Source organism: Anarhichas minor, unplaced genomic scaffold (assembly GCF_050575085.1).
Source record: "Anarhichas minor isolate MPS153535 unplaced genomic scaffold, ASM5057508v1 ptg000087l, whole genome shotgun sequence".
NCBI lineage: Eukaryota > Metazoa > Chordata > Actinopteri > Perciformes > Anarhichadidae > Anarhichas > Anarhichas minor.
This window is the reverse complement of record NW_027466533.1, coordinates 1,089,196-1,233,374: the sequence shown is the minus strand read 5'-3', so window position 1 is coordinate 1,233,374 and position 144,179 is coordinate 1,089,196. Positions and strand designations below refer to the sequence as shown.

Below are 144,179 nucleotides of genomic sequence, written 5' to 3'. Positions count from 1 at the left end.
AATGACACACACACACACACCGACTGGTGGTAGTGATGGTCTGGTCTCCACCTGTCCCCCCTGTCATTACCCAGGAGGTGATGGAGGGGAACAGAGAGAGAGAGACGAGGGAGGATGAAGAGGACGGGTGGGGAGAAAAGCAGAGAAAGCAGGAGAGATAAACAAAAAAAAGAAAAGAGACAGAAAGAGCAGAGACCTCGGTGTGACATAGTCACAGGTGAAGAAACCGGAAAGAGACATTGAGAAACTGCAGGAAAGACCTGAAATGACAGAGACAGAGAGACAGGATGAGAACGGACGGACTGAGATGAGGATGGTGAGGGAGTGGACAGGATCAAAGAGGAGTGATGAGGGACAGTGGAAGTAGAGAGGAGGAAAGAACTGTGAGCGGCCGTAAAATAGACGGAGAGGCCGTTGAAGTGTAAATCAAAATAAGCAGAGGAACGGAGTACGTCCGGTGCTCAGACAGAAAGCTGTGAAATGTGACAAAAGTTACGCTGAAAGTGAATGTAATACAAAGAATATACAAATAAAAAAACTGCAACCTGTTATTTTAAAGTAAGCCTATAAACTGTAGATATATGCCAAAGAAAATAGCAATAGTCAATAATAAGACCAGACCACAAAAAGCTTGCTTGCTGCTGCTTAAAATATCCTACCAAGGACAGTAGCTAGCAGCACTTGCTCCAAAAGCCATTTCAGGCCTCTCTCCAAAGCCACTTCCCAAAAAATGACCATGATGTACATAAACAACGAACCTGGTTAGTACTGTTAAACTGTATATAATAAGTGGACCGTGACGTCACCCATTGGTTTGTGGAATGCCGTTTTGAACAGGGGGGCAACCTCCGGTTCTGATAAGTGAAGCCACTACGGAAGTGTCTTAAAGCTCTCTACTGGCCAGCAGGGGGAACTCCTCTGGTTGCAAAAAAGTCAAATTGTATGGAAGTCTATGAGAAAATGACCCTACTTTTCTCTTAATTTATTACCTCACTAAACATTGTAAACAGAGTTTATGGCCTCAATTGCTAGTTTCAAGTCTTATTCAATACAGCATGATGTTCAATTATGATCCATTTAAATAGACCATAAACCAGGGTATGCTTTAGAGCGTGGCTACCTTATGATTGACAGGTCGCTACCAGAGCCGTCACTCCTCTAAACATGGTCACTTCCGTTCACTGGTTGCAAAAAGTCAAGATGGCGTTAAAACGGCAACCAGAAGTGACACACGATGTTTGGCTCTAAGTACAACTGAACGCTGAATGAATTTATAGATGAACAAAATGTGACCGTTAACTTTCATGAACTGAAAGAATACAAGTTTAAGGCACTTCAGCATTGGCTTCAATTTTCAGACCTGAAGGTTATCCCCGGTTAGTACTCCCAGCTGTTCTTTTTTTAAAAGTATTTATCAGCAATTTCCCTGGGTACTAGTCTAAATTCATCATTGAAATATTGAAACTATCCCTATTACACAGCATTCTATCTTTAATTGTCCTTTACAATTAATCTAAGGTAATACTCCTCAGTGGCCTTATACAACTTCACCATATGTCAATTACGAACAATATCTGTTTGGAAATGTTTAGCACAACAGGTCACTAATCAAGGAAGGTTTGTAAAGAACCCGATAACACAGCAAAGGCCAACAACATCTCATTTCCTCTCAACCATTCACTTTACAGAGCTTTTGCACATTCTGCCATTTTCAGAATCTGAGTTTATGTAAAAATACGAACAGGCTGTATGCATATTAGTTTCCCTTAATGCCTGCTCAACTGACTGGTAGGATTAAAAAGATACACCGAGATGATAATAATAATGCTATTGATAGCGTATTTGTGGAGGGCACCATCGCAGTAGTCTGTGAATATGCTTGTTACATATTGGTGTGGTGAAGCAGTTCATTGTCCATCTGTTTTGTGTTTAACTCCCTCCATCTGGTGCAGCGATGCACTCACAGAGCAACTAATTCATTGTTTCCTCTTATTCCATTCACTCCTACATCTATTTTACAGTGATACACCAAAAATGTTGATCGATTTTGATCGCATTTTTGTTGGCCAACTCCAGAAGTTAGCATCGCACTGGTTCCCTCGACAAAAGCTAATGGAATGCTGCAGTTGGATTTTGGATTATTGCAGAAACTGAGCTTAAACATTTCTGGAACTTGTTTTGTTCAGCAAGATAATCTTCACAAATGAAAACCACTTTTATGATTTTTGAATTGGAATGCCATCGTCAGAAGTAAGAAGCTAACGTCAGGCCACGGTTGCATGAACACGAGTATACACAACGAGGCTGTAAAGGTGGACTAGTCGGCGTGATGACGTCTGTCGTGTCATTTAGCCACTTGTTAGCATCCGCATATTTAAAGACAAGTAAAATCTTAAAAATTCTCGAGAGGGTATTTACTGATGTGTTTTATACCGTATGTGACAAAGTGGGGGCGAACACACCATTTGTCCCCATATTACATTCATCTATAAATCTGATCATGCTTGTCAATTGTTTGTTTACCATACCCACCATGTGTTCCAGAGGCTAAAGGGGGAGGCACCCAACCATTTCCTCAATTTATACACTGGATGATGTCATCCGTGATGTCATTGGGTCAGACTAAGTATGGGGGGGAGTAGAGTATGTACAGGTAGATTTGTAGGTTAGTTGTGATCTGTTTTACATTGTTGTGAGTGTATAGCAAATTGTAAACCATATAAAATCATTGGCTACCTAAAGGGGTGCTGTAAGGTATAGGTTTTGTCTGTTAACTAGTGGAGTCAGTAATTGGTGTCACCTGCACTCATGGTAGGAACTGAATCCTGCTGATAGGAGGCTCTATATAAAGGAGATGACCCTGACTGAACAGGGGGAAAGGAAGAGCAGTGTGCAGCTGTGTGCATGTGATTATGTTACTTTATGATGAGTTGAGTTGTATTCAGTTAAGCTAAGTTAAACGTTTGTATATATGTTTGGTTACACGTGTAGCAGGGCACTTTTATAAATGAAACACCTTTGATATCGGAACAAAGTCTCTCGTGTCTGCCTCCTACTACTTCAGAAGCCACTCCGGTCGGGCTTCTCCACACCGTAGAACAAAACATTTAAATCTCTTAAGCTTGTGTTAACCACCGACCTTATTTCAAGCATCTAATCAAAATCTCATTGAAAAAACAAATGTCTTCAAGACGAGTGAACCAGAAGTGCAAAACTGCAACTAATTTCCTGGTTTTAGGATTCATTCCCACATTACCCTATTTATCACAGGAGAACAAGGCTTTTGAAAAATAAATGGTTGCCATGGCTAGAGTTTTTTTTTGCAATAATTACAATCAAACATTAAGGGCATCAAAGGGTACATTTGAGCCACATTCAATGTTTGCACACAAATGAGTTTTCCTTTCCTCTTCTGTTTTGCTGAACTTTTAGGTCTACATAACAACTTGAGCTCATGTGCACTCCAGTTCTGTGTTTTACAGCTCGAGAGTTAACACAGGGTTAAATCACGTTTTCAAAGCTGCGGCAAGCTTGGGAACGCACACAGACACACACACACACATTCACACACACGCGCACACACACACTTTTATACATTTCCAGGAACCCTCCCATCCCTCAAGCTCACCCCAATTCAGATGTCATAATGTGTATTCTCCCCGGATCAAAGGGAGGTCACGTTAATTAGCCAATTTCACACTCGTCTGCCAGTATACACACACATACACACACACACACATGCTCCACTGTCACACAGACATGTTAATTAAAAGACCACAGGCTCGTCGTCGACGGATACAGGCCTGTTTTTATGATGAACCATTGAAGTCTGACTTTTTGACTTTCACAGTAAACACGACTCCATTAAAAAGGTGTTGACGTTTCATGTCACATGTGCAGCATTCTGAGGTATACATGCACATATGTTAGCTATAATGTTTGACAGGGTGCCACTAACAGAGAAGACAACAACAGACGGGTGATTTTTTTGTCTACACTGTACGGTGGCCGACAAGGGCCATTTCAGAAACACATACAGAAATCCCAAACTAATACAACAACTTAAACATGCTGAAAGTAAAAAAAAAACTCCTGTTGACACCGAAAAACAAATACATGAACAGCTAATACAGAAACGATGCAAAGTCAGAAACACACAGCAACACAGAAAAACGCTGCATATCCAGTGAACACAACTGAAGTCATTCAGGCCTCTAGGAGAAGCAATAAGTGGGACAGCTTGATTTTCGACCCCAGCAGAGAGAGAAACCAGATGAAAGGGTGCGTTTGAAGAAACTGATAGCGTAAATCTGTTGCTCTGAAATAATGTTGGAAAAAACTAATGCCATATGTAAAAAGTAATATGTAGCTTTTCATTTCGTCTCTTCAGTCCACTTTACTTCCCACCTCAAAGATAACTTGACTGGATATGCTGTGTTTTTCTTGCATTTCATTTTAAGGTTTGTGTATTCTTGATTGTGCATCGTTTCTGTATTTGCAGTGTGTTTGCTGTTAATGTATTAGCTTTCTGCAGGACTTTTTCTTCTTCTTCTCGCAGCACATTTCTGTTGTTATAGATTTGTTTTGGATTTTTGTATGCGTTGTTGAATTGGCATCGTTTCTGAAACTGCATCATGTTTTTGTTAGTGGAAATATTTTGGGCCATTGTAACACGTTTGCTCTTGTCGGACACCGTAACACTGTGTTAATCTTAAGACAATGTTTTAATTGAAGAATGCATTATCCTAAAACCATCCGCCATACAATTGTTGTATCCTGTTCAGGGTTGCTATCAGTTCTTGAGTTATGGCCAAAAACCTGTTTTGTGGGGTCACAGTGACCTTTGAACTTTGACCACCACATTCTAATCAGCTCATCCTTGTGAACATTTGTGCCAAATTTGAAGACATCAGCTCAAGGCGTTCCTGAGATATCTCGTCCACGGGTATGGGTCAGATGTGAGGTCACAGTGACCTATGACCTCAAAAAATCGAATCTGTTCGTCCTTGAGTCCCGGTGGACGTTTGTGCCAAATTTGAATACATGGCCTTCCTGAGATATCGCATTCACAAGAATGGACCGGACGCACAGACGTACGACCTGAAAACATAATGCCTCCGGCCACAGCTGACCATGGCAATTAGGATTTCTATCATTTCTATTATTAATTATTTTCATATTGCACTAAGTCCATTATTTTCTATATCAGAACCCCTCAGAGTGCTTTGTCATTATTCTACCGTGGCTAATCACCATGATCAGTTCAAACCTATTTTTAAAGTTGACCTGCGGCCTCTTTGACCCGTGTTTAGGTTAGGTTCAATACCAAGAGTTAACTGGTTAACATCAAGCATCCTTATTGTTGCTACGGTATAGAAGAAAATCATTTTCCATGCTTCTGTGTCATTGCTCTAAATGCACTTTCTTCTCTGGCTTCCACTTGCTGCAGTAATAATTATTCCAAAATCTCTAAACAATACATAAATATTGATCGCTGGCAAGTGGCCGTAGGTTGAGCAGGATAAACAACCTCCTTCTGCTTTGCATTATTACGTTGTGATTTACTTCTGCACTGCTCATCATGGATTGTCTGTTTGTATATATTTAAACCGTAGGAGTCAAGAAAGGTTCATACTCTAGTCCCTCAACAAAACACGGAACCAACAACAACCCCCCCAAATGTACTAGCTTTTTCAGCTTATGACAAAGTATTCCGTATTATTCCAATATTTTTCAGACAGTAGGATTTCCTGCTGCATGGTGTCTGTTTACACATGTGCATATGAAAGACTGGAGATTTTGGCCATCTGCACGTGTTTGTGCATTTCTGTGTGATCCACACCTGGTAACCACCCACCCACTCACACCTACACACACACCCACACCCTCAGCGTATATGAGCGTATATACACACACAGAAATACAGAGGAGACAAAAACTGTTGTTGTTTTTCGAATATTTTAGATTCTTATTCTAATACTCTCAGATTTTAGCAAATATTTTCTGCCTGTGCTCAAAGTCGTTCACCCCTTTCATGGCCCAAAATGACAAGTAGTGTTAAAAAAAGATCCAATTATCCTGTGGTGTGAGTAAGATCAAGTGCACATGCAAAAGGTCAAATTGCTTTTGGACTACATCAATAAACCTTATATTTCTAAAGGAATCTGCAGCAGATCTTTCTGACACACACACACACACACACACACACACACACACCTCTCCTTCCATTTCAGCACTTTGCAGGGAAATACCAAAAACCAATGCAGGCTTGACAAAAAACGCAGCATTAAGCCTGACCTCGTTTCTACATTGAATTTGGCAGATATGATATTTATCTCACCAGGTTTGTCAAAAAGCTTAAGAGGTCCTTGGTTCTCCTTTGAATAAATTTCTGCCTTAACATTGACATCTCAAGGCGATGCAGAGAGATTCATTTTTGAAATGAATCAATATATGATGGCAGTTTGGGCCCTGATAAGGTGTGTGATGCAGCCAAATATAAACCACAGCCCGAGGCATATATACTAAGGGCAGTAGGTCTCATCGGGGGGTCAGGACCCCCTGAGGGCCTGTGAGATAAGTCTGACAGGCCGTGAGAAGATTAAGAAGACAGGGAAATATTTAAACAAAAATATATCTGTTTTTCTTTCTCAAATCTGTTTGTTAAATATCTGCGTTTTACCTCTTTAGGACTCGAAAAACGAATAAGATGAGTGTGTCTTAGAAGGTAACAATCATCTTTGATTGACAGAAAGATACAACTTATGATGGTGTTACTCGACTATAAAGGGTTGCAAGCCAAACAGACTGGAAATCAATGTCTAAAGGCCTTTAGAGGAGTGTCAAAAAATAAAACAATGACATTGCTTTTTTGCCACGTAATATTCATGTTCTGTATGAAATATATTGACTGTGTGAATTAATTGCACAACCCCCCAGTGTGTAAAGGCCTTCAGGGTTACGACAGGGTTAGGGTTGGACGGATACCCACACACACCTGATATTGGACCACGATATTGGGGGTGGGAATTGGGACTGTGTCATCCACTTTCATATGATAAAACATTTTATATTGATTCTACTGGGGCTGCAACTTACAATTTTTTGCCACGATGGGCTCTAGGGATGGTCAGCTGGTTCGTCCATCACTTTGGTCCTGACTAAAATGTCACAACAACAACGGATTGCCACCTTTTGATCCTTTCTGACTTTGGTGATTTTGGAAGATTTCAGTCACCCAATGACCTATCTCAACATCTACAAAATGAACTGGCACAACCTTGAGGTTAGCACTTGTGGTTTTGCGTAAATTCCTTCAAGAATTATTGGATGGTTTGCCATGAAGTTTTGTACAGACATTCATGGTTACCTCAGGACGATCCCTTTAACTTCTCATTTAGCACCATCATCTGGTCAAAGTTTGACCAAACACCTGCAGAACTATTGGCATTCCCATCAGTCTCGGCTGTACTTTGGGTTTAGTTTTAATCGGCAAAACCTGATGGTGAACATTACACCTGGTCGAACATCAGCATGCTAGCGTTTTCATTGTGAGCGTGTTAGCATGCTAACTTTTGAGCACGTAGCTCGAAGCATCACCGTGCCCAAGTACAGCCAGACAGAGCTGCTAGCATGCCGTTGACTATTGTTCTTGTTTTCATTATCATTTAATCTTTTATTGTATGAAATGTCAGAAAACAGGGAAAAAAATGACACCTTCAAATTATGTTATTGTGTCCGACCAACAGTCCCAAACCCAAAGATATTGAATTCACAATTATACAAAACAGAGAAAAACTGCAAATCAAAAAATGTGAGCAGCTCGGTGAATTACAAATAATGAATAAATTATCAATAAAGACACTGAATAAAACATTGGATAATATCTGTTGATATTGAGCGCCTCCATCCCCAAACATGAAATTGTTATGGGACTATAGAAACGCTCCCATCAACCTGACCCCCTCTTCTTCATACAAAGATGAAGCCCAGCTGCTGAATTCCAGGCGTGCTCCCTCATTGATCCTGCCTGCTCTGCTCCGTCTTCACTCATATTGCTGTGTTAAATTGAGCGTAAACGGATGGCACGGCGCCGTAGCGTAAAAAGGTCACGGGTCAAACCCCTCAGGATCCTAAACAGCCTCACAGCAGCTGCTGCTCCCTTTGACCTGAGGACCTTGATGAAAGAGGCTCAGGAGGACGCAGAGCAGAAGGAGGAGGACAAAGGAGGGAAAGGGAGGAGAGAAGACACTGGTGGACAATAGATCGGTAATGTACCTTCAAACGGACAAAAATACAGTACACCTCTCTCACCCCCGTGCGCACACTATGGCCATGTACATAACAATGCAGGTGCATTTTCGAATGATTACTTATCCTCTTAAGAGTTGGCCTTCAATCGTCACTCAGCCTGCAGACTCCATCCCAAAGCTTTTTAAAAAAGTGCTGTTCTCGATGGCCTTGCTTTTCATTGTGCAGAAAACACAGTTTTTACACCGTTAAAAGGCTGCACACCTTCAGATAACCGTGACACCACTTACACTGAATGTTGTGAGGCGCTAATGCAGAATCGTCCAATATAAAACATACGGAGAATTGATTTAGGGGGTTCCATTATCATTTTTGTAAAAATGATGATTATTATTATTATTAACAGTTGATCACTTCACTACTTGCGTTTGCAAGGGGCTACAAACCTTTGGAGAATTATCAGAGTTCCCCTCAGTTATACTGAGTTGTTTTGGTTGTCTGGCCTGTAACTTTTACTGCTCTGTTTCACTATCACCTTTCGCCTCTCATAGTGTCATTCAGCTCTAAATTCCGCCCCTGCACTACCTGTTTGGCACCACATGGCAAAAAGACAAAGTTAGTGATTGGCTGGTAAAGATAGTGGAGCATTAAGCTGTTATAGAGCCAGATATTTCCCTCAGGGGTGAAAAACAAAGCTACAGTAAAAAGGAAAGTGAAAGTTGGACTCCAAATGAATACTAATGTTGTTCCATATGTGCTTAGTGACTAATAAAAAGCAACTGTTTGCCATATCAATTTAAAAGGACATAGTGGCAAAAAAACAAACAAACAGCTATTGCACATTTAAAGGGATTTAACAAGAGACACACAGGAGCGACTGTAAAGCTGTTACAACAAAGCAACAGAAACAACCTAGCAATAGAGGCAAAAGAGCAGGTATTTGCAGGAGTTAATGAGGTAACGAGGAGCAGGTGGGCGTGGAGAGGAGGTCACTGGGAGAGGCAGGGAACACACTGAGGGCATCTGGAGGACAGTGAGGGGGAATGAGAATGTGTGGAAAGATGCTGCTGAGAGAACATTGCAGCGTCTGACCCATGCAGACCGAGGAACGTCTGGCTCCGCTGAACCGACCGAGTGTCCCCTAGAAATCACATTTACTCATTATGTTGATGAAATAGCACAATTCATGTGTCACATTTCTTCCCGTTTCTTATAATATATAAATATAATTTCAAGTTAGAGCCAGGAATGCAAAGTCTAGTACAGACAATGCTCCTATGCTGAAGTCCTAATATACAAGATTTTGTGGACTCAAGCCAAGGCAACTAGGCCGTGCACACTTTGCACACACATTACTTTGGCTTACATCGTTAACAACAAGGCCACTCACACAACTACACAACTCCGCTCTGCATCAGAGCACAGTCGCCTCTCTCTCTCTCTCTCGCTAACCAGACACACATGCTCGAACCCGACACACAGTCCTCAGCTCGGCTTCTTTTAGTTGCTGCCCTGGTATCCAAGAAGAAGAGAGAGACAATGTCCTTTAATCCAGGTTCTCACGAAAGGCACTGGATGAAATTTGTCCAAAGTGGGTCCAACTAGGTCCAACAAACAGACGTGAAGAGAGGCTCGCTTCGAGCAACCTGTTGCAGCTCTGGCCGGCTGTGTCATTTAGGGTGGAAAATTGCCTCTCGCACTTACTGTAAGCTTTTAAAAGACATTTTAGTGACAATTGTAATTGACAAATAGCTGTCTTATGATTTTAGGAGACCCCCAGAAATTCTGCTTTTGAGGCTTTCAGGGGGTTTTAAGTGTCAATCAAGAGACCGGAGACATCTCGCACACTGGTTTCTATGTAAAAACCTGTGGAGCTAACATTAGCAGAGTACGTTAGCACATCATTAACTAGCATTAGCCATGCATGGCCTTTATATGATAAGATAAGATAGAACTGTATTAAGCCAAAAGGAAATTCTTGTGCCAGAGTTTTATTAAAGATTACAACAGAAGAATAACAAAAAATAACCCAATAGAATAAAATGATAAATATATATGACCAATAGAATAACAATTATTAAGTGTAAAAGAAACAATACTGACACACGTGCAAAAAAGAATACAATAGCAATAACAACAAGGTAAATAAATAATAGAAATAATAAAAGAAATCAACTACAATAGATAAAGTAAAATACAACGACACAGATTAATACAAGAGTAAAAACAAAAAGTGTATGAGAAGTGATACTAACACCAGTGCCTAATTGAAACTAAAATAAAAAAGTAATGTAAAGTTATGTAATGCTTTTTTTTGCCCATTGCATAGTCCATATATCTTGTTCACGTGACTTGGATTTACCAGAAGGACAGATCATCGAGGTTGTGTATATTTCATTTACAGGTGAGCTGAAACCGAAATGCACAGATAATGTAACCACATTAGTGTTGGCATGCTATGACTGCAGCATAAATTCATCCACGACTTCAGTGCGGCTGATTAAAAGCTAAATAACTTGTTCACAGCTCTTATGTACCCTTTAAAGAGCGGTGCTCGTGTGAGGCATGAGTATCAGACTGGTAATTACTGAGGCAGTGACACACACACACACACACACACACACGACATCTGTAGGCAACTGGTGCCAGAGCAGCTAACAGCTAATTGGCTCATTGTCTGGAAAGGAGAGAGGAGGAGCGAGGGATGGGAGAGGAAAAAAAAGAAAGCAGGCAGGGGAGAGAAAACAAGAGATTAATGAGAGTAACAGCTCTCAGAAGACCGCTGGGCAAGGTGAAACTCACCAGGGATGAGTGCTGTAGATTCATCTGTTTTCTAGCAGTTATGCAAAAAACAACTCATATATTATAACTGTTCGCAGCGCCTGTTCCTTTTTAGAATGATGTCCTACTAAATATACTTTTTGACATATTATGAAATAACAAGATACGCTGAGCATTATGGGTAATATTCAAATTTTGTAAGGAAATATGCAAATGCTTGTTACTTGAAAGCTCCACTAATCCATATCTTTCATTGGATACATGAAATCACAGTGGTTTTCGCCCTCTTTTGGGTCGTAGCTTTGGTTTTTGCCATACGTTTACTTTTTTGTTTCATCAACCTCGTATCCAGCGTAAAGCCACCGTACGTACACATATGCTCAGCACCAAACAGCACGCAGACAAAATGAGCGGCTTTATTAGTGAACAACTGGAGCATTTAGCAGCTAAAGAGCCAAGCTGTTCTCAGGAGTCGGCTGAGACCAAAACCGGAGCTAAAAAGAGGGAGAATATTGGACTTTCATTTGCCAGGTGGTTAGCAACACATCAAAAATGAGTGTTAATGTTGCTCCACATCTGCTGGAATATGTTGGTTTGCCGTGTCAATTTAAGAGGTAATGATATGGGCGGCAGGCTATAGTAGCTTTAATCTGCATTGAGTAGATTGCAAATGGAGTTTTCTACCAGAACATTGTAGACTTCCTCTTCTCTCAAACTGGGAGTCAGTTATTCTATAAAGGGACTGAAAAAGGAACACTTTTCCTGAAAGTCGCATAACCTTTTTTTGCAGGCCACATGTGTTGATCTTTATTGTTGCTGAATAAAGTGTGTGCGTGTGTGTGTGTGTGTGCATTTTTACTGGAAGCCATAGTCAGGGGAAGAATGACTCATATGGATAGTCTAGTGAGACAATGAGGGCCGCTGGAGGATATCACTCTGCATGTGTGTGTGTTACAGTGCTGATTGAGGGAATGTCACAGAGCAATGAGAAGGAACCAGGCCAACTGCCACCAGAGCGCTGGCGGTCAATTTGGACGGACTGTCACAGCGGCTCGCCTTCACGTCCACATCGCTCCCCCCCTCGGGTCGCTCTGTGTGGACGATCGGCGTGCGAGCGCCTGTGAGTGTGTGTTCGCTGGCCTATATTTGACATCAGTATAGCCTTATAGCCAGATGGTAATGATGCCCCACTGGCCCCCCGTGTGGAACAGGAACACTGACACGTTGTGAGCGCTGCGGATGTGAAGCGGCGATGAGCAGTGACAGGACCAAAGCTTCTGCTGTCACCGCTGGACACAGCGAGGACAGGCTGACAGCACACACACACACACACACGCACACACTCATGCTAACTTAAGAGTTTTTTTTATTCTGAAAGCTGAAGCTCCGTTAAGGGATTTTCTTGGACACTCTCACTGAATCATGTTGTACTTTTTACTCCACTCAAGCTCAGGTTTGTTGTATGCAAAAGCCCACCGAGAGACAAAACCAGACTCAGTGGTTGTGAGCACTTTCAACCACTTTCTGTCATTGGAGTGTTTTTGCGGTGTTTTTACGGATTGTTGCTTGCTGTCTTCAAAATATTTTGGACCACTTTTGGACAGATGCTGCCTCATGCGGCTTTAAATTGACCCAAAGTCCTCCTGAGTTCAACAATACAGCATTTGGGTTGGTTGCTGGAAGTGATGAAACCAAACTTATTGGAATTAACTAATCATGTAACCTATCAAAGGGAATATTCTTCACAATGACTGTTTTTATTTGTAATATTTGAGTAAATTCCGCAGCTGATACATCTTCACACACGGACATGAAGCATATTCCTCTCTTCATGACATATACGGTGCATACAGTCATCACACACACTGTGTTGAATGAGCCACTGTGAGTCGGTGTTGTTGTGCTCTTTGTTCCAGTTCTATCAGAGCAGATCCTCGAACGACGACCTGAGACCTTGACTCAGAGGAAACTGATTGTGTTCGAGCGGGAATAGGCTGTGTGTGTGTGTGTTAGTTCAGGCTTCCTCTTCCTTTTCCTCTCCCACGACAGCCTGCTGCAGGACACACCAGGTGCAGAAAACACACAAATGGACTCTGAGAACTAAAGGATGCACACGAGAGAATGGACAAATTACCAGTCCGACTGTTTCCCATGCTTCTCTACATCTCTGTTGCTCTTCTCCGTGTTTGTTTTTCAGTTATCATTTAAAACGCACTGCTGCATATTGACTGCGTTTCCCCTCGTGTTTCCGCATTTGCAAGAAGTGTGACGATATATCACAGCACACAGTACGACATCAAATATGAAAAGATCTGCATCATTAATCGTTGAGTTGAAAAAATTACTCATATTATTAACTAAATCGTATAAATCATGCCTCCCCAAAAGGACACCCGCTGTCTACACTGAATGTTAAATGCCTCAGGATGCAATTAAATGACATGTTACTGATACTGCGAACTGACGCAGCTCTCAATGAGGCTGTAAAAAAATGTTTTTAAAACTACTTTTCAGAATCGTGACTCTAGAGCGGCTCGGCGAGGACAGGGTCTTATTGTTCTCGCCGTGTCCAACCAGCCCTTCAGCAGCCCCGTGGTTCTCGCTCTTTTTATACTGTTTCATGTTGGATGATTACAGACTGACTGAGAGGACACAAAGAGCTGGAGGCTTTTAGCTCCGTGGACCGGAGGAGTCCACGACACTCCCTCTCAGGTCTCCTCTCAAAGGCAGGAGCACCATCACAAACTTACATCTGAGGAGAGTCGATGGCTTTCTGATTAAAGGAAAATTGATGTTTTTCTTTACAGCCCATGTTTGGTTTTGTTGTTTTGACCATTATTTCTGTGGGTTATTATGAAAACATAAAGACTAGACTAGACCGAGACCCGACACTGAGACACTGACCTCAGGCCTGCCTTCAGGCATCGGTGAAGTTGATTGTTATGGCTTCAGAGCTCCACCAGCTGGAAGTCAGATTTAATTAATTTACTCGATGTCTCTCTACTTCTCTTAAAGTACAGAAAAAATACATTTACATTTTTTTTTCATTCCATCAAACTACACCCGGCAACTGTGACACCACGCAGAAGGAAGGCGCGCATCTATACTTCAACACTGCTAGCTCACCTAGCTCCACCGAGGGGGCTGCCAGTTCAGCTCAACCGAGGAGGACGCCGTTAATATTTGGATCTCGCGCCATCACGAGCCTCGCGCATGTTTCCTTCTACGCGGCGATGCGGTTGGCGGGAGTAGTTTCATAGATAGAAAATAGTTCCTGTGTGAAAAATGCTTACAACAAGGTCTGTGGATCACCTTGAGTAACCGGTAGCATGATTTCTGGAAAGAGATATCGCTGTTGAGTTTCTCAAATATATTTTTGTGGCACTTTAAGCGCCATATAATCCTATTATATTGGAGAGAAGGCAGACATCTCTATGGTCGATATCTTCAACACCAAGCAACTCACTCCAAAAGTTGCTCTATATAAGACACACTGGGACAATGCAGAAAATACTGCATGATATTACATAATTTTACAGCTACATTCAGCAACACTTAATTGTCTCCTGATAATTTCCGAGAAAGTTTCCTGGATAGAATTTGGTACCGAGGAAAATAGGAACTTCCTTGTTAAAAAAAAAAAAAAAAAAGCTCAGATTAAATCTCCATTCATTATGCTTGCCTGAAGACAAATTTCACATTTTTGCTTGTTCAAACTGACTTGCTGTGCATTCGACTAAAACTCTCTCTAGGTTACAGTAACCGTTAATTTGAAATAATTAACTGGAAGTGTGCCGATTTGTCTCTATTTCCCCAAAAGAATAAGTACCAAATGATGGACCCATAAAGTACATAAAGTAAAACACAAGAGAAAACATAATTAAAAAACGGTGTCGAAAATACTATATGACACGAGAATAAGACACTATAGGACACCATGGAAATCATTATGGGACAATATACATACAACACCTGAAATCTCGAAATAATTTGTTGAATCAGATGTTGGAAAAAGATAAGCACTCTGCAATATACTGTACTTTAGTTGTGTAAGGGTGTACAGTGGCAGTCAGTGGGACTCTTTGCTTGCATCAGAGCATCAACATTATGCTCTGGAACGTTCCACTACAGCATGTGTGAATCAGAATAACTGTGCAGGAGTTGATCATCGACAGCTGTTGCTGTAAAACTCAACACTTCTATCCAGCAGTGGCGGGCCGTGCACTTTATACCTGGGCCTGCACTCGTAAAAATGAAGCTCAACACCTACAAATACACTATGAGTGCAGATACATGAATACCCGCATGACGGGCGGCATTAACAAACAATGCATATAGTCAAAATCAATTCAGCTAAAACATGCATTCCGCTACACACTCAAGAGCACGGGCCATTCAAATATTATTCATATCAGAGGGAACAATATTACCCATATCATGAAAACGACACGATAGACAAATTAACAGAGTGGTAACTCCTCCTATCCCTCCCTCCAGGAAATACACGACTCCATATTTCTTGTTACTGACGGATTTATTCGTCTGTTAACACCGAGAGGGAAAATGAGTCCACTTGAAAACACATGAATCTTCAAAGTAGATCACTTAAAAACTTAACTTTAACACTTTAACTTTAACACTTTGCGCAGAGTATATAGACCGCTGCCGCTTCGCGCGTCTTCTTGTTGCTGTGCACCGGCTATATGTGTCCCCAGCGCAAAATATTACGTAACAATAGTTCTTATCACATATAAAACCAATCGAAAATCCATATTCATAAAAACAAGTTGTACAAATAATAATATATAATATAAACAAGCATATTAAATAATGACAAATAATATTTATGGCAGTTCCTTCTGGGCCCTAGCCCTATTTTTAGGCCTCTGCTCGAAAATTGCATACTAAAAAGACTAAATCTGTAACTACAAGGTCTGTTTTAATAATTGTGATGCTATAATAAAGGTAACACTTGTGAGATTTGTTCAGATGTGTAAATATTGTGTATATGTTACTGGTTAATAGTAAATGAAGATGGCACACAGCTCAAATTGAAAAGTTTCAGGTTCGCCTGAATTGAAATTATGTCTTTGAAATAATGCAGCTGAAAGCCTAAAAACACTCCCAAATCATAGCACATGTCAGGAGTCCCTAAAAAATTTGGCTTTGATAAAGTGAAGCAAAAAATAGTTAGAGAGGTTTTAGTACAGAGAGGTCACGGGAGGTCGAGCAGATTTGTAATTTTAGAACCAGCTGTTCCATTGTACTTTTATATACTATAGAACTATATATTTCACTTGTCTTATTACTAATAGTATTCAATCTATCCAAATACAGCAGTTTGGCATCATTTTGACAGCCTGAGCCCTCTCTAAGGCCTCTGTGTCTGTGAACTAGGGCTGCACAATTATGGCCAAAATCATAATCGCGATTATTTTGATCAATATTGCGATCACGATTATTTATCACGATTATTCATTAATTTTAGGGACATCTTTTTATTGCACTTTCACGTTTAAATGAACAAGAACACTGCTTCCACTTCCATTGTTGTGCTACATTCTGGCTATTGTACAAATCTTTGCATCAGACTGGTCCTTATCACAGTGCATCTTGTAGAAGGAAAATATAAATAAAATAGTATCAACACTTTTTACCCAAAATTAAATCAACAGAGCACTGCTTTCACTTCCATGTTGTGCTACATTCCAGCTAATGTACACGTCTTTACATCAAAATAAAATTCTTATTCACCTGAAGCAAAATATAAATAACATTTTTACCCAAAATAAAGGGCTAACTAAAAATAAGTATGTGTGTTGCTCACAGTATTTATTGGACACGTCTTTGGCCAAATGAAATGCGATTGCATCCGTTATTCCAGCGTGTCTTTGGGAGGTGGATGGATACGCTGTCGCGCTATGCAGGGTCGCTGTTATGGTTTTCTGGGTTGACGTTGGACATGGACGGAGATTCAGTGAGGTAACGTTAGCTTTGGCCTTAATGCATTCGTCGTACTGTTTGTGGTGATTTTTCAGGTGGCTGAACAAGTTAGTTGTATTGCTATGCGGCGCAGACACAACTCTAACGCACTCTGTGCATATGATTTGTTCTTGGTTAACATCACTTGGCCTAAATCCAAAAAACCTCCAGACAACGGATGATGATCCTTTTCGAGGGGCTAGCTCCTCGCCTTCTGCTCCTGACATTTGATTTAGCTTTCACACGACACCCGTGACCGTCTGCTCTCCGTTCTGTTGTCTGTCTCTACTCTTCTACTAATAGCGGAGTCTGCAGGGTGCGCGCATGACACCTCCCATCTCGTTCGCCCCCTGGTGGTCGGCTGACTGTTAGTTGAGGAAGCGCTTGCTTTGATATGTAGCAGAGCACGCATTTTAAACGTCAATATCGCTGACGATCATGCTCATTTAATCGTGGCAGCCAAAATCGTGATCGCGATTAAAATTCGATTAATTGTGCAGCCCTACTGTGAACCATGCATCCATTCTCGTCTGCCTGTGTGTATGTGGAGGCTATCTCAGCCTATGATTGGCCAATTCCAGACTATGACCACTCGTTTGACGCGTCAGAGTTTCAGGAATGCAGGGGTGGTATCGTGGGTTTGATTGACGGAATCGTTAGCCGGAAAAAAACAGAAACGCGCCGTGCGTCACCCTGTGTAAAAACTGATTTGCCGAAAGTGAATTCCCTTCCCCCAGCCTTGTCTGACCCCCCTTTCTTCAGGAAACAGTTGAAAAAACACAGGAAATACATAGCAAAAATATTAAATTATAAAGCAGCTGTAGCTTTGAGATTCTGTTTAGGCAGAGAAGGCCTTGCAGGCCCTGACGGCCCACCACTGCTGTCCAGTAATAACAAGTGAATGAGAGAGAGTGTCCACAGGAAGAAGCAAAAGAGCAGGAAGGAGGACAGGGTTTTATTCCGGTAAACACTGTCTCAACTGATGCACAGTGAGACGTAAGAGGAGAAAAATAGAGGCTGCTGTCAAAGATAATGCCCCCCCCCCCCCCCCCCCCCACACACACACACACTCTTTTCCCCACTCTTTCTCTCGATCTGTGCAGGCACTAAATAATTTAAAGCTTTACAGTACAGCCGGCGATAAAGTCAACCAAAGCGGCAGAAGCTCTGACTGAGACGGAGAGGAGGACGAAGGTGGAAAACATCACTGCTCGATATTCGACTCTCTGTGATAAGCAGGGACATGCGGCGCTCACTGTCTGCACAATGAGGACGATTTACCAGATTACCGCTGCAGATAAAGATGTAATGTTACCTGATTACATCTCAATAACACGTCCTCGTTTGCGGAGGCTGGCGCTTTAGTTTTACTCGAGTCTGCATGTGTGTGTGTGTATGTTCCTGCTGTGAAACTTGGCAGTGCTACTTCCTTATGAGAGCAGTATGATAATGCTAAACACCTTTCAATGCCCGTTGTGGCAAATAATGAGTATGATTTGTGGGAAAGATTTGAAAATATTCAAAAATAAAAGGCACAATGTCACCTTGCCGTTGCATCCATTCATTTTGCAATTATTTTAATGGCCTAATTGTGGCGATGTGACCTTTCCAATTTTTTTTTATGATTTGTTGAGATTTAAATATCAGAAAAATCTATGAAGGCAAAACAAGGGCTCAATGTAGTTTAATGACTCAGGCCGCAGGAGGATGTAAAAAGGTTATACAATTTACAAACTGTATATCAAAATCATCAAAAACGTCATACGTTTCAAAGGGTTATGGCTTGCTCTCCTTGAGTCAGCGTTTGCTTGGAAAGATGAACGTTGATTTGCGTTTTTTAAACTCAAGACAATGTGCAGTCTCAGAAGGGAGATAATGCAGGGAGGGCCTTGACAAAAAGCCTTGAGTTTGGCAATTTGGCCGACGCCATCTTGGCTACTACATTTTGGATGCGGAGGAGTGACGTATGCTGTATACGGCTCTGGTAGCGGCACCCTAAAGCATATGCTGCTTTATGGTCTATTTGACTCTAAATGGACCATAATTTACTCAATGAACATCATGCTGTATTGAAGAAGACTTGAAACTAGAGATTGAGACCATAAATTCAAGTTTACAACGTTTACTGAGGTAATAAATCAAGTGAGAAATAGGGTCATTTTCCCATAGACTTCTATACAATCAGACCTTTTTTTGCCCCCTGATGGACATTAGAGAGAATGCAGGTTTAAGACCCTTATGCATTGGCTTCACTCGGCAGAACCGTTCTCACTCCCAGCTTGTCAAACTCGACAGCTTGGTCAGTGGCCTTACTTCTCTAACTTCACTTTTGATGGGCTGCCTCTAGTGGCCCTAGCAATTATGACGGGAGTAAAGGAGGATATCAGGAGATGTAGTGTAAAGAACGACAAAGTCCACAATAATGGACGTCGGGGTGGAGTGATGTGTCAAACAAACAGGATTGTCACCAAGGAGACCGCTTTTCATGTGAAACCAAACTTCAACGTCAACTTTTTAGAATTTCCATCCGTAAGCTAACGTATGTAATGTACTTAGCTCACGTACGTAACCTAAGTTATGTAACAAACATACACTTGAACCCAAACCACAACCTTTTCCTAAACCTAACCAATTAGTAATGTAACATACCTTCGTCACACATTTATGTTATGAACACAAGGTTGAAGTCTATAGGACTACCATGTATGTTGACAAATGGCATTAAAGAGGCACCCAGTGACACAACGGGTCCTGACCAATCTGCCGTATTTGACGGGTTGCATGGAGTGAGAACGAATCGACACACACTAGTGTATGTGTGTGAGAGAGAGTTACTGGAGCGGACTGAGGAGGAAGCAGAGACTGACAGGGAGACAGAGATTAGCGGCGATAGCGGGCTAATGTGTGTTTGACCTCCTGAGTGGCTGTAAGCAGCAGATAAGCTAAAGACTCGATTGTCTGTGGACCTCCACGGACACTCGCTGTAATTAGTTCATCTATCTGAACATGTAAAGACGGACGTTACACGGGCCGCTTCTCTCTGCTCCGGTGACCCCGGGAGTCCAGACTCTTGAGCTTTGACCTCTGCAGACTAAGCTGCTGGACTCTCAGAGAAGATCTTGTGCCTTTTTTTTGCCCTCAATTAACATTACAATACATGCAAGCTGCAATAGATGTGAACAGTAGAAGAAAAAAAATCTAAAGAGCGAGTTTTTGGTTAAAAACTGCAACTTTTTTATTTTTTTGTTGCAAGACTGAAACAAAACTTAGCTCAGGAGACAAGCAAGCCAACGCTATCAACACTGAGTCTAGTGTTCAGAACCCAGGAAGACAGAGTCAAAACTAATCAGGGTTCCCACCTCCAGAAGCTGACAGGAGCTGTATTGAGTTTGGCAGCCTGAAACGACCCAGAACACCGGGAGACCAGCGGCAGAGAAACACACCTGTCCGAGGCGAGCACGGCGGGAGCTCCGGGTTCCTTTGTATTCATCGCAAACACATCTCGAGTGCGCCGAAACAAACGCCTCTGACGGCGGCTGCTTTACAAGACTGAATATTTATGAAGAATTAATACTCTCCGGGCTGCAGAGCATCGAAGATATTTATTCATGTTCGATGTTATGAAGTCATTTCTATAGCTATCTAACTTTCTTTACTGCAGATGGACAATATTTTTGCATCTATGTGGGCCCACAACCCAGAAGTTGTCAAATGTATTTATTCTGTCTGGTTTCTTAAGAGTTCATAAATTATCTATTACTTCTGATTGTTTTTTGTGGAAAGTTTGAGCACACAGAAAGTAAAATATTATCCAAATGTTGAACCATTTCTGGCAAATAAAAAATACTTTGTTGTGTGTAAATAATGATTTAGTCCAGATGGTCGACTCTTTCCTAAATGATCTGTTGTTGAGGGATCAATATTTAACATCCACGTGTGCGTGCTTCCTGCATTTGGTTTCCAATCTAAATTCACCTAAACTGACAACAATATTTAGGGTATAAGCAACTACAACTCTGCCAAAAGTTCTACTGACCGTGATCACCAGTCTCAGTCACAGACCTTATTTCAGGCCCACTCATGCCTGGAGGCAATCCCTATGCTCTATGAAAAATGTAATCATGGACACATTGGTAGTGTTTGTAGATACCTCCGAAAAATAATTCGCTGTAATTTGTATGTATCGCACAAAATCATTTTGTATATTATTAATACGTGTATGAAGAAGTATAAAGACCGCAAAAGCCCACACAGGGCAGGCAGGAGGGGAGGTGGATAGGACCAACGACAAGCGGTCTTTCAGTTGGGTACAAAATGTTTTAATAAGATTGGATGAAGGTCCAACATGCAGACACAATGGGCTTAAACCAATGTTCTACGACCGTAATACCTTGGTTAGACGTTACAACTTTATTACCATAACACTTGAAAGTGGATGGACAAAAAGTCCCCCCTTATTCCGCCGCCTATGACAATACGTTTTAACTCACTATAAATCTGATTGAGAGCACAACATTTAGGATACCCTAGAGCAGTGATTCTTAACCATGGGGCCGCGGCCCACGATTGGGCCATGAGCGCCACCTAGAGGGCCGCAAACTTTCAGTTTTGCACCTGTGGGCCGCGGGACCGCATAGGTTATCAATTGAAGACACCAGAGATATTACTGTTATCCATGAGACGCTCAGTTACAATATAGCTTCCCACCACCTGGTGGCGGTAATGCGTCAGTCAGTTGTTTAACAAGCTCCAATAAGCAGAAGACGACACTCAGCTAGCCGCTAGCCTGTAGCGAAAGTTATGGATAAGTTTTAAAAAAGAAAAAATGAAGACGACAGTGGTGCCATACCCCCCCAAAAGTCTAAATGTGTGCGCAAGTACAATCCTGACTTTCTTAAGTACGGCTTTGTGAACGGAGGCAACAAGGCAGAGCCGAGGGCTCAGTGTGTGGAATGTGGGCTAATGCTATCAAACGAAGCACTGAAGCCTTCAAAAATAAAGCGACACCTAGCAACGAAACATCCAACGCTCGTGGGAAAGCCTGTTGGGCTTCTTGTTGTGTATGCAGGTTTACATACACTTGATAAATATATGTCTTTGTGATCATCACATTGTATCATCTCATTTATTTGACAAGGGTTTTGCTTGTTAAACTGCAAGTGGATTTAATATAGTTATTGAATACAAATCAAACCAAGAGTGAGATCAATTAGTTAAACTAATACAGTGTTAATATTTGAATGGGCCCCGGGACACTTTGTACTTGAAAAGTTGGGCCCCGAGGTCAAAAAGGTTAAGAACCCCTGCCCTAGAGCAGTGGTCCCCAACCTTTTTTGTACCACGGACCGGTTTCATGTAAGACAATATTTTCACGGACCGGCCTTCAAGGTGTGGCGGAAAAACACGACAAAATAAAATGATACGACCGGCATGAAAACAAATATAAAATGCATAAATAAATACAACTCACAATAACGCTGAATCAGTGGGAGCACTGAGCTTGTTTCTCTGCAACAAGACGGTCCCATCTGGGGGTAATGGGAGACAATGACACCCAAAGTGTGTTCCTTATGTCCAGTCTACTCCGTAATTTTGTTTTGATTGCCGTCACTGCAGAACATCCCGCTTCACAAAGAGGATGTTGGAAATGGAAGCAGGGTTTTCAGTACTTTAGTGGCGATCTCAGGATATTCAGCCTTGATTTTAATCAAAAACACCAGCAGAGTTGTTGTCTCAAACATACTTTTAAGGCCACCGTCATTTACAATCTCCAGCAGCTGATCTTCCTCTGTCGCCACGTATTATGCAGAGCGGGCTTGGCGCGTCAGAATTACTTCTGATGTTTAATTAGACTCCTGATATTGTCTGTGAAATTAAGTTTTCATTTTCTTGGAAGTTGTAGCTCTTCTTCTGTCTCCTTAGTGGGCCTTTTCCCCTTTGCAAAGAAGCTCTCCAAAAGTTATTTACTCATTTTCGCTAGTTTGCGAGCTTAATTTTTGAGGTAACGTATCACGTGACCGAGACGAGCGTCTTGACATGTGTCAAGAGCCACAGGCGGATGAAATTGGGAGACAATCCGGTCATTTTTCAAAATAAAACTTCTTTCAGACTCTGATAATCAATAAAACGGAAATAATATAATATTTATTCTTTCTGTGCAGCCCGGTACCAAATGATCCACGGACCGGTACTGGTCCGCGGCCCGGTGGTTGGGGACCACTGCCCTAGAGGGTTCAAGGTCCACCCACCACAGACTCACAAAATCCTGTGGAAGACACTGTATTACGTCGTCCAAATCCCTTCCCCCAAATTAAAACTCAGTGTGTACCTATCAGGCCCCGCCTATTTGGGTTCACGCTAGCTGCTCCCATAATGTTGTTTTTGGCCGCAGCAGGCCGCTACTTATGACATTAAGACACTAAAAACACAGTGTCAGTGACCAACTGGTTAACAATGCGGATTATTTTCTGCAGCAGTTCAACAGCCAGATAGCTGGAGAGTCATCAGGAGTAATTTCAGAACTGCTTTTTTGTTCTGTGCACAACCTCCGTGATGTGCCTCCTCTTTGAGTACAAAGCAGCATCATGTGGGTAGGTGGGGGTGAACAGCGCGGTCAAGCCTCTCAAATTATGAGCTGACATGGTCCTTCTGGGAGATAAGTATAGAATATGCCAAGGAGCGACTCACCACATTTCTGTTTATTCTTGCTGTTGAGGAAAGCTGACGGTGTGTCGTTTCTGTAAACACTACCGACGCTACACGGACTAATGCTGCTGAATACGATCACACACGGCTCACTCGCCTTCCTTCTCTTTCCTCTGACAAGAACTGAATACGCTTGCGGAACTTCAAAATGCCCACACTAGTCATTATTGTGAATTCCCATTTTCCAGCCAACTGCTAAGAAATGATAATAATCCTCCATGTTGGCTTTGCAGAAATGTCTTCATCGAGTATCTTAAGCACGCCGTAAGCAAAGAATAGAGGAGCATGTAAAGTGTGTATTTACAGAAGAGCCGAGTGAGCAGTTAAAATGATTTAAATCACAGGACTGAATATCAACCATGTCCTTCCAGAGGAACACAATCACAATTTGATCCCCTTTAATAATTTAATTAGCAATTTCTATGTAAGAGGACAAACTGGCAGAGCTGATACGTTGTACATGAGCTCCCTTACGTCTGCTTAATTGATCCCCAATTAGCCATTCATTATTTGATTACCTCATTTAGTCTGCGTGTCATTGGTCTGTATGTCAGCTCAGTCGGTAACAAGTTCGCTCTAATTAAAGACCAGGACACTATGAGCAGCCTTGGAGAAGCCATTTACAGGCAGGGGGAGAGCTATAGATATTCATGAGATTGTTTTAATTTGTAATAAAGAGCGAAATTACCAGCAGTGTTGAGAATATGAGCCTTGCTGTTGCAAGTAATGTGACGCTGCTTCTCCGTACGTCCGCGCTCTTGCCAGCGGCTGGACAGGATGTGTCCATCTGCCTCAAATGGCCATTACGACGGAATAATGTGCTGCCACGGTACTCATGATTAAAGTCGTCTGGGTGACCATACAGGGGGTGATTTCAGTCGTTCTCCAGAAGGTTATGTACTGCCCGCCTTGTTCAAAGTGAAGGCGTGAGATGGAAATAAAAGGGAAAAGATACATGTTGATCAGGTGGAATTTTCTTTTAAGCAGCACAGTTTATCGCACAGGTGTACTTAGAATAAATTATCCTGACAGTTCCGAAATTGAACTCCTCTGGTTGCATCCTATTTCAGAGGAAAATCTTGCAATTTTAACACAGTTAGTTTAGCACAGTTAGTTTAGCACACAGTTTAGTTTAGCACACAAATAGATGACAAAACACAGTAAATGCAGTGTCTACCTGGCATCCTTTCCACTCCGGTTGAGCTCAATAGTTCAGTTCAAGTGCATCATCTCCAGAGCTGCAAACATTAGTTAATCGACGTTTTAACAATATTTTAAGCAGAAATGTAAAACACCTTCTAGTTCAAGGTTCTCTATCGTGAGGATTACCTGTTTCTCTTCGTCTTAGGCGTTCATAAATTTAGTAAATAAAATCGATTTTAGGTCCTGGGTCCGGATCCGGATCCAGACGCCGTTGTATCCGGACCCAGGACCTAAAATCGATTTTATTTTCTTCTTCTTCTTCTTTAAATTTGATTGGCGGGTCGCAACCAACTTGCATAGGTGCATACCGCCACCTACTGTACCGGAGTGTGCAGTTTCATGGTAACCTTTTCTTCACTATTCTGATGATACCAAAAAATAAAATAAAATAATAATAATAAATATATATATATATATATATATAACTAGATAAATAAACCTAAACAACACCTACTACCAACTAAATCCTACGGTCTAATCCCGTTTCTTTAAGAAATCGCAACAGTGCCCTGCAGCACTCTCGCCATTCTCCGTCCACTGCCAGAACTCCCTCCAAACTCCACTTCCGTCCCAACTGACATATTTTTTGCTTCAAGATGTACCTGTCTGAGTTGTATCTTTGACATTTCAGGATAACATGCTCCACGTCTTCAGTAACATTACAAATAGTGCACTTATCTGAGTCCATTTTTGCCATTAAATACAGAGTTGCGTTAAGTCCCGTATGTCCGAATCTTAACCTTGATATTATGACCTCCTCTCTTCTATACTTCCCTTTGTATGTCTTCACATTTATGGATTTCTGAATGTTATAATAATGTCTTCCTTTGTTGTCGTCGTCCCACTTCTTCTGCCATAACTCCCGTCCTGCCTCTCTTATTAATGCTTTAGCTTCCCCCTTTCCAAAAGGAATATTCAATATCTCCTCTTCTTTTAGTTTTAGTGCTCTCTTTGCAATCATATCTGCTCTCTCATTGCCCTCCACACCTACATGAGCAGGAACCCAGCAAAATTGAACATTTATTCCCAGTCTTTGAAGTCTTAACATTATCAGAGATATTTCCATCACTAAATCCTCTCTAATTGTTTGTTTTGTCTTCAGGCTGTTTAAAGCTGCAGCAGAATCAGAACAGATGACCACTCTCTCAGGCCTGACCTCTTCTACCCATTGCAGTCCCAAGATTATTGCAATAATTTCAGCAGTAAAGACAGACAATCTGTCATTAATTCGTTTGCATATTGTCACACTAAATTCTGGTATGAATACCCCTGATCCTACGTGTCCATTCCCGTTCTCTTTAGATCCATCTGTATAAATCTGCAGATAGTTATAATAATTATTATTGATGTATACTTGAGTCTGATGTCCAATGTCATACAATTTTCTTTCCATCCATTTTTTCCTCTCTTCTATGAGTGTTAAATCCACATTGTGCACTGGGAGTATCCAAGGAGGAATATTTCCCCATACTACATTGGGCCCATACTCTAACCCAGATAAACCGTATTCTTTGGCTATTGCACTGATTGTCCAACCAAACCCTTTGCCTTTACTTTGGGTGTATTCCCAGCATTCATACAGCACATTTGTTACGGGAAGTTCCTCTGCAGATCCCTTTAACTTCACCCAATATGACAAAGTTTTGATCGTCTTGGCTTAATGGCAGTTCGTCAGCTTCTACCAGAAGTGCGTTGTTTGGGGTAGATTTAATTGCACCCAAACTAAGTCTTAGAGCTCTGAACTGAATTCTATCTAATGCTTGTAATGTACTCTTGGCAGCTGTTCCATAAACCATACATCCATAATCTATACATGCTCGTATAATAGCCCTATAGATATCCATTAGTGACCGTTTATCTGCTCCCCATTGATGTCCAGAAACCGCTCTCATAACATTGAGCACCTTTTTACATTTAGTTTCAATATGCTTAATATGAGTTCTCCACAAACATTTTTCATCAAACCATAAGCCTAAATATTTAAACTCTGTCACCCTCTCCATACTTTGTCCATATAATTTAAGATGAGTATTGCTTATATTTCTCTTTCTGGTAAATAGCATGTAGCAAGACTTATCAACAGACATCTTAAACCCCCAGTCATACGACCACTTTTCAACATTGATTATAGCCTTTTGAATTTTACTGATCACATGTCTAATATTTCTTCCCCTTTTCCATATTGCTCCATCATCAGCATAGAGCAAGGAGCCAATATCTCTGTCAATGTCCATAAAGACGTCATTTATCATAATATTAAATAATATAGGGCTAATAGCACTACCTTGAGGGATCCCATTTACTATAGTGAATTCTTCTGACACGGCATCTCCAACTTTTACCTTGAATGATCGTCCAGACAAAAAATCCAACATCCACTTATACATCCTTCCACTAATACCTATTTTATACATTTTAATCAATAGGCCCTCTCTCCACATGGAGTCATATGCTTTCTCTATATCAAAATAGACTATAGCCATAATCTCCTTCATACTTATTGCTTTCTCTGCCTCGTTGCTAACTTTTATCAATGCGTCAAGTGTCGATCTACCTTTACGAAAGCCATTCTGAGATTTATTTAGCAAGCCCCTTTGTTCTATAAAATAAGTTAATCTGCTCGTGATGATCTTTTCCATCCACTTGCACAAATGAGATGTCAGTGCTATTGGTCTATAATTGCCAGCATCTTTACCAGGTTTACCAAAAGGTAGAATCAAAGCACTCTTCCAGCTGCTTGGCATTACACCTTCCCTCCAAATCATATTAAACAATTTACGAATAATTTCCAAGGCTTCTTCTGGTAACTGTCTAAACATAGCGTAGCATAGTTGGTCTTGACCTGGAGCAGTATACCCACTTCCCTCCAACGCTGTTTTCAGCTCCTGTATTGAAAACTCCATATCAAGAGGTGTTCCTTCATTGACCTTTTTCTTTTTAACTTCTGTATGTGCTGCTAAAATTTCTTCTTTTCTCTGTCTGTGCCTCTCATGTAAATGACTTCCGCTATGAACATTTGCAAACTTCTTCCCCAATAACGCAGCTTTCTCCTCATTTGTAATTGCCCGATATTCTCCGTCTATCAAAACTGGGATTTTAATTGATTTTCTTTTCCCACTCATCTTTTTGATCATCGCCCAAACATCACGTAACTCTATTTCTCTTCCAATAGCTGAACAGAATTGCCTCCATGCATTCCTCTTTGATGACTTAATAACTTTCCGTACTACCGCTCTCTTTCTTTGATAATCGATCAGATTATCTTGAGTCAAAAGACTTCTTAACTTTCTGAAGGCAAGATTTCTTTCTTTAATGGCATTTTTACATTCATCATTCCACCATGGAACCATTTCCTTTTTCCCCATTCACCTTACTCTTAGGAATGCATATTGATGCAGCACCAATAATCATAGAAGTCACTACTCTCGAACAGCTGTCCACATTACTCTCAATAGATATTTCTTCACATGACTTCCTACAACATTCTTTAAATTTTCCCCAGTTAGCTTTAGGAAAACACCATCTTTCTATTATATTGCCCTTCTGAGTAAAGATACTACAATTTACTGAGCACCATATAGGATAGTGATCACTCCCTATATTAGATTCATTCATTGTATTCCATTCACACAAATTACTCATATTTCCTGAGACTAATGTAAGATCTAAGCAGGATACTGAATTTCGAGTAGCATCTACCCTGGTACCGCTTCCATCATTAAGACAAATTAATGATCTTTCCTCTATAAATTCTTCAACTACCCCTCCGTTGGCATCAGTGACCTCACTTCCCCATAATGTATTGTGAGCATTAAAATCTCCACACCAAATTTCTCTTTTTCCAATATTTCCTGATATCTCGTGAAACATTTCCATAGATAGCTTTTTACAAGGATTATAGAAGTTCACTAACTTAATATCTCCTCTTCGACTACATACTTCTATCATAATACAATCATACTGTTCTGGAACATTAATCTTTCTATATGCTAAGGTATCCTTAATAAATGTTACACACCCTCCACCTTGTTTTCCAATTCTATCACATCTGACAGAGCTGTATCCTGAAATGACGAAGTCCAATTGAGGTTTTAACCAAGTTTCTTGAATGCAAATAGCATCTGGTGTAACTGTCAGATCAGCTACAACCTTCTTGAATTCTTGCCCATTTGCAATTAGACTTCTGGCATTCCATTGTAGGATATGCAACACCATTATGAGGTTAATCACCCTGAACCTGTCCATCATAGTTGGGAGGGTTCAACATCTTGTGAATCAGATCAGCCTTAACTTCTTTAATCCCCAGTATCTCTATGGCTGCCTCTACGATTGTCTTTATTCTGTCACTTTTTCTCTTTTGTTGAATTGCCAAATTCATAGTTTTGCAGATGAAGGCCACGAAACAGATTTTATCTACAATTAGCGTGTCCTCATTTATCTCTTTTATGCATGGCTTTAACTCTGTTTGACTCTGATCTAGGGCAGGGGGAAGGTCCACAGGAGATTGTCTAATCCCAGATTCTCTTATATCATTCCTGTGGCTTTCCCTGGGTGTAACTTTATCCTTTTCCTTCACTTTTTTAGCTGCTTCCGCATAAGACACTTGATTAAGTATTTTATATTTCTGCACTTCCTTTGCTTGTATTTGAACTGGGCATCCTCCAAAAGCATCGCTGTGTTCACCGCCGCAATTACAGCATTTCATTTTTACATCTTGATCACATTTTCCGTATTGATGCTCGCCTCCACATCTTGCACATCTCTGCTTCCCCTTACATTGCGTGTGTCCCATTCTTTGACACTTGAAGCATCTTAAAGGAGCTGGAATAAACTCTTTTACATCATAACTCATATATCCTATTCTTATTTTCTTAGACAAGATATTTTCAAACTCAAGCAGCACTGATAGGCTATCAGTTTTCATTCCATTTCGACTTATTTGCAGTCTGGAAGCTTTCACTACCTTTCCTACTTTCACTTCCTTAATTATCTCATCTATGGACACTGACACTGGCACATCCTGTATAACACCTCTCAGCTTTGAAACGCTCCCAGGAATATGACAGCTGATCCCTTCTCCATTCAAAGTTTCTGCTCTGAGGATCTTCTCTCGTTGCCTTTGATCTGTAGCAAAGATCAAAAGACGCCTGTTGCTTAAAAACTTGGCAAACTTAATCTTTCCTATTTCCTTCTCTATTGCCTTTGTCAGTTTTAACGGGTGATAATGGGCCCCTTCATTCTTAAACGCAATCACAACTTTCCATTCAGTTCTATCATCCTCCTTCCCCACACTTGATCTAGTAGCCTTCACTTTTTACTCTCCTCGCCAAAATCACTTCCGGAGCGGCCTGGACTGCCACTCCCCTTTCTCCTCTTTCTGTTAGCTTCTTGCCATGGCATATTATCACTCTCACCATCTGAACTATCACCCATGATATCTGCATTCACGGTACAGTTGTTGTTCAACCACACAATTCTGTTCTCTTCTCGTACTCCACCTCTTTTCCAACAAACTTTCTTTCTCTGGTCTCGTCGCACACTGATGACGTCCTTCGAGGTCCAAAAACCCTGTCTTGATTTTATTTTGACGGAGCGCATCTATTTTAACCGGCGCAGCTTTTTCAGCCTTTACGGCACTTGTTCAGCGGTGCAGGAAACACACCGACCAATGGGGTACTTCTCAAGTCTCTTAATTATCGTTTCCTCGCTCCTCGATCCTCGCTTGAACCGGAAGTTGTTTCTGCTCCGCCATATTGACGGCCGTCCCAAAGCTCTAATGTAGCTCAGAGGAGCGAGGATCGAGGAGGGAGGAGAGACCTCGGAGGAGCCATGAGCGAGGAACCACGAGAACAGACTTCCAGGAAGTCTTTTAACGGCCGACACGCCCCCTCATTGTTCATCAGTTATGTGATTGGACGCTGCAGCCGATCAGACTGATTGACTGGAGTTTCATACCAGTCAAGACAGATCACAGAATAAACTCAAGCTTTATATTTTATTAGGTTTCTGATTCAACATCTGGTTTAAATAAATGTTCATTGTAGACTGAGCAACAAAAGGACCACAAACAACTTTCTTCATTTATTAGAAAGATTTGTCTTTTCGTAATCTGATATTTCCCTCAATAACTTTTATTATGGAAACAATTAAAGTCAGAGAGAGCTGGAGAGACGAAACACTTTTTACATCATTCCTGAGTGTTTGATGAGTTTTATCATTTAAGAGAAACAATCATATTCTGGGTTATTTAAATGACGCCACAGTCACAATTTCAAAACGTACAGATGCAAATAATTCATAAATAAGACGATCGCATTCCGCTGGTAGAAATCGAACCTGCGCTTATAAACAGAACACAGAACACAGTTTGTTAACAGACTACAGAGAGAAACACCTCTACAGTGATGATAACTGTGTGTCTTTATTAGTTATTAGTATTATTAGTTACTATTATTAAGTACAGTGATCATGTGAACAGACACACACTTATCAAAAGTCTCTCCAGCTGTTAAAGCCGACTAACAGCTGATCCAGCTGTGATCATCAGCCACCGTCATCAGAAACAGACGTCGCTTCACGTGACGCAACTGAGGAAAGGACGTCTCATGTCTCTCAAAACATATTTCCTCGTTCCTCTCTCCTTGCATGGTTTCCTCCATGCATCCCTGGTGGGAGGGACTAAGACGCAAGGAAAGGACGCAAGTGAGGGAAACGGGGATGCAATTAAGAGACTTGAGAAGTACCCCAATGCGTCGTAAATCACATCACGTGATGCAGCTCAGCCAATCAAATATTGGTATTCTGACAAGTTTCCTGACTCGAGTGACACACACCGGGGGAGAGACGAGGAAAGAGAAGGAAGAGCAGGAGAATAATACGTTAGTCAGAGAAGTTTTTTCACATGACGTTCTCCAAAAAGAGAAAAGTGGTCAAAGAGACCAGAGTCTTTAACCAAGAATGAACAGACTCTTATAGGTTAATTCTTCACACGGACAGTTTAAAACCAGCATGTCTCATGTGTTTAGAGACCGTAACTAATGATAAAAGCGGTAAATGAAGTGCCATTACGAGCCAAAGCACAACTCTTTTGAACGAACGTACCCTCACATCTAAATGAAGACACAGAAAATAAACCTAAGAGTCCAATATGATCAGAATCCTAACGCATGAATTTTCTGACCAACAATGATGTTAACAGAGAGAATAGAGCTAAACAAGTATTAATAACCACAGATAAAGTCCCTGCTCACACATTTCTCTTTTTAGATGACAAAAATATAATATTGTGGCTTTTTGATTGACATCACTTCACACCTGAATTAAGTGAATTTAAAGCTGCAGGACAATTCAGTGAAATTGATTTTTCTAAAATGAATTACTTTATTTTAAGATGCACATTTTTCAAAAGCTTTCTGTTATGTAATTTATTTTTTAATTCAGCCATTATTTTACTTGAAATGAGAAGAACATTTATTTATGTATTTCTATGTATTATTTATAATCCATCCAGTTAAATTTGAAAACTGTGAATAATAATTTGTTAAAATATAATTGATGTGTACTTTCTTTATTTGATTTGACAGTTGTTGACTACACAGCGACGTTACTACTAGGCTTCTTGAATATATATATATATATATATATATATATATATATATATATATATATATATATATATATATATATATATATATATATATGGCACTAAATAGCACAAGTTAGATATTATTGTAATGTTCCGGACCTTTGCCCGAGGAGATTTTCTCAATCTGGACCTTTTGGAATTTTAATTGAATACCCCTGATCTATAGGTTTCAGACTGTTAGCAAAATGTTAAAGACGCCAACTTGGAATTTCTTTAAAATATTACTGCATTTATGCATTCTATTTTCTCACAATTTATGGGCCACATGATAAATTGATTAGTCAAGATGTAATAATTTGTTGCAGTCTGAGCTATTTCTTTTGTTCTTTGGCATTTCCCAGAGATGCCTACAATGGTGAATTAGGGCCATATTAGGGGGGAAAAGGGAAAATAAATGAGAAAAACACATTAGAAAAAAAAACTAATTTACAAGAAAGAACTCAAAAGAAACTTGAATATTCTCTGAGATTAAAAAGTCATACTAGATAACCTTTAAAAAACAACACAGGAGAGCCATGAGCAGATTCTACCATTTATTACACATATTACATTCTTAAATAAAAATGCTCCACTTAACAGTTCTTGCATAGATATCTTACAATACCAATTTAGAAAAAGAATTATGAAACAGACCAGTAACAAAAATAAATTTTCTTCTTCCTTAATAAAGAACATTACCATACTAACATCATATAATACAAATAATATTTTAAACACTTTGTACAGCAAAAAATTGTAAGTAAAACAAGAGAACTTAAGATAAAAAAAAGTCAACAGAGGTGACGGTACCAGAGGAGAGGAAGGCGAGTGTGGAGTGAAGGTTTATGGAGCAAAGGTTGATATGAAAGGTATCAGAGTAACAGAGCCACTGCAGGACGGGCGAGTCGTGACGTCGTGATGATAAAAAGAGTCTTCTCTTATCCCAGGAAACATATCGTTGTGAACCCTTCGCAGTTACGGTTTGACATCACTGTGATGATAGAATAAGGTGCCAAAACAAAGTTTTCCTGAAACGATGACACTGGATTGGTCACTCCCCCCCACCCCCCCGAATATGTGGCCTGAGGATTGGCATAAAACAAATTTGTCTCCGCCGAGTATTTGTAGTTAGTGTGGGTATTCTCTTTAATGTGAGCCTGACTCATTCCTTTTGATTACAACAGTATGTTACACACCAGATGCATTGCAGAGATTTTGAAGGTTGCATTTAATACGTCTTTACAATAACGTCGATTTGGGCAAGCAAGAGGACCATCTTGCGCATTTATGAAACCTCAAGTTTAACCAAAAGTAGCTGAAAACGTTTGTTTGCCACTTAAACCTGAGGACATATGAAGGTGTCAGGTGTCTTCTCCATCGTGTCCTAGATCTCTGAAAAGCAGCTGGTGAGCAGCAACATTGGTTGTCAGAAGCAACAGGAAGGACATTTAGGAAGGAACTAAGGAATCGTGTTGTCGTTTGATCACGTTGATCGGCGACATGAAGGGTTCTTTGGTTTCTACCCAGTCATAAACAAGACTTAATGGTACCCAAGAACTTTGTTTTAACTGTTTCCTGTTGGGAAGTTATTGTTTATCCCATAAGGGAGTCTCAATAAAATAAAAATTAATCTTTCTAACTCTGTATAAAAGATCCAGGTGCGTAGGTGGACATGCCTCGAAGCTTTCAATAAATGGACTGAAGGAGATCTTTCTTGTTTCACCCCTGAACATTTTTTATCTTGAAAGACGGGCAGATAATTAGTCAGCAACACATCGCAATATTTTCCAGACTTGTTGAGGATTGTCAAATTTTAAAAATATATATATTTGTGAGAGAAATAACACATTTCCCAAGGTGGACGATCTTTGATGCTGTTCTAGTTGAAGCATGTCTTGTTCTGTTTGCACAGGAATTAAAACAAGTTGATCGGCAAAATAAGTAATGCCAAATTCCCTTACTAAGTTTATCTCAAATGCGATACTGTACTGTGCTGTTTGACGGACAGACAAACGGAACATGTTTGATACCAATCCTTTTTTGCACATACTTAGAGGGGTCAAACAACTGGAAAACTCCAAAAAGTAGTTCCCAGGTATTAATAAAACTAGGTGGTCTAACTGAGCAGATGAATTGACAGAGATGGAAAAGCACCTACAAGGAGGGGTCGACTGAACTTAAAACTGGACCCACCGACCGGATATTTAGCTGGAAAGGTGGAAAAGATATTGCAGTCTCGACAAAGAACTGCTAAGAGCTCCCAAGCAGCATATAGCTCTTGAGAAAACTCCCTAGTACAGCCGGATATCTGAAGACTTTTAGGCCCCAGAGGGCTCTGACTGCTCGTGGTTTTGGCGGAGAGGGTTTTGAGTGGGTGGAGGTGAAACATACAGACACAAGGACAGGGGTAAAGATCTGTGAATCTCTTATATACTGACACATCAAGCATGGACAAACACAGTAGTTACAGACAGACAGAGTCAGGGATGCGACTGATACCAAGAAAGTTCCAACCAAGTCACAGCATGACTGAATGTTTGCAAAGTACGACATACTCCTCCCAAACGACGGAGATGAAAAAGGCATTTCACTGGAAGCCGATGCATCACACTGGTCTATCGCACGTGGACCTGTAGTAAATGGTTCTTGGTGGCGAAGAGCATCCTGGACATGTAACGAAATGTTAAGTGGATATTTGACAGAGTGCTCCAATAGACTAAGCTAGCAGTGCATGCTCATGGAAGTAGTGCGATAGCTAAGTATGATCATGTAGTGCAATGTTTTGCGTGAACTAAAGCAAGTCTATAGAAGCGCTGAAAAGTCTGAGACGGTGCCGTCGCCCCGGTTTTGTTTCACACAGAGAGATCTGTGCGTAAGATCTCCCGCTATTTACAAAAGCTTCCTTCTTCAGGGTGATATGGTAGAAAACTGTGGAGACTGAAGCGTGGTCCCTTTAAAGGACTGTGTCCAAACAACTGGCTGTGGTCAAAGATGATGTCTGAAGGCTGTTTTCTCACTGGGTTTGTTGGTTTGGGGTTCCGAATTCTGCGAGGATGCCAGTAATGACTTTGTCATGACATGCGGACAAGTTTTTCCTCGTGGAGTACGAACTGCTTTCTGACCGCAGACGAACTGCGCTAAAGTTTGTCAACAGTTCACCTTTCGGACGACCTCATTCAGGTGGTTTGGGCGCAGTTTTTTTTGCACTTGAGAAAACTTTGTATTTTTGGGCAAACCATTTCCGCATTCAGACTAACCTGCCAGTGTGTAAGCGTCCTCAATAAATCCCAAAGGATAGAACTTCTCCTCTGGATTTATTAACCATTTGATGTTTAGGAATGGTCTCCAGCCCGCCTGTGACTTTGAAATATGACATCAACTATTCGCAGTGTGCTCAGAAGCTAACTTAAAGTAAAGCCTCTTCACTCCTGCCTAGAAGACCATGAGAACATTATTTTACATTTGTGAACAATGAGTTCAGCTCCAGCTGACAGTAGACAAGAGACTGAGAACGTTATGAAGCGCGAAGAGTCGGAGTGTACCGGTAATTAAGATTTAATGGGACGATCATAAGAAAAACAATCCCTCTCCTTCCACCTTGCATCCAACGCTCCTCTTCTGCGTCTCTGCCCTCTCGGCTCTTTCCTCTACATCTACTACATTCACAGCAGTTAACTTGCAAATATGCATATCTTTGGGGCAAAACGTGTAAAGTGTGCATTCAGCATTCCTGTGGCTGATAGTGCATGGACAACTGCTGTGGACAGAGAGGGAGAGATGGGGTGAGGATGGAGGAAGACAAGCATGGCCCTTTAACTGTGAAGGAAGAGGGAGGGTTTGGAGACACAGAGTGGATTTTATATCTGTAGGGCCTTTGCAGATAAATGGTAATTTATTTTATCCCTAATCCATGAGATAAAACGCACAGGCTGATTTAATGATTTGAATATTCATGCAGGGAACTTCTTTGTTCACATCGTAGTTTAGTCTATGTAACAAACATCTCGCTGTCTCCTGGCATTTCTCGATGCTAACGGGATCTTCTATTTGTTCCACATCAGATCTGTCCACTGGGTACATGGCGCTGGAATCGGTCCGGGCTCAAGGTCCCTGTTGTTTTTTTTTCTCCAGACCACTGAGTTTCCCTGTGACCCAGAGCTATCTCATTAGCTGAACTGCGACTAGAGAAGAGGACCCGGGAGTGCTAATGCTAATCAGAGCTGTGGGACAGCTGCTAGTTGGCCTGGAGGACCCTGAGGGACGATGGAAGACCCGTAGCAACACTGTGACAGAAAACCTGCTTCAACACGAAGGAAGCTAAAGTATTTTTGAAGGGACTTTGAGATCTGTCCGATGTCAAGATGGATTTTACTGAAAGAGAAGAACTGTGAGTTGTATTTGCTGCACACTCGTCTTTGTTGTTCTGGACACAATTGATCAATGTGTCATTCCTAAAAAGATTACAGAAATGTCCTGAAAGTGACGCCTTCCTTCGAGTGTACTTTAAGTAACAGTGTGTAGCATTTAAAGGGCTCCATTGGCAGAAATGGAATGTAAGTGTTTTTTCAATGCCTTCAAATGAGCCGTTTATTTCTAAATGTGGAGCGGTTCCTCTTTACGGAAATGGACGCTATTTTTTTCGACAGGAGCCCAGAACGGACAAACCAAACACTGGCTCTAGATAGGGCAATTCACTTTTTTGCATACCATTGGCAGTTGCCATTGGCCTGTTATTTACTTTAGTATGATTGATTTTATCTCCCATTGGCATTCCACGAAGGCCCGTCCTACTCTGCCTCCGATTGGCTAGCACTCTTTGCCATCTTCTCAGAATTTCTTAAGTTTATTGCTGATGAACAAGATTGGTGGGAGGTTGGTAGGGTTTATCATTTTAATTCAGATGTGGATGTTTTCATGAGGATGGCAGCCTTCTTGTATAGTGCTTGTATATGCACTTTGCCTATATGGATGGAATACAATTAAAAAGTCAATTGGAGAATTCAATTTTGATTTGGTGTCATAATTCAAATAAATGTTACATTTAATGTTGATATGGCACATTGATTAACAAGAACATTTAAAAATGGCATGTCATATCAAAAAGGTTGCTAACCCTTGTCCTACACGCTTGGCACACGGGAAGTTTCAGTTGGTGGCAATCTGCAAACTCACCGCTAGATGCCGCCACATCCTACACACTGCACCTTTAAGGCTCATCACTTTCGTTGTTTATTGATTTTTAACCGAGACATATCGTAATCTTTTACAAAAAACATCAATTTAAATTGTTATTCAATTTCAGTTTTGAGTCACTATGCATGAAAACGTTTGCCACTGCAAGAAGACACTGACTGATCCGATTTTTTTGTAAAGTAGTTATTCTTGTGCCCTTACCAGCTCAGAAAATACTGTTACTAAACATTTTAGTTTTTATGATGTAAGTGGCATCTTTAAGATCTGATTTACATCCAGATATTTGTATTATTCTTTTTTTCCCATCTTTCAATAATCTAGTAAATGTCCCTCAGAAAACAACCACTTAAACTAGTCTGGCAGAGAGGAGTCTGATTTTAGCGTCTTTTAATACAAAGTGCAAGTTTTCATCTCTTTTGACTCAAGTCATCAAGCTCCATGACTTGAAATAATGAATGAATATGAGTATGAACGAATGAGGGGTCTGAACAAAAACCTAATAAACACATTGTTAGCCATTGCTTAGATTAACAGCATTTTCAAACAGGAAATGCATCAACCAACATTTCTCCCACACATGTTCAGCAGTAAAAAAAAATCTGTTATCAACCACTTTGCTGAATCACTGCCTCCCTTACAGTATGCCTAATGGGGACACATACATACGTACACATTCATGCCATCAAAAGCCTCACAAAAGTGCTACGATCCCCATCCCTCTATGATTGTACATCCTGTATAGGAGGGGTCCTTATACATCCGGTCGCATGTCTCAACATTTTAGCGTGACTTTGCATCATCCAAGCTGAAGAAAAACAACCATCAATAGAGCTTCAGTAACAGAAACCGAACAATGAATTGAAATCAAAAGTGAGACGGTGGATTCATCTCAGATGTGGGTTGCTTTACGTCGTATTTAGCAGAAACAGAGAGTTAGTAGAGAAAAAGCTGCCGCTGGATACAGAGGCCTCATATGGAGGCGGTCTCCCGCTGATCTCCCCTGACCGGGGAGACTCTGCCCGTGGCTAAAGGGCAGTTCCACGCTGGAGGTTTTTTGGTATCGATTGTTCGAAGCTGCACCATAAACCCCCTCGAAGGGGAATGTTCTCACTATTTCACCTAATGAAGGCTGGCAAGGTCGACTGGCGCGATGACTGGGCACGCTGGGATGTGAAATCCCCCCGCCAGCTTCAGGGAACCCTACGCCCTCACCCAGCTACACCAGTCAACAGCAGCGAGTGTTAAAACTGTTTGCATGCGCTACGGGGCATATAGGTGGTGGTGGGCGGATGGAGCAGTGGTGTCGGTGTTGGCGGTATCAGCAATGCCCTGATTGCAAGGAGAGATTCTTTTTTTGTCCTGCAACCATTAGGCGAAGGAAGCAGGCGTTGTGGATATGTGCTCGCCACAGTTTTATATAATTTATCATTTTATACATTGGACATTTTAGCATTAAGGGTTTACATTCAGTTCACAGATAAAAGTCTATTGAGAAAACCCCCCAGCAGGCCATGTGTGTTTTTTGAAGACATGCTCATAAACACTCGGTCACAACAAGAAGTTGGAAAACGACAGTCCTACATCCCTTGTTGCAGTTGTACCACAGATGTATAATAAGACCGGTATCCAGATCTTATAATACATCCATGTCTTGCACGCATTGCCCCAAGCTAGCTAGTTGGCTTCGTGTTACTAGCTAGCAAGCTAGCAAACGGCTGTTAGCAAACCATCCCACAGGCCTTTGGCATCAACAAGTATTTTATTCACTTCCTTGATGTGCTAATTAGAATGCCAAAATTAAATTCGGCACAGAGATTTAATTTGCTACCTTGAGGTGTTCAAATTAATTTCATTGATATATCACCAACATGAATGCAGGGGGTTACCACAAGACTCAATCCTCAACAACAATATATATGTTATGGGAAAGAAGTTTGAGGAGCTTGTGATCCCAATGACAGTTTGTCTATATGAAAATCTATTTTTTTTTAAATAACTGTTTTCCACAAATGTTTCTGTCGATTTCGTCACTTTTTTCACCGGACTTTCAATTATTGGAAAACTGATTTCCCAGATTTCCAGGTCAAGACATTCAAATTCACTGTACACGAGAGGCAGGGTAGAAAAGTCTATGAAGATTATTGGCATGTTTTCAACATGCTTTGCAAAAAAAGACCTGCTGCAATTGTTTTACTTATATTTATTATTCGACGAAAGCAGTGGTTTATACCCTCAATCATAACCAACGACGTTACCGGAATCTCTGAAGCGAAAGCGCTGCTTAAATGAGAGGCACAAACTGTAGCGAGGGATATGTGGGTGATTGCTGGACCCGAGAACAAGGTGATTTGTCACTTCAAAGGATTTGGAATCGTTTGTTACCTCCAGCCGAGAGCTAAGATACTCTTCTACTAAACAACAGTTGCTAAATTCCTACTGTGAAAAAAGATCTGGGAGCAGAACATATAATTCCAGGAAGAGTGTGTGTGTGTGTGTGTCTGTGTGTGTACATGAGCTCGTGTGTGTGTGTTCGCAATAAAGCCTGCCATGCAGTGTTTTGTTTTCCAACTCTGTTCATTCGTTTAATAATTATTTTCCGAAATCTTATTAGTCTTATCTCAAGATGAGCCGTGAGCAAAGAAACCGCAGTGTAAGTCTGTGTGTTGACGGAGTATGTGTTCTTGTTCTCTATACAATGTGTTAGCGCGAGACAGAAGTGTTTTTTGTGTCATTTTTTTTTCCAAGTCTTTTTATGAGTTTTTTTTTTTCTTTGAATTCATTTTTTTTCAGCTGTAGAAAAGAAAAGAAAAAAAGCACAGATAACATTGAAAAAAAAAGTCAGTGCAGTCAATGTTTACGAAAACAGGCAAATTCGACCGGGCCGACGTGACCGCGTCTGTTCGGCACCGCCACACAAAGGTTTCGGCTGGTGCCTTGAGTCCCACGCAAGTGAGCAAAAAGCTGCTCCTCAGCCTCCGCTCGTGCCCCGCAGTGCTGCCCGGCGAGATGAGATCTCGGGAGTCTGTGAAAGGGCTCCATGACGACTCTCAGAATCAACAAAAAAAGCATAAAAAGAAGAAGAGAAAACAGGTTTTCCATTTTTCCAGCGAGTCCTCCGCCTGACTCCGGTAAGAGTGCGAGACCACAAAGGGTCATGCAAAGGGTTTCGCTTTTCAGCTGGAGTGAATCGCGGGGCAGAAAGAGCAGCGCTGAAAAAAACAAAGAAACCTGAAGACCTCTCCGCTTTTATTTTAGTCCAAAAAAGTACAAATCCCTTTTCTGAGTGTTGGTATGATTCTTTTTTTGTTGTTGTTCATCCACTGGTTGCTTACAGACTGCAGAAACAGAGCCGGTGCACATGGGGATTAAAAGACCAACAACGCTCTCCTTCTCATCCCACACATTCGGTTGAAGTCATTTTAAAGATTTTTTTTTTCTTTTCTTTTTCCTCAAACACAATTCAGTGAGTTTTAAGACGTTTTCTCCAAGAGACAAAAAAAGAACAAAGTGTCATTCTTTGCAATAACCACAATAAGAATAATTATCGTCCTCTAAGTAGAAAAAAAGGGAAGAAAGTGTCGCTGCGCATTTCTGTCAGATGTCCTGCGGAGGCGGCAGGCGTCTCTGCGTAGGTGAGAGATGCAAACACCCACCGGAGGAGAGCCTGAGAGCTGACCAACCAGGCCCCATGGGTGCGCCGAAAAACACCCAGCGTCCGAGCCCTGATTGTCAGCTATGCTGGAAGTCAATCTTGACAGTCTCTCTCCTGCAGATTGGTTGTTGTTTTCTTCACATAGATTACTGAAGCTGACTGCGGCAGATGATGGTTTCTGATGTTCCGTGTATGAGAAATATTGAAAAAACAATGAAAAAAGTTGAGTATTTGATTTCAAAAGCCGGTAAAGCACTAACAACGGACTATATGGATATTTAAAGTATCTCTTTACCTAAAGTGTTCTTTATAGTTGAAACACACTGACTACAGAGAAAGAAAAAAAGCGGCGTAATGTTTTGATCAAGTAAGATAAGTATATGTTGGTTTGGCAGTGTCCAAGCCCCCAGAGCCACACGAGAGAGCCGGGGTTTACCGGGATGATGCATTCAAAGACGGGTTTGTTGGTCGTTCACTATTGCAAGTGTGTAGTTTTAAAGAAAAAAACAACAATCTAGCTACTCCTCGTTTCCCTCCAGCCGCCGCCTCCATGGAGAGGGCCGTCGTTGCATTTGATCTTCGCAGCCCTCTCAGGTGGATGCGCCGCCCCGCAGGCGTTATGGCCGCCGGCTGGTTTATGGACGGGGTGAACGAGGCGGGCAGTTGGTAGCTTGAGTGCCCATCCTTCTCTCCTCCTATTTCCTCCTCCTCCTCCTCCTCCTCCTCCTCCTCCTATTTCTCCTCTTGCTTCTTCCACCTTCTCCCTGTCCTTTTCTTTTTGCCCTCAGATGTGCCTCTTCATGTGCAGGGCCAGGTGGTCCGACCGAGAGAAACACCTGCAGAGAGAAATGGAGAACGCACGTCAATCCAACACCCTGAATATGCATGAAACATGCACGGAAAATACAGGAAAAGGAGACATTTTAAGACATTTTAAGCTGAACATGTATTAATGCTTGGAAAGTGAAAAAGAAAACAGAACACAGCAGACTTATTTAAAAAAAAATTAAATAACAATAAACAGTAAAGAAATCAGCCTTTATACATCTAAAAGCCTGCTGCCAATTTAAAGAGGTGCAAAAGCACAATTTGAAAAGATAACCAGAATACATCAGGCAAGTGTTACTGGTCAATGCCCCCCCTGATCTACCCACTGGCTCTGTATATATCTTGGTAGCTCTCCATTATCCCAGGCCCCTTGAACCCCACACCGGCTACGCGTATTAGCTGGAAATGTTCCACACTCCCAGCCTCCCTACTTTACACGTTGGCCCTGTGTTTACTGGGAACTGCTCGGCTCACTCCATGGCTCTGTGTATACTTGTCAGTCCCACGCCCCCTGAACCCTCCACCGTGCACTCTGGTTTAAACACAAGTGAACATTTACGCAGTATTTTCAAGGTGGTGGAAACATACATATACAGTTGTGTGAAAAAGTGTTTGCCCCGTTCCTGATTTCTTATTTTTTTTCATGTTTGTCACACTTAAATGTTTCAGATCATCAAACAAATTTAAATATTAGACAAAGATAACACAAGTAAACACAAAATGCAGTTTTTAAATGAAGGTTTTTATTATTAAGTGGGAAAAAAAATCCAAACCTACATGGCCCTGTGTGAAAAAGTGATTGCCCCCTAAACCTAATAACTGGTTGGGCCACCCTTAGCAGCAACAACTGCAATCAAGCGTTTGCGATAACTGGCAATGAGTCTTTTACAGCGCTGTAGAGGAATTTTGGCCCACTCATCTTTGCAGAATTGTTGTAATTCAGCCACATTGGAGGGTTTTCGAGCATGAACCGCCTTTTTAAGGTCATGCCACAGCATCTCAATCGGATTCAGGTCGGGACTTTGACTAGGCCACTCCAAAGTCTTCATTTTGTTTTTCTTAAGCCATTCAGAGGTGGACTTGCTGGTGTGTTTTGGATCATTGTCCTGCTACAGAACCCAAGTGCGCTTCAGCTTGAGGTCACGAACAGATGGCCGGACATTCTCCTTCAGGATTTTTTGGTAGACAGCAGAATTCATGGTTCCATTTACCACAGCAAGTCTTCCAGGTCCTGAAGCAGCAAAACAGCCCCAGACCATCACACTACCACCACCATATTTTACTGTTGGTATGATGTTCCTTTTCTGAAATGCCGTGTTACTTTTACGCCAGATGTAATGGGACATACACCTTCCAAAAAGTTCAACTTTTGTCTCGTCAGTCCACAGAGTATTTTCCCAAAAGTCTTGGGGATCATCAAGATGTTTTCTGGCAAAACTGAGACGAGCCTTTATGTTATTTTTGCTCAGCAGTGGTTTTCGTCTTGGAACTCTGCCATGCAGGCCATTTTTGCCCAGTCTCTTTCTTATGGTGGAGTCATGAACACTGACCTTAATTGAGGCAAGTGAGGCCTGCAGTTCTTTGGATGTTGTTCTGGGGTCTTTTGTGACCTCTTGGATGAGTCGTCGCTGCGCTCTTGGGGTAATTTTGGTCGGCCGGCCACTCCTGGGAAGGTTCACCACTGTTCCATGTTTTCGCCATTTGTGGATAATGGCTCTCACTGTGGTTCGCTGGAGTCCCGAAGCTTTAGAAATGGCTTTGTAACCTTTTCCAGACTGATAGATCTCAATTACTTTGATAAACCACAGTTAATTTATGTTTTAACAGGGGGGGCAATCACTTTTTCACACAGGGCCATGTAGGTTTGGATTTTTTTTCCCCCTTAATAATAAAAACCTTCATTTAAAAACTGCATTTTGTGTTTACTTGTGTTATCTTTGTCTAATATTTAAATTTGTTTGATGATCTGAAACATTTAAGTGTGACAAACATACAAAAAAATAAGAAATCAGGAAGGGGGCAAACACTTTTTCACACAACTGTATATGCAGAGTTGGCATTCTGTTAGTTGAGAATCTAAGGCCCTGTCCACACTACTCCGTTTTTACTCCGTATTTGCTACGTTTACACTGAGCGGCCACACTACGCCGGAGTTTTGGAGCACCCTAAACGGAGGAGTCTGAAAACTCCGCCGAGGTTGGAGGTATTTGAGAACTCCGGGGTTGCGTTTGCGTGTGGACGGTCGGATACGGATGTGCTTAGAAAAAATTACGCCCACACCCGTGTTCGCTACTGGATTGGTTCTTGGCAACCATGACGTCTCCGTCCCTGATTCGTCACACTCACTATCACGTGACCCGTACCCGGAAGAAAACAAACTGGGCTACCAGCGATTCATTTCAACATGGATAACTAATTGCAAGCGTTGCTGCTAGCACAACAGCTACATGATGTTGCTGCTAACACAACAGCTAGCAGCTGTTGTGCAGTAAAAGTCTGCATTTCTGTGGAGGAAGCAGCTGTTATTGGAGTGATTAGCGAGCAGCTCGTTGTTTTTAGATTCTAATGAGAAGACATGCTGCACTAACGTTTTACTTCTTCCGTTTGGTAGCCTTGAGAGACCTTAGTCTGTAAATATGTATTTATGAAGAATGAAAAGATGTACGTAGATATATTCTATTCGCGTGTTTAGTATAACATTTGTGTTGTATTAAATGCTAATCGCGGTTAGCATTTCTCTATTGGCGGTAATGTTAAAATTAGCTTAGAAGCTAGCTAGGCGGACATGATGTTCAGAGCTACTAGTGAGAACAGACATCAACAACACGGAGGAAACGAGTGAGAGACCACATTGATGGACCCATAATCTAGTAAACGTTTATGTGTAAGTGTTGATGTTAAAGTAAATTTGGAGAGAGACAGAGAGAGCGAGAGACCCGCAGCGCTGTAACTACGTCTGAAAAATAAAACTTTCCACGAACTGTCTGTTTGAGTTTATAGAGGGAGATTTCAGAGGAAGATCTTAAGTATCAAATACAACCTTTCATTATTAAAGACTACTTTATTACTCTGTCGTATTTTGTTTTGTTTAACTAAGCAAGCAATCCACTTCCTGTTTACACCGTCACGCGCATGCCCAGTGTACGTTAATAGTCGTGCTGTCCGCCTTCGAAGGCTGCTGTGTGGAAGCAGATCAACTCGAGAATGATGCTGAAACTCCCGTGTGGACGGAGATCGTTTCTATTTGACAAATCTGCATCCAAGGAGAAACGGAGTAGTGTGGACAGGGCATAAGTGACCTGTGATTAGGGCTGGGTATTAAAAAGGATTAAAAATGACAATGCCAGTGCCATTACCAGTACCTTTAAAGTAATACCGATACCAAAAAAATACTTAATTTGATGCCCAGCTGTGTGTATATCACTGGCTAACTAATTTCCACCTCGCTTCACAACGTTCATACAGTCGTTACCCACGGTGTCAGGACTGCGTTGTTGTCACCCTATGGTTCCCCCTTAGGTTAAAACGGTTAGCTCTGTCAGCACTCTTGCCATCGCTGGTACAGTTAGCACTGTTAGCTGCTAGCCATTGGCTCAGACATCACCGTGTGCAGAGCCATGAAAATGGTCATATATTTCCCAGATCTGGGCACAGAAAGTTACAATTGAAGGTATCAGTAGACTGGAGAAGTTTCGATACTACTTGGCACTGGGTTGTTTCGGTCGATACCTTAAAAGGTATCGAGTGCCGATACCCAGCCCTACCAGTGATGCACGCACTAGCTACACAAGCTAACTAGCTAATGTGTAACATTAAGACAATGATTAGCTAGTCTCTCAGTCCAGGTTTAGTTAGAACTCTGGACTAATGCAAGATGGAAAGCAATGGATCGACACTGACAACAAAATACCCATTAGCTTGGCATACTGCATACTCAGTCAAGCCATAATTAAAATAATCATTTATTATTGAAAATGTATGAAAGAAAATATGGGGGATTCAGTTTGAACGGGCTTGAATGCAGCGGAAATAAATATAATAATGGTATTAATTTATAATTGTATTGCAGCAGTATAATACACTGGGGTGTCAGGTGTGACCCTGTGGCAGGAGGGCCCCTTATGCAGAATTTTGCAAAGCTGAAAGGTAAGAGAATTATCTCAACATGTATAGGAGAGCTGACGGCTTAAAACACAAATGTATGAATGCAGAGAACTGCAGAGATTTTCAACCTCTTCGTTATAAACGACAGTGAACTTCAATAGTCTTACTTCATTATGTCACACCAGTGAAACCCAAACGTAGAGATGAATACGGGCCAATTCAGGCTCAGTGACTTCCTAAATACGACTCAAACACGACCATAAATCACAGCCAGACCTCCACAGCTCTGCAGTCAGTCCTCGAGCTCCGAGTACAATACTATTGTAGAAACTAATTAGATATGCATCGTGAACAGGGACACTAATGCAGACAGGCTGGCAGTACTCTCTGATGCCGGACAATTTAACTCAGCAGTGACTGCACCGGGTGCGAGAGAGAGACATAAAACCAGGTGCTGGTTGATGAGTAATATAAGAATCGCAATGTCACGAGCGTTTTAATTTAATTACACTATTAAAGCTGAACATTCCCAATAAAAATGAATCGCAAATGATATGACTAAAGGAGAGGCAAAACAAAATGTGGGCGAGGATAAAATGAGAAATTAAAAATTCAATTTGCCAGAGGCTTTATTCATTATTAATTAGTCAGGGCTATTCTATGTGTGTGTGTGTGTGTGTGTTTAGGCAGGCTATCCAGATGCAAGTAGACAGAGCTCAACACTCAAAAGTACAATAGAAAGTTTTGCACACTGCAGCAAACTCTTCGGTCTCTCAGATGGTTCCTTCTCCTTATATCAGTCTTCAGATCCTGCAGGAAACTTCATTGAGCGTTCAGTAATTAGGGTGCAACGTCACATTGAGTTGGAAAATTTAAGAAACCGGTTAAAAATGTTTAACTCGAGCAAGAAGTTGTCCTCACAAATTCATTTGAAAGGAGATCTTTGACCAGCCTAAAGTCCTGTGCATAAACCTGTGAGTGCTATATTCAGATATATTCTGTACATGTCCAGTCGAACAAATCTCAGCTGTTTAAGCCTATGACATCATCAGCCTAATTGATGCTGCTGAGCAATGACCAAAAAAAGAGAGCTTAAAACAGTAAAATAGGTCTCTGTTTTCAGTCTTAAAATATTGCCCACTAGCTGTAATAATAGGTTTCACAACATTACCCACGTGTTACAATGTTTACCGCAACCTTTGTATGACCAAGTGTTACAGCATTTATCGCAACGATTTCCCACCATTCACTACGTTAATCATATGTTGCAACGTTATCCGTGACCATTTCACATGTTAACCACTTGTTATTACGCTAACCGCAACCGCTTCACAACATTAATCACGTGTTACAACTTTAACCGCGACTGTTACGCAACGTTACCCATGTGTTACAACGGGAATCGTGTGTTACAACGTTAGCCGTGACCGTTTCACCCAGTAAACCACTTGTTACAACATTTACCGCGACAGTTTCACAACATTAATTACGTGTTACAACGTTAACCGACTTGTTTCACTTTGTTAAGCACGCGGAAAGTTCTGCGGTATGATACCAGAGGCTTCTGCCCAAGCTGCAAAATATGATGTGTAGGGGTGTCGTACACAGTTTACACAAGTAAAACAAAAGTTACAGACGTCTAAAACATACATTTTTTGAATAACCGGAAAAGCTTTTGTGTTTCAGTATTGACAGCTTCTAGGATATTAGTTAAAAACACAAAGTGTGGGCAGAACCCCCTTTGACATTTGAAATTTCACAAGTTTTCAGATTTCAACGTACATGATGTAAGTGTACAGTTGAACTTTGCTCTCATCCCTGTTGTCTGTGATCTAGCGTGGCCATGTGGTACCTACTGTACACCTTCACCAATCTGTGTGTGTGTGGCTGGACAGATGGCCATGCCAGTTACTGTGTCACTGCTGGGGCGCGGAGCAGCCAGACCAGCTGGTACCCCCCATACACACACACTCCTCCTTCCCATTCGCCACTTCCCCTCCTCTAAACTCTCCCTTCTCCTCCTCACTTCTTTTTGTCCTCCTCCTCATCACTCCTCCTCCTTCCAGAAACATTGGGGGGTCCCCGCTTGATTAGGCAGGATTAATGACAGACTGCAGAGTGTGTGTGTGTGTGTGTGTGTGTGTGTGTGTGCGGGTGTGTTTCCCCAGGAGAAATTGTGTCAGATTGAACAGCCTATCTAATGTTAACCTCTCCATGGCTGCCACTTTTTGCCATTCTAATGGTAATATTTTAGTGGGCTCCACCCACCACAGATGTGTGCGTGTGTGTGCGTGCATGTGTGTGTACTACTGTAAAGATACATCCTGGTTATGTTAAGCATGTTTCCATTCACTTTGTAATTTGAGCATCAAAAAGCCTCTAGGGCTACCCGAAAGGGATACTGGAAATATGTAAACAAGACTATAGATGCTTTCAGACAATGAGTATTTTGAATAACGGCAGCACAAGGCTGCAGCTATTCACCTTTAATCTCATTACGCAGCTAAATAGAGCCAATTGTAGTAATAAAGGAAATGTTTAGAAATATGACACGATTATACGTCTATACTTATTTTATTTTATATAAATAGATACATATTTGACACGTGCACATTCATCTGCATGTACTGCCCGCGCTGCTGTGACACAGAGCTGGTTGAAAATCGGCCAAGTTTCCCTTGATCGAGTTTGACCTCAGCCACATTGTTTGGGAAATGAAAACAAAGCTTTTGGCCCACTTATATCCAAACACACATCTCTTCCTGCTCTCTGCTCCGTTAGTTCCAGTTGCCCCAAAGTCTTGCTTGATTGGAATCATTTTTTGTAAACGCCCCTGAGTGCAGGATGAGTCATCAAATGTTTGAAATCATTCAACCCTAAGTAGTTCTGTTGCCTAAACGTAACTTCCTGTGGAGACGGAAGTTTATTTTGAAAAGACCCTATGCACGCAACGAACGTAAATTGACACGCCGTCCCTTGCCACGTCCAAAATTGTCACTAGAGGGGTTCGTAGAGCGGCATAGTTTGAAGCTTCAGAGCAGTGAGAATGCGTTGGCTGTGATTGGATGTTCCTCACTGAAATGCCCCTCGGAAGTTGTAGTTTACTTCTCGCTGCACATTTTTGTGTACACCGACGTGTACCTCTGACTTTCAATCGGAAGAAGCTGATAGAAGCTGGTATAACACGGATGTTCATGCTTTGCAGTGATGATTCTATCTAGGAGAGTTTCACGAGAACTCCAACTGCAAGTCAGCAACACTGTCAATGCAGAAAATGAACATTTATGCTCAGAAATACCTTCAGTACTTTGATGTACGCAGTTACAATGCATGTTACGCCTGTGTCATTGTTACATCTGGACCTTTAAATGTTGACGTTTGACTTTGCGTCTAAGCGTCTTTGCGTTCTGCACGCGCGCGTGTGTGTGTGTATGTCGAGTCTCCGCACACTGCGTTTGTGTGTGAGCCAAGAAGGAGCTAATACAGTCCCAGCTCTCAGCCAGGATTAGAAGCTTCCAGCAGGTTTCTGGAGGGGTTTATGTCTAAAACCCAAACTAGAGGGAACCCGCTACAGCCAATTACACTGTCTCTAGGGCAAACGCGCGTGTGTGTGTGTGATGTTCACCAGAAAAGGTAGTGCGGGCACACACATATACAGAGAGTGTGTATGTTAAAGTGGAGCTGGCATCTGGTGCCAGTCAATTAGCTGTGACCAGTCTGCCAAGAGCCAGAATCCATTTAACTGCCAGCACAGGGGCATGAGTAAGCACACGCACACACACACTCTACCTCCAGGACCAAACAGAGACGCTGTGACGTCCCTGGCTTTTGTCCACAGGGAGATTTAGTTAGCTTTCATTTTGAAACACACACCGCATCATCTTTTTTTCTTTTTCTGCCTTTGTTTTCCACCGAGGTCAAACTGCGGCAGACATGACTGGGTGAAGAAAAACGCAGTGATGCAGGATCAAGAAGTAAAATCTTCCACCACTGGTTGTACAGCATGAATCGAAAGCCAATAAGAAGCCAATAATAAAATATTTTTTAAATACATTCCTATGGCTGGCAAAAAACAAAACGTGAATCCATTTTGTATTTAAATTCAACTAAACATTCCTAATCGTTAAATTGACTACACCGCAAGCTACATGCTTGAACCTTTATGGTCCAGATAAGAATTCCCCTGAGCTCCTCCTTTCCTCAACTGTCATTAAGAAATAGATCAAGTCTCTTCTAAACTTCAAACTAACTAATTTCCAGTGTTTTGTCTCTAAAAGTGAAGGACTTTTATTCCCTGTGAGTAAAACAAGAGACTTGAACTGAACCGAAGTGCTACATGAGATGCGTGTAGCGCGAATCCTGAATGAAAACAAACGTTGTTTGATTCATCATTCGTTGGATCCTTTGTGCCAACTGCCTTTTGCCTCAGATGCATTATCAAGAAATGCACAACAAAAGAAAAACTGTTGCCCATGCGATGATGCAGCCCCCCCCCCCCCCCCCCACCCCACTATTGATTTAAAGGAGAAGCATGAAAGAGCTGCGCAAATGTAAATACGCCTATTTGCCGTCTTACCAGATGTCAGTTTGATCGTCTTTCATGTTCCGGGGTGTTCAATGGAGAGACAGGCTAGGTGATGTATTTATCCTAGCTCAGCACAGTCATCTGATTTGTGTATCTTACACACACATTCACTGTGGATTAATGAGATGTTAGCTAACTGTTGGAGCTACAAGAGCCTGTGGCAGTTTTCAGCTTTGTACACATATATATATATATATATATAAATACAAGATTGTTCACTGAGTATTTCTGTTTTGAACAATTGGAAACCCAAAAACAGGAAATTTGAAGACCTGGAAATTGTGATGGGCTCATTTTCTGCAATATTCTTTAAAGATTTTAAAGATGATAAATTGAAATGGCTCTTTTTTTTATTGCAGACATTTTGACTTGCGATACAAGGACCTAGCCATCCTTAATTTGAATATTTACACCTCATCTTTTTCTGCTGTCATGGCTCAAAATATTTCCTGTGAAAGGAGTATTGCCAATTAAAATCGGTAGTTGCAGCCCGATATGTTGACAAAAACTGCCCAAAAATGTGATGCGCTGGCTGACCCGAATCCGATTCTAATGTCCCTGTTTTAGAGACTTGACAAGGAGATCACCTTTTTTTTGGTTTTCGGACTTCTACTCGTGGGGACAAAACGAAGGTTAAACAGAGGTCCTCGACAGGTAAAACGGGCAACGACGTGCTGCGAATGTTAAGGTCACCGTGTGTACGTTGAAGCGTTTGTGTCCAGCGGATGCTGCCGTGTAAGTGTTTGTACCTGTCGCAGTGGTTGCACTTGAATGGCTTGGCTCCGGTGTGTTTGCGGAAGTGTCGCGTCAACTCGTCGCTGCGGGCGAAACGCCAGTCGCAGCCCTCCCATGAGCACTTATAGGGCTTCTCACCTGTGATAGAGAGAGAGAGAGAGATAGAGAGAGAGTCACATTTTATTAAAATTTCTACATCTAATTTCACACATTTAATCTACAGCTGTTCACTAATATATAGGTAACCACCCTTTGCTTTTTCCAGACCCAAACACACACGCCTACACACACACACACACACACAGCCCATGGGCCCGGCAGGCAGGCCAGTTTAAACACAACAGCCATTTCAATGAGCCAATACACTCAATTAGCTGTAAATGAAGTCTTTCAGCACTGCGGCGTGTTAATTCATAATCCTAAATTCACCCTGAAATGAATCTCGCTCCCCCCTACACCCACACACACACCCTGAGGTGGTGGGATCTGAAAATGTAAATGAAGTTTCATCCCCCACTTCACCAGATGGGAGGAGAGATGCTCTATTGTTCTCAGCCTGTAGTTATCTCTCCACGATAGAAAGCCTTCCAGCTGTGTGTGTGCGTGTGTGTAGCGTGTAGTGTGAGCAGACTGTCTTCAGATGGGACGTGATGATCTCGGACTGCCTGTATGAGAGTGGGTTTCTCTCTGTGAGCAGATAATTCAGAAAATCAAATAGCAACCCAAAACGTAAAAGTACAACTAAAATTACTAACAAATTGTGAGCAAAAATAAATGTCATTTTATTCAATGAACGCTTGAGATAAGATTAATTAAAGCTGCTGCAATGGGTTGTTAAACAGTCTCAATTTAATACTGATGCCTCTATACAACCTACATAAGCAGAAGATTGTAATAAGAAGAGAAGAAGATTGTCTATTTCTATATAGTTGTTCTTAATGTCACAGGCTCCGATTCCACGTAAAGTCAGACGAAACAATTTCTGGCAGTAAGACCAGAAGAGCATGTGTTAATATTTACAAAAGCAAAGATTGGCAGGGAGCTGTACTTTAAAATCTTTTATATTTTGTGGTGATGGCTGATACTGGGGCAGGATCTCAGCAAAGAGAAAAAGGAAGGAACTGACAAAAAAAAGCTTGAAAAGGGACAGTGATAGAGCACGGGCGAAAACAAGAGTCGACCTTGGTCGTCCACTCAACAGATGGAGAGAATTTGCGGGATTTAAAAAGGATTCAAAATGGACTCTTGCAAAATGACAGGAGGCCAGGGACAAGTAAAAAAATGAACATTAATAATACTTATCAGATAAAATGAATATATATTTAAGGCCCACGACTCATCGCCGCAGTGGGCTCATTGAAATTAATATACATGGATAGATTATAACCAAGCTATTAAAATCAATACATGAAAATTAAATAAATGTCAAATTTTAGGAATACTGCTGAAGACGAAACACATTTCTCCACTGCACACTCTCAAACTGGCCAAACCTAAATGCAGACCCCCGGTGTCAGTCACGGTGTGTGTGTGAGAGAACTGGGGGGTGCTAACTATAATTGGGGTCTTAATGACTCTTGATGGGGAGTAACACAGCAGTTTACAGTCAGTTAGCCAGATGTCCTGCCAGTCCCTCCACCCTCATCACAGCACACACCAGTCTCCCAAAAAAGGAGACAAACACGCAACAGGCCAAAAACAAAGTGGAACAACTGTGAAAACTGAAGTATTTCACAATACGGTGGAAACGAGGATTGGATACTAAAGGCTGTTTTCACAGGTATGTTAGTTTTTAATCAGGATTTTGGAATTAAAACAGTTAACCTGGTTCCAGATGTCTGCATTGCCACCCACATCTTGATTTTTAATAGATTCAAATCGGTCTGGTGTCGAGCTCACTGATATGCAAAAAAACAACCAGGAATAACAATTCATCATCTTCCTGTCTCTGAACAAGGGAAAAAGGTTTTGCGTGCGATTGATTCGCACCTCAACATATTTGTTCGAACTGTTGCTTTTTGTCATGAATACTTTCACATAGATATTATATATATATATATTTATGTGGTGAAAAAACGTAATATTTTTAATGTAAATTTGTAATGTTATGCGTTTGGAGCTTTCGCACTGCGAATAAAAGCCTCATCCAATCACGCAGTGTGGAACTGACATTTTCAAAACATACACTACAGTGTCCAACAAAAGCAGACCAGATCCACACCTCCCGTTCTTACATTTCACAATAAAAGCCCTGTACAGTCATATACACTGGGTAATTCATTGCACTTCACTAAAAGGACACTCAATAAAATAGCTGACAGTAGCTAATTCTGTACAACAGTTTACCTCAGACAGACCAGCTGCTCTGGGTCAATAGGATCTGGGTAGTTGGTCGTCTACCTGCGCAAATCTATTCAAACCTTTAATTGAAAAACTGTCGCAGATTCCACTGCCGGTATGAATAGTTTTGATGCGAAATATTCGCAGGCAAAGTATTTCTCATTTTACATGTAGTTTCGTATATATTTGTCACGGCCCAGATGTGTGAAGGCCTTAAAAGAGAGCAGTTACTGCTGCTTTTTCAAATGATCTTATTACACCTTCTTGAAAATGTTCTAGTGCTAGTCGAAGGAAACACTTATTTTATTTTTTTAAATTAGAGTTTGTTTTTCTGAACTGTAATTGCCTTAATTCCCCGTCTTGAATCGTGGTGTCAGAATGACGGAAGCTGTAGAAAATACACCTTCACATGGACCGATATCTGAGGCGCAGAGCAGCTCTGCGAGGTGATGCAACGGCAAGTAAAAAGATGATGTGCTACAGGAACATTCGGCTCCTTTATTCCCCCCCCAGTTCCTGTGTAACTTTGATCAGTGTCGTCTTTCTTCCACAGACACAACGTGACGAGGTGACTCAGTTGTTCTCGGACTAAATGAATCCCAGATCGTGAGAGGTGCCCTCCTGGATTTGCATATTCAAATGCTCTAGTCAAATCTCGTGCCGTCGGTTGCTGATTTCCTCAAAAGGGATCTGGGTTTTGTTTCAGTCTCAACAATGTGCATTTTGGGAGATAGGCCTCCCTCTGTCATCTAGTCTATACTTAATACCAAGATAGCAAATATCAAGTATCCTATCAAGTATCCTCCCTCTCCACGCTAGCTTCTGTTGCACTTGCTTTTGTAATTAATTGGGTTTTGTCATTAAGGGTTACTTTCATGCTGACATATGCTCTTTAAGGTGTTCTATCCATATTCTAGCTAAATTAGCATTAGTATAGCCATAACGTCGGTTGGGGCTGAAGACTACAAGTCAGAAAATAAAATAAATCTGGGATAGTGGAGCAATGAATTGAAATGATGAAATTGAGTAACAGAAGAGTTCCTGGTGCTTTTTTAAAATTTCATGAAAACTTGCACTAGTGAACTCACCTGACCTCTGCAGTACACTCCTCAACTCTGCTGGAGGCTACATTAGCCTCTACTAGCATATCACACCTGAAACTCATGCTTTGTCTCAATTCGAATACTTCCGTTACACTTAAGTACACTGTGTACATGATGTACTTAATTGCGTAGTGCGTGAATCTCCACAGGGTAGTGTTGTGCACTTTCCATCAATAAAGACTGCAACATTTGACCTTTTCTTCTTCGTCTTTGTAACGGCATATTGTAACCGGAGAGAGCATTATCGCGAAACATTTGACCACGATTGTCGGCCGCCACAATATCTGCTGGCCTGTTTGCTCACTTGATAAATGTATAAACTGTATTCTGGCGTTCACTGGAGCTGCAGCTTCCTCGGCTGCCTTTTTCACAAGTTTGGTGGTCCCTCCCTTTCCGCTGTATGTAGCCAAGATGGTGGCCATTTAGGGTAAGAAGTTATGACCGTTATTAGAACACTATCCGGGTACACTGCACTGAACACAATAGCAAGTGCAAGTACGGAAGAACACAAATTGTGACAAAGCGTCAGACAAAACTGTTGGAAGTCGAGTTGCATTGTGGGTAATGTAGATGCCAGGTTTTGGATTAGAAGATGAATTCGTGTTCTATTCATATCTATTTTTTAAACTATCCATCATGAGTCTGACAGTGTTTCAAAAGTGCATGGCTAAATAGGTGGAGTACTCTTTTGGACATTGGCGCGCTGTATGAAAGCCTCATCGTAGACTATGAAAGCCTTAATGGGTTGTTACAAAGGGTTCTGAGCTTGACTGCCAATTAGGTACATCAGCTGCAGTATTGAAGGCTTTGTATCAGCCCACGCCAATAGGAAAGAAGAAATCCAATGACCGATATGGCCACAAGGTGTTTGTGATGACCGCAAAGTATGAGAAAAAACAGATATAAGTGAGTCAGAGGTGGTCGGCATGTGTCGGGCCCCCCAGAAGGAGCTGGAGGAAGTGTTTGGGCAGCTCAACAGTACACACCATATAGTCACTATGACTATAGTCATCCAACTATAGTCCAATGGACACTGGATTTCCAATATCAATACTTACAAAGTATACAATAAAAGCCTATTTTCTTCTCTCTTTTACTTAGATATGTCTGAGCAAGGATATTCTACAGTTTACAAAATAAAGTCTACTGAACTTGATTTGAGAAATATTAAAGCCAAATATACATACATTTCTGGAACTAAAACATGTATTGCTGCAGATATCGATGTTACCCACTGGCTCAGGCTCTAATGGCAAAAGATGTAGCCATTTCTCGACTCTCCTTACTTCTAATTCACATCAACCAAGGTTGTTCAAAAAGATGAATCAAGACGGGAGTGAATAGGAACTCCTGCAATCAGTGCAGGAGTTCCAGTAACGTTTCATTTTACAACAGATTTACTTTTAGTTCTGTTAAGAAGCAAAAACCCCCCATGTTGCATCCTCAGCAGCAGTATCAGAATGTGTGAATCCTCCTACTCACTCCACAGAGTCCTCCTCGCTCAGACAGAATACAGGACCGATACTTTCAATATGCATTAGCAAACCACTTGGCAGCTTATCCTGTTGGAGAAATGTTACACTCTCAACCTGCACGTGTGTGTGTGTGTGTGTGACATGGAGTATGAGTCGGGGCCGCAGGTGCCAGACAGGCGGCCATTTCACACCCGTCTTCTGTAATTGGCCAGAGCGCCCCATCTTCCTTCAATAGGAACCCCCCCCCTAAAACACACACACACACACACACACACACACACACATACATGATATAACACACACACACACACACACACACACAGTTGGAGGAATGAAGGAAGGCCAGCTCGGGCCCGACGCCACAGCAACCATGACGCCAGCCAATTATAGCACGGCAAGGCAAGGATGCGTGGTAAAGTCACCTAGCAACTGAGAGAAAGAGAGAAGGTGGGGGAGGGGGGTTAGAGAGAGAGCGAGAGAGTGAGTGAGACAGATTAACAGGCATGGACAATCAACCAGCCACCATCCAATTATGGAGGAGGGTGATGCAGTTGCTTGGCAACCCAAACTGAATGAGCAAATGGAGAGAGAGAGAGAGCGAGAGAGAGAGAGCTCAGGTTGGAGGATGGACCCAGTGGGTGAAGAGGAGTACAGAGGTGTGTGTGTGTGTGTGTGTGTGTGTGTGTGTGTGTGTGTGTGTGTGTGTGTGTGTGTGTGTGTGTGTGTGTTTGTGTGGAGGTCTGGGGTTACAGCAGGGGCTTTCCTGAATCCACATGAGGCTGGGGGAGGGGGGGAGGGCGGGTGAGGTCTTGGAAAGTCAGACTCAAGTGGATTGTTTTTTTTTCACGTTTTAACCTGTGAACTACACATCACACGATTGTACTTTACATCACAGTGAGCCATTTTGCAAACCGTGTGTGAAATGTGAATGTTTTTTTTCCTACTAGCCTGTTGTTAAAACTCGCTTCAATTACACAAACCTGTCGAAGTGAACGCAAAGCGACATTATCTTTGTGAGGTTATGCAGTGCAGACTTTTCATTTGTATGTGCAGCTAATCTTCATGATTATAAGTAACAGTCACAAAAAAAAAAAAATCATTGCAGACTTGTTCGCTAATGAGTGATTATGCAACTCGACACAAGTTCCAGCAGTGTGCTAATTGATTTTAATACCACATAGAAAATAATGGAAACAAGTGGCTGCTTGGAAAAATAGAAAACTATATATGTGAAACAATCTAACTGGATAAAAAACGGCGATATTTGTTGGTAGAATGAAATGAAACGGATTGCTATACAAATCAATCACGCCTTTCAAACATTAAATGTCAGAGAAGGCTTTTAAATGTCCTCCAATACTGTGAACTGTCAGAGGTTTCAACCGCTGCTCGAAAATGTCAACCTTATGGTGTTAAAAAATGTCCCAGTACAAAAATCTGTTCATATGAAGATGCTTTGATTTTCGGATGTGTAGCCAACTGAGGGGTTTGGAGAATATTACTCAGATAAATTTCAGTTTGCTCATTTTATTTACATGGACATTCATTTCTAGCCATGGTTTAACTGTTGGATTAAGTTTTATGTAGATAAAGATCTGTTTGTAACAAGCTGCTTTATAGTTTCCATTATCCGTCAGGAGCTAAATTCGAAATGCAGCATGAATATTGCAGTAAACAACTATTATTAAAGATATAGTGGAGTTTTGTCTCCCTGAGCAGTGAATGAAGTCACTGTCCCTCTGTGTGTGTTGTACCCCCAGCTTCTTTCCGGCCGTGCGTGCATGTTAGTATAATGTGAGTGCCAGTCATATATTGTATATAAGACACCTCGAGTTCGGGCATTTTGGCCATCGCCATGTTGTTTTTTTCCAACCAGTGAACGGAAATGACCATATTTGGACTGTGGAGGAGTGACGCCATGGTAGAGAAGCCATACATGTCTCTGGTAGCGACCTATTCATCACAAGTTAGCCACGCTCTTAAGCATACTCTGCTTTATGGTCTATTTGACACTAAATGGACCATAATTTATTAAATGAACATCATGCTGTATTGAAGAAGTCTTGAAACTAGAGATTGAGACCATAAACTCATGTTTACAATGTTTACTGAGGTAATAAATCAAGTCAGAAGTAGAGTCATTTTCTCATAGACTTCTATACAATCAGACTTTTTTTTTGGAACCAGAGGAGTCGCCCCCTGATGGCTATTAGAAAGAATGAAAGTTGAAGGCACTTCCACATTGGCTTGGAGGTTGCCGCCTGGCCCCAGTGTGCGTGCCCCACTGGCTAGCTAATGGCCGCCTCTATGCACTGCGCTGATACAGCAATTACCGTTAAAAACGTGTTCTGACCCAAAGTGTCATCACTGTTGCTGATGTTTGCACCGTTTGTGTCGCCGGCTATTGAGAACCATGTTGAGGCAACCCCCTTAATCATAGATATGCTCTAAATTGGAAATTTTGTATTTTTAAACCTACTCGAAATTGGCTTTCACAAAAGAAGGATAAACATAGCTTTTACACGTTTACACATAATGAGGACTCAATGTAGTGATTGCATTGAACCATTAACCCTGTATTGTGTATTGTACCACAATACTATCACACACTTGCTGATAGGTGAATGTCTTGTGTTTTCTTCAGTGTTGTGTGGGTATGTTAGAACTGCCATTCATCTTTTACACAAGCAGACAGCTTGTTGTTGGAGTTGGTGGAAGGTGTATTTCTTCACTGATGGAGCCGTAGGCTAGCAGTTTCCACCCTGTCTCTCTTGGTGCTTCACTATTCTAAACATGTCTCTGCTATATTCATTCTGTTTTGTCTCTGATTATTCACACATCATCATCTGACACCAGCTAAATGTATTTGAGCTGTAGTGTACATCCAAATATTGTATCAGGCATGATTTGCAATTTTAAAGAAAAAGTGCTTACTGAGTTGATGCCCATTTCATTAAGTATAGTCGAGACACATTCTCTTACATACTGCTCATCTATTCTGCTATCTCTGGTGCCAAGTATGTAGTTAAGTATATCGTTTTGGACTGCAGCTTGAATAACAAGGAGGATACGATTATTCGCCATCCAGTGTTTTTAGAGATAAAGCCGGATCCGAGAGAGTGAAAAAACAAAACAAGTGGAGAACCAGAAAAAACCCTGGCTCCAACTCAGAACAGCTCTGACTGGGTACTTTAGAGATTTACTGTATTAATTTGTACATCTATTAACATAACAACTTTCTCTAATTAAACATTTTTTAATAAGAAAATATGCTTCCCGTCAAAGCTGCAGCTCAGAGGAATTGTTTTGAACATGATTACCGACGTTATGTGGAATCGCTGCACATGTGCAGTAGAACTCCTGACAGGGTTCGCCATAATGATTGGTTTCCAATGGCCTCTGGTGTGCACTATGTGACAGTAAGTGTATTGATGCTGTGCAGGCTTTCTGCGTTTGCTCCTCCCTGTACTCTCTGCTACGCTAATCCCTCCCTACATGTATGTTCAATGATTTATGGTCATAATAACCCAAAAAGAGGATTACGCTAATTAAACCACAGTGCTGTGCTTGTAGTGAACACACCGGGAGGGAATACGCCGCCCCCACATTTATACCACACACACACACACACACACATTGAAGAAGCTGCCGTGTCTCCAGGGTGTCTTTTTTCCCTTCAGTGAATGATTGTGCCTTTAAAAGCTCATCGTTGGATAGCATGACTCGACTGTAGAATCACCAGAAGAGATACTGCAGCTAGCGGCCAGGCTACCAGATATCTAGCTGCTCCATTCTGGATTAGCTATAATAAAGCCCCAGCCCTGGGTTCCCGAGGCTATGCTGTGCTGCCCCGGAATGTAATGCTATACTTAAAGCAAAGCAATGGTCACTGGGATCATATAAGCATGTAACACGCTGGATTAATGATGCCAAGGTTGCCAGTATTAATACAGTAGGGGGTCTGCAGGCTATGTACTGTAATCCTGATGAACACCAAGGAAAGTACTAACACTAGATGATGACAACCGGAGGCCATAAACCACTCCAGATACTGTAAATGTTGCTATGGCTAAAGCCAAAGGTAAATAATGCTAGCTTCGAGTGGTGCAAGTCTGCACCGGCCTCATGCTGCAGATAAGTGATGGACTTCAGTTACTCAGGCTAAAAATGTCCAGTCCAGAATGCATTTTGACATGAAAACAGATGTAAGGATGTATATGTACAAACCGATGGTACACTGTTTCCTATCACTTTAAAAGTAGTGATATACTGTAAATCGTATGTCAAAACAAACTCCAATTTGAATACATCTAAATGTATTTTCGGACAAATAATTATTATAGTTTCTATTCCAAGGTTGTTTTTTTGTGATTTTGCACAGCAATGAATCAATGTAGATTTTGGTTACCACCTAAAATTGCTAAATTACTCCGAAAGGTCATGCGTAGACAGACAACAGCAGCGCCTTAAAAAACACAGCCCCTTCATTGATTGTCAGTGTGGGTGCTGACACAGCAGGCTCCAGCAAAAAACACTGGGTAACTTAAAGAAAATTTGAACCCGGCTCCACTTTTGCCGTAATCCAAAGCAATGTCACCGGGAAAGGCGCTACCAAATGTGTGCTAGAAAAAAGAAGAAGTATTGTGCAGATTTAGCAAAAAAGTCTGTTGCTGATCTTCGCCACTCTTGAAAATCTGACTGACTTTGTGATAACTTTTCAGAGTTGTGAAATCCTTCCTCATAACATTGTAAAAGACTGTGGCATTTTTTTGACATCTGATTAGCCTTCAAACTGATCAACAGTACCTCACCAGTGCCTGACCCCACAATGGCCTCACTATTGCAGCCTTTTAAAGCCTTGAGTTCGGCTTTTTGGGCAACCTGTCAATCACAAGGTAGCCACGGCCTCAAGCATACTCCGCTTTATGGTCTATTTTACTCTAAATGGATCATAATTTATTAAATGAACATCATGCTGTATTGAAGAAGACTTGAAACTAGAGATTGAGACCATAAACAAATTTTCTCATTGACCTCTATACAATTAAACTTCTTTTTACAACTCGAGGAGTCGAAATGAGAAAGAATGCAAGTTTCAAGCACATCCACATGGCTTCCCTTTTTAAACCCGGAGGTTTCCACCTGGTCTGAACGCCTGGTCCGTCTCTTTTTATTTTTCTGTGGACCTAACTGTACTTTGGTTGGTTTACTGGTGAAATCTGTTGAAAGTCAGAACATTTTTCCCTTTACTGTATGTCAAACAAGATCTTCTTTTGTCCATAGACTTAATTGTGGAATTGATTGAAAGGTTTTGTTTCAATGTGTTATGAGTGATAACTCATTCCGAACATTTCAACAGGTTGTTCCTTATCGACCTTGTAACCTTCTTACATTGACGGATGTAAATTTAAGCTTAGGTGACTTAGGGCTGTGCAAACTCAAGCAAATCAGGAATTTATCTGCATTAGTCAAATCCGTCTTCAGTCATGAGTCTCCTTCATCAACTGAGAGCTCGTCTCCACATGCACTTTGGAGAACTCGCGGCAAACAGCCCCTGGACACATCAGCCTGCTGTCTGTTCTCTCTGAGGGTCGCTGAGAGGGCAGCTGTAGTTAGCAGCTAAAGCTCCGTGTCAGACCCAGTTGGACACGGCCGAATTACCAATGTCATTTACTACCAGTCTATCACTCATCAGGCAATTACTGTGGCAGGGCCTTTTGGCCCTGAGCTGGGATCAAGACGCATGAGGAAATTTATCAAATCTAGACGATCACCAGAGAAGCAGAAGAAGACGACACAAGGTCATAATCTCTCCTAAACAACTACCCCAAGGGTGGTTGCATGGACATGAGCTGATGCACAATCCTACTCTTTACTGATTTCTCCTCAAATCAAACAGACATTCTCAAAGCTCTTCAAAGTTCCCAATTTTCTCCACCCATCTGCTTGGTACAGATAGAAAATATTACATAGTTAGAAAATGTTGGATATTCGCGGCTGTCCCGCACGGAGCTTTGCGAAGGGTCGTTTCTGATGGTGTGATGTCATTTTGGTCATGCAGATGCTCGCAACCCTCGCAGATTTCGGCAAGCATTATTCGTCTGAGGTCTGACCACATTATTGAACATACTGCATCTGGTAGTGCTGAAGCCACAGTGCTGGTGATCGTAGTGTAGTTGTGACATTTTTCATTGTGTTGGTTCTGAACTACAACACATTGGGTTGAAATGGAACATAGACCAAGTTGACTATCTGCTTAACTTCAAGTGTGTTAACAGTGCAGGACTTGTAGTCACTTCTATAAACAGTCCCCTTATTTTAGGGCACAGAAAGTAAACGGAGAAGTTGTATAACCTCTAATAAGGTCATCATTTTCAAGCTTTGCCAAGTCTCACTGACATTGGAATCTGGCTCCCATTTCGTTCAAGCAATTTGTGAACACAGCCCAAAGACAGATCACAAATGATTGTTACTCGCAAATTAAAATGAGCGGACAAGATCCTCCCAAGTGCTGGACTACAGAACAAAGGTAATTGTAACGAATGTAATGAAGGTCTTACCTGTGTGAGTCCTCTGGTGTGCCTTCAGATGGGAGCTCTTGGTGTAAACCTTCCTGCAGCCATTAAACTGGCACCGGTGGACTCTCTTTTTGTTCTCTGGTACGTCTCCTCCCAGACTTCCTCCTCCTCCCTGCTCACCATCACTGAGGGCTCCTCCTCGGCTCGGCGGCGACGGTAATGCTCGTGCTGCCACCAGTTTGGCCGCCCCCAACCCTACCTTCTTGGCCACAAATTTGAGCGTTAGCGTGCCGTCCGCCGTCGCGGTCAGTGTTTGTGTGGATTTGATGAGGTGGCGGCCGAGCTCTGGTGACGATGGCGGTGTTAGGGACGTAACAGCAGCGCTGAGCTGTGCGGCACTGACTCCTGCCAGGACTTGTTCCTTTGGTGTGAGGATTTCAGTCCCTACCTCTGCTTGGGTCGTGCTGGAGTTGGGCACCTGGAGGATTTTGGCCTGGACCTTGGGGAGAGATACCAGTAGTGGAGGCGGGGTGGGTTGGTCAGGGAGGCTGGGGAGGAGGGGATCCATCAGGTCCTCATCACTGTCTCCCCCCTGCATGAAGGTAGGCGTTAAGAGACCGTCCAGCTCCTCATCAAAGAGCTCTGAGAGTCGCTTGGGCTCCGTCTGTAGGTATCGCTCCAACTCTAGACATGTCTGCAAGAAAAAGAAGCACATGGACCCAGAGTCAGACATAAATATTAAACCTGTTGGTTAAGTGTTTCTCACAACTCCAGTCATGCCATTCACATATGTAAGATGCTGTGGATGCAATATCACTTTATCATGTTATTTATCAGCTCATTTACGTTACACAGGAACAACAACACATGTCACTCTCTACCCGATCGTACTGCACATGTGCAACTTCTTAACAGAGAGAAGACAGAAGCAAGATGGCTCACTCGTTAGCTACTTCCATCATCAGCTCCGGAAAAAAAGGTCACTGCATCCAAACTGACTGGGCAGGTGCTAGCGGAGAGTCTAACATTAGCCCGAGCTAGTCAAATGTCAGCAATGTGGCAATATTTTACACTGGAAATTCTGTCAACTAGACAATGAAAGAAGGTTCCATGGTGCTCTGTATGTTTTTGTTCATATTTTACTAAGGGTTCAACCTGAGGTTAGGGCATACAACAATGATAGCAATGATATCACACCAATACAGGCTTAGTAGTGTACAGCTGAAAAAATAATAATAACACATATATATTTAGTTTTTAAGGCGCTGCTATTAAAGTGGTACTCTGTATCAGCCGATATGTAAATTCAGGTATCAAGAAGGAAAAAGTTGGTATCGGAACATCAAAACTCCGCAGATAACTTTTAGGTCACGGTCATGGTGGTTGAACAACCGACCAATGCATTTGTGAAGATAGTCTTGCCTTAAATATTCAGGGGTTTTCTCCAGACTGCAGCCTGTTCCCAGACCCTGTTTACTCGTAACTTGTACATTAAAATGCCGACTGCAGGCTTTATATTTCTCTGCAGCTGTTGACCATGTCACCTGGCACATGGCTGTCCTGAGAGAGGAGGGATTTAGCCTGTGATTGATTGGTGCTGCCCGGCCGAGCTCTCCGGAGCCCTGAACTGTGGAAGCCTTGCCTGTTTCCCTCCGCTCACCCAAATCAACCAGCCATGGAAGTTATATGGCAAGATAGAGGAAGGTATGAGAACGGGATGACGGAGGGAAAGTCAAACAAAGAAACAAAGGTGAAGGATGAGAGATACGGAGAGAGAAACAAGGAAACATAAGCAAGTATTTCTATAATTGTGTCTTCAACTATACGGTTCCAGGTTATGGCAGCAGCGCAGCAGCGCAGCATCACCACAGTTGTTGGTCTGCTGGGGCTTCAATTCCGCGGTCAAGGGCACTGGGCCACATTACCTCCAGGGATTTGAGCCAGAAACCTTTAGGGGTCACTAACCTACTTTTCTAAACTAAAGGCTGTAGCTCAGCTCTCTGAGCTTCTATGTTTTCTGTAATCCCTGTTCCCCTTTCACTTGAACTACCAGTTGCACTTTTGACGCAGTGTACAGCTGTTACAGCTGATGATAATCTAAAGAGATTTAAAAAAAGAACGTTTTCAAAGCTGTTTGATACAAAATGTAAACTAAAAACAAGCCTTATTAAATGCTACTATATGGGTAAAAAGAGCGACTGTAATACTTAAGATTGTTTTATATCGCAAACAGATGCAAACCAGATGGTGGGACATCAGATTTCAGAGCAGCAGTGCTAGTAATTACAGAATGTAACAGGAAGAGAGAGAGAGAGAGAGAGAGAGAGAGAGAGAGAGAGAGAGAGAGAGTGAGAGAGAGAGAGAGAGTAAGACAGCCCAGTCCACAGCCCAGTAACTGTCCACTCAGCACTTTCTTGCAAGCTACCTGGCTCGAGCACCATCCTGCAGCATACTGCCTTTACTATGCCTACTTGGAATTGAATTAATTTCCTCTGTGTGGCCAGAGGCCTTTGGCAGATGAGGGTTCTCATTCTGATCCTCTGGCTCTTTCCACCTCTGCCATCCGTATTTTTTTATTTTTTTTTTTTCCTCCGCGGCAGCTGGTTGACTTGCTCCATTCAGACCGGCCAACGTTGGAGCTCTGCTCCGCTCAGACTCAGTGACAAAACACACAAACCAACACATTTGGTCTGAACATCTGTTGAGTGGCGATAAGCTGAACTTCCCTCTCCCTTTCTTCTTCCCTTTAAAAGAATGTCTTATTTTTCTTAAGAATGTTCATTTGCATATGAATATAAATCAGAGATATCTCTTTGGGAGGGTTACACTGCTTCATAAGGAAACTTGAAAAGAAGAAGCGTACACGTTAAGAAGCAAAGATGACGGCAAGTAACGATGTCTTTTGCATAGCTGATACCAGCGCTGTGATGAAAACCATTGGGTTGGCCTTTTGTCTAGATTGTTGCCATGATTTGTTAGCGTTGGTATTCCTTTGAGTAATCGCTGTGTGTGTAATACAATATCCAGTCAAGCATGCTAAAGGAGGTCATTACGTCTCTGTTTAAATTAAATCAGTCATTGCTAATGCATCTGGAAACCAATCAAACAGACATCAGGTTATCTGGAGTGGAACTTAAACAGCCGAATGCTCTATTTCAAGACAACATAGCGACAAGGTTTAGATTTTAGGATGATGATACATTGCTCATTGATCACTCGTAGTGATATCATAAAGCGTATTTATACGCGGAATCAACTTACTAACACAGTCCGAGAGGCATTGCACAACCAAATAATACAAATAACAATCCTATAGCTGATACAATGAAAGTTAGGCCTATCATTCCAATTATGGACCTAATTGTAAAAGAGCAGTGCTTATTGTTGGCTGGTTATAAAGATTTAAAGGGGACATATTAGAATATACTATCATGTGACATTAGTAGCGTGATGACACATGAGCAAGTTCCTTTCACTGCAGAAAGCCGTTGGATACAGCTAATAAATTATAAAAGAAAGCTGTGAAGTGAATTCTGAGTTTAGAATAAGTTCTCACTAATGGCAACAATACTCGATGTTGCTGCTTGCAGGACACAAGCGAAACATATTAATGGAGATTAAAAAAAGTTAAGTTTTGAAATCTCTTTTTTCCCTCTTATATAAAATATTTATCTTCTTATCCTTTCCAGGGCTCCATAGAATTATACTGTGCTGCTGTATGTGTTACAGTATTCATCATCAGACACAACTACAGCACCATGAATGTCAGTTCTCTTTGACACAGTAAATACAGCCTCTATTAGTGATTTCTGACGGCACACCGACGGTACCATTGTTTTCACTTGGACCAGATATCATCCATCCATCCATTTTCCTCCGCTTATCCGGGGTCGGGTCGCGATGGCAACAGGCCAAGCAGGCTGACCCAGACTTCCCTCTCACCGGCAACATGTTCCAGCTCATTCTGGGGGATCCCGAGGCGTTCCCAGGCCAGCTGGGAGATGTAATCCCTCCAGCGTGTTCTGGGTCTTCCCCGGGGTCTCTTCCCAGTTGGACGTGCCTGGAAAACCTCCAATGGGAGGCGTCCAGGAGTCATCCTAATTAGATGCCCGAACCACCTCAGCTGACTCCTTTCGACGCGAAGGAGTAGCGGCTCGACTCCAAGCTCCCTCCTGATGACCGAGCTCCTTGCCCTATCTCTAAGGCTGAGCCCGGCCACCCTACGGAGGAAGCTCATTTCGGCCGCTTGTAGCCGCGACCTTGTCCTTTCGGTCACGACCCAGAGTTCGTGACCATAGGTGAGGGTAGGAACGTACACCGAGTGGTAAATTGAGAGCTTTGCCTTCCGGCTCAGCTCCCTCTTCACCAAGACGGTCCGGTGCAGCGCCTGCTTTACTGCTGCAGCCGCACCGATCCGTCTGTCGATCTCCCGCTCCATCTTACCCTCACTCGTGAACAAGACCCCGAGATACTTGAACTCCTTCGCTTGAGGAAGGCACTCCGTCCCCACCTGGAGGGAGCAATCCACCGGTTTCCAGCAGAGCACCATGGCCTCAGATTTGGAGGTGCTAACTCTCATCCCCCCCGCTTCACACTCGGCTGCAAACCGCCCCAGTGAATGCTGGAGGTCACGATCCAAGGAGGCTAACAGGACCACATCATCTGCAAACAGCAGAGAGGCGATCCCAAGACCCCCGAACCTGACGTTCTCCACCCCCAGGCTGCGCCTAGATATCCTGCCCATGAAAGTCATGGCTCCCATGACTTTCCGATGGCTCAGGAAGGGAGCCGTCGGAAAGGAATCCGCATTGCTCCTCTTGAATCTGAGGTTCGACAAACGGTCGGAGCCTCCTTTCCAGCACCCTGGCATAAGCCTTCCCCGGGAGGCTGAGTAGTGTGATACCCCGGTAATTCGAGCACACTCTCCGGTCCCCCTTTTTGAAAATGGGAACCACCACCCCAGTCTGCCAGTCCATGGGCACTGATCCCGACCCCCATGCGACATTGAAGAGGCGTGTCAGCCAGGACAGCCCAACTATGTCCAGCGCTTTCAGCATCTCAGGGCGGATATCATCCACCCCCGGCGCCTTGCCACCAAGGAGCTTTTTGACTACCTCAGCGGCCTCTGCCAGGGATATGGGTGAGCCTCACCCTAGATCTTCAGGCGCTGCCTCCTCTGCAGAGGACATGTTGGTCGGGTTTAGGAGTTCCTCAAAGTGCTCTTTCCACCACCCGACGATGTCCCCTGTCCGGGTCAGCAGTTCCCCCCCCCCCCTGCTGAGAACAGCCTGGGGTAAGCCCTGCTTTCCCTTCCTGAGCCGTCGGATGGTTTGCCAGAACCTCCTTAAGGCCAACCGAAAGTCCTTCTCCATGGCCTCCTCGAACTCCTCCCATGCCCGAGTTTTAGCATTCGCGAGCTGCAGCCCTTCTGGCCTGCCAGTACCTGTCAGCTGCTTCGGGAGACCCCTGGGCCAACCAGGCCTTGAAGGTCTCCTTCTTCAGCTTGACTGCTTCCCTCACCTCCGGTGTCCACCACCGGGTTCTAGGGTTGCCGCCACGACAGGCACCGATGACCTTCCGGCCACAGCTCCTAGCGGCCGCGTCCACAATAGAGGCTTTGAACATGGTCCATTCGGATTCCATGTCCCCAACCTCCCTCGGGATGTGTGAGAAGTTCTTCCGGAGGTGGGAGTTAAAGACCTCCCGGACAGGGTCCTCCGCCAGACGTTCCCAGTTCACCCTCACTACACGTTTGGGCTTGCCGGGTCTTTCCAACCGGTTCCCCTGCCATCTGATCCAACTCACCACCAGGTGGTGATCAGTTGACAGCTCTGCTCCTCTCTTCACCCGAGTGTCCAAGACATACGGCCGCAAATCAAATGATACGATTACAAAGTCGATCATTGATCTCCGGCCTAAGGTGTTCTGGTACCAGGTACACTTATGAGCCACCTTATGTTCGAACATGGTGTTCGTTATGGCCAAACCGTGGCAAGCACAGAAGTCCAATAACGAGACGCCATTCGGGTTCAGATCGGGCAAGCCGTTCCTCCCAATCACCCCCTGCCAGGTTTCTCCGTCATTGCCCACGTGAGCGTTGAAGTCCCCCAGGAGAACTATGGAGTCGGTAGGCGGCGCCCTTTCCAGGACCCCTCCCACTGACTCCAAGAAGGCCGGATACTCTGAACTGCTGTTTGGTGCATAAGCACAAACCAGTCAGAGCCTTGCTCCCCGCAACCCGTAGGCGCATGGAGGCGGGGAGAACTCCAACACAGCGGCGCTCAGCCGGGGGCTCGTGAGTATCCCCACTCCCGCCCGGCGCCTCTCACCCTGGGCAACTCCGGAAAAGGACAAAGTCCAACCCCTCTCCAGGAGCTTGGTTCCAGAGCCAGCGCTGTGTGTGGAGGTGAGTCCAACTATATCTAGCTGGTATCGCTCCACCTCCTGCACCAGCTCTGGCTCTTTCCCCGCTAGCGAGGTGACGTTCCACGTCCCTAGAGCTAGTCTATGCTGCCGGCGATCGGCTCGCCCAGGCCTCCCGCCTGACCCGCCGCCCGGTCTGCATGGACCAGATATCAAAAAATAGAAAGGGCACTGTGTCTGCAGGTGGGGGCTGGACTGATACTGAGTATTGTAGGGAGGTGGGCGGGGAGGACAGAGGGTAGAGAGAGCCCGAGGATGTGGAAGGGGAGCGAGCGGCGATCAAACCCACGGCTGGCGGTGAACGCGCCGCCTCTCACATCACACGTATAACCTTCTCCATCGTCTGTTTCTCCTACATACCATGAATATCAGGTAACAATGACATGTATGGCCTGCAGCGTGTGCGTTGTGCGTGTGTGTGTGTGTGTGTGTTTCAGCTGGCTAACAATTCGGACTGATAGCATGTGTAGGGCTCACCTCCTGTCCCTCCGCTCAGTCCCACACCATATGGGGAAAGGTCACATCGAAAAACACATGACACACACAAACACACAGGCAGCCACTAACACTCATTCCCACATAAAAATAAAATACAAAATAAAATGTCAACACTCGGATGGACAAAAAGCTCTCTTGGTTGGATCATCAGTCCAAACAATGAGACATTGAGCTGAAAGGAATCCGCTTCACTGTCAAAAAGTCAAAAGGTACGAGACAGTGAACACAACAGTTTGAGGACAGAAGTCAACTAGAGACCCGCTGCAGTAAGAATCATCCAATCGGAGAGCTTCAGATTCTGTTGCTGGCAGCTGATGGTGGGCTGAAGTAAGAGGTTGAGCTCTGTAGAGCCAAGAATAAATAAATAACTAATACTGCATTCACGTCATCGTTGGCCGAATGGGAAAACCTCCTGCTATTCCGACTTGTGGGCGATCATACTGTTATATCAAGATAGTTACCTTGGCTCCTAACAGATACATAACAAGCAAACCCACAAAGGCATACTGTACAGCCCCTTTTTAATTAGCTGAATCAACCGTATTGGTGTCAATACTGGCTTTCATCTGGATATAACTGTCAGCGTTGGTGGCTCTGCAGCCATTTGGCCAACAGTTTGTTGACACTTCTGTAGCTGTATTCAACACTTGAGAGTAGCCGGTTGTAGCCGCCAAAAATTCAGAATTTCACCTACTCTAATTATAACTCACAGGCTGATGTGAACATTTTCTCCCACTTGGCTTTTCTTAATTACAGTCTGCATGGTGTGATGTGAACATGGCATTAGGTGCAATGTTTTGCGCCTGATTGCAACGGTGAAGTGTTGAGAATACGCCAAAGACAGGTGTGGGACCAGCTGTTTAGTACAACTAAATGGGTACCAGTTGCTATTGTTTGTTCTGTGTGAGAAACAACCCGTTTGAACTCCCAATGCAGTTAGTGTGCGTAAGTGAAGCAAACATCAAAGCAAATGATGTATTACAAAAGGCAAGAAAGTCCACACAGGGCAACCTATCCTCATACAACAGGTCGCATGATATCTTATAAAAAGTTTTGTTAGCAAGACAAAAATAAACTTCCATTTGCACAGGAAACTACTCAGTTGAGTTTAGGCAACAAAGCTAGATAGGTTTCAGAAAAGCTCTTCGTTTTTGGTTAAAATAACAACGGAAGGGCCTTTACTGAAGTATGCAAGTTACGTGACAAATAAATTCACGTTGACTTCGCGTTTCACATGGAACAGCGGTCTCCTGGCTAAAAGGTCGCCGGTTCCACCCCCACTCTCCTCCCTGAGTGTGCTTTATGGTAAAATGGTAAATGGACTTGTACTTGTATAGAGCTTTTCTAGTCTTCCGACCACTCAAAGCGCTTTTACACTCTGAGGTAAGGGTCCGAGGGGAGGTGGATGGGTTAAACAAACATGGGACTTTCTGCCAGTGCAAAACTAAAAGTTCACATTGACATTTAGTCATGCGAGTTGTTAGTGAGTCAGTCAAGTGGTTCAGATGCCAAAACCTTACTTCCTGTGAAGGCGAAAGTTTATTTTCAAAATACACTATGCATGTAACGAGTGTATTATTGACACACTATAACTGACACGTCCAAAACTGACGCTAAAGGGGCACGTAGAGCGTCATACTTTGAAATTCAGGAGCACTGACCAAGCAGCTTTATTTAAGGCATTGCTGTGAGAATGTTATTTTTTTAAAATTCAGTCATCAATAAAGCCCATTACTCTGTGTTCATACATGCCGACCTACGTGTACAGAGAAAAATCTGTCCTGCCGTTGCAGTTAATGTACTCATTTCACAGAATTATTTCCACAGTGTTCATTTCACGGTTTCCGATGTAACCCGATTTAATTAGGTAACTGTTTAGAGGTCAATGACAAACAAGGTCAAAAGCAGTGTCACTGCTGAAGAGAAAAGCCAGCTGGTGTTGACCACAGCATATTACATTGTATTGGACTATATGGATATTCTACATATCCAGAAAGGGAATTTACATGTTGTACTACACTCTCATACACGCAGCTGAAGAAAAAAAAAAAGAATGGATCCATCTCGTCCTTCGGCAACCTCTCAATGACCGTTTCTTTCCCTCTATATTTTGAGTGTTTGATTTAATATCTCGTCTAAAATAGCTACCGGTGACGTGTAGGCCCTGCCCGTGGGTGTGTGTGTGTGTGTGTGTGTGTGTGTTCCTAGCCTGCTGAGGCCCATTAATAATGAATGCAGAGAGCAGAGGGCTCTGGATGGAAGCGCTAAGAGCTTTTGACAGACAAAAGATCATCGAGGACGGATGCTCAGCAAACAGACTGAAGTGGGATGAGCAGGAGATGCTCCGTCTGTGTTTGCATTCAGGCAGTTGTGCGACTATTACCGGCATTACCATCGGGACGAGGGTGGAATTAAGCCATTTACGTGATTCCGTGAAGTGACACTTCCTGTAATGGTCTGCTTCACGTGTGGTTATTGCCACATAAATGACCAACATGATAGACATCAACAGCTTTCTTTTTGCGAGATTTTATATTCTGCAATGCTCATGAAGAACAGATTCGGCCCGTTCGAATGCATCCAATACCAGCCGGTGAATGTTTAGATAATAACATTAACTATTGAAAGTAGGTTTAGTGAAATGAAGCATGCTTTTGTAACTTCTTGACTCTGCAATCATTAGGTTTTAAAAGTTTGATCCAAAAACTCATTCTGGTTTACAGCTTTGGACAAATCTGAAATTTCCAATTATATTTTCCCATTATAAAAACAGAATTCACAACACAGAAACAAAGAACAGCTTTGCCAGACCAAGATATAACAGGGAGACACATCTAATTATGGTGTTGAGTAGAGACTGGTCACTCAAATGAGTGCATGTACTAATACCAGTAAAATCACAATTTTAAACAAAAAAATATTTCACCAACACACACAGTTCAGCACACGTCGAAATAAAGGAATGATATACAGAATACTAAAAACAAGCCCCAGGTTGTAAAATGACCTGGATTTAAAGAGACAGTGTGTACGATTTGGTGGTATCTGATGTCCCAGTATTCAGTTGGTTTCAGATTGCAGATTGCAACCAACTCCCGCACCCCTCCGCTCACTCCTCCCCGGTATCGCAAGCGTGACGGAGAACCGCGGTGGCCTTCATGTAACTTAAAAACGTTAAAGGCCTTCTCTGGAGCCAATGTTTGTTTTGACCGTTCTGGGCTGCCGTAGAAAACTTAGTGAAGAGGACCCGCTCCCTATGTAAATACGAAGGGCTCATTCTAGCTAACGAAAACACAAACGATTATTAGTTTCAGATGTTTATACACTAATAAAAGCTCATTAATATGATATTCCATTTCTGCAAATTCTATTTGATGGAAATAGTGAAAATGAATCTTTTGAACTCACAGAACAATCGACTGGCTGATGTGTAGAGTTAGTTAGAGTGTTTGTAACTCTATAGTTCCATAAAAATAATTGGTTAAGAGACGCAAACAGAGTGGTATGTGCCTTTAAACAAACACATGGACGTTCTTGTAACTGTACACGTCGCTGCAATGAAATCACACAAATGAAGAACACACCACTTCAGTGTGAGACTGATTGATGTAAACCCCCTCACTGACTCCAACACGGAACTGATGTTCCAGTACGAGGAGTCAGTTTCCCCTCACTTGTGAGGATCTCATCTCCTCGACTCTAATCCTTCTAGTTTGTTCCTGTCTCTCTTTATCCGTGTGCATTAGAGAGTGTTTATTTTCCCTCAACATGATACAGCTTTTGGCTTCAAATTATGTTTTTTTTTTCTTTTCGCCTGCTCATACAAATAGGTCCTAATTAAAGTGCTTGGGCTTCCATAAACTGCTCTTTGAAGCTCTGCCTCTTGATGGATCTCGCTCTCTCTCCACGCAGCGGGCTCTGATGGCTAATTAGCCACTCAAAGGAGAAGGCAAAAAGAGGCTCTTTATTCAGCTAATTTGCTGATGCGGCTGTGTACACGGCAGATGTGTGTGCGTGTGTGTGTGCGTGTGTGTGTAGTGTTTGTAAGAGTGAGAAGAGCGTAATGACTTTTATCTGAATATGCGACGCCTCGTGCGCTCGATATCAAAATCGGTGCCATTGGCGGGCTAGCTGCCTCCTTTATGTCTGAGCAAGCATTGGCGCAGCAGAGCGCGTGTGTGCTCGGCGCTTTGTTGCAGACTGAAGTGCCATTTGTGTGAAGCCGCCTGTGAGGACGTCGTTTGAGTTACTGGAGCAGCGTCTGCGCCGAGTCACACTGACTTACAACCGCACAGCCTGCAATCTGATCGAAATAACTCAAAACAGGATGCATCAACTCTCGTTTGAAGCGCATTAAGTTGTAATGACACAACGTCCTCCTTATGTCTTCAATCATGTTTAGCTCACATTTAAAGTATCAATTCTATAAATGATACACATTATAAGTTCACGAGACATGCCTCCAATGTTTTAAAAGCCTCATGTTGTTACCGCCAGATAATTTTATTATGAATAAGAATTAAGAGGAATTTTGAAACGCTAGAAGCAGTGATGTATGAATATGTGAATTACGAAGGTGTATTAGGGCCATTGTAGGTAAAGACAATTCATAATTACAGCCAGGGGAGGGGGCTGATGTAACGCCAGCTATCTGGATTTCGCTGCTTCTTCAGTAGGGTTCTTATTAAATTAAGGGGGGCCTCTGAGCAGACGATGGTCCTGAAAGATACATACACATGTTTTCTTTCATGTTCTTTCGGTTTTCTTTTATGAACGTAAATAAATACAAAAATTGTAGAAGTGACGCGAAAGTAGAAATGAACAACTTCTATCTTTGATCACACGAAGGCCAACATTAAAAATACTATATTGCTCTCGGCGGCTCACGTTAGCACACTGTTTAACGATGGCATCTGTGGTGGGATTAGGTTGATCCAACCTTGCAAATTGAAACGATTTAGTTTAACTAAAACAAAACAAAACACTACTTTTCTAATAAATTAGTGAGTTTAATATTCAAAATCTTTTCTCTTTTCTTGTAAATTTGACTATACTATAACAGACTTTAATCTTAGTAGTGTTACTTCCCTCCCCCATAATTATTATTTCTTACTCAGAATTGCCCTATACGGCATCATAATGAAGGCTTGTGTGGCGATGAATCCACCAGCGATGGAAAAGGAGCATGACTATGTTTCTATACTTAAGGCGAATGTTGATTTGCTTTTATGAATATGTAATTTCAAAACCATGGGCATTAATCTGCCACTATATCAGCCTCCTCCTCTCTTCTGGTTTCAGACTTTTTTTACCAGCAGGGATTTGATCCCATTCAGCCACAAGAGCATTAATGAGTTGTTGGCTGATGAGGTCACAGTTGATGTTCTAGTTAGTTCTGTTGGATGGGGTTAAGATCAGGGCTCTGAGCAGACCAGTTAAGTTCCGTCACACCAAACTGGGGAAATAAAACATTTCTCAATGGGCCTGGCTTTGAAACAGGAGACAGACTTCCCCAAACACAGGTCTGAACTATTATTGTACACAAATGTACAGTAGTATATGGACAGGAATACATTTGGCCATATAGTGTAGCACAGCAGTATTCACATACATACACTATCCTCTATTGCAGCCTCAACCTCAGCTGCCATCTTGGAGACACCAGCTTCCTCGCGCCTACACTGCACTGAGCCAGTTACGAGCCAATGTCTGTCTGCTGGATGGTGACCATCTCGACCTGCCTCTGCCACCAATATGAAACCAGTGCTATGATGTGGTTATGATAGTTGTTTAACTGAATTACAATTGTATATTCCAACCAATTGCAAAATGTATACAGCAGCTACAGTCATCGGGGTTCCTTCAGCAGCTCCTAACATGCTTTAAAGAATGTTAAATCATATGAATTTAGAGATAAAATATAAAAAGACAACATTACAAAAATGATTTGTTTCACCCCTCAAGATTGCTATGCTTTGCTATACTCCATTGTTTCCTTCTATCTTTTTTACATACACGTTTTCTACAATGTAATCGCAGGCAACACTGACACTGCAAACTGAACTTGAAGACACAGGGACAATGCTCTTCTTTCACCCTGGTTCAAAAGGTACACATCACTAATGATTGACTATGAGCTGCTGTTTGGCGACTGAATGGAGTGAAAACCCTCTTTGCAGACAAACTACAGCAGCTCATCTCATCAATAATCAGTTCTCTTCTCTGTTTGAAGGTGTGTGACTTAATAAAACCAGCTGCTGATCAGCTACTGAGGAGGAGTTTCCACCAAACATAACGATGCACTCACTAGAGTACAGATCTCCACCTGGTGTGTCTGCAAGGACCACTGTTGTATAGTGTGATTGAATTAATGCAACCCAAAATTGGCTAACGCTCCGTCTGGACACCGATGGGCTGTAAGACACCATAAAACACACTTCTTTCAAACTCAAAAACAAGCGGCGATGTACGCAGGCAATCGGTTCAAAGTCATTGTATAACAGACATCATACAATCTTGCCAAAATCTAAATAAACTCACCAAGGTGTCTGCCCACATAGCGGCGGCTGAGTTGCGGCGAGATACAGCTGTGTGCGTACTGATAGTTTATTAAGCTGTTAGCGGTTAGCCATACACACCATCCAAAAACATTCAAAAGTGAGCAGCAGCAACGAGGTACGCAGCAGTGTGCGTACTGGTAGTTCTGTTAGCTGTTAGCCAAACACAGCTGTGGTTCCACACAGTCCTCCTTTGTTGCTAAAAATTGCAGATTGATGGATGGATGTCATGATGTTATTGGTTGAAATTGGTCTGTACTTACTTACGTAAGCACACTTTTTAGAAATTGTATTTTCCTCTGCACATATTGTTATGGGGTGCGAATTCTATCCGTGGGTTGAAAAGGAATTTTTCATTTCATCTCAACTTTAATGCAGGCATCTTTACATCTTCTCCAAAATGTGTTTCTACAATAGATACCCAGAAACACAGTTTGTAAAAGATGCTCTTCCTGTTCGAGGATCATCTTACAGTTGTTCACAGCTCCTCACACACATTCCTTCTAATTAACCCAAACATGAAAACCCACATAACTTTGACCAAACATCATGACACCATCAAATACACAGACTCTGCTGGATACTAACACAAAGACTGACAACATGGCCCAGGTTTGCCTCACCATGCGCACAAACACACAAACAGACAAACAGACAAACAGACATTACAATGAATCAGATTTGTGTGACACTCGCAGCGGGGATAAAGACGCAGACACAACACCACACTGCCGGAGTGTTTGTGTGAACACCTGTGTGTGCAGACAGTGTGCTCGGTCCTGTGGGATCTGAATGAAAAGCAGGCGGAGGTTTCAATAAGAGAGGTTAATGGAGACGAGACCAGATGGAAGAGCGAGGCGACATCTCTGGGATCTCTCAGACTTTTGATCTGAGAGAAGATTAGTCTGGAAGATACTGAACATGGCTCAGTCTAGGGCTGCAAAAAAATATTATATTTTCATAAGTAATTAAATCTATCTGTGAATTTTTTTAATTAACCAATTAATCATTTAGTCTGGAAGTTTTGAAGAAGTAGGCATTGGGTGTCTAGTCAGCTTTGTAATCATATATACTTATTATTAGATCAGATATTTCCTATTAAACTAATAGATTTCACTATGGAACTTCCCTGGCTGATTACTTACAATAAGACTATTATTTTGAACTTTGGCTTCTTTTGTGAAATGAACAACATGGTTTTATTTCTGAAAGTAATTCTACTGTAATTTGTATCGACACTAGATGTATGAACATGTAACATTTTCAAATGACATCAACCCCCTATGTAATGAATGATAAAGAAAAGCAGTACATCTTAAATATTAGGAATACTTGTTTCATGTTTTTTGAGGCTCTTTTACATTAACAAGAAGGATGTTCAGAGTACAATTCAGGAAATCTAGAAATATTTTTTATATTAATGATGAACGTTCATTTCTGCACAAACAAATGTTGAGAAGTAAAGCAGGATTCATGGTGTTTGCCATTATTAAGCACATGCTACTTTAACTGGTGACTATAGTAAGTAGTAACTAAACGCAAGTAGCTAATCAAAAAGCAGTGTGTCTCAAGAGACAAAGAAAGACAATTAGCCAATGAGAGTGAGAGCACAGGAGTGAGTGAGTGCATGACGAGAAGAGGCACTGAGCTTTTATTGCTCACGTGCACAGACACACACACACACACACACGGAGCATCACCTCCGACTTCCAGCCTCAGCCAATGAAATTTTAATCAACAGTCTCTGATGGAGGAGAGCACTCAGACTCTCCTGCTGTGTAACTGCTCTCTCTCCATCCTCTCTCTATTCTCTCCATCTTTTCATGCCTCTGAGCACCCTCCTCCCTCCCTCCCTCCCTCCAGCTCCCCCGCCCCCCCTCACCTCTATGAACACCTCCTCCCTCCTCTCCTTTCTCTTGATCGCACACATTTCACTTCCTCATTCACAAAGCAAAAGGTCGCCTGCTCCTCTTTCTCCTCCTCATTCACTTTCGTGTATTTCGCATTCTCACCTCTCGTCTTTCCCTCCTTCCCCTCTTTTCTTTTTCCTCTTCATCTCTTCTCATATCTCCCTCCGTGGTCTCAGTGTGAAACAGCTGAAGCTTCTCATCAGCATGGTGAACTACAGAAACCATTGTGTTCATTACTGATCTTAAAGATAAACATGTAAATCCAGCTGATAATTGTAAGAATTGACACTGATTAACAGTAATTACATTTCTGTTACTGGTTTCATTTACACACTCGTGGCTGCAAGTAGAATGACAAACTGCAGTCAAATGGAAAGGAAATAAAAACACAAATTAAAGCAAGCCTCTAACTTGATGAGTTGCAGTGGAGTGTCTCAGTCGGACTGTCACAAGGCTGTTTTATTTCAGTTTACAATCTGTAATTTGTTACTTTACTTGTTCAATTGGTAGCTGAGCGATGTTGCAAAAAATGAATCATGATAAATATTTTACAATATCACGATTGGAAAATGTATGAAAATCAGATATAAATGAATCAACTTAATGTTCAGTGCAATGAACTGTGTTCATCTGTTATCCATTAGATCAGACACAACTCCTCACACGTGTAACACACGTTACGTATATTTTGTTTGCTTAGAAATACGATATATCTTTTCCCCCAAAGTCTATAATGAGTACCATTGAAGTATTGGGCAGCCCTTCTGTTTACGGAATTCAGAGCAAATCTAGGTTTGAGGGATTGCCTCCACGCGGCGCGCAACGTGGCGACGGCTGAGCCGGCAGCTAGCAGCTAACAGTGCTAAAAGCGCTAACAGTGCAAACAACAGTAACGGTGCAGACAGAGCTCACAGTGTTTACATGAAGGGGAACCAGAGGGTGGTTCTTCTGTGACAAAGATATTAAAAACAGTGCGAAGCGGCCAAACCTTTGAAATAATACGCTCTTACCAAAATCACCAAATATGAAAGCTGAAGCTCAGTATTTGTACATTTGTGGGACCTGAATTCAACTTTTCTGCAAGACGAGTGATTAATGGAAAAGCTTCAGAAAATGTGTCTGTGGACATACGTTAATGTGTCTTCTTTTCTTTGTCCTCCAAAGACAATATGTTACAACAGAGACATTTCCCAGAAGACACCGACTCATCCTCTCACTCTCTCTCTTTCAATCACTCACTCACACGCACACCATCTTCACTGTCCACGGTTATTAAATACAAGGACATAAAATTAATTAACAGCTTAATCCCTTACATGCCCCCCCCCACACACACACACAAACAGAGAGCTCTAAAAGGACAAGGCAGGCATGGCATTTTAATTTGAGGAATAATTTAATACTGCTTAACCAGGCTTATGGACATTCTCTCTCTGTGTGTGTGTGTGTGTGTGTGTGTGTGTGTGTGTGTGTGTGTGTGTGTGTGTGTGTGTGTGTCTTCGCCATTTCATTAATTGGCAGAGATGGAGGGATTGAAATCTGTGGCAGAATCATCTGTTCCTCTCTCTCTCTCTCTGTCTGTCTGTGTCTGCAGGTCATTTGTTATGTCGGACGGCCTGTCCTCCACCATGAGGCATTTGTCCAGCCTGGAAAAAATGATGGGCTCGCTGTCCACAAGTCACATCCAGACAAACACACACACACACACGTCTGACCTTTAATTCAGCTTGGACATGAGTGGGTCCTTCTATAAATGCTTTAGTTTCTTGTAGTGTTTACCTAAAGAACTAACAGCGCAGTGCATCACACAGGAGTCATATTTTACAATATGAAAAACAAAAGCATTTTTCGCAATTATTGAAGGAAGCTACTGCAAAACATTTTTAGTCTCTACCATCTGAGACTTGGTGCATGTCATACATCCCACATCTGTTATCAGTTTTCTTCTGTATCTATTATGGCTGCACATCAACTCTCAACGCTTCAACTTCAACAAAAACTGAACTTTATATTTCTAAAAGTAAGATTTAAAAATCAGTTTACACATAGTAAGGTATTGAATAACTATTGGTATTGTATAGGTATTTTTTGCTAGTATAGAACATCATTTTAAACACTACCTAGCCCTTGATTGCTACTACAACAATTAATGATTTAAAAAAAAATAAATATGTCATATATATGAAATATGTCAGTTTACCATTTTGTTATGTGTGAATAGTTGAATGTGATAATCCTCCCATACGTTCTTGTTTACGATCTATTGCTGTATCTCATTTCAGTATTCTGCTGCAATGACTTTATTTCCCCACAGGGATCATTAAAACTCAGTCTCATCTAATTTGAAAATAAAGCGTGTGAATAAATCTCGTCAGTGTTTTTCTTCTCATGTAAATACAGATTCTATCAGCCAAAGTGCATCTGGGTTACTTGAAGCACCGAGTGCTTTTCACTCCGAGTGCTTTTGTACACTTTCATTCACACCACCAGTTTGAGAGCCACGAAGTAAAAACTGAACGTTAAACACTTGACTTTAGGAGAACCACTGACTCCGAAAGTTAAATAAGAGTAAATGAGAGAGGTAAAGAGACACTTCTGCCAAGTGGTTTGGTAAAAGCTTCATACAGTTCCTGATAAAGGATAAAAAAGGACAAGAACATTGTCACGGGGCATGGTGAGGACTCAAACGCAGACAGTCAGGTGTAGTGAAAAAGGTTTTAATGATAACCAAAAACAAACAGGGAATCCAGGGACAAGACAAAAGACGAGGGGGAAAATCCGGCAGGAAAAGGCAGAACAGGCAGACTGGAAAACCGGGAACAGGACGAGCAAAACGGGCAGGTAGGTCGGAAAACAAACAATGATCTGGCAGTGGGTGTGTGTGCGGCAGGGGTTTAAATAGTGAAGGAGGCAGAGTGAGCAGGTGAGAGTAATGAGCTGAGTGTGACTGGCAGGTGCACTGAATGAACTGATTAGGTGAGTGAGGAGCTACAGAAAGAAACAAAGACACAGAACACACAGGGCAAAGCCTGATCGTGACAAACATAAAGTATGTGACGATGACGTTCAGCTCGGATGAAACGCATCTCGTGGAACCGGCTTTTAATCTACAAACTCATTCAATTCATTCACATCTTATAGGCTGTGGAAGCTGTTCTGTCGGACCAGGTCTACATATGCCAACCGGCACCACTTATCAGAGTTAGTCAAACAAACTATCAAACAGGAGACCGGCTGAGACCACCACCACCTAATGCATTATTAAGAAGTCACGTTGGACTTTCCTTACAGTGCCCTTATTAATTAAGAAACCAAATATTTAAGCCACAGAATATTGTTTAATATACTATAAAAAGTACATAAGTGGGTTCCGTACTGTTGGAATTCCATTTCATCTCATATGCTTTTCTTTGCACATGCAAGGGCCCACTGTCTTGCCAGGCTTGTCCATGATAAGACAGGCTTGAACCTAAAGACCAATATCGAGGGTTGGTAATGCAACACTGCCCATTATGTATTAAATAATAAAAACAATTTGCTGTATTAAAGAATGGAAGATATCATAGTTTTCTCATCACAACTCGTATTGCATTATAGAAAAAAACATTTCTGCTGGCCCCTTCACATATTGTTTAATAAAAACCTGTTTGTCCTGTCATCTACTAAGGCTTGATTTAAAAACGCCATGGCCTGTTGTGATTAAGCACTTGTCAAAAACGGTCATCCATAATTGACATCTTCTAAAAAAAAATGTAATGACCACACTGATAGCAGAATGCTTGTTAGAATGTGCCTCTTAGGGGAGGTCTTTTCATATTTTCAGCCATAACAACTTGCAATTTGATATTGTAAATACGTAATGTTTTCATAATTTATGTAACAGTAAAAAATAGAAATGTGCTTTGTTTGTTTGTTTGTTTATTTATTTTTCAGGGACAATGCACACCAATCAACAGTTGCACTGTAAGTGAGCCAGTGTTAGCCAGAGAGGCTAATTTCCATCTGCTGTCCCTGGCCAGATGTTTCAAGGCAGCCTAAAATAACAAAATCTCAAATTGAAACGGAATTAAAATTCATAGACAAACGGACAGCAACGTATAGACAAAACCAATACACAGAAAAAGAAAAGTGTACGACATTAAAGCAGAGCAGACATAACAGGCTTCAGCATGCGTCACACAGAACAGACCCACCTACAGGACAAGCACATATATTACACTGAAGCACATAACATACACATTAAAAAAAATGGAAAATAGCAACACTGAACAAGACAAATGCACATACAGGCGAAACAAGCAGGCAGGGCAGACAGCACATCAATGCTTGCACACCTGATTGGCAACAAGTCACTCCTTTGAAGTTCATACTTGTTTGCTGGCTTTAATACGCTACTGCGTCATGGTTTGGAAAGTGAAAGATGCATTAAACAACATCACATTATAAACATAAATCAAATGACTCCAAGATATGGGAAACTATTGCCAGTGCTACCATTACCACTGAGAATCAACAAACCAAGCATCTCTGTGTCTTTTTTACTGCTTCTAAGAGGACAGAACACAGCAGCTAGGACAGGTTAGCTGTATGCTACCTTCCCAGCATGAAATGACAGATCTGTAATATGATTTTTACCCTAGGGTTCATAGAGTCATTAGGGCTGCACATTGAACTGATGCTCAAACCACTGAACCAGAGCATGAACCTTTATTTTTTTCTCTGAATGTATCAGGAGAAAGACAGGAGAGAATCTACTACCTGACTCGCTTTCTTTTTTTTTCTGCAAACTAAAAATATCTTCCACTGACTCTGCCTGCCGCAACAACTCTCTGAGGGAAACTACAGTGATGCAACGGAGAGAGGTGGAGTGTGTGAAACAAAGAGCAGCATATGTATGACATAGAGAATGTGTACCTCTGCCGATGATTTTATACATTTCAGGGTTTCTCAGGTTTGATATTGACGAGACAACATTTTTGGACTGAAACAGTCAGTGGACATTGTTTCTGGCTATCATCAGCTTCCTACAATAAGAATACAAGCAGTCATAACTATTTAAAATCTTGTGATTTTGGTCTTTCAAATCATTAATCTGTCTGTGTGGTGGTTCTGTCCGTCAAGTTCTGGTTGTATGTAAAGAGCAACTGTAAATACCATTAGTGAATGGATGGATGGATGGATACTTAAGGCCAACCTTTAATAATAAAACTCAACAATAGCAAAAAATAGACAATACATATGATGCCCATATCCCATTAAACACCTAAGATCAAAATGTCACGACACCTTTAACATCACATTTCATTCGCAGGTGTAACAACTGAGGCGGACAAAGGACTCGCTGAAGTGTTCTGTGAAGCTAATCAGTCAATCGACATTTTTTTCCCCCCCCAGACAAAGAGCCTATTCACGCTGAAGTCTGAACGATCCTTCTTGTTCCTCTTCCTCCAGCACAATTTCTATTAGCTCAGGAGTCACGCCATTTAGAGAACAAATCTGTCTGAAATGCTGTTTTCATGAGAGACCACTGCATAAGGTCTCGGTAACACCAGCGTTAATGTGTAAAAAGCTAAATTTCGGACCAAAATTTCATTCGTTTCAATTGTGATTGGTGGATTTGCCGGCGGAGACGAAGTCAATTTGAGCTTTCGCGTAGAGTTCAATTTCACTGACCTTTGAGGGGATGGAAAGTAAGAAATGATGATAACTTTTATATTAGCTCTGTTTCAAGTTCCAATTTCATATAACCCTGCCATGTCCTGCCCAACAGAAAAGTCATAGCACGGTCATGCATTCAAGCGTCAGACAGCATTGGATAGGTCAAATAAATTCCCTTGAATTGTTAGTATTAAGTAAATGTACAGTTAGTGCACATTGGGTCACTGCATCAACAAGCTTCCGGCGCCATCTATTTGAAATGTAGCATTCATTTTGCTGTATATTCTTTAATTCAAGGCTCTGGCCACAAAGATTTAAAAATGTTTTCAATATATTTTGTTTGTTCTGATCCAAATCAGTGGACTGGGGTCGAAGCGAAAACGTAAACACAGCAAGATGGTCCTGAACAACGTTCTATCTGCCCAGCGTACTTTATTTCTGATCCAGGTCAGATTAGATTTTTGGTCATCTATATAAACATAAGCACCTGACTATGGGAGCCATTTAGCTCATGTCTAAATTAAAGTTGGGTCAGATCGAGGTCGGATCACGTTCCCACCAGAAATGAATCTCTCTAGCACTCGTTTGTGACCGGACAGAGAACACTTTCTCTAAAGGGTCTCGTCTGCACCTGAGCTCGACAGCTGCACTCAGATCTGCCCAGACGAATTGTACCAAGGGGGAAAACGAACAAGAGTTTGATTAAACCGTATTAAGCAATACAGGACATAAAATTGAAGCCAAGACAACTAGAGACGTTCTGGGACTAGATTCAGCCCTGGACTTTGAGATGGAGAGGCCTTTTATGCGAGCGCCCAGAAGGCACAAGCTATAACTTTTTTGGCAGTAAATTCATTTTAATACTAATACAGTTTCTGTGGTATAAAGAGAATCTGCTGATGCTGACGACCTTCAAGACACTTTAAGATATCTTGCTGACACCTGGTTCCTCAGTTTCTGAGCACTCCACCACTGCACTGAATCATAAACAAGGCAGCAACATTTTCTTTTCGACTACAGTGAAGGCATGACCCTCCCTATTCCAGATTGTCTTGCCCTGGTATTCTCACCCTAAACCTAACCAAATTCAACCCCTCATGCCCAAACCAAACCAATCCAACCAGTGAAGGCAACAAGTACTAACCAACCAGAGGCCGAGTATGGCGAGACATGCCTAACAAATTTACAAATTTACCCCTGGGGATGAATGAAGTATATATCTATCTAGCTATCTATCTAAGCCGCAGGATTCGTAATTTAGCCACTGGTGGGCTGGAACACTCGTCGCAGTTTGTCATGTTCGCAATGAAAATGACTATGCCAATCAGGTTTCAACAAAAACAAGATTCAGTCCAGATTGGGAGGGGCCGATCATATACCCCCTCAATATTGAAAGTATTAGATTGGCCCAGTCTAAAAGGCAGCGTTTCAATCCGTGCTGTCTGCTAAGAGGGCCAGGCTGGCCCATATCAAGGCCGATAAAGTAACTACTGACACCAGAAATGAAAAAATGTAAAACTATATGAATGGATCGGCCATTCAGAATTCTTCCCGATGTCGAGTCTGCCCCTGATGATAACCTTGATGGAGTCCCTTCGAACACGGACATTTTCTGAACAGTTCATTTCACGTTAACAGGAACACTGAAATCCTTTGTTTTACTTGTGTTGAGATTGAAGTAACTTTACCTCTGCAGGTCTGATCATCTTGCAATTTGGTATAAGACCCTCAAGGGCAGACTCATGTGGTATTTTTTTACGATGAAAGGACATTCGGTCAAAAATGCAGTCAGCTGTGTAAAAGTTAATCAAGAAGGTGATAGAATGGTTCCATAGAGAGCTTATCTTTCATAAAAATAATGTCAAACTTTATTATTCAGTCTGACATACTGATGTTCCCAGGTGACTATTTGAACCGATAGTCTTTTACTCCAAATGTCCAGTTAGTCATGTGTGTCCACCTCGTATATTACAGATATGATGTTTGATTGACAGTGTTTATGGTGTAGTTGTTCAGTTTGTCTACATGCTGATCAGAATGACACAATCACAAGTAGATCAGGACAATATTGACAAAAACAGGCGTAACTCTGTCTAAAGCTAATAAGCTCATATCTCTCTCTCTCTCACACACACACACACACACACACACACACACACACACACTAACCTCCCCTATCAGGCCTCTCTGCTCTCTCTCCCTTCCTAATTGACCATGAAAGTACCCCATAAATCGAGTTACTGCATTGTGCCTGTCTAGTCATATAAAAGTGCTTTAATGGTTTTGCTAGGAGCTCTGTTGGGAACATTAGGCAGAACTCTCCACATTCATTAGCCCATTAGCCTGTTTCAATATTGACACTGTCTCATTTGTCCCCTCCCCTGTCTGTCAGGGCCGAGACACTCTGGGACCAGATCTGAAATCTGCCTTCTGGCTCTGCTTTGGTACGGATCAATCCGCGCTGCTGCGCCGTTTGCTAAATGGTTCACTATATCGCTTTGGGAATTGTTCTTGAATCCGAATATTGGTGAGGCACAAAATGGAAACCAGTAATCTTTTATTTGTAGTAGCCTGTAGTTTGATACCATGAATATACAAACTAACACGTTATCCATAATCATCTAAAGGTTTTAAATTCTTAATGTCCCTAAATGTCATCAATACTTCCATTGATCCACAAACGGATAAACAAACATGATGGAAAGATAAATGTTTCCCCCGTTTTACGTTAGTACCAGATAAATTTGATCAAGCTGTATTGACTTTATCCTACAAGTCACACATCGGATGAATAGATCTGGTTTACTACAGCGGTATGAACCCAAAGTAAATACATTTGCTGTCATTTAATTGCATTAAAAAGATAAAAGTATGCCAAAATAACTACTGTATGATGCGGATTTGTAAAAAGTGAATTCATAATCTGTTAGGTCTGTCGACAAGACAACAAGCAAACAACTTTTAAAATGCTAATTTCTTTGAATGGAGTTTGGCTCGATCAGTGCTAAGTTGGCTTTGCTGACATTGTGGCTGCTCCATCCACACTCAAATTAACGTCATGTATACATAAATACGACAGCGACACTGTTGACAGACTATGGTTTATACACATACATTTATACACAGAGTTTTGTCCCATCTCTTTAAAATTACAAGTTACTATTATGGGGCTCTGGATGCGCACAGACGGTTACAATATTTCTTACCTTCAGGATGTCAGTGACGACAGAAAGACATCTCAACGCTGACAGGCTTTCTTGACACGGCGTCACGCAATTTTCTGTTTGAAATATTTCAACTCCGGGGAATACCGCAAACTCCACGTATTTGCATCACTTATTTGTGTCTACTCGCGTTTTTGGATTGACTTTGTATGCGCTCGTGCCACGCGAAAAAGTGTGCTTTGTGTTTGGTGTGAACAACCCATTAGTGACTGACCCTTGTTAAACACGATTCACAATCATTCATAATACTGAATCTTGCCCATTTCCAAATATTCCAAATGCCAAATGTCCATTCAGAGAAACTTAACACAACTACAGTGGAGATTGAGAGTCATGTCAGGGTTCGAGCGCTTACAACCACAGACAAATAACTGTCTATAGTGCAGGATTGCTTATTCTACTAATAAAGGCAGATATCAAGGCTAGCATGTTTAACTCCATTAAAGCTGCATTACAGAGTGCCTTGTGAAATCTATTCAGATGCAAAAAGTCAGAGCTCAGAGAATAAAACTGCTGCAGCTGAGTCTTTTCTTTAATGCACATATACAGTATGAACATAATATTTTCCAAGGACATTATCATTACTGCAGTGTGTGTACATCAAATAAACACATTTGAAAACATTAACAGAGAAAATATAGTATAATTTCTGTATGCACTGAACAACACTGCACTGAACCCAATGAACCCGCTGAAGTAGAACATTATGTGAATGCTGAGATATGAGATTGCAGTTCTGCCAACTAGCCAGGAGAGGAGATAGCATGCGTGCACACACACACGCGCACACACACACACACACGCACGCACACACACACACACAATATCTTCCATCGAAATTTCTGGCTTTATTTAGGAGTATGAAAGACATACCGCGGCGTGCGCATGGCAGCTGGTCCAATCATGACAAGTATGCAAATTCAACATTTGATTACTTTTATACTTGTGCTTTGAGGTGAGTCTTACTTTAGTATCAGCTGCTGTTAGCAGGTAGCACCGCTTAGAATCCTTTGAATCCAGGTAAATGCTGCTGCATTTTCTACAGCGTGGGACAATATCACAACCCATCTTTAACTGCGTGTGTGTGTGTGTGTGTGTGTGAGATGAGGTAGAAGCCTGTTTAAGGTCAGTCAAGCTGTGTCGAGCATGGCCTTTACCGCCCCCCCCCCCCTTCCCCACTTCCCCACTCCTGCAGGGCGGTCCACATTGCGTGACCGAGTTCGCGGACATTTTTTTTGAAGTGTCGTGTTGGTGTCACAGAAAAGAAGTGAAAGCATCAGTCTTTGCCACCTGAGACCTGCAGATGCTGTCAGAGGGCAATAACCAGTGTTATATAAATACCGAAGCCTAACAGCGTAACCCTAATTCTATGACCCTACCACCCTGCTGCTCCAAGAGATGCTGACTTTGTGGATGCCGGATTCAGGTACGTAAGCTATTTATGCCACTGGTTCTCCACTTGTGCTCTTTCCAGAAGCAGAGGGAACTGCTATAAAAAAAAGCTGAGTTTTGGATTTACAGTAAATTAATTTGGGACAGAAACAATTGACTAACATCAAATTATTTATTTTCTGTTCCCATGAAAGGCATCAGTGTAGCTACTGCAATATACCTACTGAAAATTTTCACATAAAGTCTAGTATTTAAATAATAGCTCAAACAATAGCCAGAACATAAAAAAGTAAAAATAAGTTAGGTTTTTTATTGTCATATACATATACACATATACGAAATTTGAGTTCTGCATTTAACGCATCCCTAGCTTATTGGGAGCAGTGGGCTGCTGAGAAGCGCCCGGGGAGCAGTTAGGGGTTCAGTGTCTTGCTCAGGGACACTTCGGCATAGGACATGTAGCAGCCAAGGATCGAACCGTCAACCTTGCGGTTACCGGACGACCACATTAGACCAGTTGCTACAAAAAGTCAGGTAAAAAATATTGAGAGGGGATTAGATTTACATGTTCATGAATAAAAAGGGGGGCTGGTTTCCATGTGTAGTCCAAAATGCAATCTGGGAACCTGACGGCTATGCGTCCAATGGTGATTTTGATTGGTTTAAAATAAGCTTTCAAACTGGCTACTTGTGAATAAATCTGGTTGCACACGTTCTCTCTCAACTCAAACTCCAGTCTCACATAACAAGTTGCTAATCAGACCATGAACAACGAGCAGCGCACGAAAAAGGACCTGGCTTTAACTACAATAATAAGAGGTCTGTCTCAAAATCTGTTAGTGGCTCTAGACAAAGACAAGCTAAATTAAAAAAATATATAAAAGGACAAACAACAAAGTTGGATTCTTTAGCTATTTTTAAAGTCTCACAGGTGGTGGAACTTCAAAAAATGAAGTTCGTTCTGATGGTGGAGCTACAGGAAAGATCAGTTTGGAAAGGCTTTAAACTCTGGGGAACATGACATTGTCTGTAAATTTCAAGGAAATTCAGTTGTTAGTATTCAAAATTGTCATAGACCATAGAAGGATATTTTGACATGATGATGGCACTAGATGAAAGTTTAGGAGATCGAATAATCATTAGGGATAATCCTCTGAGGACCATGAATATTCACAACACCTTTCAGAGGTAGTATTGCTGCCATTGGGCCAAATTTAAATTTTCCATCATCAATGTAGACATAGTGCTTTACTCAGCCAATGCAGCGGAGCACAATAACATCAATCATTTCTAACCTGTAGTTAGTGATTTACAAATCACTAAGTAAATAAGTCAATACAACACGTTATTAATCTTTCCCTTCCAGTTGCAGGTCCAACTTCCTGTTTTCACCCCCCCACACACACACACACACTGGCAGAGAGCTCATTAGCTCACCCAGCAGTCGCTCGGCGAACTGTCGCTCATCGGCCATTTCTCATTCAGTTAAATGAGGTTATTGTTGGTGACGATCGTTTAGTTTAAATGGCTGCTACCCTGAACAACAAGCTTGATTTTTATCACCCACACATCAGTCTGAACACAAACAGACACCACAAGCTGTTAAATGATGTTCTGCATGATGATGGTGTTTATATATGATGTCAGTGTCATGGTGCTCTGTGTGTGTGTGTGTGTGTGTGTGTGTGTGTGTGTGTGTGTGAGGACAGACTGCATAGCAGACATGCTGACTTTTACCCCCTAATGTATTCCTGGTATATTGCTGACAGCCTGCAGTCTGAAGAATACATTCATTTAATGATTGCTGTGTTTGTGAGTGTGTCTCTGTGTGTGTGTGTGTGTGTGTGTGTGTGTGTGTGTGTGTGTGTGTGTGTGAGCAGTTGGCTAGTGTGCAAACAACAGCCTCCCCGCTGCTCACTGGAGTTGGTGGATCCATGCGTGGAGGTCACAGCACCAAAAATTTTCATGACTTTCATGATCATATATTTTATCGAGAACAGATGGGCTCGATTATATTGAACAAACACGGCAGACAGACACATTAGAATAATAATAACACATCTGTTTACCTTCGACCACGGACTTGACCCAACTGAATTGAACGATGTCAAGTAGTGGGAGTGAGACTCTATACTTCTCTTGTGGAGTGTCCTGTATGTCTGGCAGCTTTGAACATTGCAAAAAAAAAAAGGAGATATCTATACAAATACACAACTACAGATAACAGATTAAATCGTACCTAAGAATGAAAGTCATGCGAGTATGAGGTTGTATTCAAAACCCACAAAAATAGGACTGCACTACAACCAAGTGGTTTTATTACCTAAACCTAACTTCCTGTGAAGTCATTTTGGACACTATTGTCAGTCTGAACATGAGCTGTGAAAGGTCTTCTGGGTGAAGTTGGAGTACTGTAGTACTAAAATGGACATTGACCGCGGACACACACGGTTCAGTGCAGGTGTCTGTGTACACAGATGTGTTCACACATTTATTTGACACTTTCACTCTACTTCCCCTAATCATAAACTTTGGGTTGCAAGCGCTCCCTCTTTGCAGACCCTCGAAGCCACCTGAATATGTGAAATATAATTTGAGCGAATAAGTAAACGAGTAAACCGGTTAAGCTAAAAATGGTTGTTGAAGTGGAGCAATAAACTAGAATAATTCTAAAAATAAAGCAGAATGTCAGATGTAAAAAGACATTGATGCAGTTCACTCTGTACTGTCAGTTACAAAAGCATGAAAGCAAAAGTGCTATAAAAAGACATCATCAATGTTAAGTCTTTGTAGACCGTCCTGACTGTGTGATCATAAAAGAAGAAAAAAGATACGTCGAAAACTCTGAATAACCCAGAAACACAGCCAGAGGTAAATAAATGAAATACAGAGGGTTGGTATAAAAAGAGATAAAGACGTCTCCTGTTCAATTCAGTCCTTTAGAAGTATTCCAGACAACATGTGTGTGTGTGTGTGTGTATCTGCGTGTGTTTGTGTGTAATCTAATCAGGATATGGAGATTACCATTAAATCGTCCGGCACGGATTACACTCCCTTTCACCGAGCCGATTCAAAGGCCGCACTTATAAACGGGGGGGTTAACAGCTTGTTATAAGACGCTGGATTGTGTGGGTGTGTGTGTGTGTGTGTCTGTGTGTCCCATGTGCCAAGCTAATCTTCATCGCTCGGAGCGACGAGAGGGCCAAAGAAAAGCAGCCGGCACGGCGAACAACGGCAGACGTGACGGGAGGAGACGGGGAAGAACAAAGGACAAACACACACACACACACTCTCAGAAAATGATAGAGTTGGACGCACTCACCCAGCAATCACAGCGCAGAAGTAGAGGATCGTCACCTTTCCCCTGTGCAAGGTCACACCACTACGTTACACCGTGTGTGTGTGTGTGTGTGTGTGTGTGTGTGTCAGTGCTCAGGGTGTTATGTGTACGGTCTCTGTCTGTGCACATAACACCACGACTTCAGGCTCACACTGTGGAAAGCATCTCTGATGTTGTGGAGAAACTGACTCTCCGCAGCATGCGACCCTGATAAATGACTTACGCTACAGATCACTATGATGTTCAGGTGAAAACACTCTTCAGGCCTTTGGTCCAAATAAAGTTGACTTTCAGTCAGATGCCAACTAATAAAACAAAACAAATATGAATGCAGGTAAATGTCCTGGATGGGGATGCACCCATACGATACCAGTGTTTAATAATAATAATAAGTGTTCAATAAGCTGAATGACTCACTGTGTGGAAGAGACAGGGATCATTCTCTTACGTGTCATCAGGCTTGACTAAAACATTGCTTTGCGTGTCATCAGGCTTGACTAAAACATTGCTTTGCTAACCTTGTAAAGGTTAAAGGTTAATACTTGTCTCCTCTGCAGACTCATGTCCACAGCCGTTGATTCTTGCATACAGCTGTGCTCTCATCTTTGTGAGAGAAGCACTCCGACCCTGCTTGTTTAAATAAAACAAGCCTGACTTTCACTATTTTCAAATGTGGCATCCATTTATCCATCCGGCATTCATCTTAATGCTAATTTAGCACATTTACTATAGTGGAACCTCCAAACTGTCACCTATCGAGAAGCTTGATCCTCACTTGATCCGAAACAGATCCTCTATGCTGTGGTGGGAGGGTTCAGAACCTCCAGCCAAGACAACCAATGGAAAACCCCTATTTATCTTCCACCTTTGATTACTTTCTGAAGCTTTTCCTGCACTGAGCTAACAAAGAGAGTTTGCAGAGGACCTGCCGATTAGTATCAGAGGCGGAGAGTCAACAACACTGCTGTCCGGGCCGATGATGCCGTTTGGAGAACTGTTTACAGAACCAAAGAGAAGCAGAGAGAGAGACAGAGGAGCTTTAAATCAACACTCGAGCCAAGTAGAGACGTCTCGGTTTACAGCCCCGCTGGAAATCAGAGTGGATGAATTTTAAACGCGAGGCTACATCTCACCAAGTGTCACAGAGAAAAAATTTCTGAAACAAAACCTAGAAGGCAAAACCCTCACTTGTTCCTTATTTCAGTTTGTGCAAATTTTACCACTTTATGCAAAGCTGTCTCTTATTTTCACTCCAGTAAACCACATCTGTGCGCACATCTGTGTCCTGACTCAGTACAGGGCTTCATTAGACAACATCACCTGGCAGACACATGCTGCTTCTATAGATGCTCAGCAACAGAGGAAAACATGATTTCAACTCACCTTCCACACCGTTGCATGTTGATTAAAAGATGATAAAGATAAAAATGTAACATGCTAAGATAGTGACTCTTTCTGTTGAGCTGATCTTGATGAAAAGAGTCATAATGGCAGCTCTGCCATCAGAAACAATACTGTTGAGGTTGTTCAGAAAAGGTTTTTTTTGATATGATATGTTTGGTATTGAACAGTAAAAACATCGGAGACATTCTAAGAACTCCACAAGTGTATTTTGTGTAAAAGTTGCTCAGACAATATGTAGACCGGACATATGAAATATAAAATTAATTAATTCATTTAAAAAAAGAAAAGGTCATGTGTCAAGTGGCCTACTTACATGCTCACATAAACCACTTAGTTTGTTAATACTTGTTGTCACTAAACAATATGCCAGTTAAGTTATTTTACCCTGTTAGCCTTGATGTCCTTTACTGTCCTTCATCTCTGTACTGGACAGACAGAGATCAGCATGCGATCTCTTTTCTCAACTCACTGCGGGTAAAAAAAGACAAGAAAAAAGAATTTCCCAAAATGATGGACTGTCCATTTAAGATACTCTGCTCTGATGGTTGTCCTTGTATATAGATACTGAAGTTACTGTCCAAAATCTCTGTAGTATAGATCAGAAAATTAAAGTCTTTTCAGTTTTGTTTTCCTTTTAAGGTGAGAAACACAGACACACAGTCAGGTTTACCATCACTTTAGAGGACATTACATTGACATACATTCATTTCCTGGAGACTTGCCCTGACCTTTACCATAACCCTACCAGGTTAAACCTAACCAAACCCTGACCTTAAACCAAGTATTCATTTAAAATGGAATGATTTGTGTTATCGAGATTTGACATGTTGTCCCCAAAAGAAAGAAGAGTGCCCACAATGTGACTGTGTAAACAGATTTATGTCCCCACAACATGAATAATACCCTGACACACACACACACACACACATAACACTGATCATAAATAAATGCAAAATGAGTGAAGTCATCACTTAAACACACACAGTCCCAACTGCCTTTGTTTCACGTACACACAGAGAGTCACGCATGCTCACACTACACAATGACCTCATCCCTCACATTGTCCCTCCTCCACCCCATCACACACACACACACACACACACACACACACACACACAGACAGAGAGGGTCAACCCATTAAGACATGGCAGCAGCTGATCCCTCCCTTTATGTTGCACTCTTTTAAATTAATTCATGTCACTGTCTGGGATAGACTACATGTACATTTTAAAAAAGTGAGCCAAATCATATCAGCATTATTAATTGAGTCATTCTATTCCGCGCAGTAACATTTAATCACCAATACGATGTAAAGCTTTTCCAGGAATTCAGTGTGTGTATGCATTTCATTGTGTTGTTTCGGATCAACATGAGCTAAAAACTGTTTCCAAAAACACACTCGTAGTAGGAAACACACAAAAGAAGACTAAACTAACCGCTGAGCTCCTAACCATCTTAATCACACTGAATAATTTAAGATATATTGACTGTTCAGACATCCTGGTCAGAACCATTTTATCAGAACCTGACCACTTAAATGAAGCTAATTAGTTTGATGCCAACACTACCAAGACATCTATTGGTACGGTATCAGCTTTTGTTTTCTGCTCAGACCACTGCCTTCAGAAGGAAACTGAATTAAGGAAGCTGAAAAAGTGTTTCATGGTAAACGAATCTGCTGACTGTTTTTAGCTCCCTTTGGCCCTTTGTCAGCGATAGTGATTGTTATAGCAGGGGTGATTTTGCCCATTTGATTTTGTATTGTTCTGTGTGACCACCTCGGGACTTAATAATGGTACTTAACCAGTTGAATAAAGACTGAAGAGACAGAGCAACAAGAAGCTTTATGCTGCTGAATAATAAGGAAAAAACAACAAGAGGTCCACAACGGCTTCACTTGCTCTTTATTCTGATGCTAAACTTCAAAATGATATCTCCTAATTTTTAGCAGGTCAAGTGCGGAATCATTAATCAACCGGTATGTTATGTTGTTAGATTAACAAACTTCAACTTGTATATGAAATGAATAACCTTCAGTACACTCTGAGGCTCCATGCCTAAAATGGAGTCAGTGTGGAGCCCTCAAAAGGATAGATGTACAAGATTGAGTGAGTGTGTGTGTGTGTGTGTGTGTGTGTGTGTGTATGTGTATGACTCCAGGGAGGCCTCTGCTGTCACACCTTTTTTTTTTTTTTACACCAGGGTCTCTCTCTTCTTTATCTCCAGAGGTCTTTGTATTTTGAGGAAGCCACTGATCTCATTGGCCTTGCTGGAAAGCAAAGCGGGTGGACACATGAGTCATACATGCCTCTGTGTGTGTGTGTATGTGTGTGTGTGTGCCTTGCCAGACCAACATTCTCTGCATTAGAAAGTTGTCTTGGGGGTAAAAGAGAAACACCCTCTCTTTCTCCACTTTGCTGTGTCCTGCAGTTCACCCTTAAATAATTCAAATATCTCCACTCTTCCCCTGACACACACACACACACACACACACACACACACACACACACACACACACACACACACACACACACACACACACACACACACACACACACACACACACACACACACACACACACACACACACACCATGTCCACAATTGGCATCAAGCGAAGTTTGCTTTTCATCCAGCCGGAAACTGGAGACCATGTCCACATCCAATGTGGATGAATCTGAATATGCATCTTTCTGTCTTTGCTCTGGGCTTCCCCGCTCGTCTCTCTGTGGAAACACTGGTCTTCTGCTGTAACATGGACTGGGGAATAATCATCTTAATTATTGGTTAATCTGACAATTACTCTATTCATCGATAGATTGCCTTGTGTATAAAATGGGATAAAATCGCGTTACTTTCCATGTTCCAAGATGGCTTTTTTCAAAAATTGTTAATCCAACCAATAGTGCGTAATTCATATATGAAGCTAAAATCAGAGAATGTTTGGCATTTTTGGCAGAGCAATGACTGAAATGATGAATCGATTATCACAACAATTCTGGATTCATTTTCTATCAATGGACCAATCAAATCAAATGGACCAATGGAATCCAGTGTAACTGCTGCGGTGAATCCTGCAGTCATCCGAAAAGGGAAAGGATACAAACTGTTCAGAGACACTTTCCAGGCCTGCAGGGGAGTGGGGAGTAGTAGTACTAATAATAGTCGTAACAGTAGTAGTAGTAGGGGGTGGGGAGTATTTGATACTCAGTAGACTTACTTTTAGTTGAGTATTGCTTTAAACACAAAGATTATATTTTCACAGAAGTCCAACCCTAACACCTCCAAGTCTCCCTGCAGCTGCTGCAATCCATGCAACCTGCACGCCAGCTCTTCCGGCCGCGCAATCAAGGTGCCGTCTTTGATGTGCAATCAATGATTTCATTTCCAGCTTTACGCTTCTCCACCTACCACGTATTAAAAAGCAAGTGAGTTGCTCCAGGGCCTCGATGCAGCAGCCCAGAATCCAGCCTTGGTTAACAGGTAGCATTTATGACCTCCCCACTCATCACTACCTTTTATTTGTGCAATCATCTGGCAATAAAAATGTCAGAAAGATACAGTACGTTAATAACGGCACATGTAGCGTTTGATCAGCGACACTGTCGGGTGAGAGAAGAGAGAGAGAGAGAGAGAGTTATAAATTTAGACTGTGGACTCTGACGTTGGGACAGTTGAAATCATTTTCCGAGACTGTTGTGGAAAAGGTTAGTCTGGTGTCTTGTATACCAGCTGCTATACTAAATCAAAACGTCCAAAAAACGATCACTATCATTGCGGATCTGCAATCGGTATCGAGCGATTACACACCGTCTTTCTCTACTTTGTCTCTTTGTTCATGTCTGTGTACAAGTACGTATGGACCGGGAGCACATTTATACACACACACACACACACTGCAGCACTTGTCCATTCCCTCAGGTATTGCTGACAACATTGTGGATTAAAATAGCTGACGACCCACATATCCCAGTATAGCAGACATGGCATTGCTGGGCCAGACACCACCACACACATTTGTCCACATACAGCAGCGCACAGCTGGCGTTATTTAGAAATACTTCCATAACATGCAATTATCACGAATGTTTGAAAAATGGTGACTTGATGAGCCACAGCTCGAATATTAAATAGGAATCAATATTGGCTGGTATTTGGATATTGGGCAATAGGAAATGAAGGCTAGAAGAAGATATTTCAGAGCGACAGTAATTGGATAGGGGTAGCTTGTTTCTTTTCAGTGACACATCATGAAGTAAAAACTGAATGATCCAATCAGGGATGTTTGAGTTCCAAACGTACTGTAAGGCTCATCCGAAACACTGAGTCAGATCATGAAAAGCTGCAGCAGGAAACACATTAAGAGGAAATGACATGATGCGGACTCAGTTAGTGACTCAGACATTTAACATTTCTGGCCCTGCAGCTGTTTTTCATTTTCCGTTTGATATCCAGTGATCCGATCAGGTGGATCCAGCCAATGAGAGCTGGGAGGAAAAATGAAAGCAAAACATGACACCGGCGGGAGACAATGAAGCGGAGGGTTGTAAACCTGCAGCTATAAAATACCAAAGAACGCTGAGGTCACAAACACAACGTTTGCTTTTAAGCTAAGTATGTGAGGAGTTTGAAGGGAAGACAGGTGGAGGGAGAGCAAGCTTGTGTTCAACATTTCAAACACATGCTATTGCAATGACATCAAAGACAGCTGGTGAAAGGGGATGAGGATGAATGTGGACGCCCTGTTGTAAATACTTCAGTGTTCTTTTGGTCTGGGTTTCATTTCCTTAGTTCTAATTAAAGGGGCCCTTTCAGCTCTAACAAATGTATTGAATGTATTTATTTCCATATTAAACTTGTGTAAAAACATTTTCTTTTTTAAAATCCAGTTTTGTTAACATCCATGTTTATTTGTAAGCGGTCTTCCCTGCCTTTGCTGCACATCTTTGTTATGCTACAATTACCTATAGATCAGTAGATATAGAAATAGAAATAAGACTGATTATATAAGACGTGGACGTAGTCACAGAGACGTTGGTTGGTGGACTGCGGTTTTGAAGCTTCGACATTTTGGCCGTTGCAATCTTGTTTTTTTGCAACCAGAAGTGACACGAGAGGGTGGAGCCTCAGTTTTTAGGCAACAAAAATGTACTTTCATAAACTGAAAACACACTGTGAAAGGGTTAAAGTTATATTTATTTAAGAAGATTTTAAACTAGCAATTGAGACCATAAACTCATTACAATGTTTACCGAGGTAATAAATCATGTGAGAAGTAGGCATTTTCTCATTGACTTCGATGAAACCTGACTTATTTTTGCAACCAGAGGAGTCGCCCCCTGCTGGTCATTAGAAAGAATGCAAGTTCAAGGCACTTCAGCATTTGCTTCATTTTACAGAACAAGAGGTAGTATGCTGGTGTGACACCATTGGTAGTGATGTGTATGCGTCATTGTGTATCAAAACAGGGACCCACTCATAGAAAGTCAGCTCCATAGCACGATAATAGGTCCAAAACACCTATTATCATCAGTATTATCACACAATTGTTTATAACATCAGTATAAACTGATGTTATAAACAATAGTGTGCTTCCAACTTTCTTGTAACAGTATGGAGAACAATTTCCTGTCAACATATCTAGCTTTGCGTAAGTCGTTGTATTTCTACCTCCATCTCTCTGAGACAAAGAACTGCGTCGGCAGACTCAAAGAAAACCAGGACAAATTCCCAAGGTCATCCTCCTCCACTGCATATGACCTATTTACTGTGTCCCCACTCTGCACACACACACACACACACACACACACACACACCAACCATGCATGCATAAAGAAACACTTTGACTGACTCTGAGAAGGCCTTAGCCACAGTTCAACATTATTGCATGATGACATTTAGAAGTCTCTACTCTAATCAGTGTCAACAGTTTATACTTTCTATACAGTTTATAATAATTCCATTCATGAAAAATAAAGTAGATGATAAAGCAGGGTGTGCTTTAGGGCGGGGCTACCTTGTGATTGACAGGCCGTTGCCGTGGTGTTGTCCGGTCCGGGAGTTGTTTTCATCTTAGAACTTTAACCCTTTAACAGTGTGTTTTCATTTCATAAAAAATGTTTGGTCAAGTAGAAAAGAATTCTGGAGAACAACAAGCATGCCCAGTTTTTGACCTCCCATACTGAAAAAATGTCATGAGCTCCATTTCAAAAGGCAGGTCCAAGTTGCTCGGCTCTGTTCACTCCAGAGCAGACGTTGGGACATTTAGGGATTCAAGAGAAAGCAGTAGCATGGTTTCTTTCGCTTGTCATTGCTCGCTACACAACATGTTTTCACCTTTTAGTCAGGTCTCAGGAGGTGACACTGGTCGTTATTCAGATTGCCTGGGGACAGGGCGGTGCACTTATTAGGATGAAAATATGTCTGACTTATTTCAGGCTACCTGAAGAGCAAAAAAGAAAGGTCTAATTTAATGTGACGCACTAGTCTGCTAGATCAATGTGAAAGCAGCGACAAATGTTTGTGTGTGCGTGTGTATCCTGGATGCTGTACTGTGCAAGCTAGGCCTTGCCAAGCCGGCACAAACACACACACGCACACGCACACACATATACACTCACTTCCTCTGCCACTGTCAACATCCTCTGCACACTATGGATGATGTCATTACCAAAACACACACACACACACACACACACACACACACACACACACACACACACTGTACATGTGAGTGGCCTGGTGGCTGTTGGTGCGGCACAGGAGCTCAGAACTAAAGAGACAGGAAGAGAGTGTATACCTGACCAGATGTGCAGATATTAAACTAATTTGCAAAAAAAAAAAGTCTGCAAATTAAAATATGAATCAATGTGTTCATTAACTGGAGCTTTGGGAAGACTCTCAGAAGATCATGATCATGAAAAGAGCTGCGGTACTTCAAAACATCTCAGAGCTGCTGGTTTTTGTTATTTTCATGACGTATTTTCTCTCCTCCGGCCAAACGCCTTGTCAGCCTCTCGCTTTTATTATTTAGTTTTTGGGAATTCTGACAACATTTTAGTCTGGCAGTAATAAGAGAGAAGAAAAAGAAGAAGAAGAAGAACAAAGCAGGTCCTATAATGTTGTTGTTTATTTGGAGTAATGTGTTTCCATCAGCCTTTATTGCATCTTCTCTTTGCTGAAACATCAACTTTTCCACTGCAGACCAGAGCAAAAACTCTTTGCTACATTGAGACTTTTTTTTAAAAATTCCTACCCTTTCCATTCAGCATTTTGTGATGTGAAAAATGCGCATAAACAAAAGGTTTGCAGAAGGGAGGGAGAAGAAAAGACGGACAGACAGAGAGCGAGAGCTGGGTGAGTAGAGAATGGGGAGGGTTGGTTGGATAGACGCCAGGTCACAAGGCTTTATCCCTGAGCCAATCGGTCTGCAAACACTGGCTCAGCAGGATGTAGAGACACACAAACACACACACAACACAACGCACCTGTGTGTGTGTGTCAACACAGCTCAGCCTGTGATCGCAAGGAGGATTGCTCTTAATAAAAAAAGAATGAAATCAAACACTGCTCTGTTGTGAAATAACTTCCCAAATACAAGTGTGTTTAACCAGTAAATCCAGTCTCATAACAGAAAACAGAGGAGTTATAAATAAAGTAAAAACTATACTGAAGTAACATTCAATCAACAATACTTTACTTTCCTGTACTCCTGTAAAAACAAATATTAGTTAAGTCACCATTAACAAAACTGGCAATCTGAGAGATAAACCGACATTTCAAAGACGCGATCAACAATGCAATCAAGTAATCCACGACAATGTATACTATAATCTGATTGCCCACTTTTTAAATGTAATCCGGGCTATTTATTTTTTGTTATCTGATTATGTAATCCTGATTACATTTAATCAGTTACTACACAACCCTGTATCTGTCCAGCTGACTAAACAGCCCTGCAGTTGTTGAGCTGTGACAGCAGTCGTCCCCCGCTACATTCTTTGCTAAGCTACAGGCTAAACACCCACTTCTACCGAAAACCACAGAGATTAAAACTGATATCAGTTATCTCATCTGACAGCAGGTAAAAACAGCGAACAAGCACATTTCCTGCAATGTTACTTCTGTCTTCAATACAGACAAACTACACAATGGCTGATATCCGCATTGTGCTAGCAGCATGGAGATATGAATGGGTAAATCTCCTTGTAAACTCTAGTAATCGGGCTCCGTGGTGGAGAGCGCTGGAGAGTTGCCCTCCATAAAAAATAAATAAATAAAATAAAACACACACTCATCTTGAAAGATCAGGGCTATGGCTTTCACAGTATAAGCTCTCTCCAACGCGAGTGCAGTTCATTTGTTCTGCTTTCCTGCCGCGGCAGTCTGACTGCTCACATTCTTATCTAATCTCTGCCACCGTAGACTGACTGCCTTATTCACTTACTGAATTATGGGTACCACGGGCAAATGTGTGTGTGTGTGTGTGTGTGTGTGTGTTTTACTCAAGTGATTTCAAATTACGAGGACAAGACAATAACTGTGTGTGCGTGTTTGGAAGAACGATAAAAAAAGAAAATGAATGAATGCAGTGATTAGAGCGGCTCATATTGAGGAGAATATTGGCACCAGCTTCCACACTATAGGAAGTGAATGTGCATGTTTGTGACTAAAGGGTTCTGTTTTTACAGATCTGACTTCTTTTACAGCTTCAAGTGTTTATTTTTTTGTGGTAGTCACTGGACAAGTATCTTAGAGTTATGACCATTAAAATGCTGAAAATAATGCCTCATAATGTGTTTAGAAATCATATTTTAAGATACCCATCCATCCATTTCCTGTAATGCTTGCCCTGTTCAGAGTCACAGTGGGCCCTAGTCAGTCCCAGCATGCAGTGGGCAAGAGGCAGGTCACACTTGACAGGTTACCAGTCAATCACAGGGTTTCTACCAATCGACCTGAGCCTGGCGGGTTCAGTTCAAAAATGAAACCACGAGCAACTGAGAGGTAAAAAAAAACCATGTCAGCCTCCTGCTTGCAATTCCACGTTGTTGTTTTTGGGTCATTTCTGACAGCTTCAATGCGTCCCGTTTGCCCCAAAAAAAGATGACAAAAGTGTCAAACCTGTGAAACTACGACTGCAGGAACCATCATTTCTGACCCTTACATCTAAATGATATTAATGTAATGCATCAAGTTTCACTTGTGAACAAACCTCTGCTTTAGGTTTAATTCCCATTAATCTGGCGTGACTGTGTGGAGTAACCATGTCGGAAGACGATGCAGCGATGAATCATTAGAACTGGACGAGTGTCAGCTTTGGCCTATTGGTGTGACACTAGATGAAGAGCCAGAGGATCACCAAAGTCATTAATCCTTAAAGGAACATGGAGTCAGAGGATCAAATTTCATAGCAACTCACGTCATGGTTGTTAAGATATTTCCCTATAGACCAAAGTGTTGGACATGGCAGGCTTCAACATTGTCAACTGTGCGTCAGTCAACAAGTCCAAACGTTTTTACATGATACAAGAAAAGCAACAAAGCCAATGCATTTAAAAGCTGGAACCAGCATATCTCCATTTTTACAAGATGAGTTGCACAATCATTATTTGAACAAAGTTGTTCTTTTAATAGATTTGCATATTTTTCCAACACTGGAAATATGTTGAGGTATTGCCACATGATGACGGAAGCAGTACAAGTTGACATTCAGGAAATATCATGAATTGAGTTTTAAGTTTCATTAAAAAAGTGTTTATTGTTTGGATTGCATAATCAGTGGCTACATCCCCTTCTTCTCTTCACCTCTCCCTCTCTTTGTCTTCCTCTCTGTCGTCTCTTTCCTCCTTTTCTCTTCATTCCTTTGTTTTTTTCTCTCTCGACTTCCTCATTTTATTCCGTCTGCTATGACTGTGAGGAAGCAGCTGTGCACCACAGACAATTACATAACTCGGTGTGTGTGTGTGTGTGTGTCTGTGGCAACGCAGGAAGGATGACCAGAGAGACAAGAAGAAGATGGAGTGAAGAGAGGACTTCCTGACTAACTCTCACCTGTATGTATGCACCTAACCTCATGCTTTGTGTCTACTGGTGTTTTCTTTCTTCCTCATTCTTTCCCCCACTTATACACTCCCCCCACCCCCCATCCTTCCCTCCGTCCCTACATACAGAGTTACTGGGCTGTGAAATGTGAAAAACTGCAGCATGCATGGCAATTCATTATCTTGTCAAACTTCCGAAGGCCAGCTTCAGACCACGGGGAGAGAGAAAGAGTGAGAAACACAGAGAGAACCTTAGTTGATGCAGTGGTCCTTGCAGTGGGGTTAACAGGTTACCGAAGAGAAGAGAGGAAGAGGAAACAATAGACGCTGTACATGTGAAGCTGCACCGCCGGCTGAGCGTCTTATGGCTGTTTTGATCGACACCTTGGTTCATCTATTTGTGTAAGTAGTACTGGGTCTCATTGTTAATGTTTCAGTACAAACAAACAAGTCATGGAGAACCCAATACCCCCGCTCTGATGAGCAATTTCATTCCAAACAGGATCCTGAATGACTTTTTTCATAGATTTAGTGAATTGGCTGCAGCATTTTTTTTAAATAATTGCTTTTGAAAATCACTTTGCAATTCATTTTGGTAATCTGTATCCCGAAATTGTCAGTAAGTGGAAAATGTTGGTGATAAAAGTAATTATAATGCAGCCCAGCCACCACGAAAACATGTTGGCATTGTACGTGTTTATGTCAAATACATGACTTTCACCCAGGAGACTGCTGTGTGTCCTGTGTGAACCCAAAAGGAAACGTTAACTTTACGCTATGTAACCTTATGAGGCTTGTTATAGGTTTGCTTAGGCACATTATTCTGTATTTACGGTAGTTACGTTGTTACATAATTTTTTTGTGACATTGTTACATTATGTTGTGACATTGTTACATAACGTCGTAGGGTTACGCTACATTGTTACGTTACGCAACATTGTTACGTTACATAACATCCTAAGGTTACAACGTTACACTGTTACATTATGTAACATTGTTACGGTATGTAATATTGTTGCGTTACAACGTTATGTTACATAACATCGTAAGGTTACAACATTACAATATTACATTATGGTGTTGCATCACGTTGTTGAGTCACGTTACGTTATTGTTTAAACACAAAACATTATATTTTTTTCAAACCGTAACCAAGTAATTTTGTAAACAATCGTTTTACGAGACAAAATCATGATACGAGTCTGATATGAAACGTATTTCTGAAACATATTTTTGGTTCAGAAATGTTGAAATGCAACGTATTCCGATGTTTGCAAAATTGTACAATGATAACATTTTTTCTGGCAACAGGGTTGCTTAGTAATAATAATAATGAATAATAAAACTCATAATCATTATCATAATCATAGCCAATGAGTATGCCCAATGAGAGTAAACAAGTCCTTTAAAAACTGGAGAAGACTTGGAGAAGGCTTTCGACCGGGTCCCTCGGGGGGTCTTGTGGGGGGTGCTGCGGGAGTATGGGGTGCCGGACCCGTTACAACGGGCGATCCGGTCTCTGTACGGCTGCAGTAGGAGCTGTGTCCGCATTCTCAGCAATAAGTCAGACACGTTCCCGGTGGGTGTTGACCTCCGCCAGGGCTGCCCTTTGTCACCGGTCCTGTTCGTGATTTTCAAGGACAGGATATCTAGGCGCAGCCTGGGGGCGGAGAACGTCAGTTTCGGGGGTCTCGGGATCGCCTCTCTGCTGTTTGCAGATGATGTGGTCCTGTTAGCCTCCTTGGATCATGACCTCCAGCATTCACTGGGGCGGTTTGCAGCCGAGTGTGAAGCGGCGGGGATGAGAGTTAGCACCTCCAAATCTGAGGCCATGGTTCTCTGCCAGAAACCGGTGGATTGCTCCCTCCAGGTGGGGACGGAGTGCCTACCTCAAGCGAATGAGTTTAAGTATCTCGGGGTCTTGTTCACGAGTAAGATGGAGCGGGAGATCGACAGGCGGATCGGTGTGGCTGCAGCAGTAAAGCAGGCGCTGCAGCGGACTGTCTTGGTGAAGAGGGAGCTGAGCCGGAAGGCAAAGCTCTCAATTTACCACTCGGTCTACGTTCCTACCCTCACCTATGGTCACGAACTCTGGGTCGTGACCGAAAGGACAAGGTCGCGGCTACAAGCGGCCAAAATGAGTTTCCTCCGTAGGGTGGCCGGGCTCAGCCTTAGAGATAGGGTAAGGAGCTCGGTCATCAGGAGGGAACTTGGAGTCGAGCCGCTACTCCTTCGTGTCGAAAGGAGTCAGCTGAGGTGGTTCGGGCATCTAATTAGGATGCCTCCTGGATGCCTCCCACTGGAGGTTTTCCAGGCACGTCCAACTGGGAAGAGACCCCGGGGAAGACCCAGAACACGCTGGAGAGATTACATCTCCCAGCTGGCCTGGGAACGCCTCGGGATCCCCCAGAATGAGCTGTAACATGTTGCCGGTGAGAGGGAGGTCTGGGTCGGCCTGCTTGGCCTGCTGCCACCGCGACCCGACCCCGGATAAGCGGAGGAAAATGGATGGATGGATGGAAGTCCTTTAAAAATGTTTAAGTGTAACCTATATGGCAGTATTTCCTCCCAGGCTCTGTAACATATTCAACAAGCTCCATAAGTCAAATGCTCAGGCTGAGTTGTTGTGTTATTGATGCCTCAGCTTTGACACAGAATCATGTTAGAAATACTTAACAGAGATCTGAAATGATGGGGGGGTTGTGGGGGAAATACACAACCTGAGAGTGAGCCCTGCCTGAGGGTAACGTTTTGCTTGTATTTGACCGGGGCGGGTTTTTTTAAGCAATTCTGAATTGAATGATTTAATGTGGAAAAACCAGCAATCGATTGGTGAAATTTGTGACCGTTTCTTTTGCAGAAATACCGGGAGGATTGGACAGAAGAGCATGCGATGGTCGAATCTGCCGTAGACACAACACTTACAGCATGCACTCTTGAGAAAAAGATGCATGGCTGTATAGGTTGCAGGCTTGTCAGGCCTAATGGAGACGCCGTATATCTGTAACACCGAGCCGGTTGGTCTCGCATAGTGCTGTAACGACGCCACGGCAAATAAATCAATCAGCCTGAAAGGAACTACAGACACGCAGAGCATATAAAGCGAGGGACAAGATGAGACAGCGGCTGCGGGAGAGTCAGCCGGTTTGAAGCAGTGTGCATGCAGTGTCCATTTACTGTTTAGCATGAGTCCGTAAATGCAGATCTTTACTCACAACAAACCCATAAAACCTAAACCTCTGCTTCAGTTTCCATCTCCGTCGACCCTTTGTTGTCACTGTCGATCTTCCCCTCTAACTCATCAGACTTTGGCAGGGCTCTGCTTTGAAATAAATGGATTATATCTAATTGGGAAGTCTGGGTTTGCCATTTTATCCTTGGACACTCCACACACACACACACACACACCAAACACACAAATCCCTAAAGCCCATCACATCATTCCAGACCTGCAAAGATGCAGCAATTATATGCAGAACATGGGCTCATACTGTCATAGGCAACAAGGCTGGTAGACAGGTGAGAAAAGAGTGAGAGAGAGAGAGAGAGAGAGAGAGAGAGAGAGCGAGAGAGAGACAGAGAGAGACAGAGAGAGAGAGACAGAGAGAGAGAGAGAGAGACAGAGAGAGAGAGAGTGTGTTTGTGTTTTCCACATGTTTAGCCATGATGCAAAGCAGCTGATAAAAGAAGCCAGTACAAGGAAACAAAGACCAGGAGAGTGATGCAGGGACAGACAGGGAAGATAAATGACACACTCAAATCTGGTCGTTTGCTTGTAAGTGTGTGTGTGTGTGTGTGTGTGTGTGTGTTTGGCCAAGTGTGTGTCTGTTTCTCCGTCCGTCTGACAGCAAACGGCCAATTACTGTCGAAAGTGGCGGGATGAGTCCTGCCAGACCATAGCTTTCCATTAGTGCATGCCAGCCGAGCGTGTGTGTGTGTGTGGAGTGAATGAGTGAGACAGAAGGAACAAGAGTGGAAAAGATGTGGGTGCGCCTGATCTCAGTGTGTGTGTGTGTGTGTTTGTCTCTCTCCTCTCTCTGAAATTGTCCCCACTAGTGCAGATAGAATTGACAAAACAAATCTTTTCCCATCAGTTTTGGCTTTCCATCCACAATAACAGCATTTTTCACTCTGAAAAGCTGAGCTTGTAGCAAAAACAATAAATCGCTCTCTCTGGAGTCCTCCCGTTATGTTGCGGGTCAAATTGACCCGTTTCAAAGTTTGAAAATCTAGAAAAAATATTTTAAAGTACTTTTTCTGTATGAAACTTCTTCTGCTTGCCTTAATTAGTGTAATCAACGTTTTAAAAAAAAGAGGTTCATATCATGTATTTGCAACCCCCCCCCCCCCCCCCTGCAGGTTTATATTACAGAGATAATGCTCGGGTCAATTTGACCCGGCAGTGAAAGTGGAGGCTATAAGGGGTCAGAAGGGTCAAGTTCAGACCATTTCTGTCTTTGAAAATGTAAGACAAAGTATTTCTTACTCCCCCCACCATGTTTCACCCCATTTCACACACACACATGCACACACACACACACACACATTCTCACACATTCACTTTCTCACTACCCCACCTGTGCGAGAAATACAGATACTATTTTGACTTTGACGGGAAAACTCCGCCCACACTTAGCAGTGGAGGGGCGAAACATACAAAATGGTTGCTTGGGAGTCCTACCAACATTACACTCTGCAGATACGTACAACACAGCAGCTTACTGTAGGACAACATGAGCAACAGAAACAAAAGGATGACAGCCCTGGAGGCTCTGGGGTACATCCTTGATCACAACAGTGAAATAAAGGAGGATGTGTCTGAAGATGAAGACCATCTTGAGGTCAATTCAGATTATAATGGTACCGATTATGAACCATCAGATGAGGAAACTGATATACCTGTTCCTCCAAGTGAGACATTCATGTCAAGAAATTGTGAAATACAGTGGTCATCCTCACCCAATACACGTCAGCCAAGACTGTCTGCCAAAAATATTATAAAGACAGTCACTCGTGTGCTGTGTAGACACAGATACAGACAACCGCATACACACACACACACACACACCTCGTTCATTGTGCTCATCTCTTGTTAATTTTTGTAAATGTCTGTTTTTTAACACTATAAATAATTCAATACAAATCCTTATGACTCACTTGGCTTGATTTTGAGTGAGCGGGTCAATATGACCTTGAACATCACAGGTGTCTCATCTTTATTTATCTACATCACCCCATGAAAAAAAGAAAGTTTCAAAATGTAAAAAAAAAATTGAAAAAATACATGTTATGGTAGACTAACGCAATTTATATCTAGGTTTTTCCAATGTACCTAAAAGATAGTTTGAACATGTATTTTTCATGAAAACGAGTGAGTTATCCTAATTGAACTATGATCTATGGAGGGGTGAATAACTCCATTCCACTAAATACTCATTGAATTGTTAGTAATGGAGTTGGTGATGAGGTACAAACTATATTTATTAGGATTGTTTGGTTTCTGACAACTTTTGGATGATTAAACATGTACCGGGTCACATTGACCCGCAAACATCATTGCTGTACCTGAGAAACGAACATAACAGGAGGGTTAAAACCTCACGTAGTAGTTTCTACGTGTCAAATAGAGATGGGCAAATACGATGGAAATGTGTCCTTAAAGCAGTAATATTACATATATCTGCGCGTTCAATATAGACAGAGGATGTTGTTAGCCTAGCTTAGCACAAAGACTGGAAGCCAGCGGAAACTGCTAGCTTCCAACACGAGAAGGGGATAAAAAAATGGTCTTCCATCAGCTCGCCTTTACCTGTTGCATCTTGTTAGCTAGCAAGCAGCAGCCACCAGTCAAGAGCTATAAAACTAATAGCCACCATTAGCCCTTTGCTTATTAAACCAGAGTCTTAGCAGAATTCATTCATTTTGGGGGCAAAGTAACTCCACATAAGGCAGACAGACACTCTTGACAATAAGCTTTTGCCAAAAAAAGTTGCCTTCTTACAAGTCCAGCAGGCCTGAAGCAAGTTAGCATTCATTAGCACAATGTGTTTCTGTCCACATGATGAAAAACAATCTCTTCTCAACTAAATCCTGATAAGAACACAAACATGCATATATACATATTTTTTAAATCATTCAACAAGACAGCTTTCAATTGGCTCCAATTACCACAAGTTGTTGCAAAGGTAACAACTAATGGGGATCCGACTGAACAAACTCTGAGACTGCACTCATGTCTTTTCAGCCACAAAACAGGTGCCGACGTAGACTTTTGGTATTAGCCTCAAAACTCTGCTGTCACTTTGCTGTCCAATCTCAAACGATACCTCACAGTGAACTCTCGTTGTGGTTGAACAGTATTCGTACTAAACTGAAACATGTACAACTGTTTTCTACAAATATAAGTGCGGATAAACTGAGTGGAATTACTTTTCCCCTCCGGTTTGACATTCCCCGTCTTCAAAAAACTACTTTTCCAGCCATTCTGTGGAATAGGAGACATGACATCAAAACCTGTCAAACTCTATGAAAGCTCTCAATCATTTAATAATGTCATTACAGACGGAGGGGAAAACGACTAAAAATAGGACAACGCGATGTGTGAATTTGTGTCAGTAAGACAGTCAGGGAGGAGAGATGCAGTCTGGGCTTCATTCAGGACTATGAACACACATACACACACGGTCCAGAACTCCTTCAAATACACACGGCGAACCAAACCAACCCCGTCCCAGTGGATTTTGTCCCGTGCAGGGACAAAGACTTTGGGTGTATTGGTTCACAGAAAATTTAATAGCAAATAAAAAGGTGGTAACACACCATCACACACGCGGCTGAAGATGCCTTCCAATTAACAGCTTCCATTTCTCAAGTTCAAAGGGAGGGGGGGGGGGGGGGGCAATTGAGGGAAAATAGTTGTATCACCCGATTCTCTGTTATTAAATCCTCATCTCTTGAGTCTGAAACCATGAGAAAAAAAGGTGCAATTTCAATGTTTCGAACCCCTGCAGACCACAAAAAGGACCACGTGGTCCTATGTGGTACACATGATAAGTCAATGTCTCAGATAAAGGTTATGAGACAGACTCTCATGCTTAGTCTAGTGTATGTTCTATAGTGGGTGATGATGCATTATTCAGCGGGATGATCTGCAAACAAACGGCAGCAGATGTGGATATATTATTTAAGAACAAGTCACTTGCTATTAAGCATGCGTCCATCTTCCACGGCCTGTGTGTGTGTGTGTGTGTGTGTGAGAGAGAAATCCAAACACATCAGGCTGTCACACTGGTCTATCAGTGATCAGATCAGTGGCACTATAAAACACTGCATTCTCCATCATGAGCTCAGACTGCAAAACAAAAATCACTCCACTTTCACCTTCAAGCAGCTCTAACTCAGAGTCTCAACTGTTAATCAAGTCTATCCTCTTCTCTTTTAAACTCTACAACCCGCTCAAACTTTCGATTGTCACATTTAAAAAATAAAAAGGTAAAATATTCACCAAATAAGTAACTTAACAGCTCAATTTGATTATCATTAGACCAACAGGAAGTCCCTAAAATGATGCTCTCTTAAAGAAAGCTACAAGAGAATCACAGCATTTCATATTACCAATATGCATGGGATTAGTAAGTGGTTAAACAGCTGGAATTTATGCTTTACAGACCAATATGAAATGGTAGGTACCAACATCCTCCTTTAGGGCAAAACTAGAGGAAAATCGGTATTTGCAGCTACCTGCGTTTTAGAGTTTGTTTTTCCCCAAGCAACGTTAAAACGCCTTTTTTAGGGTTTAATCCACATCTGAATATCATCATTGGGGATTTCACGGGACAACAGCGTCACCTTCCTGCTTTTACATTATTGATGAAATGGTTTGGTTAACCTTTAAGTGTGGTCAAGGTACCGTTCGTTTGTAGTAGGGGGGCGTGTGCGTAAATGTTAAGATGGTTCGAACGTTTTTACGCATTTTTTAAAAACAAATTGCATTAGTGCGTGAAGCTCTGTCTGTATCATTTCCCTCCTCCTCACCTACTCGCTCTCTCTGTGTGTGTATGTGTGTTTTCTCCTGTCAGCGGACCTCGCTGTGTTTCATGTGAGCGAAAAAAAAACGCAACTACACGGGGCTGCTGCTGCCGCCGCTCCGGAGCGCTCTGGTGATGCAAAACACTATACAAACACACACACACGCACGCACACACAAACACCAACCAGCGCACACATAGTATTTTATCCCGGTTTCTAACCCCTCCAATTTCCCGGAAAAATAAGAGAAAAACGCATCATCTCTGACCTGCTGCCAGTTCTCCTCCAGGGAAGGCATCGCGGAGAAATAACCAGTGTCATGAACGAGTTGGAGTTCCTGGAAAATACTGTAATTCGCCAACACATCCATGCTTGATGCAAAAAAAACAAAGCAAAAAAAACAAACAGGAAAAAGTCGGTACAGAAGTCCGGAATCCAAACGATTAAACACGCACTTCTTCTGTCCTCCTTCTCAGACTTGTCAGGTTGAAAAGAAAAGAAACAAATGCTGGGAGACAACAAATCCAAGCTGGTGCAGATGAGCGCACCTGAGCACTTTTATTTATAAAAAAAAAAAAAAAAAAAGCTCGCAGGAAAGAAAGTAGTTGATTATTTTATCTTTTTTCAACGCTATCCCCTCTCCTCTCTGCTCGCTCCGTCACGCCTCTCTCCTCGGTCCGCGCTCGGAGGGGGGGTGGGGGGGAGGGTGGCAGATCTATTTCCGCATTGCCAGATTGCCAGTCGGTCTCCGTGCGAGCTGCCAGGTTGCCAGGTTTGCTTCCACCAGCAGCAGACTGGACCGCGCTGCAATCCAGGCGACCGGCGCGCGCGCGAGAGAGAGAGAGAGAGAGCAAGAGAGTGAGTGAGTGAGAGAGAAGGGAGGAGCGGGAGGGAGGCAGGGAGGCAGGGGAGGGGGAGGAGCCACCTGTCAGTCAATTTCATGCGTGACCTAATAAGGTAAATAGGGTTGATGATGTCACTGGCGTCCAATTAAGGAGGCGCTGAGACTGAGGGAGAGGGTGTGGCTGTATGGGAGGCGGGGAGCGCTATTGGCTGCGGGAGCCTGTCAGTCCGGCCCTAGATGGCGGTGATGGGGGTGAGTTATTTTTAGAGGCCTATATAAAACCATACAGCATTCCTCTCCCAGTCATTACAGGCAGCACGGGCAGAGAGGAGAGAAACCGCGAGCTCCTGAAGCTGCCGCTGCTGCGAGGAAACGGCGGACAAATAAGACGTAAACATGTGTGTGAACGTGCAGAAAAAAAGCAGCAGCTGAGCATCAGCAGTGATGTTGGAGATGAGAAGTTTTGATTATTATTTTCTGAGTTGTGATGGCTGCAACACAGAGACTCCTCCACGTGGTTTCCATGCTGGTGATGTCCCGCATAGGAGAGCAGGGACTCGGTGGATGGAAGAGCTCAACGCCATCCTCTCACCTGTCTTATCTGGAGGACCAATGGCATGATTTTGATGCCACGCTATCAATATAAAGGCCTATCACTGTTGCCAAGCGTCACTGTATGAACTGACACACATGCCACGTGCTAATGGTCAGTGGTGGAGGAAGAGTTCAGATTTTCTTTACTTGTGCCACACTGCGAGTAAAAGCAATCCAAAGTTCTACTTGAGTACACATAAGTAGATGTACTCAGTTACTTTGTACCTGTGCTATTGATGCAAGAAATGACACAAGATGTGCAAACGGTGGCGAAAGAAACAGAGGATACTCACTCAATGTAATAATGTAGTAAATAAGAAAAAACGTGTCAGTCAGGAGCCGTCATTGTTCCAAACGTTTAACATTTGGGTGATGCCTTCCCAAATTATTTTATTTTCAGATACGTACACAACTTTCAGTTAAAAAAAAGGGTCAGCACTCTGTTTTATGATGACCCACTGCTGACATCATAGCCACCTCCAGCTTTATGACGACACTCATGTGACTTACGGCAGTCGTTGGAAATAAATTAGCAGAATTTCTTCCATGGTTTTTTATCCGACATTTATATCTGCAGTACACTTTTGAGCCACATGAGGGAGCCTGATTGTTCGTAATGTTCTGATAATTGTAGCCTATTTATAACGTTGGATAAAATATGAGAGACTAGCGTATTCAGTTTGTTATGAGATAATCTGTAAACTCTCCCTAAATGCATTCATTTATTCTCATTAATAAAGTATTCACTATATGTATAGGTTTACAATAAGTTAATATGTTGTGATTTATCAAAAGTATATCTTTTATATCTTTTTCAGACATATTCAAATGTCTGGTTTACCTATTCAAGATAAAGTTAGGTGATGCGGAAATGGCAGCAAAAGACGGTCAGAAACGTTCACGGTTCACAGCAGAGATGCGGGGGCTAACCAAAATATCATGCTTTAGCTAATAGACAACTGGCCCAAATCTCCAGGTGAAATTTGAATTTAGGATTATGTTTAGCACGTGCTGAGCTTTATTCGGCTGTATCAAATGTAATTATTGGTTTCACGAGCACCAAAGTAAAAGAAAATTCACGTATCAAACTTGCCATTATGTCAAACAACTCGGGGCGAAGACACATAAGTGTTTAAAATGGGATTCATCTGACATCATTTTGACTTAAAAATCCTCATCTTAAGTGATTTTGTAAAAAATTGATGATTACTGATACAAAATATTTTACTCCTCTGCTAGTGTAAGTTTTACTTCTTTACAAAAGAAGAATGAAGTGTCTTGAAATTAAATAAATTATATCATAAAAAAGTTGATCTCACTCAAGTTTTCTAGTTTTGGGGCATTTGGTTTGGTGTTTTGGGGATTTCTATACCTCAGTATACGATTTTAGATTCTGATAGCTGTATGTTGATGCTGTACATTAGTTGGTTTAGATAATGGGTTTAGAACCAGTACATTCTTACTCAATAACTGTATTTCTCTGCACACATTAATTCCCTCATGCCTCTGTGATTCTATCATCCCTGTACTGTTCACTTTCATATTCTTTCCAGTCCCTGTTGCTTTTTTGCCCTCTTTTCTTCAAATTTCCTTGCATACTTCATCTGTTCCTTTTACAGTTAAAAAAAAATGAATTTGTTTTTCCTGAAACCTGCCTCCACCCTGGACACTGTTGGTGTGACTGACATGAACCCAGCTACTCTTACAAATGACATTAATTGGATTAATGAGGATCCAATAATTAAAAGGTCAAAATTCATCACTGGAATGGGATGACCCGGAAAACACTGGTCTGATTTTGACAAAAAAAACCTGGAGAGCGATGCTTTCTGGCACATTGAAAAAAATAGCTTCTACTGATAGAGGTGGTGTTATAAGGTCAAAATATGTGCTATTAATCCGTCTACGCTTACACCTTTCCGTCTCTTATGTAACAGCCGCATGATGTGTCGCCCACACTGACAATTTGCGTGCTAGTGAGTTAACACTTGCTTTGTGTTGTTGTCTGCTCGAGCTTCTTCTCTCTCTCTCTCTGAGCTTCTTCTTCGTGTGTCTCGTCCCCCGGGGGGGGGGGGTGGGGGGTGGAAATGCTGCCGGTCTCTGAGGACAGCAAGGGCCAGATGGCTTCTAGATCGGCTGTTTCAGGACATTTTCCCTATTGATTTCTACAGCTTAGTCTGCCACTGGAAGAACAGAGGAAGGGAGAGAGGAAGGAGGAGGGAGCCAGGAAGGAGATGGCGAAAGTGTACATGTGTGTGTGTTGTGGGGGTGGGGTTTTGGTGAAGTACAGATCAATACTACGAGTGCCAATGAGAAGCCCTTAACAGACTCACATGCAACATCTTTGTGATATTCAACATTAAAGTATAAAACAATCATGATCTGCTTTATTCTCATAATTGCAGGTCCACAACAGCCTCCTAGTATTACACCTACTTATTCTATTTATTGTACTACCTCCCACTACTGATCCCATTATTTATTTTTATGGCTGTATCTTTTTTTATTGTGTAGAAAAGGGAGTACAAAACAACTTCAGACAATTACATAAACACATATACGAGCCAAGAAATTATACAAAGTCAGACAGGGACAAGAACAAAGGGAACATAAGGACAGAGGAAAATAACATAGGTTTAGACTGAGGAGTATAACAGTGAGAGGTGGAGGTCCAGCAAAATGTATACAAGTGTATGTGTGTGTATGTGCGTTTGTGTCACGGGGTGTGGTGGAGGACTCAAATGCAGACCAGAAGTAGAGTGAAGCAGGTATTTAATGAAAATGTGAAAACAGAACAGAAAACTTACAGGAACATAACAGGGAATCCACGGACGAGACAAGAGACGAGGAGGGAAATCCAGCAGGACGAGGCGGGGCGGGGCGAGGCAGGCAGGCAGACGGGGAAACCCGGGAACAGGACGAGCCAAACGGGCGGGTAGACATGAAAATGATCTGGCAGTGAGTGTGTGTGTGACTGGGGTTTAAATAGTGATGCAGCAGAGTGAGCAGGTGAGAGTAATAAGCTGACGAGGTGGGTGTGACTGGCAGGTGCACTGAATAAACGGATTAGGTGAGTGAGAGATGGAAAAAAACAGGATAATGGTGGCAGAGCTGTGACAGTTTGTGTCCATTTACGTACAGTATGTGTGATCCATTTGATGGGTGAGTATGGTGTGTTGATTGAGGTTAGGTAATAATATGGGATATATTTAAATCTACACAAAAATACACAAATACAGTACATCTACACAAATATCCCTATATATATATATATATATATACAGTATATATATAATGGTTCACAAAATTCTCGGTTTGGTTCAATACAATACAGTGGTGCCACGGTTCGGTACGTTTCAGTACGTTTTCAATACAGCAAATAAGTAGAAATGCCAAATCCTCGCTGGTGAGACCAGTTTTGGCGACTTTCTCGCTAAATCTGGCGACTTTCCAAACCCTCATACAGCCTGCCTTTTCCACTCCAAAGTAGAGTCTCATACCCGTGGCTATAAATATAACAATTGCGTGGCGATTGCTTTAGCCCTGTTCGAATCGATAGGGAGTAGCTACCTAAACGCTGCAGGGAGAGTTTGTAGCATGTGTGCTGCTGTTGGTTTTCCTGCTAATCTAGTTTAGCGTAGCGTGCTTCTCCCTGAACAAACGTGGCTCACCAGAGTACAATGTTGTTCTTCCGTGGTGGGAGTGTCAGACAGCATGCTGCCTGTTACGTCGGGTGGTTTGCCTTAATTTTTTGTTTGCTCATTAAATCACCATAAAATATCCTTCTGCTCCAGTGTCTCTCTGCGTTTGGGTCCATCCCCTACTACCAGTTTTTCCCACACCCTGACACTAACCCTACCACCACTACTACTACAACTACTACTCCTACCACAACTCCTGCTGGTGCTACACCTGGTCCTCCTATCATAGTCATAGTCATAGGTCATAGTCTTCCTCCTCCTCTTCCTACTACTGCTAGTCGTCCTCCTCCCAGTCCTAGCCCATGTTCTCCTACCATTCCTCCTGCTCCTCCCACCTCTGCCTCCTCCTATAGCCCTTCTCGTCCTACCATTCCTAGTCCTAGTCTCCATCCTCCTTCTCACTCTACTAGTAATACTGCAAGTACTCCACCTACTACTACTTTCACCATTACCAGTACTACAACTGACCCGTTTTCTGTTGTTATTGCCGTACAATTATGAATGCTAAGATGACAGTGACTACTGCTACAGTACTGCTACGGCTACTAGCATTATTACCTGTACTCTTACTTCTGCTACTACCATTACCACTACTAAAACCGCCTCTTTCACCCATTTTTTCTACTATAACTACGACTGTGGTTATTATCAATACCATTCATATATCATTATTAGCACTATAACCAGCACCTACATCCACTCTATATTGTTCTTTGACCCTGAACTCGGATTTCTTTTTCTTCCCCTTTCTTTTTCGTCCCCTCTGTTGTTGCAAATCAAGACGGAGATAACTTATTAAAAAGACACAAAGAGGATTAAAAGAACAGAGCAAAAGTAGTGAAAGAATTTCACAGTAAAATGGATAAAGTAATTCCATGTTTTCAGTTTCTGGCTAAAAACCAGAAACACCATAAGAGGAGAAAATATAAAACCTGAGTGTGTGTGTGTGTGCGTGTCTTTCTCTACCACACAACCTTTTAAAATCTGGGCATCGCTGCCCACTCAGTGTTGTAATCGTATTATTGTGTTGTTTTGGCACGGAGACGGACTGGAGGGGAGAACGAGAAAAAAGATTCCATCATCTAATCAGGGCTCAAACCTCAGGATACTAAACTAGAAATTAGGATTACTATTGAAGAACAGCATGTCTACTGTTAATTTTTTTATGAATCAAACAAATCTTTAGTGGTTTTATCTTTTATATGGTTAATATAGAACCATATATATACACATGGTAAAAAAAACTGCAGTGAAGTGAAATTGTACATACACAAAGTCAACACAAAGATAAGGCCATACAAATGTAAAATAATCCTAGGGGGGGATGAAGTAAACTCATAAACATCCTGCAGTTTTTAAGAGCACACCATTTGTGTTTGCGCACACAATCGTTATATCTTTGCTTCAGTCACTCAAACCAACCCTTATCCTGCTTTTGAGAATTACGCCGGCTCTGTTCCTCAGAAACAAAAAGGGAAACCGAGGCATGTAAACATCTTATCCAGGTTTCTGATCACTGTCTGCTGCAGTATCTGTGCAGGTGCAACTAGAATCCGTCTTTTTTTTAATCTTCAGACTCGTATAACTGCACACCCTCGAGCCTTCTTCAGCTCCAACTGGCTGCTGTGGAGTCCCGTTCTTTGTGAATCTTTCACTCACTCGCATTCTATTTCAATTATTTCTTTCCTGAGAAATCCAACAGTTGGAGGAAAGAGGTGTTGTAATATGTGAGAGGCTGACTGAAGACATCCAAGGCATTCTGAGGGTTTTGTAGTCATGATGGTGGCAGACATCGACGACAACAAGACATTTTCATGCTCTACTCCAACTTGAGTTTATTAAAACCTTAATCACCTGACATGTGACAACTATTTCCATCAACATGCACATTTTTCTTTCTGACACAGATGCTCATTTAGCGTTTGTTTATGCGACGCACCCACCAGCGGCATTGCAGGTAGAGCAACTGACATAGTATAAAAAGGAAAATAGACCTGGACAGGTCAAACAAACAGGACTTTCGTCTAGGAGACCGCTGTTCGTGTCTTGCGCGAAACTAAAAGTACAGTTGACATCTTGCAACGTGTCCTCATGCAACGGTTCGCTTGGTATCTTACGAAAAAGATATTCCTAATTTTTTCCAGCAACTTATGTAAGTCTCCGCTTATTACATGCATACGGTCTTTTTAAAATAAACTTTCCTCGTCACAGGAAAGAGATTTTTGTGGTCGTTATAGTTCCTGATTGATGATCACATTGATTACATACGATTTGCTTGCGTGGGGTATCTATGAATTACAGAGCATTCAGTTTTTTGTAGGTATAGTTACGAACGCTGGATGTGAACAGGCTGCATTTTGTCAGTCGAGTTGACGTCAACCAAGTTCTTTTCCTAAGTGGTTTTGTTGTCTTCCTGTGAAGACGGAAGCTTTGTTTTGATACGACACTATGCATGTTACAAGCGTTTATTGACACGTGCAAATCTAACGCCTTGTGGAAACCTAGAGCGTCAAAGTTTGACGCTTAGGGCCACTGACCAAGCTGCTGTTATTTGTCTCATTGTTGTGAGAATGTGTTGCCGGTGTTGACCGTCCCGATTATAAAAAGGACATGTTTAAAAATGTTCTTGATGAAAAAAACAACACGCAGCATCTGAAAGAAAAGGTCAACAATTGACCTTTACTTAAGCCCGAGCGCCCCCCTTTTTGGGGGCTGTGGAGAAAGTTTAGCATATACTGTCGGAAAAAATGCACTTATCACAAACGAATATAAGGATGTTGCACATCAGATTAAACAACAGAACCTGGGCTACAAAAATATGTAAGCCGTTTTGACATGCTCCAAACACACCTCAAACAACAACTAAATTAATTACCAAATATCAAAATCCATATAGCGCCACCTAGTCAACCCACTCGCCACATTTCTGGCTCTACCACTGTGGTATTTTATGCAATACGCACACACAATATACAAAAGAAAGCAGACACTCCACAGATTCCGGACATATACATCAAATCCAGCTACAATAAAGCATCAGCGAAATATGAGCCAAAGAACACCGACAAAAGAAATCGCTTCATCAAATGATACCTTTGCTGTTCATCGATATGTTTATTTTCCCGGTAATTCCAGACTGAAATACGGTAGACCTACGTCCTGTGTTACACTAAAATCATTCCGGGCATTTCTACGTTGCTGTGAGTCCAAGCAGGAAGTCTGAGAATCGCCTTGCGTCACAACCAGCATGTCTCACAGGACGGCGCCCTGCTGATTCCGATTGGCTAACAGTGCTGTCAATCTCATTTTGGTCGGTTTAGCTAAATTCTATTGGCTCTAACGCTTCAAATGAGGTGTCAATCACTGAAATCGACCAATGGATTGCTGAGATAGAGCCCTGCGTACTCACAGGGGGCTGACATCGAGAACAACTCCAGCACACAGAGAGGACTCAGAGAGGATTCTGGCTTTCAAATTAAAGCCAAAACTGCTGTATTTGGATGTATTGAACACCATTAGTGATATACAATTGAAATATATAGTTTGGTACATGAGAAAATTCAAATGGCACAGACGGTGCCAAAATGACCATTTTGGAGACCTTGCCTGAACTCTCTGTACTAAAACCTCTCTAATTTTGTTCTGCTTCACTTTATCAAAGTCAAACTTTGCAGAGAGACTGTTCACATATCGTGCTATGATTTGGGAGAGGTTTAGACCTGCAGCTGCATCATTCCAAAGATATAATAATCCTGTAAGGGTTTTTATTTTTAGGTGGACCTGAAACTTTTCAATTTGTTCTGTGTCCCATTTTCATTTACTCTTAACCAGTAACATAGATACTGATATTTACACATCTGAACAAATCTCACAAGTGTTCCCTTTATTATACCCCCAAAATTATTGAAATAGACGCTGGGTCTATTGGGTATGCAATTTTCGAGCAGAGCCCTAAAAAATAGGTCCATTTTGAACAGGTTTTAACTAAGCACACTGTGAGCTTAGTTACCCAGCGTTGGTCTTTCGGGCTTGGGATATAACTGCATACAACTCAATAATGAGAAAAACTCAGGTCATATTTCAAGTCAGAGCTTGCATAAAAAAAGTTTTTAAGGCAGAAAACTGGAGCAACCGAGCAGAGAGGGACCCTGAGGCGGGCCTGAGGCCTGAGCCGTCTCCTGCCTCCAGAGAACTACATCACAAACACAAAGTCCTCCTCCCTGCAGAGTGGAGCGCACAAAACCCTGAGTCAAGGTGGACGACGCACCGAACAACACATAGACCTGATGTCCCACTGGCCCCGACCGGAGGAGACGACACAGACACCTGTTTCTGCTGTGAGAGTCACAGCTGGATTACTGAGCAGGGCGTCAGGATGTAGCGGGAAGTCTCGGTCTGCCCGAATGAACCAGAGGTGAAACCACAAGCTCTGAACCATGAGCAACATAAAATAAAACGCAGGAACAATTCTGCACGCAGCACAGTAACAGCTTTGAAATACAACAGAAATATAGCGTTCAGTGGGGCTGGTTATAATAGTAAAATACATCCCTGTGAATTTTCAATGCGTTGAACAAGGTCTTTATTTTGAGAGTTTGTTTTCACCTTCTTGTATTGGTTAAATCAGGGCCAGAGATTGGTGTGTAGGTCATGACTTTGACAAATTTTTACAAAAGTTTAATATTACATGTTAGTTTTTATTCAGTTATTTTTAAGTCATCAATCAAGACTGACAACATATCAACCTTGAATGGTCCATGTAATGACTTTAACAATTAACCATTTTTATATATTAAAGCCACTGGGGGGCGAACGGGAGAACTTGTTCGGACGCGTGTTCCACAAACATTTCAATGTCCAATGCGCTGCCTTTCTTTAGATCCATTGATCCTTTTATTCAAATACATATTGGCACCGTAACAGAATACAGGATACTTTAGAGCAGACATGGGCAAACTACGGCCCGCGGGCCGGATACGGCCCGTTGGGCGTTTTAATCCGGCCCGTCAAATATTGGTACAAAATTGTCCATACTATAGCAGCAGAGCTCGAGTCTACAGTCGTGCAATGTCTACAGTGACTGTAGACATTTACGCGTCCTCATTGGTCAGTTTGACTGTGGACTACCAATTGGATCGGAGGAACCGACTGCAGACCACCAATCACAAGTGGACCTGCAAATCTTGACTACCATCATGTTAGAGTTGCGAATCCACCCACAGCGTTGACCCTGCAGTAATTCTGGTAAGACTGAAATATTTTTGTCTTTATAATTATTTATACAAAACACTGTTCATACTGCACAATTGTCTTTTGGTCGGGTGGAAAAAAACGGACATATTGTTAACTTCGCCGCTAGTTCACGTTTAGCAGCTCTCAATAACATCTCTTCGAAATTGTATTACTGTCAATATCCATTTTATCTTGCGTTAACCCTTGCATATACGGTTCAAATCCTGATGCTCGAGTACGGGCCGGGTCCGATAAGATAACGTTAACGTTATCTAGCGTCTCTAAATATAACCTCTTAAATCATTATTACGAATGCCAAATATTCTTTGCATCCAAAAACAGTCCCTCATTAATCAATAGATAACCAACTATTAGCCAGTGTTCCAGAGGTTACGGAGACAGTATTTCTGAGGGTTTAAATTCGTTCTTTTAATAATTTACGTGCTTGCTCGGGTGTTTATTATCCATCAAACGTTATATTATTAAAGACAAGAGAATGTATGAACGACAAAGACTTCTGTCAGCCTATTTTTTGTCTCCGTTGCTGTGGTTATGACGGGTATACGGAATATGGAATAATAGAAGATCCATATTTCTGATGTCTTACTCTTAGTTTTGCCATGAGTAAGAACATGAAACTTATCCAAAGGGAAGCTGAACATCCATCCATCCATCCATTTTCCACCGCTTATCCGGGGTCGGGTCGCGGTGGCAGCAGGGCAAGCAGGCCGACCCAGACCTCCCTCTCACCGGCAACATGTTCCAGCTCATTCTGGGGGATCCCGAGGCGTTCCCAGGCCAGCTGGGAGATGTAATCTCTCCAGCGTGTTCTGGGTCTTCCCCGGGGTCTCTTCCCAGTTGGACGTGCCTGGAAAACCTCCAGTGGGAGGCGTCCAGGAGGCATCCTAATTAGATGCCCGAACCACCTCAGCTGACTCCTTTCGACGCGAAGGAGTAGCGGCTCGACTCCAAGCTCCCTCCTGATGACCGAGCTCCTTACCCTATCTCTAAGGCTGAGCCCGGCCACCCTACGGAGGAAACTCATTTCGGCCGCTTGTAGCCGCGACCTTGTCCTTTCGGTCACGACCCAGAGTTCGTGACCATAGGTGAGGGTAGGAACGTAGACCGAGTGGTAAATTGAGAGCTTTGCCTTCCGGCTCAGCTCCCTCTTCACCAAGACGGTCCGGTGCAGCGCCTGCTTTACTGCTGCAGCTGCACCGATCCGTCTGTCGATCTCCCGCTCCATCTTACCCTCACTCGTGAACAAGACCCCGAGATACTTGAACTCCTTCGCTTGAGGTAGGCACTCCGTCCCCACCTGGAGGGAGCAATCCACCGGTTTCCGGCAGAGCACCATGGCCTCAGATTTGGAGGTGCTAACTCTCATCCCCGCCGCTTCACACTCGGCTGCAAACCGTCCCAGTGAATGCTGGAGGTCACGATCCGAGGAGGCTAACAGGACCACATCATCTGCAAATAGCAGAGAGGCGATCCCGAGACCCCCGAAACTGACGTTCTCCGCCCCCAGGCTGCGCCTAGATATCCTGTCCATGAAAATCACGAACAGGACCGGTGACAAAGGGCAGCCCTGGCGGAGGCCAACACCCACCGGGAACGTGTCTGACTTATTGCCGAGAATGCGGACACAGCTCCTACAGCAGTCGTACAGAGACCGGATCGCCCGTTGTAACGGGTCCGGCACCCCATACTCCCGCAGCACCCCCCACAAGATCCCCCGAGGGACCCGGTCGAAAGCCTTCTCCAAGTCCACAAAGCACATGTAGACTGGTTGGGCAAACTCCCAGAGCCCCTCCAGTAGTCTTGCGAGGGTAAAGAGCTGGGGTGCTATGCAGACCGGGCGGTAGGTCGGGCGGGAGGCCCGGGCATGCCGATCGCCGGCGACATAGACTAGCTCTAGGAACGTGGAACGTCACCTCGCTAGCGGGGAAAGAGCCGGAGCTGGTGCAGGAGGTGGAGCGATACCAGCTAGAAATAGTTGGACTCACCTCCACACACAGCGTTGGCTCTGGAACCAAGCTCCTGGAGAGGGGTTGGACTTTGTCCTTTTCCGGAGTTGCCCAGGGTGAGAGGCGCCGGGTGGGAGTGGGGATACTCACGAGCCCCCGGCTGAGCGCCGCTGTGTTGGAGTTCTCCCCGGAGAGCGAGAGGGTCGCCTCCATGCGCCTACGGGTTTCGGGGAGCAAGGCTCTGACTGTGGTTTGTGCTTATGCACCAAACAGCAGTTCGGAGTATCCGGCCTTCTTGGAGTCGGTGGGAGGGGTCCTGGAAAGGGCGCCGCCTACCGACTCCATAGTTCTCCTGGGGGACTTCAACGCTCTCGTGGGCAATGACGGAGAAACCTGGCGGGGGGTGATTGGGAGGAACGGCTTGCCACGGTTTGGCCATAACGAACACTATGTTCGAACATAAGGTGGCTCATAAGTGTACCTGGTACCAGAACACCTTAGGCCGGAGATCAATGATCGACTTTGTAATCGTATCATTTGATTTGCGGCTGTATGTTTTGGACACTCGGGTGAAGAGAGGAGCAGAGCTGTCAACTAATCACCACCTGGTGGTGAGTTGGATCAGATGGCAGGGGAACCGGTTGGAAAGACCCGGTAAACCCAAACGTGTAGTGAGGGTAAACTGGGAACGTCTGGCGGAGGACCCTGTCCGGGAGGTCTTTAACTCCCACCTCCGGAAGAACTTCTCACACATCCCGAGGGAGGTTGGGGACACGGAATCCGAGTGGACCATGTTCAAAGCCTCTATTGTGGACGCGGCCGCTAGGAGCTGTGGCCGGAAGGTCATCGGTGCCTGTCGTGGCGGCAACCCGAGAACCCGGTGGTGGACACCGGAGGTGAGGGAAGCCGTCAAGCTGAAGAAGGAGACCTTCAAGGCCTGGTTGGCCCAGGGGTCTCCTGAAGCAGCTGACAGGTATCGGCAGGCCAGAAGGGCTGCAGCTGCGTTGGTCATGGGAGGAGTTCGGGGAGGCCATGGAGAAGGACTTTTGGTTGTGTGGTATATTTTCAGGCCATGCAGGATACAGCAAAAGACCCCAAGTAGAGTTGTCTTAGATGAAAACCAGATGTGCAGGAGGCCACATACATCCTCTCATTGTTCCGCCCTGTAGGTTGCATGACATGTAAGGGGGGATGTGTAGAATCAGGAGGCCACATACATCCTCTCATTGTTCCACCCTGTATGTTGCGTGACATGTGCCCTATATAGAGATGAAGCGAGAGCCCTAAAAGCAGGACTTGCGGATTCGACTTGAGACCTCCGGACGAGCTAGACGTCCGTAATGGCATGTGTTGCTTGTTTGTAATAAACTTTATTATACCAGCAAGAACAGTGTCCACGGAGCATCCTTCATCATCACTTCAACAGACCTGTCGCATGCAAGATACGACAGTTGGCCTCAAGGAGGTTCTGGCAAATCATCCGACGGCTCAGGAAGGGAAAGCAGGGCTTACCCCAGGCTGTTCTCAGCAGGGGGGGAACTGCTAACCCGGACGGAGGACATCGTCGGGCGGTGGAAAGAGCACTTTGAGGAACTCCTAAACCCGACCAACATGTCCTCTGCAGAGGAGGCAGCGCCTGAGGACCTAGGGGGAGGCTCACCCATATCCCTGGCAGAGGTCGCTGAGGTAGTTAAAAAGCTCCTTGGTGGCAAGGCGCCGGGGGTGGATGAGATCCGCCCTGAGATGCTGAAGGCGCTGGACATAGTTGGGCTGTCCTGGCTGACACGCCTCTTCAATGTCGCATGGGGGTCAGGATCAGTGCCCATGGAATGGCAGACCGGGGTGGTGGTTCCCATCTTCAAAAAGGGGGACCGGAGAGTGTGCTCGAATTACCGGGGTATCACACTACTCAGCCTCCCGGGGAAGGCTTATGCCAGGGTGCTGGAAAGGAGGCTCCGACCGCTTGTCGAACCTCAGATTCAAGAGGAGCAGTGCGGATTCTGTCCCGGCCGTGGAACAGTGGAAGCTGAACAGTTGATCAAATATCAGAGGAATCAGTCAGTGTTGTAGGCTCAGGAGTTATGAGATATGATATATGAGTTAACGTTATAAGAACTCTCCCTCAGAGATCTCTAATCTGATCTGTAATCAGGGTTGTAATCAGCAGTTGTCATCCTGCTCTGACACTTCTTCCTCCTCTTCCTCCCTGGGTGCTAAACGGATATCAATGGCCTGTTGTACGTTCATTGTTATATTAGTTCATTGTTATATTAGTAATGTATTATTATAATATAACAATATCTAATATTATAATAATAATATTTTGTTGTTGTGGTTTTACTCCACAAGTGTATTTGAGCTACATTTGAACTTACCGCCTTTATATGTCAACTTTTCAACAGGAGGATGCCTGCAGTCCAAACCCCCTTCCTGGCTTCGAAAGGTTGGAAAAGTTCGGCTCTGCTCTGCTGGAGGTTAGCCTGACAGAGGACAAGCTGACTCTCACCACTGAGCAGAGGAACAAGGTCCTTGAAGCCTGGAATGCAGTGGAGGAGCACGACATGCAGCCGCAGCAGTTCAACCAGCTGTACAGAACACACTGGGGCATCACCCTCTACTGCCACACACAGAGGGACCATCTTGTTGATGCTGCTGTGATCCAGAGGCTGAAGATGGCTAAGCGATAAGCACCAGCTCAACAAGACATCAGTGCTCAACAGGCCCATGTACACGCTGGTGAAACTGCTGTGGTCTCACCTCAAGGGTCTCGCAGCAGTCCTGAGAAGAGCACCATCTAGAAGGCCTACGAGAGAATCCAGCACCGGATTCTGGTGGAGGAGCCAATCCTCTGCAAAGCAGGCATTCCTCTCCCTAAAATAAACATTAAGACAGTACGGGACTTCATACATCATCAAGAGCGCCTTTTTAACCTGCATGTCACTAAACAGTCCTTCACTGTCACAAAAAACACCTCCATCTCATCTGCTGACCTCCCTCCAGCACCACACCAGCCGGCAGTCCTCCCTCCACCACTCTACCCTCTGATGGAGTATGTGCCCACACCCAGCACTGCAGGGACTAAAGTGTTGAAGAGAAGGACGGACATAATCATGCCACTCTCCCGGCCGGCCTCAACCACCACTGCCACTTGTGCTACCGGCAGTTAGAAACACCTCTGCCACCTCTACCATCAGCAGACCTGTGCCCTCCCTCTCTGCATCCACAGCAACCGCTGAGCCTGCTGGCCCCTCCACACGGCCATACTGCCTGTTCCTCCACCCTACATCAGTCCCTACTACTCTGCCCACAATGTCTGCTCCTCATGAGTTAAGCCCACCGTCCTGGGCCAGAGCTACGCAGTACAAGCTAAAGAGTCTGGAACAGCCCTCTGCAGTAGGAGTGAAGGTGTCACGAGTGCAGAATCTCCCTGTCTGTACATGCTGTGGCCAACCGACCCAGGGACAAAAAGTACAACAGAAAGGCTTTCTGGCCTGTAAAAATGATGTCAACATCAAAAGGTCTGGACAACACAGTGTACGACAGCTACGAACGCTTCACTTCTGTTGTGGACAAGGTGGAGCGATGAGCTGTAGACACCCTGTATATATCTGTAAATACTCATGCATTGTAAATAGTTTAGATCTTCATGTACATATTGTAGTCTTCTATTTTATGACTGCACTGTTTTTTCTGATTGTTCTCCATTTCATGCACTTTATTCAATAAAGTGTTAAGTGTTACAGTAACATCGACTTGTGGAATATCAATTAATGAATGCAACAACAGGGGTGCGTTTGTTTTCATCAACAACAGGGACACGGATATATAGAGTTCCAGATTACTTGCATGTCAGTGCACATGCCTATATTACAATGATATCAGATCATTTTGCAATAGAAACATGAAACAGCCTCAGAAAATATAAAACTACTTCTAATTAGCCTCCCAGGTGTCATAAGGGAATTTAAAAAGACAGTGACAAACGGCATTCTCTCACATGTATAATTTTGATTTGGAATAAGATGCATTTTATTGAAAAAAGACCTGAATAAATGACATGAATTATGTAGCATTATGTAGACACAAATGTACTTGAGATTCTCTATTTATAGCGTCATTCTATTATAGCTTCAGTAGGTATCACAATAAATAGCTAATTACAATATGAAAAGGACAATTTTACACACGTGGAATCAATCCAGATGATGACTGCAACATCTACTTTGAAAGGAGGTGAGGCGTGTTCTAGACTCCTCCTGTGGACTCCTTCATATTCCACACGTGGGAATCTTGTGTGCATATTTTTCTCTCCTGTAAACACAAAGAAAGTCTTAAAGATCTTTACGTATGAAGGGACACGTCTAGCAGCTGGTGGACCAATGTGCAGATTTCTGTTTCCAGATCTTGTGTATTGTGGTACATGTATGACAATAATCATGAAAGAAGTCATTGTGATACACAAACTAACATGTGCTTGGAGTAAATAGTGGTACATGATTCTGCTGCTGATACCACAGTTTGACAACATCAGGGAGCAAATATCCATTCTACATTTATTGATGCCACCAATATAAATTGACCACTTGATGGCGGCATTACACATTCTTCAATTAACGCAGACTTTACGCAGGCTTTGACCGCTGGGGGCGCAAATGTTTCACTTTCGCACAGTAGACTGTCGGCCAATAACGTTTCGGGAGATTGCACTACGGTACAGCTCATCCCCAGCAGCGAGGCTCGAGTCTGGGAAGTATACCGGGTTTTTTTTCCGGGTCAGCGCTAGTTGTCTTATATGTATTGAGAGGGACGCCTAGTCATGGTCATAACTTTATAACAACAATTAACAACCCACAACTAACGCTCTTTAACAGAGAAAAACACCACAGCACACAACAGTCTGTGACACATAAACAATTTGTAACACTAATAATTGTACATTTATAAAATTTCCCCGCCGAACTGCATGCTGGGTACAGCTCACTCGCGAGCCTGCTAGCACAACCGTCTGCTAACAGCTGGGAGAGGCTCCGTCGCTCCAGTTACGTTACATTAGAGAACAGAACAGAGCGATGCAGGATGAACAAAGACAGACCGGAGATGCACCGATAGAGTTTGACACATATGCAGCGCAGATTACCGTAATATGTGTGGTATTTGTTATAAATGTACATTGTTGCAAAGAGGGTGATAAGAAGCTGTACAGGGAGGGGCTTAGGGCCCAGGGGAATGTAGGTGAAGGAAACGGGAAGAGACGGAAGACACGCCACACAAACAGCTGTTCACCGCTCGTCACGATCCTGTAGACCAGTGATTCTCAACTGGTGGTTCATCGCGGACCCGTTTTCAGTGGGTCCCGGGACTTTGCTTTATGCAGCGGAGTTATTCACGCTCCTTTCCAGCATTGGAAAGCACTTGTTCAGCGGTGCAGGAAAAACACTGACCAATGCGTTGTAAATCACGTCACGTGATGCAGTTTAGCCAATAATATAAGGGTATTCTGATACGTTTCCTGACTGCAGTGAGATGTACCCACACCGTGACACAGGGGGGAGAGACAAGGAAAGACATTACAGAGCAGAACTCTGATAATGTTAGATGTGACAGTCAAATATTTGTATGATCTGGTCAAAGAATCAAACTGCTAAAAAGACCAGTTATTAACCTTTACACTAAAAACACTGTCAAAAATGACTGCTTAATAATTAAGTGCACGATTAAATATGCATTAATATGATAAAAAAAATACTGTGTAAGATCCCAGCTAACTGATGAACACCTCAGATCTGTTCTGAGAATTGCCACAACGAAACTGACACCAAACGTTGACACACTGGTTAAAAAGGGTGACCAACAACACTGTTCCTGCTGAAATTAAATTTTACTTGTAATTTATATTAGTTCACACAAACACTCCATTCATCTGCTACTGGCCCGGCCCATCTGTCAAATTTTAAAACTCAATGTGGCCCCCGAGCCAAAAAGTGTGCCCACCCCTGCTTTAGAGGATAGTATAAGATCTTGAAACTAGCTCACATGCCGGCTGACATGCTACATTGACAAGACACCTTGACACGGTCAAAAACTGTTGGCTTCCCGTCCACACACACACCTGATCCTCATTACCAGGCACTTGCATATATGCACATTTAGGTTAATGTGCCACCCACTGTTCAATATCAGAACTGCATGTCTACACACCCCATGTTTCCCTCAAAGACATAAGAAAACAACAAAACCACATTATGGCTCCAACAGTCCATATGAGTGTTATCATGTATCAATGGTGAAATGCATTTAATTACATGTACTCAAGTACTGTACTTAACTGAAGTATTTCCTCTTTACACAGAACTTCCACACAACTACATTTCATAGAGAAATATTGTGCTTTATACTCCTCTACATTTACCTGCTTTTTAAAATTTATTCATGCATTACATTTATTTTATAATTATTTTATTCAGTTATTTATTTATCTTAGTAATGTTGTCATGTTAGTTTTCTAATGTTGCAACTTTATAAAATATGATATATTGTTATAGATTAATCTACCGATCAGTATAAGAAGTACACATTATATATTTATAAGTGAATAGATAAACATGTATCAAGTCTCCCGTTCACACAGTTCAAACACACACAATGCAACACCTGCCCTCCTACCACTAAATAGAACACATTCCCATCCTCCACGTTCCAAACATGTAGCTGTGATATTTCCTGTCTGCTCCCCTCCTCTCATGTCTGTGATATTTTTAATAATGGAAGGGAAGAAGCAATATATCCTCGAGCTGAGGGAGCGATAAAGAGTTAAGCATATTCTGCAGCTAATTGCGCTTTCTGGTTTTTAATAAAGAAAACATACACACCTGCAGGCCTTTGTGTGTGTGTGTGTGTGTGTGTGTGTGTGTGTGTGTGTGTTTTCAAACCAGCACCAGCATGAGCAAGTAGTTGAAAAATGAAATACCTTTTGGCTTTGTGTATTTGTGGAAACTTGTACTGTGTGTGTGTGTGTGTGTGTGTGTGTGTGTGTGTGTGTGTGTGCTGGAGCAATGACAATCAGTTTCTGGCAATTAGGGAACCGTTTTCTGCAACTAGTAATTGTGTACATAATCAATTAGCTCAAATAGTATTTTTTTTAACTAATTAGTCTTTTAGTCTATAAAATGCTAAGAAGATTGTGAAAAATGTCTCGGCATTCTCAACCGTTTTTTCCCAACCAACAGTCCAAAACACAAATTAATTCAATTTGCAATGACAAAAATTAGGAAAAGAGCAAATCCTTACATTTCAGAAGCTGGAACATTTGGAACACTGTTGTCTTGTTTTCTCTTTTTGGTATTGTTGTTAAAGAACCAGTGTGTATGATTTCATGGCATCTAGCAGTGAGGTTGCAGATTGCACATGGCGGTGCAACATGGCGGACTCTGTGGAAGAGGACCTGGTCCCAATGTGAAAGGATTTAAAGCAACTCATTGCACTCTAATGAAAACATAGTTATGAATATTCCACTAACTTTTCCCCGGAACTAGTTGTTTTTTAAGGTTAATTTATGCCATTTACGGCGTCAACCGTCACTTTAAATTAATTTTATAGAATCTTTTAATAATGTAATGTTTTCAGGCAAGAAAGTAAACATATGGATTCCCAATATGTGGTCAGTTTATCCAAATAACGCCCATTGGAAATGTTTTGCTACGATTTCGGAGATGTGACGGAGGCGGGCGCGGTGCCTTAAAACCGTACCGGCCGAAGTAGTCACTGACAAAAACCTTTGTGTAAAAAAACAGCTGTTGCTTTTTAATAAATAATAATTTGCCTAATCTTCGTGGATGAAAAGTCACAGGGAACACAGCTAACGTCTATTTTTGACCGACCCTCACCTGTCTATTCGCGGTCCCACGACGTGTTTACATAGAAAAATCTGGTTCCACAAATTTTTGTCACATGATACAAATGTAGTCTATGTTCAATACGTAAGTAATTTACTTAAACAAAGTGTATTTTTTGTTCTGTTACTGCCATATAACCAATATGTATCATGTATCCACTGTACAAGCAGGATTTATTGGGAATAAATATTCTTATAAATGATGGACAACTATAAGAGTCAATAAGTAGTAATAGTATTTTATTAAATATACACATAATAAATCAACAACTACACAAATCAGGGTTTGTCAACTTCATCAATCCAATTCTTATTCTCTATTACTGCTGCTAGAGAGAACGAGTCATTCGAGACTTCAGTTGCAGAAATATAAATGTGTTGGTCTTCATCCTAGTCTCTGTGTGAATGGTAGGAATGTAGCTCTGTAGCTGCAAATTCACCTCAAAGGAATCCTGAGAAACAATGACGGTGAAAGGCAAGTGTGGTAAAGGAAAAGCAATAGAACCGTCTGTTGGCTGGTTGAAGAGCCTGTAGAGACATTATGTTCTTTATAAAGCCGTCAAACAAAAAGGCTGCTGCCTCTCCCTTCCTCCCGTCATCACAATGACCTTCGTTTGATGACCGGTCCTCGACCGGGAAGTGGATGTTTATAGAAACCAGACATATACCGCCACACAACATCCTCATCCCTACACTGCCACGCCGCGCTGGCCAATAATCTGCCTCAGGCTCCAGGGTTTTGTGATTGACACAACTGAATAAATCTTCTCGTTTGGATACGCTGTGACGGTAATTAATTACCAGGCAATTGTGTTTAACATATTAATTTAGAGGAGATTATACAATGCATTAGCCCGGCACTTATTAAGCGTGGTTATGTACGCTTGCGTTTGTGTATTGAAAGCGCACAAGCGGAAAATTCAGTCCAATTTGCCACGCTTGGCTCCCGTTAACACATTGCTGTGTCTCTCGAAACCCTCCTTCCTTCCTCACGTCCTGTTCTCTCCTTCGCCAAATTATGGAAATAACGTTCTGCTCATTTTTAAAATCATATTACAACCAGACAGTATACACAGACACACAACAAGGGCTGTTATGATATCAATATTTTTATCACACGATTATCATGGCCAAAATGATTGTGATATCGATCGATAATTTGAAAAAAAAGTACAAAAATATTTCGTTTTACATGCCAGCTTTGGCTATACAGTTCAATGTCCAATTGTTTATTTGTAGCGTTTATTGTTAAGAAGACCCCTCTACATATCTGCTAACGAGATTGCTAATATATTTACATTAGTTTCCTAAAAGATATTTTACCTGCAATTTGATGTTTTTTTTGTCAATAACGTAAGTTCAGTAAAGCTGGGCGGACACTGTGTTTTTATTGACCTTGTACGTTGCGTAAACTCACACTACGTGTTTTAATTGGCCTTTTTTTCTTTTTACAGTTTACAGAGGATCGCTTGAATGTTGATTGTGAAATTGCACAGACTTCAAGACAGCCAACCAGAGTTTCCGATACTGATCCGTTTAGCCAGTGGTCAGATCATTGGTCGTCCATGCAGTTAGCCAGGCGTCAGTTAGTCAGGGGGGACAAGAAAAAGGGTTCAAACCTTAGACTGTATGCAAGAAGTGGATACAGTCACCATGACCTCACCCATTGTTTTGTTGACTGCCGTTTTGAAACCTCAAATTTGGTATTTTGGCCGTCGCCATCTTGAATTTTGGTATTTCTTTTTGGAACCTGTGAAGTGACCATATTTAGACTGCGGAGGAATGATGCAGAGACGCCGATTACAGCTCTGGTATTGGCAGAGACCTGTCAATCACAGTAAGCCCGCCCTAAAGCATACCCTGCTTTATGATCCATTTTACTCTAAATGGGATACACTGCAATGCTGGACTGTCCCTGTAAAGTGAGAGACAGGTGGTGTAATTGGGTTGTAAATGAACGTTTTTGACCCATTTTTTCTACATCACCTTATATCATCTTGAATAAACCAGGCATTTTAAAGATAGGTTTGATAAATCACAACTTGTTTTAAGCATGTGGAACACAGACACATGTTAAATACTTGAGAGAGACCCATGCGCGCAGCCTTAAAAGTGATATCTCTCAGCGATTGTGAGCAGGCTTTCACTAGCCCCGCGAGCTGCACATGTAATGAACCTGCTGCAAGATTACGGTTATCACACAGTGCGTAAGAGCCTTTAGTATTCCGGGCACAGCACTGACCCAACAATACCATCCTCTCTGGCCTCTGTTTGCCTCAAAGAATAAAGCCACGTCGTGTGATGTGTGAGAAGTGGTGCTGAGGTCTGGTGCTCTTCTAAAACCACCGAGCTGCCGTTCTGCTTGGTTTTCATGTTGACTTCAAAACAACTGACAAACAAATGAAGGTATAATTGGAGCCTCTGCTCACGCTGAGAGACGACTGCTGCATCACGGAATAGATTAGCTGTTTGCAGGCTGTTGCTATGGTGTTATACTCTACTGGGATGTGTGTGAGGGTGTGTTTAGTGTTTGGTGTGTGTGTGTTGCCTACAATGGAGCTGAATGCTTGTCGTTTCCCAGAGTACTCATCTGTGTCTATGTGCTCTAATGTTGGTGCATTTCTCTGTGTTATCTTTTTGGATGAATATGAGTGTGAGTTTTGTCGGTCTGTGTGTGTGTGTGGGTGTGTGTGTGTGTGTGTGTGTGTGTGTGTGTGTGTGTGAGTCCCTGGTGTGCTGATGGTAAAGCGTGGCGTGTTGCTCTAACAGGCTTGTCCTCCATTAGTGGCACAGTACTGGGCTTAAAACTGTGAGGGAGGAGAGAGGAGGGAAGATAGATGGACACACACACACACTTAAAATTCTACTTGGATGGAGCTTAAAAATCACATTGGGGCAATATGGAGCTCAATGCAGTTGAGCTTTGCTGTTAGCTTTTCCTCGTGTTTGCAGGTGATCGACAAATCAAATGCGCAAACAAACATTAACTCTGTCATGATACGAAGACAAGTGGTATATTTAAGGTGATGAAGTCAAACCTTCTGTAGACTTGATATGTACAAAGTACCTGTACCTTAAAATGTATTGCTGTTTTTTTTGAGGAGTTTTCAAGACATTTTTTACTAGTATTTAGACATAATTATCTTGGGATGGATCCGAGTTACAAGTTTGTTTAGCCGCAGAGAAACAAATGAGCGTTGTCTCTAATTTGTAAGCTTACAAATTACGTAATGACTACATCTATATTGCATCCCTTCCTTCCCATCATAATCCTCCCTCTATCCTTTTATAGAAACCACGAAATCGCCTTCAGAACGCTGCCACCCCAGTAAGATCCAGTGCAGAATGCTGCTCTACCTTGTTAGACAGAAGATATCAGAGGGTAACCCAGTCACCGGAAGAAAAATAAATGTGGGCGTTAAGTTGAATGTTGGCTTGGTTTCCGAACATAAAATATGTTTGATGAATTGCGTTAAATTTCAGCCTCGTATCACACTTGCAGAAAAGCAAAATGGCACATGGTTAACGTTGTGAAACGATTGCTTATGGTTTAAGCAGGTTAGAAAATAGATCATGGTTATTCTTAAAATAATAATACCGCTACAACGTAATTTAAGTGTAAATAACTAGCAACCACCCTTGGTGGACTTTCCTATGCAAAGTTGTGTAACAAGTGTAAAGTCAACATTTACTTTTGGTTTCGCAGGGGAAAACAAACAGTGGTCCACCTCCCCTCCTGCCCACCCTTTCTCGCTGGTTATACTCAATTATACCATGAAACTTTCAATAACGGTCGCTCAATGTACTACGTCACTCATTCTGACGGAATGCAAAAATGTCTGCATTCAACGTATCGGTGGTTTGCAGAAACATACAATGCCACCATTTTTTCCTGCCGAAAAGAATTTGTGTAACAAAAAGTAAAAACTGTTGCGTACTCACATCAACTCACCTGAGGAGGACTGATGAAAAGCTTTGGCAAGATTGTACAAATATACACTATTTTAAAAATGGTGTGCTGAATAGTTCAGAGACCAAACCATAAAATCTAACCAAGTTACCTCAAAAAGGTTGACATAACCATGTTCAGATAATCACAATGGTCCATATAAACTGGTTGAGTTAGTCTAAGCCAAAGGGCAAAGCAACAATTTGGTCTTTTGCTTCAGTTGCAGCCAGATGGATTGGTCTGACGACAGTGAAGTGTGTCTCTGACACAAGGCTAAACACATCCTGTGCTGAACGAACAGACAAATCTGATCCGTCTTTCTAAACTTGCCAACCTGCTCCTCTTAAATACTTCCTCAACTGTCAGACTCTGGCTCTCCCTGCTTTCCAATCATCCGTAGCGGTTTGTAATCCAGTCGGTCCATAATATAGGCAGCCAGAGTGTGAGGAGAGTATATAAATAAATACAGTATGCTGCAGTGCCTCAGGCCAGTTACTGTACTGTATCATAAATCCTGTATTTACTGACAGCGAGGAAGCTGTCAGACACACAAGGGCAGTTCATTGCACTGTTAGAGACACACGGACATCCGCTGACTGTGTATGTGTGTGTGTGTGTCTATGAATGTAGACAAATTCAAGACAAATTTAGACCGTAGTTTTTCAATTTGTTATGACCTTTTTATAACTAAAACATAGCCAGATTGTTTGTTTTTTTGTTTCTTTGTTTTGACCAACCTTCACCCCGTCTTGGCTTAAATGTGGCGCTGAAAAGCACATATGTTTGCTCATGGGGAACATGTTTATTTCTGCTATAAAGTTGGGCCTTTTAACATGCAGGTTCATGTTGATTGACTCGCTTTTTGGAGACAGCCTCAGGTGGCCATTTTAGGAACTGCAGTTATTTTGGCATTTCCGCAATTTCTTAATTTTTCAACCAGGTCTCACTCCCAACTCATCAAATACCGACACTTGGTCGGTGCCCTTCGGCTTCTGATACAGACGCACAGTACTTTTAACTAACACCAATGTAAACCCACCCGCGTCATTATCACAAGGTCAGAGGTCAGGTTAGTTGACAAAAAATTACAATAGATGGTCCACCTTGAAAGCCAGCCCACTTTAAAAGCCTGAGCGCTAACCCCCTTCATTTTAATCAGCAGGTGGTAAGCAAGACACGGGAGTTGCAGCATTTATTCACCGATAAACCTGCCTTAACACACGCTGCACTACATTAGCATCTATAACGTTACTGATACTCTCCCTCTCTCTCTTTCTCTCCATCTCTCACTGCACACTAGCTAATGTTGCGCTCACACCAGCGGGTTCCGACTGTACCGAACAGAGATGATGTGCGGGTGGTTGGTGGCAAACAGAACTGCTTTTTTAGCTTAAAGAAGAGTAAACCCAAAACACAAAAGCTTTGTTTATACTCACGCGAGCCTCCGCCGACGGCGCACGAGCTCCGAGCATGAACGGAGGCGTTTATACTCTATGCGCTGTGTTCTATCTTATTCTTCGAAAGGCCAGAGGGCGTAGAAACAAAATTAACTTAAAAAAATAAAAAAGACAACAAGTGTAACTCATAGATATGCCCATTGCCTGTTGTAACAGGCAAAACGCCATAAACCAACCTCCACAATGATGAGGAGGGATTGTAATTATCTGTAAACTCATATATCCTATTCATGGACTACTTAATTGCCTCTGTAAAGAAAAAAAGTCAAGTATTGCATGCATAAAACGAAGGTTAAATATCCTGTAAGCAATTTGATTTAGCTGCAAAATATATACTCAAATTAAGATTTTAAAGACCTCTGGTGGTGAGTGCTGTAAGAAAAGTGGCAAAAAATCGGTATTTAGTAGAGATGCATTTAGGGATTTCTAAATAACTTGGTATACCGTAATACCACCCAAGCCAAGCGTGTACTTGTACTGTGAACTCCACACTAGTGGTTTAGTCCACTCTTAGGTACTTTCTAGGGAGGGCATATAAACAGTGGTTGTGTGAGGTTTTTGTTGCCTCAATATCTAGTAGTGCCCACACAAAGGATCAGCTAATCTTGGCCAGAGTCTCCTCCTCATCCTTATGTATATAAGCCAACCTGAAAAATGCTATGTTTTGATTAAAATTATTAGCACACTTAACCATGAGTGATATCAAGTAATATATCTGAATTATATGAAAGCCTTAAGGGGAAAGAAAACAAACACAGGATATAACACGGGAAGGAAAAGAGAAGAAACCTAAAAAGAGAAAGGGGAAAAAAGAGCTTTTCAGTGTCACAATGGGTTTTTTTGTACCATGAAACAGATTATTGCTAGAAAATAGATGGATGAAGAAGGAGAGGACATGACAACAACTTCAAGGTAATTACAGAGAGAGAAAGAGAGAGAAAGAAAAAGCGATGGAGGAAGGAGGGAACAAATTTGACCTCTTTCTCCTCTAACCTTGCTCACACACACAGAGACACACACTTCCCTCCAAAGGTTAATGTGATGCTAATGTGGCCTATATTGAGAGGGTGATCATTATTTTCAGACCTTTGCTATGCACCTCACCGGTGTATAAAAACTGTTTGCAGAGTCTGAGCAAGCGTTCACACAAATCGCAATGCAACACAAGAAGCCATTGCAGAAGAAAAGCAACGTCCTTTCAAACTTCCAAACGTTAAAGTTTTAGCATCAACATTTTATTTTACGTATTGAGAAGAAGGAGAATGGTTTATTTCCATGTCCATTTATCATATTAACCTACTAACAGATGTTATCTGTGTAGCAAAACTCTGATACATCTTATTTTCCTGTGTTAGAGAATTCTTGATGTCGAAACACCATCAAACAACACATGAAAGTGTAACATTGCTGCAGTGGGTGACATATGGATGACATGTCTGAGCATGCTCAGTGAGAGCTGCTGTCCAGAGACTGATTAGTTGCAGAGTGTAGGGACCTTGTGCAATGGTATGGCTTGATTATGTGTTCTAAAGAGACATTTTAAATTATGTTCATGAAACTACTGAATATGCCTGTTGAACTTGCACACTTGCAGTAAATGCAATGCCTTAATTGCTTATTGGAGACAAAGCTAAGGCGACATTTTCAAGCTGCCACTAATTGACATGCTGTTATATTGAATGTTTAGTGTGGTAGATAAATACGTTTTATCGTCATCGAAAACAACAAGAATTCAGAGCATATCTCTATTGACTCCACACAGCTCTCAAATGGAGACGGCTGCGCCGCAACCTAGCAGCTAACAATGCTAACCACGACAACAATGCTGACAGAGCTAGAGCTAACAGTAGGGATCTTCAGATTGAAAGAGGACCAGCTCAACCTCTGAGCCACAGCCACACAGTGTATTACAATAAATGTTTGCTCTAGTATAGCAGCTCATCAATGAAAAAGAAATAAATATATATATGGTGCATTTATTTGAGATATATTGGTTTAATACAACACTTTTTGTCAGCTGTCTGACTTCTTGCATTACATTTGATATTATAATATTGTCCTCATTAGTGAAAATAAATCAATATTAATTAGTAGACATTATTTTTATATCAAAAGGGGACTTGCTTATTTTGTGAGTTATGAAGGAAAATATAAATAAAGTGCAGCGAAGCCCGATTGAGAACACACACACACACACAGAGTGACTTAATTTTCTACTCGGGTAGACATTACTCCACTTTATCTCTGCATAGACAATAGTTGTGTGCTGCTATATTTATTATCTGAATATGTAATTTAACACTTTTAATAGAATCAATGAGTTTCTTTTGGCAGAGATGACCAATGTAAAACAAAAGGCAACAAAACTTGTATTGCTGTCTTATAGTAATATAAGACAGCAGGTGTCTGTGTCACATGTTGTACTGTGTAGGCTGGAGGGTCACATGACTAGCAAAAGGAAAAACATGTTGCCTTCTACAGTAAGCACAGACTTCATGTGTGCTTCCAAAAAGTCAGCAGAGAAAAGATCAAAACATCTGCAGTCTTACTTCCACTGCAAAACATCCAATTTAAAAGTATATGCTTTGAATCACATTAATTGACAAACTGAAGCTGGGGCACCGAGAACGAGATGAAAGCAGCCATCTTCACCCAGGTTGTCACATTTTTGCATGTTCAGCTAAAAACAGGATGGAAACGTGCTCACAGTTTGCCTCGGAGTCGTGGCTTGGGAGTGTTCACCATCACTCTGGTTACTGCACAGAAAGTAAATATTACAGACGAAGCCATTGAATTAATTTAGTAAAACTGTAGAAAAAACAATTAGGTTAATCATTGATTGATTGATTTATTACTTCATAACTTTAGATGAGATCTCTAAACTTCCCGCAAACTACTCACATTTGATTAAAAAACATCAGAATTGAATGCACAATTTGATGTTTATGTGAGGCAAGTGAGTGCGAGGCAACAGGGAATAAACCAAAATCTAGGACAACAGGAACGGTTGAGTGAAGAAGTATAGACAGATAGTCCTACAGGAAATTTGGCTGGTACAGATGAGGGTTCAGGAACAGATACTTGTAGGCTACATGGTTTAGGTTCAGGTGCATGATGGTTGGAAAAGCAATTAAGGCACACAGAGACATTCTGGCCACCGACTGAGGTGAAGGAGCTAGTGTACTGACAGGGTGATTGGGAAATATGACACAGGTGAGCAGGATGAGAAACGTCCGAGGGCATCTGTTGGGCAGGTAGAGAAATGCAGTATAGAGATGCGGAGATTTGGGGGAAGTGGAAATGGGTTAGGAAGGAGGGACAGAGAGACAGAATGGAAATTAAATGAAAATCTAAACACAACTAAGGAAGCCTTCGTGACAGTTGTGAATATATTGAAGCATTTCTGGCTTCCATCATTTATCATTTCCCATTGCTAATTCAATTCAGATCTCTAGTATGTCCTGAACTTCGCTCAGTAATATAAAAAAAAAATGTCACCAAAAGAATCCACTTACCAAACAGAACGTTGGTACTGGAAAATTTTGCAGAACCCCATGAAAATATAAAAAATGCAAAGGTATCTTTGTAATTGATTCCTACCAAATCTGCACATAACTATATTAAAGTTAAGGTCTAATTAATGTGAGACAACTAAGATGATTATAGTTTCGTGATCTTTAAATACTTTTTTAAAAAGCCAATAATTGGTGGTCTGACGCAGGACGTGAACTGTCAGTTGCATCAAACAAACACATCCACACAAGTACTCAGCAACTGCTGAGTGCATTGACACTGATAATTGGCTTTTGACTCCCTATAAAGCACGATAACCGAGCCGGAGTTCCCATCACCTCATAAATATATATTTAACCGAGCTTAATACTTCATTGCTTGTGCGAATGGAAGCCTTTTCACTGTGTCACATCCTGGGAGGTATTGATTTATCCAAGCTCTAATTGCTGCGCGACTGCCAACTGCTTCAGTGCTTGAGTGTTGCACTGGATAAAAAGATGGTGGCTCTTGATTTGGGTTTTTCTTCTTTCTTTTTTTGCCCCTAGGCTGCGAATCTGTTGACATTTTCCTCTTAGTTAACCAGCCTTCAAACCCTGTTATAACCCATAACTTTTTTCTTTTCCATGTTAATTCCGTGTCTCTGGCTGGGTGAGATCTGTTAATGAGCAGGTGGGCACATAGCTGTCAGAAAAATACATGGCCTGTGGGCTGTATGTGCAAGTGTCTTTGACTCTCATGTGAATTTGAAAACGTTGTGTGAAATTACTGTTTCAGTCTGACCTTTTTTTTTTCTTTAAGCCACGCTGTAAAAAAAAATTTAAAATTCAGACTCCAGAAGAGGAGTCTGAATTCCTAACCATTTGGGAAATGTCATTCATGATAACATCCTTAATTCGGAAAAGTCAATTCCCTTGTTCACCTGTTCCAGCAAGTCTGCACCAGTTCAGGTCCGAATGGTCTGCTACATTCTGTTGTTAAAGACATACTATGGTGATTGTTGCCACTTCAAGTGATATGGAGCAATGGTTTCATGAAAACGATGCAATGCAAATTCCTGCTGACGGTTTCACCTTATTCTGCGAAATGTGAGCTGGCGGTAGTCAAGTGCAAGGAAGAGTAGGAGCAATTGCATGGCTCAAAAATATCAAAAGCTCATGAAGCTAATGAAACGCATTCAGCACAGTTTTGTTGGACCTCAAGAATAAAAATTGTGTTTAACTGAGAAACAGTGAACTGAGAAACATACTGTTAACAGGGGAGGTCATCTTAAAGGGGACGCATTCTGCTCATTTTCAGGTTCATACTTATGTTTTGGGGTTCTACTAACTAGAACATGTTTATATTTTTTAAAGGTGCTAAATTCGATATTCAGAGCATTGAGATAGCAGCAAACAATTTGCTATATAAAAATATAGTGGAGTAATGTTTACCTGAGCAGAGAATGATAGCTCAGCTATCACCATTGCTACTGTTTGCACTGTTAGCTGCAAGCTGCCGGCCATATTGAGAGCCGTTGAGATGCTCCAAATCTCAAACATGTATTCACCCTCTGTCTCTGTTTTAGCGCCTGTCTCTTTAAGTCTTTAAGGGGGGTCAATTTGATACCCAATTTAAATGTCTTTCTTCTGAGATAATAAGTTTACAGTTTTTGTCTACTGTTTTACACACTGAACAATAGCTCCGTGCTACTTTTTAAAGCATTGTTGTGCCACTGTATCAAAGCTTACCTATATACTTAGTCAGCACCCTCTCCTGGCAGATCTTTTTTGCAAATCCAGATTGTTCCTATAATGAACTCATCTGAGCTCAGCTACTCATTGCATCCTCGTTCGCTTAATATCATAATCTCTGTTTTGTGGGCATCTAATTGAATTGCTTTGATGTGTTTATGCATTTTTCAGTTGGGAGGGAGGAAAGAGTCCTGCAGTTATTACTGAAATGTTTTATTGTGGGAGAGGAGACTAATTGCTAACTAAGAGCCAGTTAGTGTGGGACGCTAATTGCGAAGAACAGCAGAGCTAACGGGGGAATAGAAAACTAGGTTATATCGTGGCATAAATTGACTGAAGATAAATATGAACGGGAAATGGACACAGGGTGGTGGAAACTCCAACGTCTTACTCACCCTCATAAGAACCATATTAGCGGTACTTTCTGCTAAATTAGAGCTATATTGGACCAATATTATCTTCAGGTCAAAGCGGTAGATTAAAGACTTGGATCATAACCTTTGGCTGATGTAAGTCATCTATACTTGTTGCTTTTTCAGGCACTTCCAGTGTAGCTAGTCCGATATATCAGAGCTTTCGGAAGAATCTGAGTCCAAGATTCCCAATCATAATCAAGGATTTAATTTCTGTCTCCATTTGTCAGTAAATTCACTGAAACGCAGAGCTTAGTCAAAGTTAGGTTTAGGAAAAGTGCAGGGTTGACGTTAACTTGACTGACTGATGACTGTCGGGACTTGAACAGAGATCTCCGGGCACTGTCCATCGGTATTTGACAAGTTGGGAGTGAGACCCGGTTGACCACGGTCTTTAAAGGACTATGCCATTGCTGAATGTCAGCAGTTGGACAGGGCTACCAGCTTTTTTAACTGCCCAATGGTAAACAATGGTATTGTTACCTGGAGCAATTGGTGACTTAAAACTTATTTACTCCAATGTCTGCTCTGTGCTCTGTGTCCCACCAGTGGTGGGCCTTCAGGGCCAGCAAAGTCTTCTCTGCTAGCCTAAACAAAATCACAAAGTTATAGCTATTTTATAATTTAATAACATTTTTTTCCTGATCCAGCCAGGAAAAAGATTTGTACGAATGGTGTTCCTGGCTGACAGCGTCGGAGCAGCGTTGCACATTTTATGGCTAAGAATGCATTTTATTTGCGACTGAGCGTCTTGGTGTTTGGAGCTATGCTACGCTAAGCTGAGGTGGCTAACCAAGGCAGCAACACGACACCATAGCCAGACAGGACACTTACAAGCTACGGTGCTTTTGAAAACTTTTACTGCGACCCGAGTGGATCTAGAACTCAACGAACACGTTCGCAGAAGGACCTCTGGCTGGAACTGAACCGCACCGATTTACTGTACAACCGCGGTATTACTCTTTATTAACAAATAAATCCCTCTGATGTGAATACTATTTCAATGGCCCGTGCTCTTCAGTGTATTTTATTTCCCATAATTTAAGCTTCTGCATTTTCCAAATGCACTAGTATTATTCAAACGTATTGTTGGGTTAGTAAGCCTCGTACCGAACGGTTTAATACAAATATGTGTATTGTTACACCCCTAGAAACAAATAATAACCCGTAGCCGTGGTGTCATAATGAGGTTATTAGGAGGTGGTTCAACTGTAGAAGGACAGCACTGAAGGCCCGGGTATAAAATGCACTGTGGTGAGCACTGCTGGCATCTGTGACTATGTCTGCAGGGCTCCAGGCACGAACTGACAATGCCGTTGAATCCTCTACAAACT

At 42.2% G+C, this 144,179-nt stretch overlaps 1 protein-coding gene across 1 annotated transcript; it reads right to left on the bottom strand.

Annotated features, from left to right (window-relative positions):
• Positions 1–38,113: 38,113 nt before the first annotated feature.
• On the bottom strand, positions 38,114–112,512 carry klf7b (Kruppel like factor 7b). Its single transcript, XM_076081908.1, has 4 exons — positions 111,823–112,512; positions 63,121–63,772; positions 51,657–51,780; positions 38,114–42,226 (listed from the first exon to the last, which is right to left on the bottom strand). The coding sequence occupies exons 1-4, from the start codon at positions 111,922–111,924 to the stop codon at positions 42,175–42,177; spliced, it is 930 nt and encodes a 309-aa protein (XP_075938023.1). The 5' UTR covers positions 111,925–112,512; the 3' UTR covers positions 38,114–42,174.
• Between the last annotated feature and the right edge of the window lie 31,667 nt (positions 112,513–144,179).

Bases quoted from the DNA above. Each gene is read 5' to 3' on its own strand.
- klf7b (XM_076081908.1), bottom strand. From the start codon at position 111,924: ATGGATGTGTTGGCGAATTACAGTATTTTCCAGGAACTCCAACTCGTT. The intron at 63,773-111,822 runs GTCAGAGATGAT...TTTTTCTTGCAG, and splicing joins TGGAGGAGAACTGGCAGCAG to ACATGTCTAGAGTTGGAGCG. The intron at 42,227-51,656 runs GTACAAACACTT...TTCTCTCTGCAG, and splicing joins AAGTGCAACCACTGCGACAG to GTGTTTCTCTCGGTCGGACC.